The 127,035-nt window shown below is 42.7% G+C and overlaps 2 protein-coding genes across 4 annotated transcripts; both read left to right on the top strand.

Annotated features, from left to right (window-relative positions):
- The first annotated feature begins 23,463 nt into the window (after nucleotides 1–23,463).
- olfm2a (olfactomedin 2a) lies at nucleotides 23,464–77,845 on the top strand. Of its 3 annotated transcripts, none has more exons than XM_069674651.1 (6): nucleotides 23,464–23,884; nucleotides 63,419–63,568; nucleotides 71,942–72,097; nucleotides 73,796–74,015; nucleotides 75,060–75,166; nucleotides 76,869–77,845. In XM_069674651.1, exons 1-6 carry the CDS (start codon nucleotides 23,828–23,830, stop codon nucleotides 77,541–77,543), a joined length of 1,365 nt encoding a protein of 454 aa, XP_069530752.1. In that variant the 5' UTR covers nucleotides 23,464–23,827; the 3' UTR covers nucleotides 77,544–77,845. The 3 variants fall into 3 exon arrangements, with proteins under 3 accessions (XP_069530752.1, XP_069530751.1, XP_069530753.1); XM_069674650.1 differs by lacking the exon at nucleotides 23,464–23,884 and adding an exon at nucleotides 50,128–50,539; XM_069674652.1 differs by lacking the exon at nucleotides 23,464–23,884 and adding an exon at nucleotides 50,547–50,565.
- Nucleotides 77,846–121,851: 44,006 nt separating this feature from the next.
- On the top strand, nucleotides 121,852–124,871 carry LOC138603023 (kelch-like protein 10). Its single transcript, XM_069674678.1, is given in 5 exon segments — nucleotides 121,852–122,020; nucleotides 122,507–122,993; nucleotides 123,138–123,740; nucleotides 124,039–124,152; nucleotides 124,485–124,871. Coding segments are annotated over 5 exon segments (1,734 nt in total). The 5' UTR covers nucleotides 121,852–121,877.
- Nucleotides 124,872–127,035: the final 2,164 nt, after the last annotated feature.

Below are 127,035 nucleotides of genomic sequence, written 5' to 3'. Positions count from 1 at the left end.
ACTTTGTCTTTAAAACAATTTCATCACAGCAGTTTTCACACACTCTCGCTCCCTGCCTACTTATCTCTGTTGCTACCACAAACACACAATAATTGCTTTTTGCTCTGTTCACACAGACTCAGGCACAACACCCACACGTACACACACTCACTCTGTTCTCTCGCACACATTTTAAGTACAAGGCGCTCATCCCCGTTGGGGCCCATTGTTCAAGGTTAGCGTCAATGGCAGAATAAAGGTTACCATGTTATTTTTTCCTCCTTTCTCCCCTCTTCCACTCAATTGAATTTTAACCACACTAAGCTCTTGACCAGGAAAGGTCATCAGTAGCCACTACCTCAGAATAATGATCAAGCTGAAGAGCAGTCGGACTATCAATATGGTATTTCCACACCACTATGCCCTTTTCCCGAACACACATTCCACCTGCTGGTGCCCCTTTTCTGTGACATTGTGTCTCCAAAGTGCTCTCTGTCTTCTGCTGAGAGCTGAACCTTTGTTAGATAACATAACTGCAGTGCCTCACGCCTTTATTTCTCTCAAGAGAGAGCAGAAAATCTTAAGATAGACTAATATACAAGAATTAAGCCTCAGAATTGAGTTGTCAAACATGGAAATCATTTGGAAAGCATTGATACGCAGTCTTTTGGCTGCACAGAGATAAAGCAGCTTGGGCGAAGCGTCGAGAAGAGCCCCTCATCCTGCTGATCCTGGAGCTCAGCTTTGTGGAAGCTTGTTCAAATCCCATGGAAATAGATTCCCACATGAGGAAATGTGGATTTTATGCTTGTAAAATACAACATACATACAACAATGCTGAAAAATGTCGATGTCATAGTTGAAAGTCTCGTTCCAGACACAGGAAATAATCTTAAGTTATATATTGTTTTACTCACGCGTTCTTTCTTTCAGGGATGTGAGAAAGAGAAAAATGTTACAGATTCCACAAATGCTGCAATTTACAGCTCCGGGAAAAAAATTAAGAGACCACTCCAAATTGTCCTTGAATCAGCATCGCTCTCTACATGTCACGGCCAGCACAATCCAGATCTGAACCCCAATGAAAACCTCCTGAATGTGATCAAGAGGAAAATAGATGGCCATAAGCCATCGAACAAAGCTGAGCTGCAGCAAGGGTGCATAACGTCACCCAACAGCAATGTGAAGGTCTTCCAAGATGCATAAAAGCTGTTAAAAATCAGGTTATTACACCAAATATAGATTAGATTAGTATCGTCACTTCCTAAATTAAAACATTCATACTGTAGTTTAAAAAGGAACATGAACTTTCTTTGCATGATTCAAGGTTTAAAATACATATTTTTTGCATCTGTTTGTTCTCTTAACCAGTCATCATTTGCTGCTAATTAAAGACCTGAATGAGAATATTTATTTGAAAGTAGTGAGAAATGTTCACCCAGCAGTGGTTGGTCTGCCAGAGAGGGCAGGCTGACCTAAGCGGCTGTTTTCCAAGCTCTTCAAGTGTCAAGAGTAAACAGTAATCTACTATGGCTGAACAAACAAAGAAAACATTGATGACAGAAGATACAACTTCAACAAGACTAGGTCAAAACCGAGTATGTGGCTGACCGCATCAGGTCAATGTGCACTTTTGTGGGTAATGTGTCACAAGGGCTGTCCTTATGAGGCCGATGACAACGTGTTTGAAAGCAGGTGCGCGTTGCGGACGTAGGTAAGGACAGCGGACGAGCAGCGGGGGAGCAAAGTGTCCAGAGTCGTATAGACAGAGAGTCGCGTCAGTGGAGGTCCAGTAAAAATACAGTCACTCACTCACTCAGTCAGTTACTCAGTCAGTTACGTACAGACCCGTGTGTAGGGCTGACCCCGGCGGTCAAGCCCAAGGCGGTCAGTAAGTGAAAGAAACAAATTTGACGCACAGATGAAGGCCAGCAGTCTAAAAAGGAAAGTGACTGTCAGCGAGGAAAATCAGGAGTTACAACCGGAGCCAGCCGTGGACGTCACACATGCAACACTGTTTTTTTATATCTGGGAAGTGTGCTCCCGCAATTACCGTTTATCGCCATAGGTGCCGCCAAAGAGAACGAAACTGAGATCTTCGAGATTAGCACTTTTTCTGTATATTTACAATATATATTCTTCTATTTTTTATGATTCCTTTCTTAAAAGGAGACCTCTTATTTGAAGTTATGGTTCAGACTTTTGTCTCTTTCATGTCAGTAAAGCCTGAAAAAGGTAGATTATTACATCTAAACTCAAAGGATTGCTGAACTCTGTATGATTGATTGGGTCTGGATCTCAGGACGACACTGTTCCCATAGTGCTTTGTCTTTTAATGCAATCTGGACAGGACTGTTGTAATATCTTCGCGGTATCACTCCTGTTGTATCTAGATGGTGACACAGAAAACCCGTGAAGCCTTCTCATCTGAAAAATGATTTACAATGTTACACAGATGCAGAATAAATCTTGTAAGGTTCTCCATACAGATGGGAAAATGTAAGGTAAGCTCTTGGCTAACTCTGCATCGCTGTTCACCGTCATTCCATCATAGATTTGAGCAGAGATGTGCGTCTATACGTGGCATTGCTACTTTTAGGCCCAGCAGTACATTAGTGTAAGCGACAGGCAGGAGGATCCTTAGCTGCTGCATATTGGAAACAAGATTGTCTCTTATTCCATCTCCCCTTTATCCATTCTCTCCGTCTCTTCCCTGCTCTTCTCACATCTCCGTCTCATTATTGCGGAGTCGAAAATGTTAGCGATGTTTCTCTGTTGTTTGTCGGACTGTCTCCTCTCCCTCGCGTACTCTCCTCGCCCCTCAGCTCCTCTCCTGTGACATTGATTCTAACAAAGCTGAATGTGTCACAAAGTCACAGTGAGAAATGAGCAAATTAAACAGACGTTGCGATTAAACAGGGAGAGTCAGTGGGAATATCTACGTTTCGGTGTGTGTAGGGACGCTCCCTCGGTCTCGACACATCCACCCGAACCCGGATGTTGTGTCACTGTAGATAACAGAAGACATTATTTTCCACGCCACTGATGTGTGTACAAGCTGCTCTCAGTTTAGCATCTTGTACTGTACGTGTAGCGTGGGATGCTTCTTCTTGACGCGTTGGCCTGTATATGTGTCTGTGTGGGTGTGCGTGAAAGGATGAGCAGCTGAACAGGGCGGCTCTTATTAGTGTGCATGCAAGCGCCTCCCCTGCCACGTCCCATCCACAGCTCCTTTATCTCCGGAACAGTGGGGGGAATCATTTCCGCAGATGCCTTTTCCATCAAAAGCACTTATCGACAAAGCTAACATTAGTAAAGCAGTTTGGGAAAATGACTCGAAGCGGAGAGGGGGGCAATAGAATCCCCGGGCGAGTGGACCAAGAGCATGTGGACGTTCTGAAGCCAAGGCCTTGTGTGTTTGAGAGTGTCAGATGATTATCTGGCAGACAGGGAGCCCAGATTCAAACGCACAGCTTGACAACACCCCCGCCGCCTCCACCACACACACACACACACATCTCCCAATTTGCCGTCTGTTGCAGCTCTCAGCGCCCACCGCCACAACCACTACCGCCATGCCATCCTCACTTAACTTAGTCCTCGGTAAAAGTAGGAATGAGTTGTCTTTGCAAGCTCCCCCAGACAGCCAAAGTAATCAGTGGTGTCTTATTTACCGCAGTGGGAGAGAGACATGGGGAGAAATGGGGGGATGAGGAGAGTGAGAGAGCAGGAAGAGAGAGAAAGAGTGATTCAATAGAAAGAACGGTGTTGTATGAATCACTTAGGCCAGTTTGAACATGTGCAGCTGTTCATAAATCCAAGCAGGGAGTGTAATGAACAAACTTAGCCCTGATCAGGAAAACAGGACGAATAACCACACAGGATCTGTACGCAGCCATCTGTGTGTGTGTGTGTGTGTGTGTGTGTCTGATTTGTTAGTGATGAGAGTAAGTGAGAAAGCGTGCGCGAGAGAGAGTGGAAGCTGTATGACCCCATCGCTCGATAAAGATGATTTTTTCCCATAAATCAGACAAGGAAGCAGAGGGAGGCAGAAAGTGAGTGATTCAGCTGTGGGAGTTCACTGGCTCAGACCTCGGCAGAAAAGCCAGGGAAACTAATCGTTTCCATTCACCTCGATGAGTCTGGCTGCTCTCGTCCGTGGTCCTGAATGCAAAGAAATCCTCAGTCACCCCTCCACCACCACCACCACCCCCCAAAACCCTCCACCCGCTCTGGATGATCAATGCACCCTGTCCTGTATCAGTTCCTGACACGGTTGTTATTCTATCACAGAGAATCAGACGTGGCAGCATTTCATGGGCACCTGGACACTTCTCATAAATCTTGCAAGGCAGAGGTGAGCTGCAGAGGAAGCAGAGCTGGTTGTGTGACAGAACAGGAAAGAAGTGTTACTTGAAAGCCTTATTTAGTCTAAAGAAGGAGATACGGAGCAAATGCATTGTTTGAGGTTTGAGGGGGGTGAAGCTCGCGTTGTAGCGGTTACAGACGGCTATATGTTTCCTGTCACTTGCCTGAAATTGAAAATGTCGTAATCTCTGTACTTACCAGCAAAATGGATAAGTCCCAGCAATCAATATACGTACTGAAGGAATAAAGTGCATCCTTTTGTTTCCACTTATCGCTGCAACGTTTGAATTATGCTTTCATATATTTCCCAGTAATGAGTTAAATTGGGCCTGACTCTGCTGCTCCTTAATAATTCAGAACCAACCTGAGACATGAAGCTGCAATTCAGAATTATTATTCACACGCTTTTCTCTGATAAACTCTTACAGACCTCTTTTCCTCCTATTTCATACCATATACTTAATGATAATGATACTTAATGCCCTTTCTTCACGTCGCTCACATATGCATGCAGTACACACCCACATTATGGCCATGGAGACGTATATCTGTGCGGGGTGTATTTCCTGGCACAGAGAATAGAGGAGAGAACTGGAAACACTGAACTTCTAAAAATCATTTCTTTAACTTGGATTAAGAATGACATTGATTTCTGTTTCACAGACACAGTGTCCGTGAGGAAGATTAGGGTTGTGTCAGAAATTAATCCCTATAATACTCACTATCCAGGGTGTTCAATATAGAGGACTATGTTGTGAGAAGGGCTGCGCAGTGGTGCAGTAGTCAGTGCTGTCCCCTCATGGCTAGAAGTTCATGTTCTCCCCCGTGCATGCGTAGGTTCCCTCTGGGTACTCCGGCTTCCTCCCACAGTCCAAGGACATGCTTGTTAGGTTCACTGTTGACTCTAAATTGCTTGTAGGCTTGATTGTGAGCGTAGAAGTCTGCCCTGTGATTGACTGGTGACCATAGGCGCCTGAGCAATGGAACAAGCGGAGCAAATGCATCCCCATTATTCAATTAGGGGGACCTTCTTGTACGCTCGACGGGACACTCGCACTCGCATCCAGGTTTTTTGCCGAAGACACACGAAACTGAGCATGCTCAATCTCAGAACTTTTCACTGACGAGATGTGTTCATTGACCGGTATCATGTTGACCGGCATCATGTTGTCCAAATCAACACAGTTTGTCATAATACCCAAGTTAATAACATGTTAGGTGGCTAAGTTATTTGTCAAGCTAGATTGACAAGACTGATACACACACTCGGATAGTATTTTGGTTGTCATAATGTTAGCGAGCATGCTAAGGTTAGCCAAGTAGCTCTAACATAACTACACTGCATGGATCTGGCATTGTGCTTCGTAAACAAATGGCAAATTACTCAATTCCCAGCCACATCAGCCCCAGGTGTTAGCTGATTTTATCTACTCAACGGTGTTTTGCAACGTTTCCTAACTAGCAAATCATCTGTGATAGCTAACGGTAGCTTGTTGCCAGCTTACGGCTGGCTGGCTGGCTAACCTTAGCCCAGGCAGGCAATGCAATGATATTGGCTAATAGAAAACAATCTGTAGTTATACACAGTTGCTTTGTTCTGTTACATACTTTACAAAATCAACACAGTTTGTCATGTTAGCTGGCAAAGTTATTTGTCAAGCTAGATAACTGACATACACACTCAGATAAAATTTTGGTAGTCATAACGATAGTAAGCATGTTTAGCCAACGACGAACCAGCAAATCATTACAAGCATTAGCAAACATTAGCCAGGCAGGGCAGGGCGGCTGGAGAGAGCTGGGATGAAGCACTTTTGCTGTGAGAGAAGAAACGCTGCACCCAGTGAGAGAACACTGCACGCAGGTTTTGTTTCTATGACAACAATAAGTTGTGGGTCTGTTTTGATCCCCAAAAGTAATTGAAGGTCTCCATGATTTGCATGCCCTGCCGATGTTGACTCTAGTTTTCCCCCTGACGTCGATCACATTTCTGTTTGGACAGACTGGCTTCACTAGATAAAACTTTTTTTTTGTTTATTATTCTTGTGTGTAGTTTGTGTTGGTGTTGTTGTGGGTGCTGGTTGTTTGTTTCCATTATCCATCTCCATTTCACAGCTTGCGTTGTCTCGTGTTGCACACTGTTAAGCACATTATATTAATGATCATATTTTCAGCAACAAGTAATAAAGAAATCTGACATTTTTCAACCCCCCTTTAAACGGTCCTGTCAAACCTGTAGCCGATCGTTCGCCTCAGCATGCTTTAGCTGTCAATCACAGTCTGTCGATCCACACAGGAGTCTGACTAACAAAGGTGAGAAACATTTAGCTTCACTGCGATCATGGACTGAAAGCAGAACATAGGAAAAGAATGGCTAGCGTATGTTGAACCTGCTCGACCCACTGACTCCAGCCAAACTTTAAATTAGCTAAAAGTAGGATTTCACTGTTGCCAAAATGCCGAACAGATTTTCTAGTGGACGTTAGCTAACTGTGCTAACACTGTGGGTCTGCTCATCTAGAACAGTTGGACGATGTTTCTCCGCTGCTCTCAGCTGATGGGAGATGGGATGAAGAAGCCAAATTAAGAGTCAGCTCTCTTAAGTGTAACGTGGCTATTGATATTTGGCATTATAGCCCTGTTGATTGTATTATGTGGGATGTAGTGGAGGAGAGTAAAGCACATAAACGCTAACTAATCTAGAATACTGCAGGTGGCTATTAGTTGGCTTAATCCAAGAGGTTAGGTGGGGTAGAAATGCCCCCGCCGCCACCTATGTATCTTTCCAAGTTTGCTCCCCCCTTTTGAAAGATAACCAGACGCCCATGCCGGCAATCAGTCCAGGGTGTACCCTGCCTCTCGTCCAATGACAGCTGGGGTATAGATGATGGATGGATGGATGGATGGATGTTGTGAGTTTATCAGGAGTTGTTCCAGGAGAGTGTGCCTGGAACTGATACCACTATTTGGCTAAATTTTGTATATAGTGAGTCGTGAGGGATTGTGGACACAGGCTATTTTAAATCAACAAAACCAATAATTGTGGTTGTTCTCTGCCAAAGCCCTCTAATATCGAACATCTCAAATAAATACAAAGGCTTCTTGAATAGTTTTTCTCTAGGATATAGTCGATATAAAGTGAAAAGACAGGCCAATGTTAACATAAAGCCACTCAAATTGAAAAAGAAAATTCATGCCGGTGTTTCATTTTCTTTAACTATTCCTGGCACAGTGCAGCACAAACAGGGGACTTTGGTTAAACCCCCAGTTCTCCATCTATTTCCTCCAGGACACATCAAACAGCCATTTCTAGTCAGGTCCCACATGCAAGCTTGTTTGAGCATCACATGAAAGTGCAGCCATGTATGAATGTGTCGCTGTCTGAATAAACCCTGTACACAGTGTGTTGTTTTTTAACATCTTTACACACGTGTAAGAGTATATGAGTGGTGTTAAAGAATTAATATATGCTGGTGTAAGAGAGACTGGGTACTGACGAGTGTGCCTGTGCTGCTGCAGTGCTAACGAGAGACTGGGGGTTTCAGGGTTTCAGGTGCCGGTGCTTTGAGAGAGGAGGTGAGTGACAGGGCTCATGAATAGTGATGTCCGACAGCTGCTCATTAACCAAGAGACTGTCTGTCAGCCAGCAGACTGGAACAGCAGTCCTTCCCCTATGTGTACACACTCGCACATAAACACACAGCACATGCAGATGTGCTCACAACCAGCGCACACGCACACATCAGATCTCCTTCATCTGGGTCCCTTGTGCTTTCTGTGGAGCGGGGGGCAATCTGATCTTCCCCCTGACAGCATGAGCCGGGTGTGCCTATTACCTCTGCGCTCACACTGCTCCCGCCGGGGCCAGCCCTTCGCTGCATATGGAAACAAGTGCCAGATGTAAATTCTGAATGAGGCCCAGAGAGCAAAAGGTACAAAAGATTAAGGCCGAGGCCGTGCCAAAGGAAGAAGTGATGTTCAATTTCTAAGTGGATTTAAACCTTTGTTGAGAAAATGTCTGAAACCTTTAAAGCCTGCGTCACTTTCGCCATGACAACCTTTAAATAAAGTTATAATTCTAACTCAAGGTGACCTAGTTACTGTAGGTAAGAGTCTGAGTTTCATTACTTCTATAATTGTGTCACATTGCGCTTCAGAATAAATCTGTTTGAAATTTCATATAGAGAGAGAAATGAAAGCCAGTGGAGCTGTTTTGTCTTACAAGCACAGCGCACTGTGAAACTGCTGATTTGAAATCAGGCGAGGAATATAGTGCGACACACTGGCAGCTTACAACAGAGGAAAGTAAATAACAGTGACAGCAAATGAGAAAGAAAGCATTCGCTGTTTTAAATTAACTTTTTTTCCATTTCGCAATCAAACATTCAGCAGAAAATTATGTAATGAAAAACTGAACACACTTTTCTGTAAAGGGGAAATATGTTGTTCTGTTTCCTATCAGACTCTTGTAGCTCAGCTGGAGGTGAAAATAAAGGCAGAACCCAGAGCTTGTTTTCTCTCTGCTGGTTGCACAAAACCAGAGAGTGATGAGTGTCACTCCCATTTCAGTGACAAACCATCGATGGATTTGACAGAATCTTCCTCGCTGAATGACAAATAGCAAATCGCAGAACAACATCAACATAAGAGACGGTGCTGAATCCGAGTCCCTGCTCCTGAATATGCTATGCATGCTTGTAACCAAAGCTAACACTGCATTAATTAAAAGCAGAACATAAAACAGAAATATCCTCCACATACCTCGCAGACACCAGCAATGACACCAAAGTTATTTATCAAACGTATCATATTAAAGCAAAAAATCTGTAGCGCTCTTTTTTATCATCATCCTCTGCAGCTGCAACTATGTCGACAGTGCAGATGACAGAGTTATTGCTTGTGTAAAAAGCTGTCCCTTTAACTCCTTTGCACAGCTTTGTGTGATGCATGGCTCAGATTTGAAGCTTGACTGAGCCGATGCTTGATGCAAGCAAATACAAACATTGTGTGAAAAGTGTTGATTTACATGTTCTGATGATTACATGTGCACCATATTCAGATCTACAGCACTGCTTGTTTTATAGTAAAAACTCTCTAGTTTAAGATTCCCTGTTACTGCTTGTAATACCACATACACCTGGCTTTTTAAACCCAAACATGTGACACCTGTATAAAGCCAGTTAGACTGAAAGAGTCCCTTTTTTCAGGACTCAAACGGCTCTGATTGTTGGCCTTACATCTGACATTTGGCTTCAGCAACATGCCCAGGCTGCCCTCTTTCATTTCGATATCTATGCGTCACGGTGACTGGCAAAGGTACAGGGACTGGACTCAAATGCTGAAAAACAGGCTGGCAGTGAGTCTTAACATGCCGTTTACTTAGAACCATGCTCAAAAACGGGTATTTTAAAGCCCATGGGGTCAGGTAAATCAGAAAAACTAGAGCGACCAAGGCAGGAAGGCAGGAAATAACAGGTGAGCAGCAGGTCATTGACATGTAGGCAACCCTGCAAACAGGTTTCAGACCACTAACGTGTACAGGCACACAGATTACAGGGACTATCTGGCCAAGGAAGCTGTAAACTAGAGTCAATTTAACTCAGCCAGAGAGGTTTAAAGAGGGGCTATTATGCTGCATCACATGTTAAGACATATATATAGTTTTACAATGTTGGATGTCCAAACTAAACTTGGGTGAAGTTTCAAATCTGTAGGTAAAAGTATGTTGGAGTAATCCCCAGGCTTCTTAGCTCAGTCTGCAGGCTGCTGTGAACGCCAGGTTTCACAGTTTTTTCTACATGCTGCACTTTGTGACATCACAAAGTGCAGCCTCAGCAGGCTTCAGAGAAGTGGCCAATGTGCGGGGTTTCTTAAAGGGACAGAGCTAACAGGGTCATTTCAGGCAGATGCTGTATGGCCCAATCCCTGTCTCGACGCTAAAGCCTAAGCACTGAACACTCAAGGACTCACAGGCCAGCAGTGCATGAGTGCGTGAGGGTTTGAGAACTGCATTAAAATGAGGAATGGGACACACTATCATGGCATCACACGTTGCCTGGAAACCAGATGGGCCATTAAATCTAATAAGTAAAAAAGGCGACCTCCAGCATGTATTTGTGTATCTGACAGTGTTTACATATTTTAAGATAAGATAAGATTTATTCAACAAAATATCAAAAGTGAGAAAGGCCTTAATGTTAAGTATTTGCAAATATTTAATTGTTGTCACTTACAGATAAACATATTTGCGGTTCACCGTTTATGCTGACATTGTTTACATTTGTTCAAACTTTATTGAATACTACTTCAATGTACAAACATTTGTTTATATTTAGTGGGGGGCTGGACAATCACGTTTGTATACGTCACCAAGTTCGCTATGAACTTTTGGTCCCACAGGAAAGTCTGCAGATATGTCGCCTCACGGAAAGTCCGTAATTTTTCGTTGAAAAGTCTGCATCAGAGCCCTCACGCACTCTGATCTGACAGTGGGACCACATTAAGCACTCACACACTTACCGGGAACGCCACTCAAAGTCTGTGACCTTGAGAAAAGACAATGTATTAGTAGTCTAATAATGATATTATTGGCCAATTTATATAACCTGTTCAAAAAGTATGACAATGAATTGAATCTGTCTTATCTTGGCACAGACGCAGCCATGATGATTGAGTAGTAACGAGTACGACTGATGAGGCTTCTCTTTGGGGAAAAGACATCAGGTAGCGGGGGGCTTTGATGTTGCGTGTTGCCATAGCGAGGAGTTTGACTGACATCCAATCATGACAATCACATACCAGGGAGCTTTTTGAATCGTCCGATCATGAATCCCAGTTTGTGCTGCATACATACTTGACTTGAATTGAGGCATGATGACTCGGATGACTTGAGTGTCTTCATAAGTCATACGTTCATCAAGTCTCAAGTCATTAACTTGCAAGTCCAAGTCTAGTCTCAAGTCATTTATTTTTTGTCAAATCAAGTCGCAAGTCATCAAAATAGTGACTCGAGTCGACTCGAGTCCAAGTCACCATTAAAACTAATAAAAACCTAGATTTATTTTTTCTTTGTTCACAAAACTCCACTTAACCTGCCTACAGGATTGTAAGAAATCCAATTAAATATATAGATTGTTGAAAGTTAATAGGTTTCACCTCTTTGTACTGCAAAATCCAATGAAGAAGTTTTCTAAATGGTAACTTAAATAGCGCTTTTCTAGTCTTCAGACTACTCAAAGCGCTTTTACACTACATGTCACATTCACACTATCACACACACACACACTCAAACACTGATGGTGTCGTGTCAAAAAGGTTCTGACCCAAAGGGCCAGGAAAAAGGCCTGGACCCCTTGACCACAACTACTACTAACTAAAATACACTTTATACTCATTGGAGTCTTTTAGAAAAACACTGGAGACTGGCAGAATCTGATGCAAAGGGAGTTTTCCGTGTGCTAAAAAGGTAGTACATCACATCGAGTTTCGCCACGGGATGCAAATACCTGTGAAGTTTGGAGCTCACTCTTTTATAGAATACATTTAGTTACCCTTCAATTTTTTTAAAAAAATCTCCCCTATCTCTGACCTGTGTCTAATCGTGTCAGGTGCGAACCGGACCGCCTGGCACTTTTTCAGATGACCTCATGCTTTCTGGTTTTAATGGTGGCGCAGGCAGCTGCAGGTGTTTGGCAGCCGCTCTGGAAATTTGGGTGATTTCCCAGTTTCTGGCACAGTTGGTTTGAAACCCCCGTTCAGCCTAAAAAAAAAGCTTTATGGCATTTGAACACACAATGTTACCAGAATATAGAGTATACGTGTTTTTTCACTCAGTGCACTCAATTGACAGACCCCAAGTAACTATATTTTGTTTCTTTTGATACTGGGAAAGAATATTACTACATTTATTTCTAAACTTCTAAACATTAAATACTGAGTAATTCAGCTCTATTGTGTAATCTGCAGACGTCTCATAACCGTGCACTTATACAGAGCATAGGAGTGTCTCCCCCTCCAACAGTGGGGGATGTAGCTAAAATATTCATGTGCAAATACAATATCATCTGAAGACTTCTGTAGACTTTTGTAGCAGCCGGTAACTACCTTCCTTTGAAGAGTTACAAGAAGACTCCTTGCTTTAATTTCACTTTCTGTGCTGAGCGTCTGTTTGGGCAGCGAGCTTCCATTTGAAAATCACTCTCTCGCTGTTCTTAAAGACTCCCGTTTCTTGTGAGATTTAAAGCAGAGTAACAAAGAGCCAGTATGCTATGGGTGACAATGAATGCAGCAGCATCCCTGCTTAAAAGCCTCTGATGGAATGCTCCTTTTGTTTGTAATCGATCGAGAAAGAAAGGCATCCACCGAGTAATTGTAGCCTCATTTGATCTCAAATAAACCAAGCTGTCCTACACAAGGGAGACAGCAGGGCAAGCATAAGCTGGAAACACCTTCATTACACCAAACACACACACTTAAACACACCAACTTCCCCGGTCTAACTTCTGCGTGAACACACACACTCGTTTGCACCCTCGTTTTAAATTATATCAACTGCTGGTTGGGTCTTTTTTTCCTCCAATCTCCCTCTGTGTCTTTTCTTCAATCACACTCAACAAACTCACACACCTTCACTTGTGCACACACACACACTCACAAACACACACACATTCAGTCTCTGTGCCTATCTTGGAATGAGCCTGGGATTGATTCTAGTCACACTAGAGTGGGGCGAAATGAGCAGTCACTCTGAATAGGCAAAGGCGTCAAATAATACAGATATGAACGTCGGAGGAATAATTGAAGAAAGTGTTTTATATGTAAAAGACAGAGGAGGACGGAGGAGTGGAATTGAATCTCAGAGAAAATGAGGAGCGGGTTGTGTCCCAGGGAGGCGACTCACAATGCCTCAGCCTTGTTTGAAGAAAATCGAGGATAATTAGAGTGGTCAGTGGCTTCCACAGGGCACAACACCGCTCAGCCACGCTCCTCCTTTATCTGTCCTTCACTCTCTCTCTCTCTCCGTTTGTCAGCCTCTTTTTTGAACATCACACTCAATTGTCAGTCCATGTTCATATACCCCTCTGTCCCTGCTTTCTCTCCATCTCTTGCTTATCCTTTCTTTCATTCCATCCATCGCTTCTCTATTTGCACTGTCCGTGCCTTGTTTTTTATCAGCCCCTCTCACTCTTACTCTCTCTCTCTCTCCATCCCTCTATCCCTCCCCCAGCGGGCGCAGAGCTACATCAGTGAGGTTGATCGCATATTCCAGGCACATATGGACAGCGCTAACGGGCATAAATCATGAGTATTTTGAAGTGCCCATGCAGGGTTCTTCACTCCGCTTGTAGTGAGCGGGTAAAGCTATGTGGAACCAGCGCACCAAATCCCTCTTCTCTACCTCCAGTTTCACACCAAATCTCTTTCTTTTACTTTCTCTACAGAGTGTCAACCTCTGCCTCGACTCTCTCTCTCTCTTTCTCTCGGTGTGTTTCATCCTGAGCCAGCTCGCCAACTCACTATGTGTTAATACTAATGCATCTTCGTCTCCGCACATGAGCACTCCCAGCCTGAGAGGTGACTGCTTTTCAAAAGAACTGCCACCCCACCACTCCACAGCAAAGTTGCGAGCATCTCAGCCGTCTGATCCTCTTGCCTCATCCCTTCTTTTTTTTTTTTCACATTACACTCTGGCTAGCTTGTCGGCATGACAACAACAGATCTCTATGGCAACAAAATAGCCAGGAGCTACATTCCCGGGTGTTTTGGACGCGTAGTGTTGCTTAAAGCTTTCCCGGGGTCCCTCGGTGGCAGGGCAGCAGATGATAATCAATATTTCTTTCCAGGCTCGTGTGGGTTAAATCTGCTCTTCCACCTCTCACAGACACAACCCGCCATCACCACCAGAGTAAGGCTTTATACAGGCCTCCAGTCACATGCTGCATTAATCACACTGAGTAACCGTTTGAAAACAAAATAAGGTATAAAGCTTCCCAATAAGTGCCAACGTTTCATTGCTCTGTTTTCCAATTCCAATCAGCTGTGAGCGTCATCATACACTAAGATTGTTTCTGACTAATATAGAGGGAGGGGGGGGGGGCAATATTGTACAGAAATGAAAATCATTACAAAATCAATTGGCGTGCTCCGTAATCACTGAGGAGATTCCTGAAGCTTCCCATGAGCATTTGTCTCCCTGTGTGTGGCCACAAACGGACAGGCAGCACAAATAAATCTCCACGCTCTCTCCGCTCTGTCCTTGCTCTCTCTCTCTCTCTCTCTCTCGCTCCCTCCGCCTCCCCCCCAGATGACTCGTCCTCTGTCTCCCTCTCTCGCTCCGAGTCCCTGGATATTGATTGGGACCCAACTGGAGGGAGCAGGGATAAGATAAATAAGGAGTCAGTGGCCGTGAACGGCTCTCTCACTCAGGCTAACATGACGGAAAGGATAATCATCTGCCAGGACGGAGAAAGCGGTTGCGTATTTCTTCATGCCAATTTCATACAAATAATTTCTCCCGTTAAATGAATATTCAGTCCCAACTCCAAGTCTCTCTTTAAACATTGTTTTCAGCTCCATGATTTTAGCTGAAAACTGTTTCCGCTAAAAGAGCAGAACTTGCCGTCCTCCTCATTTTCACTGAGTGGCTTATAGTTTAAAGGAAGCCATGTGTAAAACACCCCATCATCTAAACTGTTGTAAAATGAGCTGCAGCTGCAAGCATTACAGGTACTTTATGGAAGCCTGGTGCATGGCGCCCCCTCAACTGTAACAGCAGAAAAAAAGCAACACTTAAGCAGGTGCCTGCCTGTTTTCACTCCGCTCTGGATAATTATCCAAGTAGTGCACAGGGCGTCAAGTTCTTCTCCACGCACCATAACACACCAAGTCACACTAGACCTCCATCAATCAAGCCAGATTTCACAGAAATGCAATGAGGAACAGAGCTGATTGATTGTCACACAGCGCTCTGTACAGCACAACACAGCTATCTGCACACAAATACAGCACACAGGCACGCGTAAAGTCATCTGTAAACACAAGCACACACAGTGGGGTAAATAACTGCCGGTATCTCTCGCAGCGTCGGGAGCAGTGGCGCGAGGCTTCCCCTCAGATTTTGAAAGCCCTATCTGTATCAGGAACAGCAAACCGAAAAAGCAATTTGCTTTGTCACACAAAGACATGCTTGACTACGCTGAATAATTGCACTGCAGCTCTGGAAAGAGCTGTTTTCCTTTTATCTAATGAAGGCCTTTAGGGGAGGGAGCCGGGCTGTGCGTGTTGTGTGTGTGTGCGTGCGTACATGTAGGTGTGATATGCCATATATGTGGCTCAGGTTTCTGTATATATGTGTCAACATATTTATGTGTGCAAGTGAAAGATAAGCGATTGAGGCATAAAGAAGATTCTCATTGCTCTGTCCTTATCTGATCCAATCCTGCCAGTGTCCCTCTGCAGCTCCACGCTGTTCCACTGCAAAATATTGATTCATCAAATCTGCATGTTGCCTCTCAGCTCTGTCCGGTTTCAGGTTTGAGGCGGTCCCCTGATTCAATAATGCAGAAGCGGACTGGTGAATAAAAGCCCTCGCGCCTGGCTTCAGACACTAACTCCTGAGAAGAAGTGCTGAGTCCACATTCTGCTGCCTGCCGGTCGGCCTCTGTGGAGCTTGGCAGAGCGCTGTGTGAAGCTGGAGGGACAACTTCAGCCTCCAGCTCTCACATAACGAACTGTACAGAGGAGAGGAAGAGGCCCAAGTGAGGATTTGGAGTGTGAGGTTAAACACAGGCAGCTTAAAGGAAAAAAGCGAGCCTCTCCTTTCGCTTCGTCCTGTGTAACTGGTCACAGCAGCATTCAGAAAAATAAGGCAGTGTTTGATTATAGGGGCAGAATAAAGCATCTTCTCTGATGGCTGCTTGTGTGTTCAGGAAAAAGGTTTGTGAATTGCAGTAATGACTCGAAAGCATTTGTTCCACTGTGGAACTGTAATTAAGCCATCAGCCACAGTTTGGAGTCCTTAACTTCATAATGAGGCTGAATGTGCGCAGTTCGTGCTCTGTGGATAAGCTGCTGTAATCACTTCTATCTGCTTAATTATGTAAAACCATTCTTTTATCCGACTAGTGTCTCACTCTTTATCTCTTCCACTCTCCCTCTCGGTCTTTGTCGCGGTTTCATCTTTTGAATGTAGCCGGGACCATAAAAGCACGGGGACGTTAGTATCTCCGAGCTACCGGAGACAGCTATGTTGGGAATTGTCGGTCCAAGCGGCTGCTGGGAGATAAAGTACAGCGAGAAGTGTTAACAAAGGCTGCTATATGAGGGAAGAGGTGCGTTCGCTGCACTTTAAGCTCTCACCTCTCTGAGGAGCTTTATATTACTTTCCTCCGTGCCCTCTTTAGTATTGGTCAGATGGACATATTGTAAAAGGCCTTTTACTTTCTTTTCAAGTGCATTAGCACAACTTTTCTTGCACGCACTCCTTGAAATGCAATAACTCTATTATGATCATTATTAGTTCAGCTCCAGTATGACAGAAGTGAGGATTTGTGTGGCTGCTGCAGGTTATTTGCAATGGAAGTAAACACACTCTATCTCCATGTCCCTAATGGAGACACCCTGAATATCCTGTTTTTACACGGACCAACATCAAAGCTCTCCTTCTATAGTTCTCTACACGCCGCTGCATGCTGCATACACACACAAACACGTGTACTTGATAACACATACACTCACTATTGCGAGTGTGGCAGTGGAGAGTGAAATCTTGTCATGCCCGGGAACTTTACACCAAAGACAGGCCGCAATGGAGGAAAAAAAAAGCCCTAAATGCATGAAAAAACACGAAGCTGCCGCTGTTTCAATGGAGCAGAAAAAACAGAGGAGAAAAATGTCAACAACAAATAGCTGCTGGTTTCTTTCGCTGCAGGCAACATGGACTTTGGTTCCCTCATGTTTCTTTCCTCCCGCATTATGCATCATCTTTTCATCCAATTAAACACAGATACGGGCTACAGAGGACAACTCGGGGAGCATCTTAGCGCTGCTCGTTGTGGGAGACAGAGGAGGGGAAACAGAGGGGAGGACAGAGACAGGGGGAAAGGGGATGTTTCAAGACAAAGCAACGAGCCATTGTGATGCGTGTGTTTGTGTTTGTGCTTGGTGGCTTCACTTAAAAGATGGACCTCTTGGCAGACCGTCTCTGCGCATCTGCCAGTCTGTGTCTCCCCTCATTTCTTCATGTTTCTGTGAGTCTGCGGAGGGCAGCGCTTGCACCGCTGCTTTGTTTTGATTCAGTGACATGAGCAGTCTGCCGTGCACTTCATCTCGATTATGATTGATGATGTTTGCTGAATTATGGCGAGGAGCAGACATGAAGCACGGCAGGGCCCCCTCGCACAAACCCTGGGTTGTCCTTGCCCTGGTTGCCTGTGTTACACGCAGGGTGTGAAAAGCCATCTTTAAATCCATCTTCAGGCAGCCATTGAGGATTTCACACCTTTCCATCCGGGCACTCGACCACTGAGCATTGCTATGGCAACTAAGCACTCTTACCCTTCTGACCCAGTGGCTGTGTGAGCTTCACCACAGCTAACTTACGCTGTATTTTTCCAGATGAATAAATGAAAACACATCAGGCTTTTCCTCCTGTGAATGAAAGGAGATTTTGTGGGCTTTCTTTGTCTGATCTGACGGCAGAAGCTTTTAAAAATGGACGTTTAATTGTAAGAATAAAAGCTTTGCCACGTCGACCACATTCTGCAAGCTTCTACCTGAAACCCAGGAATTCTCTAACGTCTAAATTGACAATGACTTTCTATTTGAGAAGGGGAAAGACAAACTCAGCAGGCGGGTGAGTGGGAGCTGCGGCAGTCCATTTGGCTTTACAAAGACATTGCACTTTTGGGACTGCTGAATGGGGTGTTACATGTTTACATGGGTGCAAGATGATTAGATTCATTAGCAGCATAAATGTGAGATTCATGCTGTTGTGATGTTTGCAACAAGCTCTCATGCTGGCAGAGATGTCTGTGTTATGTTTGCAGGAGTGTCCGGGTTAACACTTCTCCATCTGCGCGTTTATTGACATGTTGATGCTGCACTGAAGTGTGTTTGTATGTGATAGATTGCCACTCAGTGTTTAAACGAAGCCAGACTGAGACTGAGAGCTCCATCGTCTCGACATCATCCTGTTTGCCCGCTGAACTACCTCATCCAGATGCAGAACTGTGGATACTTTCAGGAAACATACGGTCTTTCAGTCCTATTGCATAATAACTCAGCGGCAGCAGCGGCAGCAGTAACATTATGAAGATCAATAAAAACCACAAGCTCAGTTATAGGACAAACTTCAAGGTTTGCAAGATGGATAGAGTGACTAACTTCATAAAATCCAATTAGACTGCCTGTGTACGTCTGCGTGATGATGGACAATCTACTCGCTCAATGGGACGATCCACATGTCTCATATTTGCTGTAACCATGATCCAAACACTGACGGCCTCTTTCCCCGGCTCATTCTCACACTGTGTGAATAAAGTCTTCTTGTTTTTGAATTATTTGAAGAGCATCACTTCCTGGAAATGTAAAATCTATATGATGATACAATGGAGGCTCAATAGGAATAATGCAATCATACTTTTTGACAAGCAGAGTGCCTTTATGCAACCGGAGAGAAAAACTCCCTCTCTAGCGCTCTCTCGTTTAAAAGACGTATAAAACTGGTTCAAAAGCAATTTGAAGACATTTATGTTTAGACCAGATTTCAGGAAATCTGCTTTTGTCACAAGATTCATGACACATACACACACTTATTAACAGCAATTTTTAAGTCACATAGCTCCTAAAATGATTGTATGACTAAGCAGTGCATCACAGCCACCAACGAAAAAATGTTTGCAGATATGGCTCATCACCATCGGCAACCAGGGTCTTTCCATCAGGTATTAATGAACGACGTCAGCATCCAGGGGTCGTTGTGCCTTCATGGTCAGAGCAGTACAGCGTAAAAAACCTGAGCATGAGCAGCCTTTTTGTTTCTTATTCTTTAGGGAATGTTTAACACTTCTTTACGATGTCTCTTAACGCCCTATCTTTGTTTTTTATATGAAAAATAAAATGCTTTGAAATTACATATTTGTGTAGATTGGATTTGACCCACCGCTAGAGAAAAGCCGCTACAATCGTCACTGCCGTCACCCTTACATAGCTAAAATAAACAACATTATAAAACAAATGTGTCTCTGACATGTTGATGTTTTCAACCAAATTTCAACATTGAAATCCGGATTGGTGCTCACAGGGGAGATGCTCATGGTTGTTAGATCTTCAGCCCCTTCAAATTAGCAGATATGTTGCATTGCCTCAAATATTTCAGCAACACGGTGAAACAAGAAAACTACAGCAGCCCAAAGCAGACATGCATCCATACACTGTATTTACTCGGTTTTCTGTGATAACGACTAATTTACGGTTGTTTTCATGAGACTGCGATATTTAGTCATTATTTCTGGATAACAAAGCAGGTTTTTTTGTGATAACGGGATGATTTTCCATTGATAGGCTGGTCACTGGGATATTACATGCCATGCTGCCATTGCCCACACTGATGAGGTAAGTTAAACCTATTTCTCTGTTTGTTTTGTGCTTTTACAACTCCGGGGATACGAGTCATGGCAGTGTTGTTATCTCGACATCTTGAGAGAACAATCGAAAGTTACTCGTTATCACGGGAAAACTGAGTAGAAGACACACAGAGAGAAATCCAAGATTAAAGGTATAATCTTGAAGTTCTCAATTTCGTTGTATTTGGAGGCACCTAATGTTACACCTAATTGCGGCCGCGTACGTCCCAGATAACCAGATGTCTAGGTTTGGCTCTCTTTGTCATGGTTGTAACTCGCTGACGGTCGCTTTCCTTTTTAGACTGTTTGCCTTCCTCTGAGCGTCCAATTTGTTTCTTTTTCTTTGGATTTTCACTTATTTTTGAAGTTGTATCTGCAGTCATCCATCTTTTCTTTGTTTGTTCAGCCCATAGACTGTATAAAAAGATGGACAACATGACAGCTCCCTAAGAGTGAAGCCAAAACATTTTGAGCGCCCCCTGCTGACTGGCTGCAGTATAGGTCATAAGCTCGCCTCCTCCATGTTAACAGATGGGACATGAGTCAAACTATAAAATCTAAATAGACGCCAAAAGATTTTTTCTCAAACATGGTTTCTGTCATTATAGCTAGTTATTATCATGCTGATTTACATCCAAGTGTTAATTTTAGTTTATTTTTAATTAGTTATTTGATGCTGTCAAAATGATGATTGACAGCTCTGTTGACAAATACGGCTCCAGCAGCCAATCAGTTCTGGATTAGCAGAGTAGAGGACGAACGGTGAGAGGAAACGTAACAAAAACAATCACTACAGTCATTGAAGTTTCCACACCTGTGAACTTTAACCTCAGACCAACACAGAGAAGCTGTTCTACTGTTAAATACACCTGTGAGCGAGATCCTTGCTGTTTTTACTATAAGTTAAGTGTGTGTTTTGGCTAGCAGAAGTGGCTACGGCGGCGGCACCCACCGATCTCTACTGCGTAGACTCTGGCTCCATATGACACCACTATTGAAAGATGGCAGCGCCTATCTCGGGGGCTATTTTGGCATCACTTTCGTACAATGAGAGCCGATGGAGACGCGTCGTCCATCTATATAAACAGTCATTGGTTCAGCCATAGTAGATTACTGTTTACTCGCAACACTTGCAGAGACTGGAAAAGCAGCCGCTTAGCTCCGCCTACCCTCTCTGGCAGACCAACCACCGCTGGGTGATGGAAACCGCGTCACTAACTGGGCGCCGAATTATACAATCAAACACTCTTGCATTGATAACTAAAAAAACACTGAGGGAAACTACAAGTAGACTTCAGAAAAAGGTCTAGACAGGAGAAAATGTAAAAACTGGTGATTTCCCTGCCACATCTGCCTCACACCGTGCAGTCACGTGTGAGGTGACAGGAAGAGAGATAATACTGGCCTGTGAGGAAACAAGGCAGCCCTGAGGCCCTATTTCCTCCTCTCTGTTGGCCTTCTTAGAATGACTCTGGGATAAAAAAAGAGAGAAAAAAAATCTGCATCTTTGACGAATAGGTTATGCTTTGTTTGCATTACCTCAGATACATTCCCCCAGCTCCCTCAGCACCCCAGGTCTCCAACTTGTGACAGGGGCCGGAGATGGAGGAGAGAGACTATGGAGAAGGGAGGAGTGTGTTAGTGCAGTGAATCTCCTCAGCATGACCATTAAACACACTGGCACTCTGACCCCATGAAATGACTCAACATCACTTTTACTCACCCTGGCAGCCCTGGGCTCCTCTGTTATTCTCAGCTCCCCGCTCTTACTGTATGTATCCGAGCAGAGGCACAATCCACGCTGATACAGTAAAATAAAAGAGCCGTGGTGAGGACTGATTCCTGCATTCTCTCTCTTCTTTCTTTTCAGTGTCATACGCGACCCCTCCTTCCCTCCCCCTCAGCAACTCATTTCACCTCCCTGTGTTTTTTCCTGCTGGGAAAATAGACGGGTGTGCACTGTGCCAGTGAGGGCAGCAGCAGGGGCGGAGAAAGTCAAACCTCGGCTGAACCGTACAAGGGCAGAGGCTGGAAAACACACGCCATCACACTGTCTGGACTGAAATGCTTTTAGAATCTGTTATGAACTCATCCCGCAGTTGTAGATGTTAAAAGCCTTGACAAATGGTATAGTTGACCTTTAAGAAAAATGGGAAGAAAACGATAAGAAAATTGTGCCTAGAACAGTAACAGACATAAATAAACAGATATTTTCTGGCTGTACAAGTCGTGATAAAGCTTGTGTAGAAGCAACAGGAGCCCTCGGTATGTTTTCTATCCAGCAGTTCTCATTACTTTTATAGTATACAACTTGAGAACATGATTTTATGCAGATTAATTTTTACAAATACAGTGTTTCCAAACTGTTCTTGTCTCTTTTGTTAAACACGACCATTATTCAGCTACTTTTAAGTAACCGTAGAAACAGTGCATTAACAGCCAGCTGTCATTTAACAGCACATTCTGTTGGCTTTGGCTTGTACACGGTGCTTAATCTCTTTGAATTTATTAAAAGTATAATTGAGTGGGAGGGCCAAACACACTCTTCCCAGCAACAGTGTTTTTTTGCATGATTTATATTTGTACTTTCAGCTCTTTTTTTTTTTGACACTGGTCAGTCATTGAAAGGCATGAACCACGCAGGACATGTAATTTTTTTTTTCAAAGCCAAGCTATTACTAAGCGCTGTGCACAGCAGAGTGGGCAGCAGAGGCGGTTTATTTTTCATATCAAATTGAGGACCATCTGAAAACCCTGCCTGTCATAAAAACAGATGCATCACACACCGACACGATCCAATCACTGCCTCACAGTTCACATGGACACACACATACAGATATTAGCATACAGATACTGTCTGCACACTCATTCACAATCACACCTGCTCTGGAAAACACTGATTAGGATGCCTCGCCATCATTTAATTATCTCTGTACGCTAACGACATTCATTATCCTCATTGTAAGCGAGGCAAGAACAATCTTTATCATTTCCCTAAACCCCAGAGAATCCCTCTGATTTGGCATCTTAATGGGACCTGCGTCAGCGCTGAATTGATGGTATCAATGTGGAGTTGACAGTCACTTCCTAAGGCTTAAACAATGCACACAGTTATTATTCACAGACATTATAAATGCTAAATGTCAGCTCTTTCTTGGGGTATCAGTCATTGTTGTGGAAACATCTGTCATTGTCTGCAAGCAGTGCTATCTATCTATCTATCTATCTATCTATCTTTTGTATCTTTTATTCACTGGAGCAAGAATATTGTCAGTGCAAGCAGGACTCTCTCTCTCTCTCTCTCTCTCTCTCTCTCTCTCTCTCTCTCTCTCTCTCTGTCTCTCTTTCCCTTTCTCACACACATACACACACACGCATGCACACGCACACACGGCCAAGCTTGGCTGCGTCAAAGAGTGGTACTTCTTTGACTGGGCTCCTTGCACACAGACGTGCTGCTCCTAGCGTCGGCACCTTGCAAGCACAGCAGTCACCTTCCAACCTCTGCGCCTCTCCTCCGCTCTCCTCGCCCAGTCGCAGTTATTTTGCAGGACGAAAGGGGGACTGTCCAGCTCGCCCGATCACAGCAATCTGAGGAGTTTCCCCCCACTGGGAGATCGGCGCTGGTCGCTTTCGCTACCCGCAGAAGAGTCTATGCTCCACAGAAAACCCGCGGCTGGTCGCTTTGCAGAGCCAGAGAGGGCTGCCGTGCGTCCCGGTGATGAGGTTGGTGGCGCACAGCCGACGAAGCGTTAAAGGAATCCCGCTGTATCTGAAGAAACCGCCCCAGTAAGGGACAGGAACGGGGGGAGAGCTGCGGGACTGGTGTCGGCTGGGACGCTACCATTTCAACTAGGATGCATCTCTTCAGTGCCATGTTCCTACTTGTGATGTTAGCTGTCGTGCCCAGTGAGGTAAGGAGTCCGGCGCCAACGCTTGCACGCAATGAATAAGCATTGTTTAAAAGTTCCTAAAGCAGAGCTGAAAGCCTGTTCTCAAAAAGGGATCATTTATTAAAGAACCAACGCCTTAATAAGGGCTGTTTCACAGTTAAAAGGGAGGCAAACTGACATGTTAAGCCAGCGAGAAGTCTGTTTGCATGTTGCATCATTAAATAGGAAAATTGCTATTGTGTATTGCAGGATATAACGTATCGTGCTGATGAGAAGGGAAGAAGAGGGGGGGGAAAGGGGGAAAGTTCTTGAGAGATATGACACAAAGGAGAGCTGTGTTAGACGGAAAATTCACCTGAACTCGGTTCATTTGCTGTTTTATTCCGGGAATTGAACTCCAACATGAATTACAATGAGTGAAATGAAAGCTGGTTACACAAACGCTTTCTTAAAGGTAAAGAAAGGGATATAAAGAAATGTTTTCCCCTCTAGATTTCTAAGGGTTGTGATATATTTGGTTCCTTGGAGGTCCACATCCCTGACAGAGAGGTCCAGGTGCTCCCCGAGAAACGGATCGCGCTGATTAAGCTGAAAGAACCGAGCAATGAATGAATGATACTGACAGTTTGTTTACAGCCGTTATGTGTGATTCGTGGCTGTGAATACAATCCATGCGTAATTTGAAGTGTTACCGGACCCGCGCCAACAAATGGTTGTAGATTCTGGAGATGTGTGACGTGTGTGTATGTGAGTGTGTGTGTGTGTGTGTGTGGTGCTGTAGTGCATCACACTCGAGGTAAGCCGTGTCCCTTTGGTGAAAATGACGAGCTGTGATGTGACAGTTGTAAATTGAAGCGAAGGACGGTAAATTATTTGACCCAGAAAAGCTTTCAGTCAAAGCAGGAGCATTTGAACTTGGAGGGGTTCAGCTGGTCAGTAGCATCCAGCGCTGAGCGTAAGCCACGACAGCTTGGGAAGTATCACAATTGCTGACAAAGATGATGCATTTCGTCTGTTATTTGTGATTGTATTGATGATCTGTATGTTGGACAGCGCCGTTTGGCACCTTTAGATGCACGCAGCAACAGATTCAGGACCACGGACAGAGCCGTGTCGCGCCTTTGGTTAAAAGCAGCAGTCTGAGTCAATTTAGCACCACAGACAGCGCCTGCTCGCTTGTTGAGTGTCACCGTTTGGCAAAGGCCACCAGACAGATCACAGGGCCACATAAAAACGGCAGTAAAAATAAAATCTGTGAGGATGCCAAACAAGTGAAACAACATGAACAACATATCCTATCTTAATCAAAATGACGGATTACAGTAATTTTGGACACACACAGACTCTGTTGCGGCGAGTGGTCTTGTGGGATGTTTCCTGTGGCTTCCTAAGGCCTATAAATAAAGCAGTTTACCACAGCTAATATCAGTTATTCCTTTAACTATACCATTTTTCTTTAACAGCCTATGATTACACCTGTCTACTAAATTGAATACGTTTAAAGATGTGCCAGACTCAGGACTAGCTTGTGTTGTGTTAACCGTATTGGCATATCTCGGCAATTCTATCCAGCATACATTAGTGTTTTCTGTTCTATTTTTACAGGGCAGGTGGACATTGCAGTTGACCTTTAACGGGAGAAGTACAATATGTTTTTATTCTACAGGGGAGACATTGATGATGAACAGGCGGTACTATACACCTGTGAGCCAGGGGTCAAAGTATAACATGTACAGCACAGATGGTGGAGGAGTTTATTTTCAGAGCTATGAAACAAGAAGCAGGGCTCTAATTTAGCTGTCACATTAAACACATCCCTACAACCAAATTAAATTTTTATTCAAATTAGTTTGTTGAGGCTTAATATTTAATTTGTATTCATCACAACTTTTAGGAATATGTTCTCATGCATTCTAACACTTCAATCGTGAATTACATAACGTGTCTGTCCTTTAAGGCTGAAGCAGAATCCTAATTTGTTTCAGTCTATGAAGAGAAATCGATGTCTGCGTTAAACACTTGCAAATGTGACACTGGAAATGTAGCTGATGATTTTATATCATATCTGCGCCTCATCTTCACAGGGTTCATGCTGTAATTGCCCTTGGGGGACAATTTGTTGTAAGTGTTTACATTAAATATTTAAAAGGCTGAAAGAAAATATGACGCCACCCGACTCTCTAAGACCGCACAGCAAACATAAAGAATTGATGACTTCTCGCACATCCGCTGCAATGAGAGTAACATTCCCTGTGAGCGTAGTTATGATATCACATATTTCAGTCACAGACTCGGCACAGGCCTGTGTGAAATATTTAGAGGGCTTTAATGAGACAGATGCACTTGTTCGTTCACTGCATGCGTTTGTTAAGTACCCATAAAGCCCGTGGGTCCCCAGTGTTAGGGATACAAATGGGCGCCTGCTTGACCTTGGCACAGATGTCTTGTGGTGTGCACACGAAGTCAAGCATGACAAGACACATGTGCGTGTGTGTGTGTGTGCGTGTGCGTGTGTTTATTGCAGCAGCAGAACATAGCTTGAGTTTGGCGTCCAGGCTCCAACCTCATCACTCCTCGCTGACTTATTCAACATGTAGAAATTTGAGGAGTGATGAGATAATATCTTAAACCCCCTTAGTCAGAGCCCGCAGGTGGATGCTGGGGTGGTGGTGAGGCTGAACCTCAGAGTGGTGTACTGGTGTAGGGCAGCGATAGCAATGACAGAGCAGAGGGAGAGACCGGAAATCTTGCAGCTTAAGTAGACCGCCAAATTGGGAGGAAGTTCTTTGTCAGGTGATTGTGGAAAATGACGCATGTCAAGCGTGAAAGCAGTGCTCGAATTGCCTGCCTGAACTAGCTCGCAGGCGTCGCTCCATTTATAGTACACAGTCTTCTACCCTCATCAAAAACTCAAACCAAAACTCATCAGTGTATCAACAATGTCTAAAATCCATCCATCCATCCATCCATCCATCCATCCATCCATCCATTATCTACAGGGCTTACCCTGTTCAGGGCCACAGGGGGGACTAGAGCCCAGCTGTCATTGGGCGAGAGGCGGGGTACACCCTGGACTGATCGCCAGACAATCACATAAACAACCTTTGACACTCACATTCACACCTAAGGGCAATTTAGTGTCTTTGGACTTACCCAGCGGGAACACACACATGCATGGGAACACATGCAAACTCCACACAGACAGGCCCGCTACGTCCGCACTGGAATTCGAAACCAGGAACCTTCTAGCTTTGTGGCCGCGGTGCTAACCACTGCACCACCGTGCAGCCCAGTGTCTAAAATATAATGATTAATTCTAAATGAACCTCTAAAAGTAGATGAAGCAGAATTAGTGATAACAGTTATTCGTAAAGTGAAAATCTTGTTTCATGTAGTTTCCAAATGTACAAAATATTCGGTGGAAAAACTGAAAGTTATAAAATATTAGAAATTATTTTTTGTTGGCAAAATGTGGATTTCTCTGAAACGCAGCATCTTTTTTATTAGTTTTATTAATTCAAAAGTTTAGTATCCATAATACAAAAACAACATAACATGCAAACACACAATGTCACATGTAAAATATGTGGAACACGTGTTGGCAGATGTTCAAAGTGTACAAAATAAATGGGAAACAGGGTTTTTCAACATTTTGAGGATGTTATGTCGGATGATCATGCTAATTTAAATGTTTCATATGTGCTCAAAAATTCGGAACATGTGATCACATTTATACAACATGTAAAAATCCATTGTTTTTTCTGTAAGGGATGTTAAGATGTAAATTCAGTGCAACAGCAGAAAGGCTTCTGTTTATCTAAAGAAGAAGCTCTCTGTACTGTAGTCTAGGACTCTAATGCTGCATATTTAACCTATGTGAGCTATGAGATGATCCAATATGTTGGTTTTAAGTAAGGACAGATAAAAACAACAAGACAATTAAGTGTTAGAGAAACTTCCCTTTTTATCACAAATGTCCCTTTTAATTAGGTTGGTGAAAGTTAACAGAAATAAAACGATGACTTTTGAATTCCAACCACATTCTTAAATAGAGCGACGCCTGCGAGCTAGTTCAGGCAGGCAACTTGAGCTGCACTGATTTCACATTTGACATTCTCAACAATCACCTGACAAACACTTCCTCCCTGTTTGGCAGTCTATTTAAGCTGCATAATTTCTGGTCTCTCCCTCTCCTCTGTCATTGCCACAGCTGCCCTGCACCAGTAGGCCTACTGCACTCACACTTTCAGCCCAACCACCACCCCGGCATCCGACTGCAGGCTCCAGCTAGGGGGCGTTTCAGATGTTATGTCATCACTCCTCAAATTTCTGCAAGATAAATCCGCGATTAGTGATGAGGTCAGAGCCTAGACACCAAACACAAGCTATGTTCTGCTGCTGCAATAAACATTTCAAACTATTACAAAGGTGAGATGTGAAATAGGGATGTATCTAAAAAAAAGATTGTAGATCACATCTGTGTTCTACTAGTCATTCTGTCCAAACATCAAACCGTTTTAAAGGTGATTATATATATGTATAGGTGATGTATATTTCCACATTAAAATGTTTAAAAATCTAGATTTAGATATATATAGATGTGTTACATTTTTGTAGAATTGTTAAAGGGGGGGTATTATGCTCATTTCAAGCTTCATATTTGACTCTGTGATACCTGTGGAGTAGCTTAGCATAATTTACAGTTAAAAAAAAACTTAGCATTTTTCTCACACTGGTGCTCTGTGCAGGCCCTCATACAACCTCTGCCTGACACGACTCAATCTGCTCTGTCCCTTTAAGAAACCCCGCCCCTACAAGCTCACTTTCTTCTGACTGGCCAGCTATCCGAAGCCTGCTGAGGCTGCACTTTGTGACGTCACATAGTAGAAAAAGCATAGACCATATAAAAAAGATGGATGACATGAAAGCTCCATAAAAGTGAAGCCAAAACATTTAGAGCGCCCCCTGCTGACCCGCTGCAGTATAGGTCATAAAGCCCGCCTCCTCTATGTTAACAGATGGGATATGAGTCAAACTATAAAATCAAAGTACTGGAAGATAAATTTTTCTCAAACATGGTTTCTGTCATTATAGTTAGTTATTATGATGCTGATTTACATCCAAGTGTTAATTTTTCTGACAAGTTTATTTTTAATAAGTTATTTGATGCTGTCAAAATGATGATTGACAGCTCTGTTGACAAATACGGCTCCTGCAGCCAATCAGTTCCAGATTAGCAGAGTGGAGGACGAGCTGCGAAAGGAAACGTAACTAAAACAATCACTACAGTCATTGAAGTTTCCATACCTGTGAACATTAACCTCAGACCAACACAAGAAGCTGTTCTGAGATCCTTGCTGTTTTTTCGGTAAGTTAAGTGTGTGTTTTGGTTAGCGGAAGTGGCTACGGCTGCTTCACTCGCCGATCTCTACTGCACAGTCTTTGGTTCCAAATGACGTCACCATCGCAAGATGGCAGTGCCTATCATGGGGGCACAGCAACCTGCAGACTGAGCATGCGGATTACTCCAACATGCTTTTACCTACAGATTTGAAACTTCCCCCACGTTTAGTTTGGACATCCAACATTGTAACGTTATATATGTCTTAAAATGTGAAACAGCATAATAACCCCTCTTTAAATAAGTTATTCCAAAGTTTTGGAACCAAGAGAAATCTGTTACTTATTAAAGGTAACAGTCAACACAGGAAATGGCAGATGATAAGTCAGAGTGAGGAAGAAAGTCGGCAAACATTTTACTGTTGTTTGTTTTGCACTCGTCGTGGAGAATGATTAAGTTTTGGAGCTCAGTCGCTGAAACTGTTCCTGTACGGCACAAATACACAAGAGAACATTTTACCTCGTCCATTAACAGGATTTCTGCTGAGTCACACAGATAGATTTTCATCTGCAGTTGTGGTTGTTTGAAAATGTCAACAACTACAATGATCTCAACTTTGTCTGACTGCATCTTTTGTTACCTTTGCCTCATTGTGTGTTTAAAAAGTTTACTGGAGCCTGCATGAGATGTAAAATCATATTGAGTAAGGAGAGAGACTTGCCTTTTTCGTATCCGACAAAGTTTTAGTGAATAAAAAGTACTTTAAAGATTCACAATCAAGTTTGGAGTCAAATTATTTCTGTTGTGGTCCCACTGGGGCAGGAGAGCACCAAGGGGATTACAGTTATTGGTTTAAGCTGTCTGGGCCCTGGACTCCCAACACCAGCCTGGCTGTGAGTGATGGGGAGTGGAATGAACAGTTGCTTTGGTGTTTTTCTGCTCAAACAGCGAGTGCAGTGGGGGAGAAAACCTAATTGCTTGTCATTCTCAAAGAAGGAGACAGAACCCTGTGTAAGCAATTGGCTGGATTTTTCCGTAATTTACTTGATCCTTTCTCTCAGCAGGGATCAGGATAAACAATCAGTCTGAACAGACTAACATTTAGGACCTTGTTAAGTTGTGTTTCCTCATTCTGGATTGGTGTGATGATTGCGACGGAAACTCACCCAGCCGGGGTCGATTTATAGCTAAAAGGCGAGTACTGTAAAAGTAAGAGCACTTGTAAATCACACTCCTGTTTAAACCATCATTTGGCACAACATTTACTTTATTTACATTGAGCCAATTATACAGTACTTTAGTGCTGTAATATAAGTGTCACTGAGCTGAGATGGTTTTATTGATCCGAATGAAAGAGTACAGAGGCCTTCTGCTGCTGCGCTGAGGAGGCTTTCAGAGCTATATATCAGTATTATTAACAAATCTGACATACATAATAATAGTAATCATAAGTCTGATTCCACATACAAACAAAGGCAACGTGATGTAAAGCAGTTAGCTGACATATGCTAATGCTACGTGCAGTGAATCTGCATACAAAGATAGACCCTAAACTCAATCAGAGACGCGCAGGACAAACAGCCCGGTCGGATTATGATCATTCAAGAAAGCTTAAAACAGTCACTGGCTAAAAATCTCTTTTCCTGGTGCCAGACCAATGAGAGCAGAGCAGCTTTATCGCAATAAAAGCCCTCCCAGACGTGAGAATAATCGAGCCACTTGTGGTAAATGCCTGCCATTGTCGCCATGCCAAAACCCTGTAACACATCAATCTAAGGAAAATGTTGAAGCTTATCAAAACGGTGTAAAATAATGTTTGAAAAAGTGTTTCCTCTGCCGTTATCGTCCGAGAGCCTACCTGTTAAAAGCTTTCACAAAAATGGAGGAATAAGAGTTAAAGAGGAACAGGGATCCGCGAGAGGAAGGACACTAGGTGGTGTAGTATGGACGGAGAGTGCTCTGCCAAGCAGCCGTCTAACCTCCACCTAGAGAATTAAACAAATGAAAAGCTGCAGGAGCAGAGCTGTAAATCTGCCACTGAGACTCAAAGACACACACTCGACTGTTGCAGTCACCTTGCTGAGCTACGACAGGCTCAGTGCTCGTCTGAATGCCCAGATTGCATGACCATACAACCCGATGGAAGGTCAAGCTTATACAAAACATTGCATACTTTATAGCATTAAATCTATGATGTAATAGTTCCAGACACTTGTAAGCTATAGTATGTAATAAGCGTATATGTTTGTATCCTGTGGGAATAAGATTACCCACATAACCTCGTTCCTGTCTGTCACTAACAATCACGTCTGGCGCCCTGTGGGTGAGTCCACCTTCACGCACTCCCCATTAATATACAAAGGTGCTGCTTCACAATCAGTCACAGATAATGAGGTTGCATTATGTGTCGCTGCTGCTTGAAGAGATTGAATAGTATGTGCTTGTGTTATGACTGATTAGAGGAGAGCTGGAATCAGCGCGCGGTAATGATAGCACATTGTGTGACTCAGAATCTTACCACTGTAAAGAGATTTGTTTCATAAAAGACACGCTGCTTAAAGAAGGGGGGGCCGGAGCTCAGAGAGCTGTTGAGCCTTTGTGCTGTCCGCCGTTCTCTCTCTCATCTTAATGTTTGATGTGCTTTCATGTAGCCCGCTGCTTCATCATCAGAGGCTTGTGTTTGGGTGCGTTTGAAGGGGGAAATAATGTGTACACAGACAGGGACATTGTGGGGACTTATACCTCCCAATGCTGAAGAAAAATAATCCTTTATTTTTAGGGAAGGTAAAGGCTAATTTAAAGTAAGACAGTGTAAACATGGAGGGTTTATGGTTTGGAGTTAACGCAAGTCAATTACCTCACAGGTTGCGTGTGCGTTCACGTGAAAGGAGTGGTTAATTTGTGTGTTTTTTAATGGCGGGGTATGTGTGTGTGCGTGCTTTGCTTTTTAATGATGCTCTACCTGTTTCTGGGTCAGTTTTCTAAAAGTGGTTCTAAATGACTCACACAGGGGTGATATTAGCGTGTGATGATGGTGCTGGTGTTTTTTTGGGTTTTTTTTTTCACAGTGCGGTCCGGGGTGAAATGGGTGACTGATTTTACTACTGCAGTGCTTCAGATGAGGCACGGAGGCAGGCAGCGGTCTGCGTGGTAATTGGTTAACAGATGGAACGGCGGGTAGAGTGAGCGTGTGGGGTCAGTGGCTGACTCTCAGACTAGTGTCCCTGTCATGGTCGTCCCCCTGAGGAGGAGAGGGTGTGTGAGCGTGCTCTTACCTTTTCTAGCTGGAATGGCGTTTTTATACATGTGTGCAAATGGCAACATGCAAGATCTGTGATCCAAACTATTAATTATATTGCAAAAACTAAACACGACAACCCTGCAGGCTGTAATATACTGTATGTAAAAGTCCAAGTTATTGCAGGCTTTCTAGCATTGTAGACTAAATGTCCCCTTGCTCTCCAATGACTGACACTCCTACAAATTAAAATAAATCCCTTGCATAATGTTTGTTTTAAGACTTTTGAAGCTGTGAATCATCCAGTAGATGTGGGCTTATTTAACTGCATCAAAGGCAAATTTGAAACTCTAGCAACCTCGATATTTAGTCCATTTTTAAATGACCACTTACTTACAGAGGCACAGAACGGCCACTACTTCAGCTCCGGGTTGTGTGGGCTCTAAATGACCTCTGTTACTGTTTTGTGTCTCGATGTAAAACCCAGCGGCCTTCTGGCCTAAAATGAACATTAGCCTTCCCATGGAGTGAGCTGGCTGACTCCAGGGCAGCTCGTAATCGTCATTAGAAAGGTCTTTGAGGTCTTTTAGTGCCAGGAAGAGAATATACAGCTTTCTCATTCATACAAACTTTAACCTGGCAACCAGCTGTAGATTCAGGGAGTCTGAAGTGTCCATTTTTGACCCTTTCCTCTCCTCCAGACCGATCCTCCAATAACCGATCAAGCACAAATTTCTCAATATATTCTGTGTGCTGAAAAATCTATAGGATGTTATTTGTGTTCTTGCTGTCAACAGTGACTGGAAGGATCAGCTTGACTGGTGGGATGAATATCATCCCTATATCACATTCCCCCCCGCCCCCCACTTTCCCTCTTTGCTTCAGTGTGAGTGTGCTGGAGGGTGCAGGACTCCCAGAGGTTTATGTCTGTGACTCTAAGCAAGAGTGACATTTCTCTGACAACACCCAGAACAGGCACCCGCACGCACGCACGCACGCGCGCGCGCAGGCTCTCTTTCACACACACATTGTTTTTGTCTCCCTTTCTGCCTCCCCTTTGCTCTCTAGTTCACAAACATGTCAGCCGCGAGATCCACAACAGACAAAGAGCCAGACAGAACGCTTTGAATCAATACCGGCAAACATGGCTGCGGCTGTTCAGCCTGTCAGGGGTTAAAGTATGAGTGACAGATGCCAATTAGAGCACAGGCGGGCTTGATCATCTGGTCGGTGCTGCCACCAGTAATAAGGGTAACAATACATGTAACCTTAGTAACTGCTACCATGTAGCTCACCCAGTGACTTTTTGCCTCCATCTGCTTTTTTTTTTTGCATTGCAGTAGGCACCTTCTGACCAGTTTTCTGCACGACCTTGCTTTCCCCTGCTCGATGAATCTTTTATGAGCCTGGCAATGTGGGTTTCTGTGTAGAAGATTGGAATATAAATATGGCTGTTGCGCCTAGAGCTCCTCTTCCCGCTCTGATACAAAAGCTTTCATAAGACTGAGCAGATTGGGCAAGCTGCTACTTGAACGGTGCTCTTCACATCTCTTCGCTTTTATCGGAAGACACACATCCCATATCAGAGAGTGTTATGCATTCTCTAACACCGCACATAGATTCTGCCTCCACCTGCCTGATCACACGGCTGGACAACATACCACTCTCCTGGGACGTATTGTTTCTTTAACAAAGGTTTGCTTTATGTCAGAGATTTTCATGCACAGCGCAGTTTTCTCTTCGAAAGCGTGAGTTAATTACAAACCGCTCACATCCTTGTTATGGAGCTGGAAGCTGTAGCAGCAATTGACATTGAACGAGACGTGATAGAAAAAAGTGACAGAGTAAATCTTTGTTGAACTCCACAGACTGCAGACGCCTCTTTCTCTCCTCCTACCTCTCCCTCTTTTATCTCTTTCTCTCTACTTTGTCTCCTTCTGCTCCTATTCCACATGATCCTCACTAACTTTATTCCAGACAATCCTCTCCTCACCGCCATGTGTGAGCGTGACAGCATCGCCTCCCATTTTGAAAGCTAACTCAATTGCGTGGCTTTCATTTTGGGGAATGAAGGATGAGAGCTGCGCGCTGCAGCAGAGGCGGGTGGCAAGAGGAACCATTTAATCGATGTGTTTTCCGCGTGGCACTGTCACTGCCACTCAGTAGGGCCATTGATGAGGGAGGCTCTCTCTCTGACTGCGCCAAGGCTTAAAGGCTCCAGTCAGGGAGGCGTGGGAGCCCAGCAGCCACCAGACACTGCTGCATATCAAGCAGGCTGGCAGAGCTGCTCTCTGCAGCCCCACGGTGAGCAGGGTAGAGAGGTCCTTTGATAGAGACACTACATGTAGGAGAAGAGAGATAACAAGATGCTCAGTGGAGGGAACACCAGCTTACATTACATTATGCTGCCAGATTCTCAACCCCCTGGGATGTTTCCAAGTAAAAAAAAAAACACACACAGACAATGAAAGGTGTAACACTGGATGTGAACGCCTCAGCTTAAAGTAGGAATCACAGCCAAAGGCCGTCATACGGTCATACACGGCTAATTGGGAACTCACTGTGCATCGTATGAAAGAGAAAGTTAAATGGAATCATATCTGTAGCATTGATGACATTCCCTGAAAGAAATGCATTGAAGCTTTGATGGATTACACAAAACTGGAGGAAAATGATGAAACACGCTGACTTTGGCATTAATTTTTCATAGATCAGAGCCTCGGATTCAGATAAGCACATTAGTCAAAAAGGAGCTTTTCTTAAAGTGTGTGCAGCAGTACCACGATTCTATTAGCCATTAAAGCCGTTTGATTATTTACTGATTAAGAAGAACTTTCGGAACAATGGCCTTGAGCTTGCCCAGAGCTCTCAGTCCGAGACATTTACACCTTCTCTTTTTAATAATGTGCAGCATGAAAGACAGCCTGTACAAAGGACAATGTGTTACTGTGAAAAGAGAATCCTTCTGCCCCTGTAGGCCCCCGTGTGACACTCTATGCAATGGGAGCGGATCTGAGCATCTACATGATATGAAAGCTATTGTGTAGCATAAAGTGCAGCTAATAAAAGTATGATTCTATTACAACAGGCTTTAAGGACACTTGCAGAGTGCCAGCTTCTCCCAAGGCCAATAGTCGGGGTTTGTATGATATGAAAATCTCCAAGCACAACCACTACAAACTCTGTGCCTGGATGTATTTCCAAAACTGTAATAATTAAATAAGTCAGAATTAAATCTTGTTCATGAGTTAGATATGGATCTTTTCCAAAATTTGTCCCATGCTTCACGCTTCCGCTACGTCTCAGGAAAATCAGGGCAGCAGCTTCTGTTATCCTGCAAGACAAACAAGCATGCAGCACCAAAAAAACACAAGCACAGAGTATGTATAAAAAGCATGCACTCACTAGCACATGCACACACACACTGGAGAAAGATGCTGTGAACTGAAGATGCTGTGGGGATCAGGGTTGGTGGGCAGTTTCAGAGTACAAAGTGAGAGGATGTGGACGGGCTCTGAATTAGTGCCCAGTGGAGTAGCTGGGCAGGGCAACATGGCTTGGAAGTGAGAGAGAGAGAGAGAGCGAGAGAGAAACACAGAGCGGAGTTACTGGAAATCAAAAAATTGGAGATTGGGGAGAGGGATGGAGGAAGAAATAGACAGAGAGAGTGCCTTCCGACTGTGCCTGCAGGGTGATTATCTCTCCCATGCCAACCAAAAGGAGAATAATAATTAGAGGCCCACTGCTCTGTCACCATGATTTTTTTCCCCTTTACTGGCACTGACACTCCTTGCAGATTGTCTTTAATTAGCTCCACGCCGCTCAATCAATACGGCCGTGACCATGACAAAACAACGGCATGTGCATCCTGTCGCTTTGGCAAGAGAAGGCAGCGGGAAGAAAGGATGAAGTGATGACAGACGAGATGGGAGAAGAAAATAATGTAGAGTGGCATTTCTGTGGGAGGGGTGGAGGAAGTAACGTCATGCTCTGATAAAAACCTGCTCTCATGATGATTAGAGTCTGCACTTGTTTATTTAGCATTGAGTTTGTGAGCTTGTGGATGCGCAGCTATATGATAAAAGAAGCAGTTTGAAGTGTCGGCTCTGTATATGATGCATGACGCCGTAACCATCTCATGCTATGGGATCTAATGCAGCGATCCTGGTTATATTTTAGAGCGGCAGAGCTGAGTGCTTCAGCCACACTAATGGTGATGTGATGAATAGGTATTCAAGAGAGGTCTCTCTCTTTAAGCCCTAATGCCTCAGGCTGCTGGCCCTCTCAGCTCTCATCTCTTACTCCTCTCAGTGAGAGTAACAGCATGCAGGGAGCCGCTGCAGAGATCTTCAGGGGAGAGTACTCCTCTCTCGTCAGGCACATTTTTCTAACTGGTATGTTCGCGATCGATATCTGCAGCTGTCATGCTTAAATCTTTGCTGATCTTATCAAATGAGCCCTGAACGAGGCTATTACATGTGAACAGTGAGACTCAGATTCCTCCCAATGTGTAATATTAGATTCTTCAGAGGACATTTACACAAGGAAACAAGTGTGTGGCTGTAATCAGTCGATTCAGTAAAGTGCCACTAAACTCAGAACATCAACTAGCAAATTATAACAATCAGATTATTATGGATGTCAGGGCTGAGAGTGTGGAGCCTGCCTTATAAATAAGCATGTGCTTTCCTTATAAAAATGAACACATAGCTGTTTTGCAGAGGCGGGCCCTTGCATGTGTGCCATTAAAATTTAAATGATTGATTTATCTGTAGGTGTCTGTAATGTTCCCAGAATCCGTTTCCCTCTCAGAATCATTAATAAAAAGGTATTTCTGTCACCGTAATCCCCAGTGCTTACAGGTTAGATCTCATTCTGAATGCATTCCTGTCCATTTTACCCGAGGCAATCAGGGAGTAGTCAACAATGATCTGTCCCAGGAGGGCCGAGCAGCTGAGTCGCAGGCTGCTGCGTCTTAAAGACAGACGTGAAAATATTTATGTTAACGATTAGCAAAGGAAGCACCCCCTTCAGGGGAAAAATCATCTCCCATCCCCTTTCTGTGCTGCCTGGAATATTAATGCAGGGGATGGCCTTTCTGATATCATACCTCCCAGGCTGCGTTCACAAATATCATCATTAAGCTCCATGGATCTGCGTCGTGCTCCGAGTGAAGAGCGAGGCGCACAGCACCCTGCTACAGCTGGAATCCTGCAGACAGAGACACAAACAGAGTGTTATATATATACCCACACAGCAACTGTTTGGTTTATTGCCAGCAGGTTAAAACAGGTTTACACATACAGTATAAGAGATTATGCCTCAGTGCTTTGGTGCATAACATACGTAAGACGATAAAATACAAAGCAGGGACCCCATGTCTTCCATGCACTGATCGCAGGCTCGACTCCCAGTCTGCCGGTCATTTGGTGCACGTCAAGGCCCACTCTCTACTCCCCACATTTCCTGTCTCTCTTTAGCTGGCAAAAAAATATATCTTAAAAGAAAAAAAATACAGAGTAAGTGAAACTGTCAACAAACTTTAGCAAAATAAAAAATCAACTTCAGTATGAAAATACATACATGCACATTGTACATGTACAATAAATCTATTTGAAATATTTATAGACTTCAAAGTCACATATTCCAGAGCTGAACAAGTCTCTGAGATAGCGCCCCTAATTACGTTGTACAGGCTTTGTAATTGCTGCCTGGCTCAGGGAAAGATTACGTTTATGCAACAGACGCATTTTGGTGAAATGGATGGTGTCTCTAATGTCTCAAGTCACTACTGAATTTTTTCATTTAAAATAACCCGACAAAGATTATTGAAATAATTTTATTTTAGCAGAAAACATATAAAATATGTTGTCAGTAAACATACTGATTTATTCAATAGCAACATTTATAAAGCTTGTCAGGTTTGTTACGGACAACATTTCGTCTTAAAGTTGATTGGCATTACATTTCCACCAAAACATATATGCTGTTGTGACTAAGACAATATAAACTTAAAGCTGCTGTGAGGAACTTTCGATTTGTGTTGATTTTGGCGCCCCCTGTGGACAAAGCCGTACCTCTTATCTCTTTGCTGATTTTGTCCTGTACATGCTTAAATGGTGGTTTTTAATAAAACATCTTAACCTGCTTTCTTTAACATGCTGTATATTATCACTCACTTTAAATGTGTGCCCTGGAAAATGTAAACAAAGGCGGCATGCAGTTAATAACTTCGTCTGACACCTAGGCAAGGCAAGTTTATTTACAAAACACATTTAAAACAGAGCATTAAAAACATGAAAGGAAAAGAAAAGCAAAATGTAGCATTAAAATATGAAACAGGTCCAGTCAGAACAATACAACAGTATATACTTCTACTGAATTATAGTTCCCTGAACTTTAATTATAACTCGTCAGTTTTACTTTTCCTTCGTATTACGAGAATTCTTTTTCTCTTGGGTCCCAGACCCTGGAGTTCCAGACTCCTACTGCTGCAATATTCGATCTTCCATTATATCTTAAAGATAGGAAATAGATTAAAATATAAGACCAATTAAATAACTCATTTATATTAATTAAAATAGCAGAAGTGGAGACAAGGGATGCAAAGTTTAAAAAATAATTCATCCATTAGAGAGTGAAGTAGGCAGTGTGAAAAAGGAACGTTTTTAGCTTTGACTTGAAGGTGGTCAGAGTCGGGGCTTGTCTAAACATCATCTGGGAGATTATTCCAGGTCTGTGCTGCATGATAACAAAACGCGTGTTTTGTCCCGACTCTTGGGACGACCAGTAGGCCAGCCCCAGATGTCCTCAGATGTCCTAGATGATTCATATGTCACAAGCATATCAGAGATGTATTTGGGCGCTAAGCAACAGAGAGCCTTATACACAAGCAGCAAAACTTTGAAATCAATTCACTGAGTTACAGGTAGCCAGTGTAAGGATGTTAAAACTGGAGAAATGTGGTCATATTTTTTTGTTGCAGCAGCATTCTGAATATGTTGAAGTTGCTGCACAGCTTGTTCTGAAAGCCCTGTGAACAGACTGTTGCAGTGATCTAATCTGCTGGAAATAAAGGCATATACACGGTCTTGCTTTGATATTATTCCTCTGACTCTAGCAATGTTTTTTTTAAATGGTAAAAAGCAGAAGAAGTTACTGATTTGATGTGGCTGTGGAAATTTAAATCTGAGTCCAAGATAACACCCAGGTTTCTTGCTTGACTCTTAGCCGTAAGAGAGAGGGACTGAGGTGAGAGCTGACACTCTGAAAATGTTGCTGCATCCAGTCATTGATTTGCTCGATACAGTTACACAGAGATTGAACAGGTCCAATCTCCTGGTGTAAGTGAGATATTTGTGTTTCATCTGCATAATTATGGTAGGCTACTTTGTTATTTTGTATGATTTTGGCCAACGGAAGCATATAGAGATGGAACAATAGGGGTCCCAGAATGGACCCCTGTGGAACCCCACGTGTTATGACACACAGTTACCTGATCGCAACAAAGTACTTCCTGTCACGAAGATATGATTTTAACTATTTAAGGACAGACCCAGAGAGTCCAACCCAGTTCTCTCATCCATGTAGCAAGATTGTGAGCATTTTCAGGCATTAAAAATAACTATATAGAAATAATCACTCTTGTCGCTGATGGTTTTGGTTCGCTTTTGTAGGTCGTATAGTGTAATCAGAATTAATTTCAGTCTGTTTCATAACCAGCAAAGAACTCCTCACAGGAGCTTTATGTTCTCGGAGACAGTATCTCTTTTTAATACAAAGACAGAGCCAAAAGCAGACTATTGAATAAATTCAATAAAGAAAAAGGCAAAACAAAGGTTTAATAAATTGTCTGTGGGAGACAGGGGACATAAAATCTCCACAAGAAAAAAACAAGGTTCAGAATAGAAAGAAGGAACACGAGGAATAACACAAGGAAGATATCCACACAAAAAACATGGTACAAGGTTTGACTAGAGGCTAGACTAGAGGGAGAGAAAGAATAGATACAATGTAAAGGTGAGGTAATCAGGCACCGGTGAGACTAATGCGGGGTACACACTACAAGATAATCAAGCCAATTTTGGGCCTGATTCCAGCCTTGTAACAAACAGTCCAAAGTCCTGATTTTTTGATGGTGCTAAAGATTATCTATCTATCAGATTTTTCTATGGTGTGTTAAGACTGATTTTACTTTACTCGATCTGCTTGGAAGAACGTTGTGGCCACACCAATTTCAAATTAATCCAATTACCTGTTGTGTGGGGGGAACCATGAGGACAGCCAAGCCAAAGTGTTGAATGTCACATGGAACAAAACAATAGCCAATTGCCCGTCGTCCGCCATGTTTGTTTACTGAGTCGCGTTTGACCGCAAGAGAGATTTCCAGTTGTGAGAGTTGAACTCTAGTTGTTGGTGAATGGAATCTGTTAGTGTGTGGTGTGCTGTTTTGTCATATCGTTGCTCTCCACACACTATAGGAACAAAACTGTTAAATCTATCATTATTCGTCGTCATGTGTGGGGTCTCTCACATTTTCAGCATCTGTTGAGATTTTAACATTTTTTAGTGTGGGCCAGGCGTAGCAAGACACGGGTGAAAACAAAAGGGGCGGGGCACACAATCACACAAGCAGAAGAAGACACAGAAAGGTGTTACGTACGAGGGAAAGGAAAATTACAAAGTGACCAGGAAATTATATTCTAACGCAAAAAACTATGATATATAACAAACAGGGATAATACAGAACACACAGTCCTGTCCAAAGCACACTAATCTAAAAATGTAAAATGACTGTACCGTTCATTGTACAAGCTGAACATTGCATCTGTTGCTGAGAGCTCCAGCCTGATGATCCATTGAAACCCCCCTGTGGTGAAGCAGCAGAACTCTACAGCCGCTCTTTACCATCAGGGCCTACCTCTCCTCCCGCCCTCCCACCAACTCCATCCCACTCACAATACTTCTCATCTCACACTCGGCTAACTCCGCAGAATATTACCCCTTTTGTAATATTCAACGTACAGCCCTCTCATTTCTGCTCTGTATACTCATTTTCTCCAGTTTGTTGATATTTTCCTGTCTGATTGTTTGTTTAATCACTGAACGGATCAGCGGCGCCTCATTTTTGACAGTGCAGCAGAGACTTTGCAGATTATACGGCTGGAATCATCGGCGGGGTGTTCGGGGAAGGTACAAGGAACACAGATTAACACAAGACTGCTTATTTATACTAATAATTCTTTCTCCTCTTTCTACCAGCAAGGCAAAACCCCATTAAAGCACACAGTGACAAGCTAATTTGCTTTTCTACAAGTTTCTCCTAAGCCCTTGTGCCCATAACTCCGTGTGGCTGTAAATGTAATATTGAGTTAGGGGCTGTTTTGGGATTTCTCTCCAATGCACACTGAGCCTGTGTTATACTAATAATGTGTCCCTAATTAAATGTTACAGCCTCTCTGAGCATTAATGACCTGAAGACAGAGGATACAAATGGAGGCTCAGACAAAGAAGCTGGACACACGACTGCAGGCTGCTTTTCTCCCTTCATTACTAATGTGCACTTATAGCTGATGGTCATTGTTTGCTCCTGACCATGTTGAGAACAGCGCATTAAGATTGTCCCCCCCCCCTCCCCCACGATTGACTGCTGCGAACTCTCAGTCAAGCACACTGTAATTGGCAGGATCGCTTCAATCCTCTCTGGTCCTGTTAGTTTCGCTGTTGCAGACGTGGCAGAAAACAGACAAGATGTAAATTCATCACCTTGGGGAGTTTCAAATGCATCAACCTCCTTTTTCTCTCTCTCACTGTCTCTCTACTTCTCCTACACATCACAGTCTCTTCTATAAGCCTTTTTTTCCTCTACTTCCTTTGTTATTCTTTGGCTTATTTCCCTCCTGTGTAACTCACCTCAGTGATTAGCCAATCATTGCGATACGTTCGCTCTGGCGCTGGGTTATATTCGTAAACAATGACTCAGACAGAGACCAAATGAGAGACACTTTGTACAGTGGTTGTCACTTCAGTCGTCTTACAAAGTAAAAAGGGGCAAAGCATCCAAGATCAGCTCGGAGCTCTTCAGCAGAAATAGATGAATTCATCTTTAATGAAACAAAGCACTTTGCCTGCACGGTAATAAAACAATGGAACGGCACTCAACCCCGTCAGTTCAGAAGCAGATTTAAAATGCTCTCATCATCAGCAGCAGTAGTCTTTATTCATGCCTGAAACAGACTTGTAAATATTAGCATTCAAAAATAGATGTGTTTATTAGTTGTGCGCCGCCACAATTTGAAGAAATATTTGCTGGCAACACTCGGTTACCATCTGGAAGACAAAAACTCTATTATTCTGGGTAATAGTGACGAGGCCAGCGCTTCAAGTTCACTGAAGGGCGTATTGAATAGGGGGCATTCTCAATTAGCCGGCTTTCTTTGAGCTCCTGATACCTTTCTGCTGGGCTGAAGACTCCCAATTTGCTGTCAGTAATTACTCCATTTACAGGAATAGCTTTCCCTACGCAACACAGAGAATGTTTAAATAGCAGGGCGGGAGAAAAGGTCAGGATGTGGCTGTGACTTTCTGCTGTGGGATCCAGGAAGGGGCGGGCTTTGTGGGTCAGCGCTAATCAGGTCACGGAGCCAGGAAATGATCATAGTAATTGTGTGTGTGAATGTGTATCAGTATGCATGTGCTTCAGAGTGTGTGGGCAATTCAACTGGGCACAGCGAGCGCAGGAAGTGCTGCACTGAGATGAATTCAGCTGCTGTTGGCATGAGTAGGAGCAGAACAGTGGATGGAGCCATGCTGCGCTGCAGAATGCATGGCAGCTGATTGCCGCATGTCATTCTGGTCTATTGCTTTGATCAAGCCTTTTCTTTAGTAGCGTTCAAGCTCAATGTGGTGCCCTGCACGGCCCTGATTGAGCTATCAGATATTCCACCATATACCATTCATACATACCAAATACCCTACAAATAATAATGTATAAGCCCCCATGGACTGTTGAGATTGTAATCAAGGGAACAATCAGGAGCAATCAATCCTTCTGTGAATACAATTTGAATGCATGTTCGGGCAAAATATTCATGAAGGAATGGAATGTCTCCAATGGCGTGTTTGCCTGGTCAAAGAAAGAATAGCAATAGAGCATGCTATTTAGTGTAATAGAGCATTTACAAAGGCTCAGATTGGAGTAATATTCCCGCACTCAATCAAAAACATATTTCCTTATACAGCTGTAAAAGAAGTTTCACTTATACAGTACTTTTAGAAACTAATTGAGAACATCGAAGGTTAAGAGGCATTGTATAAGTCTCGGTCTCTGGTCTGCAGCCTCTCCTCTTGATCTATAATGAATGCATCTCCTTGTCTTCAGCGTGGGTTGATTTCTGGGCTCTACGGCTTTTCTGTAAAGACAAAGGATGGACTCACCACAGGGTATATTGTAGGTGTGTTACAGTCAATACAGCCAGGCAGACACTTACCATATCGATTTTCTTTCCCTCGCGTTCCCACTGGAAGGACAGATTCTCACCTGTTAACAACCATTATTGTACTTATGCGCTATTGGGCTGAGCCTCGGGCGGAAACGCTGTGTTTTGTTCCTTACTTTAGTTTCATACAGCAGCGGCCGAGGCGCCGTACAGAACGAGCATGTCACAGCTCAACCGGGCCTCTCGCACAACACTGCAGCAACCACCATTAGCGGGTATTGTAGACATTTCACAGCTCAGTGGAGAGAAAGCATAGCTCATGCAAGTGGACACAAATACGGAGGAGCATTGACACACACACAAACAGGTCTATGCATGCATATGTAAAGACGTGCAGAAAAGAACACATGCATGCACACAACCGAGACACACAAGTTATTTGATTATCTGTAGGAGATTATGGTGCCTTATCTTGTAAAACTGTGCTGATGCAAGCTGAACATGCAAGGTTATCGTCTCCCATGTAAGGTCTCCATGCAGGCAACATTCATCATGTCACGATTTATATACTGTCAATTACCTCTGTGGGACAGAGGTCCTACTTCATTTGTGGTGAATGCTCGCTGCTTGAATTATTGAACGTATATAACTCAATAGACTGTGCTCTCTTTACTGTATGCATGTGCAGTCAGGGTCAATGCGTGTGTACTCTGCAGACCTCCTGTGTTCTCAGAGGCTCCTCTGAAACGTAAAAGCCCAGATGAGTTTCTTTAATCAAAGGCCCACAGGAGCCGTTAATAGATTAAACACTCCATGTTGAAAGCACACCACTGTCTGCCTGCCTGAACCCTGGGGTACAGCCTATTTATGTCATTTGAATTGTTGCCATGGTAATAAGGTCACGCTTTGTTTAAGATGATTTTGATTTTGATATATTTAGAAGGCAGCGGGCCTCCATGTCCATCATCTAATTAATGAATTATGACTCAGAAAAATAGCCAGTATTCTTAGAAGCAGATGACTGCAGCATCTTTCCGAGCTCAGGCGGGGGCTCGCTGTGTGTGCGGCTCCGCTGCTTCAGTCATAACAGCTCTGCATCATTATGAAGGAGGTCTGTGCAATTAGCTGAGGTGTAATTTGGTCCTGTTTTTCAGCTGTGAATCTGGAGCCGAGTGCGCCTTTTTTTGCACAGCGAAAACGTGGCGAGTGTGTGGCGCTGCCTGCTCCCCCCGTATTGTTATCTCACCCGGAGCCTGTCCCCGTGACCTCGGGGGCTTTGTAACGCTCTACTGCCATCCATGGGTGTGCTGTGCACGAATGCTGTCATTTCTGCAGTTGGTGGGGATGTTCACCATTTCAACTGATTAAAAATGCCCTTTATAGAGCAGAGCAAACCCACAGGCCAAGAGCAGAGTAGATTTTTTAGATGTTGTTGGCTTGTTGGCTTGTCAAAAGTGCATGCAGACGTTTAACAGTATTTTATTTGCAGCTTTTGGTGCATATCTGTGTCTGACATCTACGATTAAAGTGTAAAAGCTCAGGACAGAAATAGTAGAAGTGAAGACACATGCGGGGTAAAGGAGAAACACATGTTATGATGCCATTTTTTCTCATAGCTTAAGGGGAAAGGAAAAACAGAGAGAGTGAGATTGAAGGGAGTTAAAGGCTAAATAAAACTCACCGAGGAGGAGAACAAAGGAAAGCAACAGAGGATTGGAGATAATGACACAGCAAAGAGGAAGCGAAAAAGGAGGCTGGACAATAACTAGAGTTGAAAATATGAGGAATGGCCGTGAAAATTAATCAAAAAGGATTAAATTTATACAGGTTAAATGGCTGACTTCCTCTCTGGCTAATATTTAATGAAAGCTTGTTCTGCCAACAGACTCTGTGATTAGACAGATGATTGGCAGAGCCGCGAATTCTTTGAGGTATGGCAGATTGTCCTCATCGCACTCATTATTCCCATCCTTTATTTGGTCCATCACTTTACAAAAGATGCCATTTGACCTGCAATACGTGAGAGGAATTTCAAGTTTAAAAGAGTCCCAGTGCACTCCACTCTAGACGGCTAAAGCAAACACATGAGTTATTAACTACGGTCTCAGATGAAAAGATGCCTTGAAATAGAAGGAAAGGGTGCAGAGGTGAAAAGCTCAGAGAGAAGATAAGATGTGGGAGTTTCTGATGGCGGCCTTTGTGGCTTCAGTTAGCCATTAAGGCTTTGTCTTGGAACAGACAGACGGATGACTGGAACATTATATCACAATCTTGAATGTGTTTATTTAACGATCACTACGAGACAGCTTGGGTTATTTTGGGATCAGAAAATAATAACGCTGTGATCATTAGAGCTGCAAACAATGCCTCCACCATCCCCCATTATCACTGCTACTGTGTGAAGATCAATTCAGGTTTTGAGGAAAGAACATTTATGAAAAATGTGAACACTCGGGCTTATCTTCCACTGCCGAATAGTCCTCAGGGCTCGATTAGTGTAAAGAATTATATTTAAGATAAATTTAAGGCATGATTTAAAGGTACAATCTCAAACTTTTTCATTTAAATAAATGTCTAAGTCACTATTCATTCAGGGACATGGATTTCCGGGAAGGTAGGTATTCTGGTTTCCGTTTGAACTACGCTTGTAGTCAAAGCAATATTGACCAATCACGCACCAGCAGGCTGCGATGTATGCAAGAAAAACAGTCTGTGAGAAAGGAACAAAAGCAGGCGGAACGTATTCTGCCATAATGCCATCCCGGCTCCCATCAGCGTGATCTGACGATGATTTAGCTTCTTATTAATCTCTATAAACAGACATCTGCATCTAAGTTCAGCTGACAACCCGTTCTAGATCTAAAATTTAACTTGAGATGAGTTCTCTTGACGCAGTGTCACACAAGCTGTTCAGCGTTCAGATTTTCCTGACTTCTTTGAATGCATCAGATCGATCCGACCTCCGTTTAACAAACAAGCATTTTAAAAGTTTTCTTCTCCTCTTGAGGACAGACCTGACAGAGATTGAATTTCTACATATTACAAATCTGCATCATGATGTTGAAATTTCGGCAACATGACATGAAGTTGTTTATGGCTTACCGGCCGGCACGTTCACCGGTGTGCCCAGAGGCTGTATCGTCTCAGACTATAGCCGATGGGATCCAAGATTGAGTCACTATCTATCACCGAATGAGGTAACACAATGGTGATTGAGTCTATGTCCCACAGAGGAAAGCCTTTCTATTTGCACTATTTAGTATTTTTATGGACTGGGTGTCTGTGGCGACATTCGTGGAAAAAATCACAAGCAGCGCCCAGTTAGTGACGCGTTTTCCATCACCCAGCAGTGGTTGGTCTGCCAAAGAGCGGAGGCGGAGCTAAGCAGCTGCACTTCTGGTCTCTGTAAGCATTGCGAGGAAACGGTAATCTACTATGGCTGAACAAACAAAGAAAAGATCGATGACTACAGATACAACGTAAAAAATAAGGGAAGAAGAAACAAATTCGATGCTCAGATTAAGTCGAAAAGCATGGAAAATCAAGAGATAGAACCGTGACAAAGGCAGCCAACTGAAAACGTCTGGTTAAATTGGGGTTAAATTAAGGTTTATGTGTGCTCCCATAATTACCAATAATCACCAGTGGGTGGCGCTCAGGAGCACGATACTGAATATTGGAGATTGTATCTTTAAGGTAAAGCATGTTAAACAGATGATAGAAGTCGTGGGGTAGGGAAGGCAGTATGTCAAATAAGGTCCTCACAGGTGCAGTATTGCGTCTCTGTATTATCCGGCTGTTGCATTAAGCATGATTAAACACTTAATTAGCAATGAAACTGTACAAATTGGAGCCACTAAATAAAAATTGCTGCAGCAATAGATTTTTTGTTCTGCTCACAGAGAATTATCCAGTTTACTTTTTGCACAGTTGTACATGACATGACCGCGCTCTTTAATTATCCAACAATGTGCATCAATAAGCACTATCTTGAATGATTTTCTTTTCCCCCCAGCCCTTTTCGTCTATACCAGGTTTTCTGTGCGGGCGCTGTGTGTGGGAGCTTGGGTAAATACAGACACAAGGGTAAAGAACGTCTGAATCCATGTTTAAATCTTTGCTGCCACCCTGTGAATATGATGATTACTGCATCCTCTTTGGAAGGTGCGAAAAAACAAGTTATTATGTGGCAGGCATATCAGAAAGCATTGTTTACCTGGCCCACACAAAGCTTGCAAGTAATTTGCACTGCATTTGAATACATAGATATCATTTCATTGTAATATTTGCATGCACATTACCGGTATACTGACTGATTTGTTTCTTTTGTGTAGTATGCCAAAGACTATAAGCTAATAAGATGAATAGCAAATCCTGTGTGAAATGTAATAAGATGAAATAGCTGTTATATTTGCACCTGGCACCAGTCTGCTCCTGGATACTGGAGCTCTCCTGCAGCAGTGTTTGTGTGTGTAGGACCATTTTTTCCCTCGCTGTTGGACGTGTAAAAATGTGACTTTATACCACACTGCCCCTCCCCCTTACATCTCCTTGTCACATTTCCATAAAGTGACAACCTGTCACCAGGGTTGAGTGTTGAATAACAATAATGATAGTCATTGGGACTAAGTGCAATTCCACGTGTAGCCACAGGGGGCCAGTCTTGCTGCAAAAATCGAGCCACACGGTCTGATGTCTGAGCCAGCAGGTGAGCTGAGGAGGGCTGACAATTTTTGGATGGGGCTCAGAAAGCTGTCTCTTCTCATATCACTTCACAGTCCACCCCAAACAGAGGAGCCCGTATCACTCACCCAGTGCGCCTGGGCGGGGAGGAGTAACCCATGCAAGGCTGACAAAGCGAATAAGTCAGCAGACCAGGGAGCAAGAAAGAAATGAAGATGACCTGGCCGTTTTGTCTGAGTGGGCCATTCCGTCATCGTTATGCATGGCTCTTTAGGGCGTAAAATGACACCGCCTGCGGCCCGGTACCTTGCTGTCAATTGTTGCAAAGAGATGCGTCAAGGAGAAATATGAGATACCCTACAATCCACATGCTGCGTTATAGCATCTGGCCAAATTGTGCAGAGATGAGTGGCAAGTTCAGACAGCCATCATTTTGAGACATAGTACGTACCTCACATCTACAGAATCAATCTAAGCATCAAAACACATCTGATAGCACATCTGATAGCTGTCCTGCTGTAAGCCTAAATCAGGCTTATGGCGTCGTCCCTGAGGTGAAATGTACAAAAAGGCAGTGATGGGATTGGTATTCTGACACTGGCTTACCTGCAGTGAAGCTGAAGCCATTTGGATTACAGCTTTACAACAAAGGTAACAAAGCACTACTTGAAAAATAACATATAATCCCCCTTCATTCAAGGGAAAATCTTAAATTCAAAGTGTATAGCTTTAATCTGCTACAATTCCACCATGTATGTAAACCCACATTTGTACTTACTGACATACTTTTACAACATTGTACTCCACAAACTGTCAAGAAGATGTTGTAACCGAATTTGGTGATGTCGTTCTGCCTCCGGCTGAGTGGAGTTAGTGAGATGCTGTGAAAGTGCAAGCAACAGCCTGGTTTCAGATATGTCATCATGAAGCAGAATGACAGACAGGCTGTCAGAAGCAGCCATGGGCAGGAGCACCTGGATCTCTCCCACATTAATACCACACTGAACCGCTTGCCAGTGTCTCCCATCCTGAGCCCCTTAGCCAACCTGAAATGTACCCAACCAACCCTCTACGTCAGTCCCCCCCCCGGTGCAGACAATGTGATGAGGATGCCAGAGCGTCTCCAGTGAAGCCCAGGGCACTCACATGTCACATAACATAGAGCACAGTTCATCCCTCAGAAATCAGTCTCTCTCTGATCTCCACGCTTTAGAAATGTGTTCACGCATATACAACAAGATGTGAGTCATGAAAGGACAGCCAAATGTCAAAGACAGAGAGAGGAAAGGAAAAGAATGGATACATGCATGCAAAACAGGGCTGGCAGGAAGAGAGCAGAGGCTGATTGGGAGGGGATGAGACAGAGAGGCAGCCAATGCGCAGCTCTGCATCTTGAGGAAGAGAGGGGAAGAGAGAGAGAGAGAGAAAGAGGGAGAGAGGAGGGGAGGGTGAGGGAGAGAGAGAGGGAAAGAGAGTGAGAGAGAGAGAGAGAGAGAGAGAGAGAGAGAGAGAGAGAGGGAGGGGGTGAGGCTGAGGCAGTCACTCTGAGAGGGAAGATTCCAGGGTGATGCTGTTGGATGTGAGCCGCGCTCCTCTTGCCGCTCTCTGGCTGTCCCTTTGACTGAGCCGGTGCTGTGCGAGTCTCAAGCTGTGATCTACCGGCTCTGGGGGATCTGCTGCTGCTCGGACCGAGGCACAAGCTGACTGGCTGCTCCCCTGCCGAGGCTGTCTGGAGCTGTGTGGGGTTGACTGGAGCCGAGGTCCAGGGCAGGGCAGGGCAGGGCAGGGCTGGCTTTAGGGCCATTTGCACCGGGGCCCCACAGGAAGCAAACATGAGCGTCCCCATGCTAAAGATCGGGGCGGTGCTCAGCACTATGGCCATGGTGACCAACTGGATGTCTCAGACTCTGCCCTCTCTGGTGGGACTCAACGGGACCACCATCTCCAGAGGGGGCACCTCGGAGCGGATTGTCAGCGTGCGTATGACTTTCTTCTTTTGCAAGTGTGTGTCCGCTGAATTTGTTAGTTCATCCTGCTGTTCTCACTGTAAGAAAGAGAATAACACATGAAAGTGGAAGACGGAAAAAAGTGTGAAGACATGCGAGTTAGACTGCGAGAGTCTGTCTTAAGAAATATGCTGTATTAAGAGAGAGATGATGGAGGTAAAGACATGCATGTGAGAGCAATTCCTCAACCAAACATGAATGATGCACATGCTCCCGCATGAGTCACATTAAGTCTAATGAAGTTGAATTGTGGGCTCCTGAATGCGAGTGATGAGTGGTGAGATGTGGAGGACGCAGCGTGGACGGCCGTGTTAAATCATATGTTTTTTGCCGGGCTGATGGGAGACAGAGAGCTGTTCTGAGTGATGTTCAGGCTGATCTCATCTGTCACTCAGCTCCAGGGGAGGGAAGGATGGTGCTCAGAATCAGAGGTGATGGGGAAGTCTGGGAGGTTGAGACAATGTTAGAGTGTATGTATACGTCTTATTTCTGCTGGCTCTGTCTGTCTTTAAATCCTCTCAGTCCTCCTCTTTTGAATGAACTCTGGTCTCATGGAGGAAGGTCACACTTTGTCAGCAAAGTTTTGCTTCCATTTTTTGTTTGCTTTCCTCGGGTTTAATAAAAACTTGTCAAAATATGAAAATTCAATTTGCCAATCTCTCAGTGTGCTAATGGAAAGTAAAGCAAACAAAGAGGAATCTCAAGCTGGCAAATGAGTAAGACATTTTCTGGTTCATCAGCGGTTAATAATTGCTTTGCTTTATCCTGAGTGTGTTTTTATGGCACCTTTCCCGTCAAGTAAATGCCTTGGTCTGTTGAAATGATTGAATAAAATTGAACATCCCTCGAGATCTGCGGCCATCTGGAATTATGAGTGTGTATTTGTGTGCTTAAATATGTACTCTGAGTATGTGCTGGCATTCTTGTCTCAGGGGTGACGGTCCATCTGTTTGAGGTAAAGTTTGATCATTTATAACGGTTCGTTAGAACATCAATATGCCGCTTTATTTGTCCTTAATGTTACATTAAGGTGTGGAGATGTTTTCTTTGGAGATAAAGACAGTTTACAGTGTGAAAATGTCAAACACCGATCTAAAAGCATTCTTGTCCAAATAGTTTTTTTCTTTCTAACAACACGCACATACCTCAGAGCATAGCATCAAAGCTAAATCCTAATATCTCGGTAACAATGTCAGCGTATAAAGCCCGTTTGAATTATTTACAGCACTAAACTCTATAAGCCTATTGAACACCCACGTTTCTCTGGGGGGTTTCATCTGGATAATCCATGCATTTATTTCTATACCTGCTTATCTTGCTCAGGGTCAAGGCCATGAAAAAAATAGTGCCAGTTTTTATTTTTCAAATCAGACGCACGACTGTAAGCGGCATCATTTCCATTTCAAAAGACTGGATACTATCGGTATTATACATAGATAATTTCTTTTGGGCAACCCTCATTCACAGCCAGTGAGGGGAAAATTGCTGCTATTGAAAAAGTTCATCAAAGTTTCATCAAACCTGATGAGCCAGTTTGATGGTGCCAGGATTATTACAGTATAACAGTCTGTTGTGATGGGAAATGTCCTCGCTTTGAGACAGGAATAATCTCCTCTCATAAACAATGCCAGCGAATAAAACTTTAATGTAAAACCTCGCCTCAAAGTCCCATCACTATTAATGAGACATTTTCCTGTGATGATCTTAGACGCAGTCGTGACTCACACGATGTTTAGAGCTCCAGCTTCGGTCTTGCGACGCTGTGGTTCTAGTTTGCCAGTGGCCATTGCATGGCTGCTCCCCGCCCTGGCACCCATGCATGCTGCGCCCCATATTCTCCCAGCTCAGAGCTATTTGCAAAGTCTGCTTCACTTGTTTTCTGTTTTCTAACCAGCTGATCTAAGAGCACAGCTGACTGAGTTTTTACAGGCCTTTCTGCGATGGCACTGAGCATAACACTGCCTGGATGCTTGTACACATCTGGATAGTGCAAAAGCATGTTCCTTAATGAGCGCTAGAGACCCTGGAACTCTGGTGTGGTTAAACAGTGTGGTCAAAGGAGAGATGTAGAACTGCCAGGCTGTACACAGGAAATCTATTTTCTAAATTATGTATAACATTATAATTACAGGAACATTTTGCAGGTAGTTATTTAGTTTTAGTCAGCTTAAAGGATGGATACAGTCAAAGTTTTTGTCCCCTGTAGTGCTCAGACGGTGACACAGCTAAAAGCTCTTTGATGGACAAGGAAGCTGTGATGTAAAATAGTGTTTTAGAAGTTCTTAAATACACATATTGCATAAATGTTTAACTGTCAACGCCTCATTTTGAAAGGTATATTTTGTTAACCATTTTAAAATGGAAAAGTAAGTGATGTAAGACAGCAAAAGGTTTTATTTTAATAATCTTCCAGCTGAGGTCTGACATATTTCTCGACAATTACTGTTTAACACATTTCGCGCAGCTGCACACAGGGAAGATATCTAAACAGGATGATACAAAGGTATGAAAAATGTTCACAGTGAGCGATAGACAGGGTTCCATTTCAGTAACTTTGCTTCAGTTAAAAAAGAAGCCTTGTTTGCTCTTTCAACACGACGTTTCAAAGCTAAAGTTGAAGTCAAAGGGACTTTGGACACAAAGTGAAACAAAAAAGTCACAATGGCACAGCTGAATGCAAATCATAATAACAACTTTCATAACAACTGCATTTAGCTGGAAGAAAATCTGAGGCATCTGTTTGTAATCCATGATATAATTTGCAGTCCAAACAAACTCCAACAAACTCCAAACAAAGTTTTCCTGTAGAGCTATAACAGGAAACGAGTCAGCTCCAAGAGTGAAGCCCTGTTGTAATCAACTAGCTAAAGTTCAAGAAGGCTGTTAGGATAGAAAATCTCTAAATTATAATCATAAAAAGATTGAACTTGCTTCATCAGCACAAAATTTCTCTGTGGGCAAAACACGTTAAATAGAGGACATTATATATGGATGTCCAATTAGTGTTGACGGTAAATGTAGTTAATTTTTCAGTGCATGCTATACAGGCTTCTTCTCCTGGAGTAATGCCTACATGCACCAGGAAGCATTGCCCAGAAGCAGCACTGGAAATACCATGATGCATTGCACACAAAAGGCCACAGCCTCACGCCTCTGCATTTCGCTGCCATATACTCAGGCTCGATTAACTACAACTGCAAGTCATTCAAAACACTGTAAAATACACTGATCAGCCATAATATTATGACCACCTGCCTTATATTGTATGGGTCCTCCTTTTGCCGCCAAAACAACCCTGACCCGCCGAGGCATGAACTCCACTAGACCTCTGAAGGTATGCTGTGGTATCTGGCACCAAGATGTTTGCAGCAGATCCTTTAAGTCCTGTAAGTTGCGAGGTGGGGCCTCCATGGATCAGACCTGTTTGTCCAGCACATCCCACAGATGCTCGCTTGGATTGAGATCTGGTGCGTTATCCTGCTGAAAGAGGCCACTGCCATTAGAGAATACAGTTTCCATGAAGCGGTTTACTTGGTCTGCAACAATGATTAGGAAGGTGGTACGTGTCAAAGTTACACCCACATGAACAGCAGGACCCGAGGTTTCCCAGCAGAACATTGCCCAAAGCATCACACTGCATCCGCCGGCTTGCTTCTACCAATAGTGCATCCTGGTGACACAACGCACCCGGCCATCCACATGATAAGAGAAAACGTGATCCATCAGACCAGGACACCTTCTTCCATTGCTCTGGGGTCCAGTTCCGATGCTCATGTGCCTATTGTAGGTGCTTTTGGTGGTGGGCAGGGGTCAGCATGGGCACCCTGGCCAGTCTGGGGCTACACAGTCCCATACGCAACAAACTGTGATTCAATGTGTGTTCTGACACCTTTCTATCAGAACCAGCACCAACTTTTTTTAAGCAGTTTGAGCTACTGTATCTCTTCTGTTGGATCACTCCCCACTTAAATAAGCCTTTGTCACCCATGAACCTGTCGCCGGTTTCCTTCATTGGACCACTTTTGGAGGGTACTGACCCCTGCAGACCGGGAACACCCCACAAGAGCTGCAGTTTTGGAGATGCTCTGACCCAGTCGTCTAGCCATCACAATTTGGGCCTTGTCAAAGTTGCTCACATCCTTGCTCTTGCCCATTTTTCAGGGACAGAATGTTCACTTGCTGCCTAACATATCCCACCCACTGCCAGCTTCCATTGTGATCAGTGTATATCCTCATCCACAGCTGCACTCATATTCAGTGATACAGGTTGAAAACGTAGCTACTCTGCAATATAAGTGAATACAGAGGCGAGAAATACAACATGAAGTAGCCTGTAGTTCTGTCAGGCCACCAACTACGTCACTGAACACTGCAAATGATGGCGCAGCTGCCGCGTTAACCCACAGAGACAAAGAGAACATCAGAACTGCAGGTGTTTTTCATACTACTTACCTCACTCTGGTAAATAGAGATAAGGTTTAAAATCCCTTCAAGGCAAGAATTAGTAGTTTTTTCCAAAGGCATTGATTTTTGTGTGCGAGATTGGCATAAATAAAGTATAAACCTTTACATACTGCCGTGGTACACACATATTACTGTGTGAAAGGACTGAGAAGAGTAAGAAGAGAGAGTGTGTGTGCGTGTGTGTGTGTGTGTTAGTGTGGTGACTTTCCCTTTGATATCTAAAATAAGCAAGCTGTGAGGCAGAAGAGTGAAGAAAATATTCTCACCATCAAAAGGCAGCACGGAACAACAAATGGCAGCATACAAAGCACCGGGGCTCACAATCTGATTGAGGTCACCCAGCCTCTGTTTGTCAGCGTGTGGGACTGTAAACTTTATCACACACACTGTGCAATCCAATAAAGCAGATTGTAAAGATCGATTCTTGGCTATGGATTAAAGATTAAACACTGCTGCAGATTTTTATTCGAGCACTTTGCTTTTATGTTTATCGTGCCGCCTTCTTTTTTAATTTATTTGAGTTCAGCCCCCGACAGGTGTCCTCTACTGCCTGGTCAATGTGAAGCGTCGCGCAGTGCCAGAAAGTCAGTGAGAGCCAATCTTGTAATGTAATTTTAAATTGTTCCGATACATTTACCAATTATGTGATAGCCTGTGTACAAAGTCGTATTGATCCCAGACTCTATTGGGCTAGTAATCAGGCTTTTGACATGGTTCATTTGCCATGATGAGAGTGCAATTTCCAACCAACTGAACTTAAACTGAATCATTGTTTGTCCTTCAAAAGAAATTTGATGATCTCCTTATTCACACACCTCTGCAATCCATATTTTCCTCCGATGAAGCTCTGACTCTGTTCTCAGAGTTTATACACTGTTTTCTCACACAGTGCCACTCTCTCGTCTCCCTCCTCTACTTAACATCAGCTACAATGAAGCTATCTTTTACTCGTGGAACAGCAGAGCAAATGCCAAACACTTCTCACCCTGGCACTGAGCTAGGAACCTGCTCCCAAAACAAGGATGTTGTAGTTGTAGCTGCTCACTTGTACACGCTGAGAATTGTTGAGTGTCATCTCACTTCTTCAAGAATCTCCAGCTCAGCCCCCCGTCCTTTAAAAAAACACTTGATGCAGCAGCTTCCCCCCGCTGTCATTCAAGTGTGATCCGGATTGGATCCAGCGAGCTGCAGATGGAAAGTGAGCAGGACTCCGCACAGGAGGGGTGACAGTCACAGGAGTGATAGAGAGGCAGCAGGGAGGGAAAAGGAGGCAGCAGGGAGGGGGCATGATGAGTTTATGACTCATATTATTGACTGGCAACCATGCTGCACTGATTGTGGTAATCGCTTTTCCTTGGGAGCAGGAGAGACCAGGGGCATAGCCAGGAGTCTTCATTGAGTTTTATTTTAAAGGCCAGCAGCTGGCCTGTGCATTGAGGGTTGAATGATTGTGCGTTTGAACAGAGGGGGTGTGAAGTGTTTGTTTATGCGTGTGTGTCCAATTACAGCAATATACAGCAAATTTGAAAAATTTGATCCGATTGTTTGGCGATGGCTTGGATCGATCTGAGCTCGGTGTAGCAGGGACAGATGTTCCTACTTTGCTGGGAACAAGCAGAGAGAGTGTAATAGCTGGCACAAAACATCTTTCTGCATGGAATAATGAGAGAGAGCGAGAGAGAGAGAGAGAGAGAGAGAGAGGAGAAAATAAAGTGAAGCTGTAGAACTTGGATAAAGAAAGTTGGCTTTGCAGATGGAAACTGAGGAAGGAGATAGATCGGTATCGTTAGTGCCTCTTACTTTGTTGTACTTACTCTCACACTATCTCACCTTGACGTCCCCTTCATTCTCAAAATGTTTCTTCCTTACTCTCCATACAACTTAATCTCAGTTCCTCCATTCTTGCACTGTCCCTCCTCTGCGGTGATGCAGCGTCTCAGATGTGATGGCAAGCTCAGTTCACAGTGTAGCTAGCGGTCAGCTCTCCTCCATATCTCACGAGGGCTGGTGCCGGCTTCCGCCTGTTTGCCCCTTCCGCCTGCTGCTTATGAAAGTTATAATAGACTTCCCGTCACGCTCATAAAGTTGGGAGCTGTAGATTTATGATCTCATTTAGCTCTGGCTTTACAGCAGCCAGACAGCTCCAGGGTCGTTCTAATGAAACGCCAGAGGAAGTCCAACCTGAAACTCTCGACAGTGATGCTCGCAGCTCCGATGTCTAATTGGACAATCTCTTCGAATTTTGTTAATCATGAATAACTCCCGGGACAGGAAGCACTCAGGTAGTGGCGTGAGTTGTTTTGTTAGTTTTCACTGTGGTTACATAGGGCTGCCCCCTAGAAGTCAAGGATTCGGTTTATTAGTCAAGATGTCCTCAAGTCGACATGCTTTTTGTCACTGAATCTCTGCAATTTTGTTTTTCAGGGTTTTTACCAGGAGTCAAATTATCCACAGAGATCTCCTCGTCTTTAAAAACTGGTTAAAAAAACTGAAATAAGGACTTTCAGATTAAAAATAAGCATCTCTCTGAAACTCTTTGGCACAGCTTCATGGGCTAACTTAGCTTAGCTTATTTCTCTGTTTCTAGCCATCCGATCACTCAAAACCTGATTTGGCCAAAATGTAGTATGTTGTATGCAGTATGCATACAAAAGAAAAATATGCAGTATGCCAAAAATAAACGGATGTCGTACTGATTCGGAAAAATCTCCAGTATGCATCGGACCAGTCTACCTCGCCTACTTTATCCCACAATGCATAGCAGCTTCCGCCTGGCGTAGCATACTGCAAAATGAATTTAAAAAGCTCCTCCATACCACAGCCAAAGTAGTATGTAATATATAGTACAGCATTTCGAACACAGCCACAGTCTATGGTTTCAGCACAGTGGACAGCGCCGCACCTATGGTGCCACTGTGTGATGTGATGCTCTCTATCCAAAAAAATAAAAAATAACAGATTTAAAGAGGTCAGAGAGGACCAGGGGGGGTGAGAGAGGGTAAAGAGGATCTCTGTCCGCGGCACAGGGCGTTGTGACAGCATCACTTCATCGCCTGCAGCAAATAGGCAGCGGCAGGCTCCGGTGGAACTGTGCAACCCTCATGGAACAAACAACAGCCCCCTGTGCTGTTTCCTCATTGGCTGAATTATTATTTTTTTTACTTGATTAAGTCAAGTAAATTTTTTGAGTCTCCATGCAACAGCTTCAGAGCTCTGTAACTTACCAGTCCACATGGCCGCAACTTTCTCTGCTACGTTCTGAAACATTTCGCTGGGTTGGTATGTACTGGGCTGGTACAGATGCAGACGGCTTCTTTCCTTTCAACATTTTAATAACCTTTGAGCAACAGTACGAACATGGGCGTGCTTATTTCTTGTGTATGTGGGTCTGCAAAGAAAAATATGTCTTAAGGATGCACTCACATGAAAATAACAGGTCAGTTTGTCTCTGGCAGCACCCTGATCTCTTTCCTTATCTCCCTGCACTCTCGGGGTCACTGCACGTTTCCACTTCAATCAACAGCCTTTTGTATTTACAGTATCAGAAGGGCCCAATGACAACGCTCCGCACCCTCTGGGCTGAGAGTCAAGGTCCGCCTCTGCTCAAAACCTTCAAACCTAAAAACAATGGTGACGCGATTGGAAACCCCAAGGAAGTAATCGGCCGCAAATGTTTAAATGTTCGACGGAGAGGTGGCTCTTATGGCAAACTGTGATTAATGTGCATCTTTCAGGTGAAACATGACACTCCTTTAGGCTGATAACAGATTTCTCGTGGTGCTGACCTGAAAAAAAAACTAGAAATGGATAGTCAAAGCTTGGTACTGAATAGCAAAATCTGATCTGACTCAGAAAATTGGGGTGATGCCCTATTATCTGATCCCTTCTGTCTGCAGCATACAGGAGACAGAGGGAAATATTGGAATAGCATTTGGTTGCTACTTTTTTTTTAGCTTAGTAATGGCCGAGCCTTCACATCCCATCTCCTCTTCACCTCTCTCAGCAGGTTTTAACTCAAGTTGTCATTCAGTATTGTGACTGGGCACTATTCGAACTAAGCCAGAGGAAATGAGAGCCATTACTCTTTCCCTGTCAGCCTTTCTCAAACCACAACTCTTCCTGTTCTGCCCATCAGTGTATCAGGAACTCCCTCTGTAATCGTTTTCTATCTGGACGACAGGAGGTTGTGTTTGGAAGCCAGCAGGGGTTGTAGGACTTCACAGGACTACGCTGTCCCACGTGAAAAGAGGGAACTCTGGGTAGATGCAAAAGAGGCAAGCCACAAATCTTAAAAGAGCGATTTTCGCGTAAGCATGCAAGCCCAATTGATTTTTCATCTCTCTTGCCCTCTGCGGTTTGTTGTTGTTTTTATTGCTGCTGTCTCCTTTCTTAATGGGCTTTAAGCATGGCAGCCATGACTGTGACGGCTCCAAATCTGGCACTTACATATTCTATTTCATCCCTCACATCTAATGATTGAATTTCTGGAAGAGTCAACTGAACACCTCCTCCCTCCTGAAACCACCGCGCGTGTGTGTGTGTGTCTGAGAATGGAGGATCATCCCACAGACCTGAAGTGCTAACAGCTAGCCGTCACTGATAGCATGATGCAGATTGCGCAGGTTATGTTATCATCACTACACAAATGTTAACACTCTGAGGCCTCATCTGCCTACAATGTGCATGCATTAGTCATTCGTTCCACTCCGCATTCACCCTGAATTTTGCTCTGTAACATCAGTTATTGAGGAAGTTGTTTTTCCCGCACTAATGAGATATCTGATAGGCTGCTAAATGACCCAATGTCAATGACCCACTCTTCACTGCAGAGAGGAGACTTAATCATATTTACATAAATAACCCAACAATCCAAAACATATTCAAGTTCACTACTTGCACCCTGAGAGATCGGTTGTTTACAAGCGCTGGTATGTAGATGTCCTTGCAACGGCTCAGGCACAAAGCATAGAGGGACAAAACACATTTGCATTAAAGAAAGCCTTTTCCCCTCCTGCTCTCTAAAGCACCACTGTTATGAAAATGGGGAAGTTAGTGCAGAATGGATAGGTGGGTGGTAATGAAATTGGAACTGATTCAAATAAGCTCTTAATTTCAGCCCAGCATTTATGAAACATTAATGAAGAGGGGAGAAGATCTGTTGCAGGGAGAACTCCCCGGCTTGAGGAGGAGCGCAGCATGGGTTTAAACATGTTGTGTAATGAAGAAGGGATTATGATAATGGAGTTGACATGCCTCCAATATTACCTTACTGACTTTGGAACTAATATCTTATCACTTCCCACAATGAAACACATCGTGAAAACGCAATGTGATGACCGACTGTGGCTCGATCTCACGCTGATAGCACTATGAAATATTGATGCACACTTCTGAATCCATCGCAGGCATTTTTCTTAACCAAAAGTGAATATCTGGTGCGTAGGCAGGCAGCCCCCACATGTATGGATATGAGGTAATTTTACTGAAGGCAGGAGGCTGCAGATAGCCTCAGAGTGAGTAACTTAAGTGGATTCTTCTGTTTGAGGCAAGCTCACCTCCACCTGCTAACACCACAGGATATCAGCTGTAATGAGAAGCCCGTGTGCCATGCTGCGGCCGCACGATCCACTATCTTACACACATTCATTAAACTGTAGCAGCCACTGAGCATGCTCTATAGCCCTGCAGGAAGAACAGCTGCAGGGATATCTGGAGATAAAACCCTCTTGGAGGGTAAATCCATGAGCAGCTGTGGTTTAAAATGCATGTAATAAATGCATTATTAAAATCTGTTATAATTCATAGCTCATATTACATGTGCAGATCTACAAAGGCATGCTCACAGAAATACTTCAACACGAGATTCACACATACCAGACATACCGTAAAATCTGGAATGTAAGTCGCACCAGAATATAAGACGCAGTCTGTTTTTGGGGGTAAAAGGTTTTCTGTAGCGATTTATTAATAAAAATGTGTATACCAGTTATTTCAATTTATTTTACTTTGAAACACACACAAATTACAGCCAACCATCTGTTTTCGCCATGTCGCGTTTGCAATCCTGCTAGCTGCCGGTGCTGTAGCTAGCGGTAGCTGGCAGCCTACGGTAACGTTGATTGTTGTGAGGGTGGCGGCTGCAATGGTGATCATGACGACGTCAGCAACAATCGAGTTAGTTTTCCTCGCTTAAAACAGCGAGTAAAACGGCACTGCTGCATATTGTAAACGGGAGGCGTTGTAGCGGCTTTGACCCGGAAACAGTTTAATGCGGAGGTGTGACGTCACCACTTAACAACCGACAACTTTAGCTAGATTATAGCGCCATCGTCTGGTTAAAATACCACAAGACAATAGAATACCTGTCTATGCATTTTATACTGGTATGTAGAAAAACAATTGTATTAAAAGTGCGTCTTATAAACCACAGTACTACAGTCCTGACAGTGAGTGAGATGCAGGCATGAAGGCAGACAGAAGAAAAGAATCACCCCCCGGCGTTGGCACAATAAAACAGACAGTCAGATGCAGTTGAAAGAAGCTGAAGGAGGTCTCGCTGGGGAGGCCACCTCTTCCGTCTTGTCTTAAAGTCAGCTCCGGCCTCAGTAGACCTCCGTCATCCACCTCCACCTCGCATCTCTCTGATGCTGGATTGCCTCAAGACTAATGATGAGAAAGGTGCTGACTGAGAACTCTGTGCAATACTGCAGGAGCGGGCCGCGCATTGACTCACAAATATGCATCAATATTAAGAATAATTGAATGATAATTTAGCCAGGGAGCCGGCGAGGTCCGGTGTGAGTCATTCATGTGCATAGTGGACATTCAGTCAGACTGAAATATTATTAAGATTTGTGTGTAATCCTCTCTGAGTGGAAACTAGGAATAGAATATTAGTCCTCACTTACTTTAATTACATTCTGATACATTATAATTTTGAAATGCATGAGTTTACTTAATATACCTGGCTGCTTGTTGTTGTGGTTGACATTATAGCGTGTTTAAGTGTAGCTCACGTAGGTGTTTGCTGTTTGCAACACTTCATTTGGAGCAAGTCGGATTTAAAATGCATTCATTCTGAGAGAGTGAGGGAGGAAGGGGGGAGGCCGCTAAAGCAGGAGTGGAAAGAGAGAAAGGGGGTGGAGTACCGAGGGACTGGAAGGAGTGACAAGATGTGACAGTGAGCACATTGGCTCGCAGGGTGGCGGCTACTTTACACTCCAATCACACAGTCCCCCTGTCCCCCAAGACATTTTAATCTGATCCCCCGACCCAAAACGTCAAGAAGCACAACACTGAGCGGGAGAGCCGAGCCGCAACATTTTATATCCAGCCTTTTTTTCCTTCCACTTATGTGGATGGCTCTTTAATTCTATCACTAAAATAGCCGCTCCTTTTCTCATTACATTTTGCTTTATATGCTGAGTGTGTGTAGACGCCGTGTGAATGAACGGAGAGTCCACCCTGGGCCTTGAAACTGTGTGTACATGTGTGTGTGCGCGCTTGCAAGCACACGGCACTACTTTTGATTGGATTAGTCAGAGAGAGACATCCACCCTTTCAGCCTCGCCCTTCCTCCACTGGTAACAGGCTGCATTATCGATCCCGAACAGCTCCATTTCCTCTCTGTGTCCAAACTTATTAGATGCTCTGCTTTCACACAGCCTGGCCTCATCCCTCCTTCTTCCTCTTTTCTTTGAAATCCTTATTTTACTCCCATTTGTCTTTGTCTTTCTTCATCCTCCATCAAGATCTAACTCTATCTCCGTCTTTCCGTTCTGCCCTTTGTGTATTTTCCACCACTGATCTTGTCTTATCTTAATCTGCACTCATTTTCTCCCCCTGACTCTGCTCTCCTCAATCTTTTTACTCCATCTTCTTTGTCTTTACTGATGTGAGCGACACTTCTGTCAAGCTCTGGCTTTGCTTTCTCTCTCTGTGCAGCTCTGTAGTTTAATCCTGAAATTAGACTGTGAATGATTCTGAGTCGATTGTGGGATCAATTGCCATTAATTGCCATTGGGAGAGAGGAACTTCTGACAGGCTTTCAAGAGAGAAAGGCAATGCCGTAGAGGAATTATGACTGCAGCTAAATTATGGTGACAGAATGGGCACAACTGATCATCATATGGAATGTATAAAAGGGTTTCTTTTTCCTCCAAACGCTTTCAACAACACTGTCAAGTTTTAAAAACATTTATTAGTTTAGAAATGTTTTATCTAAGGTTGAATGCTTTTCAGATTACTGTTGATAGATGCCGGCAGATTAAACTTGTCTGCCCTTATGCATTTTGAAATTCTGACTTGGTAGCGAGATAAACAACAGAGCAAAGGAGCCAGCAGTCTCGTAGTTTGGTCTAAGTTATGTGTTTTCTGTTTCTGCAGGCTCTGTACCCGAGCCCAGAGGAGGGCTGGCAGATCTACAGCTCGGCACAGGACGCAGATGGGAAGTGTATCTGCACCGTGGTCGCACCAGCCCAGAACATGTGTAACCGCGACCCACGCAGCAGGCAGCTTCGCCAGCTCATGGAGAAGGTGACAGCTGTCAATAACACACTCACTCTGAGACACGACTGAAACCCACGCAGACACACCAACAAACCGTCACGCTGCACTGCGCTCGTGTCTGGCACCGTCTGTCACATGCAGGCTGCTGAAGTGAACAGTCCTACTTTCTTTAGTCCACAGTTGATCAGTCATGCAGCTGAACATGATCTAATCGGTGTTGGAACTATTATTATTTTAACATCAACAGTTGCTTCAGGTGAATCACGCATTGATCAGTTCCTCCAGCAAGTTGCAAATTCCCCACACATTCTTTGCGACCTTGCAATTTTGGCCAATCACAACAACTTTTGCGCACATTTGACCAATCACCCTATTCCCCCTGCACTATACATTCAATCCTCCACTCGTTGTCTTCTTGTGATATCCATGTTCCGGGCAGAAAAATGTTAGCCGTCTTAGCCACTACCTGATGCCTTATGTTGAGTCTAAAGACCGATCAGAGTCTGTGTTCCTAACTTTCCTCCAACCAGAGGCTCTGTTACAAGTAAGTGTCAATGCTAATCTCAAAGAGTGTGTGTACAGTGTCTATTTTTAATGCTCCTGTACTAGCGCAGAACCCGAAATAACGAGCTAAAATGTAATAAAAAACTTTTAGATTCTCTTTTGCACATGCTCAGTCTGAAGCGATGTCAGAGGTCAAACAGCTCGCTCAGAAAACAGATGGCTTTATTGGAGCGTTTGTCCCAGTTGCTCAAAGTGGATATGTAATTTGTTACACAGGAAAAAAGCCTCAAAGCATCGCAATTTGCTTTGTAACTTTTTTAAAAAGCTGCTACAAAATCAGGACTTTTAGGCCGCAACAATCACTGACAAACCCTGCAAAAACCTGGATCCACTGATTGATTGTCTTAATGGTCCGATCTTGAATATTTCAGTTATGTGCTCTTGAGCGCCACCCACTGGCGATAATCTGTAATTACAAGCGCACACGTCCCGATTTGACCAGACGTCTACGGCTAGTTCCCTTTGTCATGGTTGTAACTCTTGATTTTCCTCGCTTTCCTTTCCTTTGCCTACATCTGAGCGTCAAATTTGTTTCTTTTCCTTTGGATTTTCAATTATTTTTGAAGTTGTATCTATAGTCATCCATCTTTTCTTTGTTTATTCAACCATTGTAGATTGCTGTTTACTCACAACACTTGCAGAGACCGGAAAAGCAGCCGCTTAGCTCCGCCTACCCTCTCTGGCAGACCAACCACTGCTGGGTGATGGAAAATGCGTCACTAACTGGGCGCCGCTTGTGATTTTTTCCGCAAATGTCGCCACAGACACCCATAAAAATACAATATATTGCAAACTCTTTCATCAGTGGGCCATAGGCGCAATCACCATTGTGTTAATTCATTCGGTGATAGTCACTTAAAAGACATTTATTTAAGTAAAAAAGTTTGAGATTGTAACTTTTAAGAGAGAAATGCCCTTAACTTACTTAAGTTGTGTGATGTCAACAAAAGTGACATAAGATGATACCGTAAGTGAAACATTGCAATAACTGATGATATCATAAATTCCTTTTGGTGGGAGAGTGGCGACAGCTGCCGCTCACTCTTGGTTTTTGTAGCTTTTAAGCACAACAGGCTGTAAATTCTGCAAACTCAAAGTGACCAGGGGTGTTTGTATGAGGCCGCCTGGGTTGGTAATTGCCACCCCATGTGCCACCCCATATTTGGCCAGGTCAGGGGCAGGACTTTACCTCTACCAACTTATTTCACTTGATTGCAACCAGCAGGAAGCAGCTTTTGGAGTGTAGCACATTTTCTTTAGTTGGTACTTTTTACTGTGGCTTTTGAGATCTATCTTCTTCTGATTTCAAAAGAATAATGAGTAGAAGTTCAATATGTTGCAGTTATTATTAAATCAAAAAACTTTCACACAGGAATGTAACAACTGATACCTTAACCTAAGTAGTGAAAGATATGATAGGGACAGAAATGGCAAATAAACGTGTGTGTGCACACTACCTCATGCCATCCCTGAAAAAGTCAGTGCCAAAGTGGGGCCACCCTTGGTAAAACAGTCTGAACACACCTCTTAAACCAGATTGTTCTGTTCTGTTACAAGCTGCTCAGCTGCTGTGGAAAGTTTTCACAACACAGATGATACAGGCATTATAAAAAAAATCATGATGTTACGATGGCAGAAGGCTCCATGGTCGATGGTGGTGGCCAGCCATCGCTGATGGACAATTGCATCATCAATTGGTCCACAACTAAAATGTAAAAAAAAGGACACAGCGAGGCCTCTTATGTTTCTTTTATATGTGATGTCTAGTATATCTTTTATAGCTATAAATGAGAGAAAAGTTAATAAAAAAAACTGTTAGACAAGTCGTGAAGATAGTCATGGCTTTGTTTGCAAAGCTGCACTGTAAATTCTGCACACACTTAATCTGTTTACTCCGACTCGTGCTCATTCTTTATCCTTCTAAGTGAAAAATATCAGTCAACAAACTTTGTGCATAATCCTGTCATGTATGACAGGCAAATAAATTCAAAGTAATACAAAATCATGTACACACACAAAACTGTCAAGTATACAGAGAGAAAAGCAACACAGCGTACACTGTGTCAGCAAGCAGACAATAAATCTATGCTTTATATACATGGAGTAAAGTGTTATTGACCTACAGGGCAGTGCAGAGTATGCAAATGTAATTTCCTGCTTGTGTGTAGTACATAAACGCATGCACCCACACGGATCAGGGGGTGAGACTTCAGGCAGGAGAGGAGCTCTGCTCACAAGTGATCCACAGCTGCCTTTCACTCACATCTGCAGTTGCATCCACCGATGGTTTGCAGATAGTCCGTCAATATCTTTCCATTCTTACTCACTTTTCTTTCCCAACCTGAATAACAAAAAAAGCTCTCAATGCTTGATGGGCCATGGCAGCTCATTCACAGCTGTAGTTTGCGGACACTGAAGACTAACATATGGGTGTATGAAAGGGTGGGTCCACAGAGTGAGAGAAAGCCTGGGAGCAGAGATGCAGAAGAGAGCAGGTGGAACAGGAGGGGCCGACATTGATGTGGTCTTGTGTGGAGAGGTGGTGGTAAATTGAGATGCTGAATGGGCTCTGAGGTCCTGCTGGATCAATGAGAAACCTGAATTCACATATTGCATTCATTCTCATTGAAGTTTGCCTTTTCCCCTGACAGCCTCTGTCTGCTGCTCTTTCAAGCACACGTTCATACAGACAAAATCCACACTCACTCACACTTAAAAGGAGTATTCCAACAGAGGAGGAATATTCTGGCAGGGAAACACGAAAGCTTGATAAAGATTTTCAGAGAAAGAGCTTCCTGAGATACAGTATATGTAGAAATGTAAATATACACCTGTGTGTGTGTAGGAACTGTTTTATACTTTATACAGATGTGTCAATAATACTATTTTGCATATTTCAGGCATGTGAATGGTAAAGGATGGAAAAGCAAGGAAATTAAACCTGCTTTTGCACAATTGTGTTATTAGCTCTATTTCTATTTCGAAGCATATAGTTCCCTTCACACATACCTGCCAGCCTAGACCTGCAATGACATCAGCATTTAAAGTTATAATCGCAAAGATCTCAGTTTTATTCATTTTCACCTATGGTGATAAACGGTAATTGTGGGAGCACATTTCCCAGATATCCAGACAGTGTTGTTCTGACTCTAGATTTTCATCGCTGATTGTCGCTTTCCTTTTTAGACTGTTTGCCTTCATCTAAGCATCAAATTTGTTTCTTTTTCTTTGGTTTTTCACTTATTTTTGAAGTTGTATCTGTAGTCATCAATCCTTTCTTTGTTTGTTCAGTCATAGTGGATTACTGTTTACTTGCAACACATGCAGAGACCGGAAAAACAGCCGCTTAGCTCTGCCTACCCTCTCTGGCAGACCAACCACTGCTGGGTGATGGAGAACACGTCACTAACCGGGCGCTGCTTTTTCTGTAAAAGTTGCCACCGACAGCCAGTCTTTAATTCTGCAAATGCAAAGGCTTTCATCAGTGGGTCATAGGCACAATCACCATTGTCTTACCTCATTCAGCAATAGATAGTGACTTAACAGATATTTATTTACATGAAAATCTTTGTCTTTCTTACTTTAATGGTTATCGAACAGCTTTCAGATGCACCACAGCTACAGTCTGATGGTAATACCGCATTACAACCAGACGCAGATAAGAACAATTGAGAGAAAAAACATTTTCACTGGTTATAAAAGAAATTAATTCTGATTAGTCTATATGACCTGCAAAAGCAAACCAGACCATCAGCAACAAGATTGACTATTTCTATATAGTTATTTTTGGGTCTGCATGTGACTGACTGAGTAACTGACTGACTGAGTGAATGAGTGAGTGAGTGACGGTACTTTCACAGCGGTAAAGTTGCGACATCACAATTGCTGATCATGGAGCATATTGGACCTCCGCTCACGCGACTCCCTGTCATTACGGCTCTGGATACTTTGTTCTAGCATTTTTTAAAATATTATTATTCATGTCATTACATCTCCTTGTTTTTAGTTTAGTTGACAGAGAGTGAGGACAGAATTACTTATCTGCTTCATCTGCACTCTGTCTGCCTTATGAAGGAATTATGAATTCACAAACAAATTATTAGTTTCATCATTGCTTGAAATTGAAAAGAAGAAATTACTTTCATATATGAACTCCAATCTCTGTGTCTTTATCTCCACCAGTAATTAGGTTTGATCCTTTATTTTATCCATTAATTATCATGGATAAACGTAACTTTTGATACAGCAGGCTTTGATGATGAGCTGTTTTCATTTCAAATTGTCCCACTGTAACCAAAGATATTCAGGCAGCGATATTAATTAATATTAGTATGTATAATATTTAAACCAACTGCACTCCCTCAGAGGGAGAGAGAGGGAGAGAGAGAGAGAGAGAGATAGAGAGAGAGAGAGAGAGTGTGGATTCGGCGCAAAAAGTGGTGATTTGAGCATGGACTGAACTGGAGTCCTTGTTTACAGTGACACACAGAGTCTGATATGCACGACTCCTCCGCAGGTTGAAACTGAAACAGTTACACGTATCATATATTAATTTTTGGTCAGGACAATCAGTAATTTCTGTATATTGGTAGGGATGTGTCTACGCCCTTGTCTACCTACAGGCACACTCTCTGTACTCTACTCTTTTTTTGTCAAATTTTAATCTCTGAAACTCGCTTTCATGTTTTTATAATCCACTGAGTTTTGACACTTCTCTATCTGGCTAACTCTTCTGTGTGGGCTTTGCTTCACAGCGCATATCAATAATGGGCCGTAACCCACAATTCAGCAGGCACATTTTGCCTATTTCATAACATCCTTTTGATTTCTTCAACTTACTTTAAACTCATTTATAAATTGCTGGTGTCAGATGTGATCAGGTGCTCGTTGCTATTTTCTGCTCATTTTTGTCTTCACCTTCCGCCAACAGAACATTTTCTAAGCTGTCTACACTTCAGGGTGATTGTGCTCACTGTGACTGTGTTGAAGAAATAAATACAGGTGAAAATGAGGTGAAACCTATCTGAGAACTGTGGATATTTCTCAGCAACAATTTATTAAAGAGCAACCTAAAATATACAGAAATCTATTCAGGGAAAAAAAAGAAAATTTCTCCTGATGCACATAAAGTTTGTGTCAAAATGTCAGACAGTTTCAGATTTAAGCTCTTAGCTTTGAGGGTGCAGTTTGTGTTGCAGCATTGTATTGCCTTTATTATTGTTTACCTTGTGAACATGCACCCTGCTTGTCAGACAACAGTGATCAGGGCTCCATCAAACACGGTGCAGCCTAATGAGGACACCTGGGCACAGCGCTGTTTGAGATGCACACAAGTTAAAAGACCGTGCTTAAGTCTGTGTGTATGTGAACATAATAGCACCATTCCCACTAAGACATCCTCATTTGAACCCAGAGCATGTTGGGAAATAAAATGAGCGGACGAGAGCTACAAGAGCCAAGGTTACTCTAACAATGTCTAAAACGCCCTCTGTTCAGAGAATGTAAAGTAGCATTGTGTTATTCAGATTTCTGCAGATGTGGGCAACACGCCATCCAAAGCGGAGCTGACCCTGGAGGACGGTGGTGTGAGAACGCTGTCGGAATAGAGTTTAAACACATCATCCTTCTTTGACCTCTCTGTCTGAGTTGAGATGTGATAAAATGAGATAGAGGGGCACTGTCGGGCGTGGATACACACAAACACGCTCGAGTATTTGGAACAGAGTGAGTCATTACACTGGACATGAGGCGGACGCACCTGTGACTGATTGGATTCTTGGAAGTGTGATGGTGGGGAGCAGCTGACGAGGCCAGAGGACAGTTTGACAAGCCTGGTTTTTGTAGATCAGTTCTCATGGTTCAGCAAGTCCAAACTGACATAACAGCCTAGCAGGAGGGTGAACCTGCATCTGTTTGGAACAGTTCACTGTAACACCTTCCTCCAACTAGTCCATCTGCACTGCTGTCAAATGTGTTTTAATTGGTGAAGAAAATTCTCTCTGACCTAATATTCCCTGGCCGGTTCATGAAGCATGTGGGAGAAGAGCTGGGTGTAGAAAACAGTAGGCCGGGACGTGAAGTAATTGAGTGGGCTGTCAAAGAGTAGGCAAGCAAACAGACTTTAAGCCAAACTGTGACCTATGAGAGTTTGGACTTGTTTTGTTTTTGTTACGAGTGAGTTGAATAATTATCTTCTTGGGAGTTTTTCGGTGGCGCGTGTCTGCGTGGGTGGGCGTCTTTTCTTGTGGGTAGTTGGACATATGTACACGTGAAAGCTCCTATATGCACAACAGCCGCTCCACATTTGTCAGTGTTCAGATGATTTCAGGGCGATGTGCAGGAGATTGGGGGGGTGTATGAAACAGTAGGCTGGTTATGCAGCTACAGAGTGGGCTGTCAAAGAGTGAGCAAGCTGAGTGCCTAGTAAAAATTAAACAGTGCAAACCCGAGTCCTCCGAGAACCGAGATTCAATAAACACCTACTCAACAACATGTTTGCGCCTCCGAGGGATATATCATTTTTGTTTTATAGTTTGAATGTTTTCATTAACTTGTGCACACTTTCAGAACAATGCAGATCGCCTACTACCCTTCTGTTTATGGGGTATTTATATCCTAACTTGACTCGTGTTGACTTTTATCGCATAACTCATGATATATTATGCTTTTTTATGTAACTTCCTGATAAATACTGTGCTGCTATTTGAAGCTCCTCACCTCCTCGTCTTGGTTATTCCTGCCGTTTGTTTCTTGTATTTCCTCAAGTGTGTGATATGACTCAAGAAATGTCTTTTTTTAAAGTCATCGCCCACAGATTACAGCTCATACTGTAGTTTGCTTTTACTGTCACACCTGTGCATCTTTATCTTCAGCTCAAGAACCAGATTTTCATTTCAGTGCAAATAATGGGAGAGAACTAGGTATGCACCATATTATCGGATCGGTATCGGCGTCGGCACATGTGTAATTTTCCACTTAATTATGCCTAAATGCTCAATGATTCCCTAAAAAAGCTTGACGTAATGCTACAACATTAACTGCACGAGTGTGTGCGCGCACTGCCTGCGCAAAGTTATCAACAATGTACAAATAAAGACTAAAAAGTCTTTCAAGAAACTCAAGAAACTTGAGCCAATGAATAGAAGTTAAACAGCTTTCACAACTCTTAACAAGCTAACCGTTAGCTCACATTCTCGTCATTTTACCGGACTTAACAATATCAAACACGCCGAAAGTACACTTAAAGCCAAAGCCGACACAGAGTGTAACATAAACATCAGTGCACAACTTACTTACATATTCATGGACGCACACAAGATTAAAAGAGTCCGTCTGCGATCACTGATGTCTTCGTAGTAGGTGCAGTAAACAAGTCCGGGCATGCCTCCCTCACTGCCATGTTTCGGGGGGATGCTGCATTCAGGTGCGCTCAGAAACCTGAATGCACATGTCTGAGTAATCAGACATGTGGCCACTACAATAAGAGTAGGTATGATATCAATTCCACTACAGGTGAGACTTGATGTTCTCTGCAATTTGGTGGAAAAAAACATGTGCTTAATATATCAGTATCGAAATCGGCAAAAAGGGTTGGAAAATATCGGCATATCGGATATCGGCAGAAAATCCAATATCGTGCATCCCTAGAGAGAACTCCACAGTTGATATGAGGCTAAGGCTAGCATCATGCTGAAGCAGTCTATTAAAGCAGTCAGCTCGAGTCTCTTTTCAATCTAAGCTGTTGAAATCTGTTCATAGGATGAACACAAAAAAATGTATTAACCATAAAAAATGTGTGTGTCTGTGTGTGTCCTGGGGGCTTTGTGTGTGTGACAGGTTCAGAACATTAGCCAGTCAATGGAGGTGCTGGACCTGCGGACGTACAGAGATCTACAGTACGTGAGGAACACAGAGAGCCTAATGAAAGTGGTGGATGGAAAGCTGAAGGTGGCCTCAGAAAATCCCCGCAGCCTCAATCCAAAGGGCTTTCAGGTAATTGGCTGTCTGTCACTTCTCGTACAGTGGCGAGTGTGTGCATTATTGCCGAGTGAATGTAGATACCATTAGATGTGGCGCTGCTCTCTGTGTGCACACAAACTTTGCCAGACTGCATTGCAATCTCTTTTGCTCTTCACAGACTATAAAATTTTGTATGGCTCTTGATGGATGGCAGCAGCTGAGTTACACAAATTCAATTCCAGAACTATCTCCGAGTCATGCGAAAGAGGGAATTTGTGCTAACTCACATGCTCCTGAATAATTAAACTCCTGGGCTGGAGGACTATTTCTTTTCTGTCTTCCTCTTTTCACATCCTTTCCTCCCTCTCTTCACTCAACTATATACTTAACATTCTGGTGTCTGCTCTTAGATAGCAGGCACATATATTCACATTTATCTCTTCCTTATCTCTCTACAAGCTAAGGCTCAGCTGCCATTATCAGTGGGCCTTTTTGTCTTCCTGTCAGCGAGCTGTCTTGCCTAGGCTTTCTCCACATTCCTCACACTCTTTACAGATATTAGATGGCCCATAAAATAGTTTGATTAAAAGATGCCTTGATAAATGCTAAGTGTGCTTTACCGCTGGGACCCTGCCTCATCACAGGGACAAGCATGAATGGCTGTGTTTCGCTTTCAGTTTTTTATGAAAGCAGCTCCAAGGTAATGAAGACGTTGATGAAATTAGCTAATTCATCAGTAAAGCCTCAGACGACTCAAATCTGCAGAACAGCAGATTCCAGGACTTATCTGACTGCAAATCTGCAATCCACTAAAGAGAAAAAAAAGCATTCTAAAAACGCAGGATTGACCAGAGCAGGTTGGCTGATGAATGCTTGCAGCTCAAAGTTGCCAATGGCAAAGCGTGGGAGATTAACGAGAGGGAATTTTCGCAGCTTGAAAAGGGGAAAATGAGATTTATGATGTGGCGCCACAGGGCTGAGAGCTGCTCCATCACCAGATTTACGATAAACCTTAACAAGAAGGAAACAGCCCCTCCTGTGGCGGCTACACTTTATTGATACACCTATTTCTCTCTCCTACCTTCCAAGCAGGCAGCCTGGCGCTCCTGCTGCTCCCTGCGCTCCAATCTAAGGACATATTGTTCTTTTCCACTTGTAAACACACAGTGTATCAAAGAAAGTTTACACCTAGCCGGATGCTCCCTACTGTTGGTTAAATTATAATAACTCAAACCAGCTAAGACAGTAAACAGACTTCATCAAATTGAAAATAATGAGCACATTTATTTCCAATCCATATAAAGGATTGTGGATGGAAATAAATTGCTACTTAGGGATCAAGCACAGATCCTACAAAATGAAAACAAGTGGGCAGCAGGTAGATCAATATAGAAACCAAAGATTGCAACTTTTTTAATTGCAAAAGACATAAATCTTAAGATGGAAGGGATGGGTAAGATTATTGAAGATGAAGCTTAAGAGAAATCCTATTTCAATGTGTGATTTGAATCTCAAGACAAATCTGGGAGCTAACGTGTCAAACAGACCGAGCTCCATGTGAGCCCCTGATTGAGAGATTATCCTCAAACCAGAAGCAACAACTGAAGATTGAATGGCGAACTCCTCTGCACACAACCCCTACTGACTAGTATCTGTCTGATATGCTTCCAGGCTTTAATCCTCCCCGCCCCCTTTGCTTATCCGTGTCTTCCTCTGCGATGACTATTGTAGGAATTGAAAGACAAGGTGACTCAGCTGCTCCCCCTGCTGCCAGTGCTGGAACAATACAAGGCAGATGCCAAGATGATCCTTCGACTTCGGGAGGAGGTGAGGAATCTGTCCTTGGTGCTGATGGCCATCCAAGAAGAGATGGGGGCCTACGACTATGAGGAGCTACGCCAGAGAGTCCTGCTTCTGGAAACCAGACTCCACTCCTGCATGCAGAAACTAGGTATAAAATATATGCAAATAAGTGGGTGGGTAGTCACTGAATGTTTAATTGAAATCCATTACCCAATATAACTGTAGCAGAATAAGCAGAGGTACGACAACAGCAGTGCAGAAAGGAATTAATGGCCAAAACTCCATTGTACATTGTCAACATTTCCACTCTGCCCAGTGCTCTTATTATTTGCATAAATTGAGAAAAAATAGGTCTAGAAAGCCTGCATGAATAATGGATCATGTTCTTGTGTAATGTGTGAGCTTAAAGTGATGATGTTACAGAATTGCATACATATAAACAGACTTGACAGATAAAGGATGCAGTTGGCATCTAGCCGTGAGGTCATTAGTGTTTTGTTATTGTGTTCCAATGACTTTAAGCTTCAACATAAACTTCATGCAGAGAGACCATCATTTGAAATAATAATTTACCGGGGCGCTATAATTTACCGAGTTGGTAGAGCAGGCGCCCCATGTAGAGGCTACAGTCCTTGACGCAATGATCGCAAGTTTAACTCCCGGTCTATATATATGGCCACATAATAGTCTTTAAGTGTTTTTAAAAAACTGGGTAGAAATGCTAAGAAACAACAAAAGTGAAAACATTTTTTTCATACAACTGATTTAATTGTAGTACAACTGCTCATAAAAGTCAAGTCTCACTCTGACATGTTGCTGGCACCCACAGTAAAATTGCAAATTGGTATATACATCAATAAATCCATATACTGTATGTCCCTTTAAATGCTATACTGTATGTACGGCTGGGGACCTGAAACCTTCCAGTTTGATAAATGTACATGTATCATCTGCATATAGCAAGAAAATTACATAATGTTTTCACAAATGTGCAGAAATGGAAACCTAATTGGGCCTAAACCCAAGCCTTGTAGAACGCCTAGTATAAGATAAGCTGTATATCTAGAGTCTAGAGAATTCTGTGTGGCTATGTGTTTCTGGTGTATACACAGTGCAACAGTTAGTACAATTCTATATTAATCTATACATAAATTTGAATGTCCTCGTATACCTTCTCTCTTTTTTGACCTAGGTTGTGGGAAGCTGACTGGTGTCAGTAATCCCATCACAGTCCGTGCATCAGGGTCAAGGTTTGGCTCCTGGATGACAGATACCATGATCCCCAGCTCAGACAACAGAGTAAGTCCTCTCTGATTCTATGCTCACCACAGAACTAGAATCCTTAAATCCCTGCTACCTACTTCAAAGTTCAAGTTATTGTCAAAAAACTTTCCAACTCAGTTAGGTGCTAAATGTAAAAAAAAAAACCCTCACAGCAATGCTGTCATGATACCTCAGTGACTGATTGACTGTTTTCCCTGAGTAGGACTTCCCGTGCACTCTGAAGGAGGAAAGAGAGAACAGGGATGCAAAGCTGAGTCACTGATGGATAGCATCCCTTTCCCTCCTCCCTGTCTTCTGTCACTGCAGCTCCAGCTGATTAATCACTTCATCATCAGCGGCGAAATGAATGACTTGTTTGGGCTAGTTGAAGTTTTCTAAATCACTTGGGTAATTACGAGGAGTGTGTGGAGTACTCTGGACCTGGATGATATAGTTATGGCTTCAGCTGATTAGACATGACATGTGGCTGAATATGGAAAGATACTTGGTAAAATGGCACAAAGGAGGCAGAAAATGAAAAGGAATTGCAGGGCCTGTTTGATGGGAGATGTGGCGGTTGTTGTTGGGAAATGGACGAGGGGTTTAATAGCCATCTGTAGGGGAGAATGGAGACTGATGAAGGAGACAAGACGATGGCCTTTTTCATCCTCACACTGTATCACAACAGGCCAAATAGATGTTACCACAAGAAAAGGTCAATTTCTGATTGAATGCCCTGATCTTTGTCCTTAATCACCTGACATGCTCAGAATCAAATCAATCGCTGATTGTATCAATAGCCAGATACATCAGCAATATCATATCAACACCCGCACCAATCATGATAATCATATTTGGGAAACATCATTGTCACTGACGAGCCAAACAGAGAAGCTTTGGCCTGGCTCAGCTCCTGTTTCCTGCTCCGCTCTAGGGAGTCATTTAGCAGGCATTGGAGAAACAATGCCTAATGCTTCATAATCTCTCCTTCTCCATAATTCAGCTGGTGTACCTTACCACCCCAAGCTCCCCCCATACCCTTCCTCTACCCCCAGTGGACTTTTTATTGACGAAAAGTGCCTAGTCTACAGCAGGGAAGGAGGCAAGAGCAGGAAAACAGAGTAAGGGTAGAAAAATGACGCGTGGTTCATCAGAGTATCGAGAGTTACATCTTAGCAAAGCTCTCCTTGAAATGTTACGGACAAAATAAATATCTAAGCCAACTGCAGTTTAATTGAATCAATTAAAAGCTGAACTGTGCCTGGTGGAAGCATTGGGGGAATGAGATGGGGGATGCAGCAAGAGAGGGGCCATGTCAGTGAAGAGATCCGCTGAGAGTGCTTGAGGAAAAAGATAGAGCTGCTAAATGGATTGATTTTCTGTAAATGTGGACTGGAAAGGGCAGGGAGCACAGGCAGTGGCTGACTGCAAGGAGCAGGCAACGTCTTCATTCCCACATGCGGAACAGATCAATAGTTTTGCACACACATTCAAGTATGCACAACTGCAGGAGGGCTTACACTCGCGCTCAAACAGTTTCAACACATACACACAATGTGCTTACTTTGCTCAAGGCATCACCACAGGCTATAATAAAACATTGCTAAAAGCGTTCTTGCAGAGGTGAGTCAGGTATAGCACAGCGATGTCTTCCTATAACCTCTAGCTCTTCTAGTTTGATGTCTTTATTTATTTCGCTCCATGTTTCCAGTGGGATTCATTTTTCTTCTCTACACAGGTGTGGTCCATGGATGGTTACTACAAGGGACGCCGTGTCCTGGAATACCGCACAATGAATGATTTCATGAAGGGCCAGAACTTTGTGCAACATTTGCTGCCTCACACCTGGGCAGGCACTGGTCATGTGGTCTACAACGGCTCACTGTACTACAACAAGTACCAGAGCAACCACATCATCAAATACCACTTCCGTTCTCGAAGTGTGCTGGTGCAGCGCAGCCTGACCGGGGCCGGCTACAACAATACTTTTCCTTACTCCTGGGGTGGCTCCTCTGACATCGACCTCATGGCAGATGAGAATGGCCTGTGGGCCGTTTACACCACCATCCCCAATGCTGGGAATATTGTCATCAGCCGCCTGGAGCCACAGAGTCTGGAAGTGTTGCAGACTTGGGATACAGGATTTCCGAAGCGCAGTGCTGGAGAGTCTTTCATGATCTGCGGCACACTTTACGTCACCAACTCCCACCTGGCTGGTGCCAAAATCTACTTTGCCTACTACACCAACACATCCAGCTATGAGTACACAGACATCCCCTTCCACAATCAATACTCCCACATCTCCATGATGGACTACAACCCCAGGGAGAGGGTTCTGTACACATGGAACAACGGACACCAGGTGCTCTACAATGTCACACTGTTCCAGGTTATTAAGACTTCTGGGGACTGAGAGCTTCAGAGGGACCCGCTCAAATAATGCTGTGATTATTGTTGGGGAGGGGCAAATTAAGTGGGTGGAGGTGGGTGAAGGTTGGGGGAGGTGTGGGTTGGGGGGATTCGGATTATGGGCATAAGCTTGGATTTTTTTAAAAAGAATTTCAATCTTCATAGAGTGCTATTATTCACATTCTCAAAAAACACTCCGACAGCACCGTCGGAAAAGGACTGAACGCTTCTCTTTTTTTCTTTCTGTGATGAGTAAGCATGGTTCTTTTTATTTGTGATGAGAAATAAATATCAATCTTTACCATTTATGGCTTTGTATTTTGTTATCACTTCCACTGTAAAGCCCCTTTCCCACTGGTCAAAAAACCCGCTAACACCCACCTTTTTTGCTTCGTGGGAAAGGTTACAATCGGCATTCAGACCCGGGTAATTATCGCCTTGGCTCCAATCGGCGATGATAATCTCCGCCCCCTTACCGGCGCGATGCTATGACGTGCATTGAAGTTCTGTCTGCTGTCGCGTAAATACAGAATAACATAGAACGGTGAATTTGTTATTTGTTTTGTGCAAGATGCAGCAACACTGGCAAGACAGAGAGGTGAGAGAGCTTCCTCTGATCCGAGGGGAAGAAGAAATAAGGCGACAGATGTCCGACACGTTTGTGTCAGACGGTGAAGCAGCAGAAAAGAGACTAAAAGGAGTGTACTCCACTGGCGATGGGAAAAGAGACATTTATTAGCGGGTCTTCCCGGGTCTGAAAAACCAGTGTCAACATACTAGTATTAGTGGGAAAGGTATATTTTAAAAGGTTGAACAATGAGGAAACATTTTTCTTTGTTGTTGGCTTCAAACTTTGATGTGTGTGCTCCCAAGGTCAGTGCTTCTAACAATAAAAGGCAAAGCAAAAGGTGTAGAATTTCCTTTAATAAAAACTAGAAGAAAAAATATAGAGAAAAAGTTTGTGAATAAAAGTGAAGCTTGAAGTCCTTCAAATTGGAAAATATTCTAAATGCCGTGTTTTCAAAATAATTAAAATCCCAGAATTACTGTAGCTGTTTTGCTGAATCAGCGGCTTTATTGGTACAGCCGAATCACAAAAGAACAAGGTGACAGCATGTGAATACTGAAAATGCAATCTCAAGGGCAACATCAAACCATATCTTTGAAAACATTTCATCCAATTCTTTCCACCTTAAAAAGCCAGGGCATAGTGCGCCTTGTAATGAAACGGCATGCTTCCGTATAGGCTACTCAAAGGGTGTTAAATTTAACAGCAACAGCCGTGGCTTGCATTTTATTTTTACAAGGTGAAGTGAAAGTGAAAGCAAAATGTTTGGTAAAAGTAGCAGGTGGTGGCGCGAGGGGTCGAGAAGCACAAACAGGGAGGGCGAGGAAAGCTGTAAAAGGAATTTTAAGAGTGTTTTTTTTTAAGCAGAGAAATGAGGCTTCATACTTACTGTTGCTTGACAAACTCCAATCTGCCGTAAGTGTGTTAGCCGCACACAGCTCCTCTCAGGTCATGTTCAAACAGGACACGCAGACATGAAACTGCAAAGCTTTCGCTGCTATGTTTTTATTATTTACTACTGAAAATAATTCTGAGGCTTCATTGACATTCACTGCTGTATAGAGGGCACGTCTTCAGACTGCAGCCCACTGTGCTGTCATTTTATTGCTTTCATTTACAAGGCGAGCGCAGAAGCTGTGGTGGAAACAGAAGACACAGAATAGAATAGGAGGTTCCGATTTTCTTTCTCTGCGTAACCATGGTGATCCTTTTTCATCCAAGATGACCTTTCTATCATTAAAGTGGTGTGCTGAAGAGAACCCTGATGAGTTCATACACAGTAGTGCCTGACATTTAAAGCACAATACAGTACACAACAACAAAGGCAGTGTGCGGTATAAACTACACTGCAGAGAGGAAGCTAATGTGTTGGAGCAACAGTAAGAGAAAAATATGATCAGCTAATTTAAAGACGATAACAATGCGCATGCAATTATAAAGCAGGGCGGAGGTTAATTATTGTAAAAAGGAAGTGTTTCTCATATCATCGTTTAATAAAGCCTGGAGCTGACAGTTTCACCACACACAAAGGTATTTAATGTTAAGCATGAGTGGTTAAAAATGGACCTGAACTTTACAGCCAGCAAACTTTCCTCTTTAAAAGAAGGCATGCAAGGAAATAATGGATGCACACAGATAATGCGATTTTCTATGATCATACAAATTGAATATAAAGTCAGCAGACCAGAAAGACGCATTCATCTGAGAAATGTGCGGGGAACATCCATACATCCATGAACAGATTCTGCTTATTTAAGACTTGCACGTAAAAAGGCTGCACATGGAAAAATAGACCTAATAAAAATGCTTTCATCCATTTGAACTGGCAGCAGTAAAAAAGCATTTAGTTATCATAAAATTGATACATGTGTTATTGCCGCTCTCCAACTCAGTCAAAAATCTTCTCTTTTTTCGCTTTTAATATATTTTCTTGCAATAAATGTTACAGAGAGAACAATAAAAGGTGTGCAGTGCTATGACCAAGTACAACAGAAAGAAAACAGCTGTTTTGATGACAACTTTTTTTTCATCCAAAAATCAATTACTGTGAGTGTTTGCTGCCAGCAGAATAACCATGGCCACCAGCACCGGAGAGGCAAACATTAGCTCCATAAGCGCCGCTGAGTACGCTGTTGTGCCAGCTAATGCTCAAGGCCAAGGGCTAGTAAGTGTCTGGATAATAACAATAAAGATCAGAGGCATGACGAACAGCATCAAATCATTATTGGTGGGCCTGTGTTAGAAATCGAATCATCGCATCTGTGTCAGAAGGGATCATCCCAGGTTAAGGCCTTGTTGTCAGTATGTAACCATTGCTGTGTCTGCTGCTTTCAAGATCGTCTTGAGAGGGAAGGTGGATTGAAAACGGTGAATCACTAAGCTGGTTCACACAGCGTGTAACTCTCTAAAGGCTCCGATTCTCACAACAAAGGAGCTCTATCTGCAGAATTATCCAACACAACAGACTTCAGCTTTGTGTTTACATCCAAGCTCCTGCTGTGTGTGCGTCTCAATCAGCACTTTCCCTCAAGATCAACAGGTTTATTTGATGTAAGGTAAAGCTGTTAACAGTCGAACAAAATTTATAGCGGAGGAGACGGTTTCCTCTCGATCGAACGGTTTGTCGGTTCATAAACCCAGCCGCTGCAGTCTAAATGTCCTTGGGCAAGACATTAAACCCCATATTGCTCCTGAAGGCACAGCCATCAGTGTGTGAATAGTTAGTTAAAACATTATGTATTATATATTAGGGATGCACGATATTATAGGCACCTTATTGGTATCTGCAGATTATGGCTTGAAACATATGACATATCAGCATCGGCAGACATGTCTTTTTCTGCCGATATTTTCCAATGATTAAACGATGATTCCCTAAAAAAGCTTGACGTAATACTATAACATTAACTCGCCGCTAGTGTGCGCACGCACTGCCTGCCAAAGTTATCAACAATACACAAATGAAGACTAAAAAGTCACAGAAGCTCGAGCCAATGAATAGAAGTTAAACGACTTTCACAACTTAACAGTAAGCTCACATTCTCATCATTTTACCGGACTTAACAACATCAACACGCCGAAAATAGAGAGTAACATAAACATCAGCAAAACTAACTTACATATTCATGGACACACACACGATAAAAAGATCACTGATGTCTCCGTTGTAGGTACAGTAAACAAGTCTGGGCATGTCTCCCTCACTGCTGTGTTTCGGGGAGATGCTGCATTCAGGTGCACTCAGAAATGCGAGTGATCCGCCATGTGACCTTTTGTACAACGCCTCCTCCTTCAAGCGTGAAGAAGGGTGCAAGATGTCTACTTTATGGCAGTTTTTGGCCTCTACAATAAGAGTAGGCATGATATTAATTCCACTACAGGGGAGACTTGATGTTCTCTGCATTTTGGTGGAAAAAAAACATGTGCCTATTATATCGGTATCGTAATCAGCAATAAGGGTTAGAAAATATCGTGCATACCTATGGTATATGTACTGTATAAGTTAGATCTCCATCCTTAAACATTCTCATTTAACACACTGACCATACTCAGAAGTTTGTTCAGAAACTATTCAGTATGCGTTGGTAACCTCGGTCCTGTCAACAAGGTGGATGAATGAAAGGTGTGGTGTAAAGCTCAATATGATGTTGCACTTAAAGCGCAAAAATAGTTTCTAATAAGAGATAGCAATGATTAGTTATTGGTTTTGTGCCACCTCACATCTGATTTATGTTCAAACCCACTGGGACCACACTGAACTTTAGAAAGTAGAAGAAGAAAGTCTAAATCTTTATGCTGCTTCAAGTTTTACATGATGATGTGCTGAGTTTGCAGAAAACAGCAACAAATTTGCACTGACTTAGAACTTAATAGTGAAATAAATGAGTAAAGAGACTCCTGAGATGTGCCTGATCTTTTGGCAGCCATGGAGAAACTGATGAATGGTATTAAAATGTCAAAAAATGCTTTTGAAATAAGGCAGTTTGATATATTTGTATAGAAGCCACATGGGAGCTCTTAGTGGTACTGAAAGACAAATATACACAAGTTTAATTGCACAAGAGTGGAAGGAGACATTTACTGTCTTTGGTGCAAAGGAGAATACACTAATACGGCATCTAGAGACAATTGTACAGTCGAAAAACAAACAAACAACACTGTAAAGCAGATTACTTCGAGAGTGCAATTAAAGAGTCTGACCACGCGTGTCCCAAGTTCTGCTTGCCAAGACATCCGTAATCTGCTTTACTCAGTTCTCTGCAATTGTAGAGAATAGTAAAGAGGTAATAAATAACTGTTCTGGGCAGACTGTAAAACAGCACAGTGTACTACATAAGAGAGCTCTGTAGTACAAAGCATAAAGTAGCAGTTAAAAGTAAAAGTTCCGAGCTTCACTGGTTGTCAAACTGCAACTAGTTTACCTGAAAGACCCCAGCGATTTCTTCCGGGCTCAGCGGTGACTTTAACAGAACTTTTCCTTATTGCAGAGTTTCAAGTCCCTAAAGGAAACTAAAAGGACTAACTTTCAAATTAAAGTTGGACTGAATAATAAGTAACCAATACAGAATTTTTATTTGGAGGATGTATAACCCACAGAAATGTCTCAGCGTGAGCAGCCTGCATTAATGCAGAGCAGAAATCGAAAAGGAACAATATACCACAACGCCGCATACAAGATACAAGACTATATTTACTTAAAGTGGCTATAAGAATGCATTCGCACATGCACTTGAACTGATTGAGTGCAGATATGGCAGCGATGGAAGCGGTTTGATGGAGTGCAAAGGGGTGAGGCTCACAGGCAGGAACAGAGATGAAGACAGCGACTCAAGGATTAAGAAGCAGAACCGGTTTTTGCTTTAATCATTCCTGCAAAGAACGTTCCTTTTCATGCAACACAATCATGTGTGTGCAGCTGGTCTTGAGGTACTCCACTTTGATTAATCCATACATACATGAATTCCTGTTTCAAATGTCTGCAAATGCACAGTTTCCTTGGCTGTATCCTTCTTCATCAGCTCCCTCGTTAATTGTAACCTCAGCCACTTCTCTGAGGTTAACAACAACTTTTCTCTTCCAGACTCACAATAGGAACTTTTTCTCAACTCTCTGCTCCTTGAGATGACGCAGAAGCAGTCTGAAGAGTGCTTTGAACGTTTGCCTCTTCATGATTAAACATAACTTGCACTCGGTTTCCTTGTTTCCTTCCACATTTTATATTCATCTTTGAACTCAGAGACGATTGTGCCGCAGAGTCGAGATGGAATAACGGGGGAGCTAGAGAGGAGTTAATTTTACTCCACTTAACTCCTCGGAGAACCCTACTCATTAATTTGCACTTTAATTGTGTTTTGAGCTTTCATTGATTCAGCATTCACATCCCTAATCTCATTAGGTACTGTTTTGTGAAGGACAGTAAAGTAGAATCATTCTGGGCTGCAACCATGGGTGATTCAGTTTTATAACCCTGATGTCCTGGCATCGCACACATCGCTGAGGCCGTAAAGATTTACCATGAAACATCGAACTGCAGGATCCTCTTTCTGTAATTACAGAAAGATGCTGCTGGAGAGAAGAGAAGCTGGTTTAGCTCTGTGTGCTGGAGGAGAAGACGGGTCACGATACTTAAATACAAAAATCACAATATAGCCACAAGCAGATACGAGCAATAAGAGTCCCATAACTGGGATAAGTCAATAGAAGTGAAAATGAAAAAGAATATTGAGAAAAAGAAATAAAATATTTTTCGGCACCATGTTGAAAGATGTTATAAGATATCTGTTCCTCGGAGACTTGAAGCACTTTTATAGAATGAAGAAAAATCTGGCTTTCATAAATCATTCTTATTTCAGTCACAAGTTAAAACAGCTCACAGCTGGTTTTGTCAGATTAACATTTTCAGTGTTGCACCTGTGCAGCACAAAAAAAGCAGAACCAACATCACACGTGTCAATAACTGTGATACTGTGAAATGATCATGAGAATATCATGTTGTGTAAATGGTAAATGGACTGTACTTCTATAGCTCTTTTCCAGTCTTCTGACCACTCAAACTGTTCTTAGACTACATGCCACATTCACACACTCATACACACACTGATGGAAATGGCCTAAGTGCCAATCTCCAATCAGTATCTATACACTTTCATACCCAATGGCTGTCCCTTCAGAAACAATGTGAGGTTCCACTGAGCCACAGCCGCCCCTATGTGATGTTCAGGGATTGAGGGAACTCTAAAAATGGTTCAATCAAAAAGGCAACCGGACTTGGTTGTTTCACCTCTCATCAGACTTCAAATGCGAGTCTTCAAGAACTTTAACCAAGTCCAGTTGCCTTTTGGATCAAGCTTAAAATGACCATGACCTGGATGACTGAGAACCTTAACAAACATCTAGAAATGGTGTTACCAAATATGATAACCAATACACATTTTCTGGGAGGCCGAAGATAATAAATACATCCATCCCGGAGCCGAAAAAAGATTTTGATACTGACCAGAGAAATCATTTGAAACCAGAAAATAAGTCATGCCAACCAAATTTTTACTACAAATCAAACAATTGACTACAACAACAAGACTGGAATTATAAAAATGGATGAGGCCTGTGCAGATGAATGCATGAAATGTATGTATGATCAACCTTTGAACCCATCGACTGTCGTCTGATTATGATTTATTCCTTTTGGCCAACTTCTCAGTATTTCCGGCGTAGTGAGCGTTTAATAATACTTCCAGCCGAGTCTTCCTTTGCTGTGCGCTGCATTGTTTACAGTCCAATTAGCATCTTGAGAAGCGGCCGGTATTAGTCCCTCCAGATATGTCTGCAAAATAAACACAGCCGTTTCTTGGTTCATTAAATCCCCCGGAGGAGCGCCCGTTCACCTGTTTCTGGTATTGTACCTGTACTGATATGAGACTGACACTCTGCATCAGTATTGGTGAGTAAAACATGCTATTAGAACATCCCAAAATTGATGGATCTGTCACAAAAAAGAGAAAGAATCTAGACCCAGATGCACACAGAGAACAGGGAGGCAGGCAGGCCAACGCAATAAAAAGAGAGATATTTAATGGTAACACAAAAAGGCTTACAGAATCCGGGTATGGCAGGCAGGAGAATGATACAGGTCCAGGAACAAAATGAGAACAAACAGGCTAGACACTAACAGCATGGAAGAGGCACACAATGACCTGGCAAAGAACAAAATAAACGGGCTGGCTATATGCTGCTGAGCTGATCAAGGAAATGTACAACAGGTGGGTGGGTAGGAGATTCCGGTATTGTGAATAGGTAAAGCTAATGAGGGCAATCAAACCGGAGGGAAACGCATGAGGGCAGGAAGTTAAGTAAGAAATGTTACATGGGGCAAAAACTTTTGATACTTTCTGATGATTAGAAAGTAACAAACACTCTGTAAATAAACGTGGTCGCAGAGCGTTGATTACTTTACTATAATTCATATTACAATGTTTGTCATTCTCTTTGAGAGGGAGCAGTTGCAATCCGTTCCACTCACGCTCCTTTCAGCCTTCACAGCTCTAATGACTCACACTTTTTTGCAAAGTAAATGCATTCACACGCAGAAAGAGCAGTCGAGATTTAAAGTGGCATCAATCACTTTTCTTCCTTCCACTTAAGGATTATTCCTTTGTCCTTCCTCTTTGTGGTTTTTGCTCTCTTGAGAGTTAATTACACCATTCAGCCTGCAGTATTATTTAAAGGAAATTCTCCTTCCTGGATGGACCTTGCTTCTGCATGCATGCACAAACCAAGCTAAAACATGTAAAACAACAACAATAGAAACCTGCAAACTGAACAGGCTAATTGACTCGGGGAACGAACTGAGTGGCAGCTGCTTGGCTTCACAAAAATGATGTTGATTGTCCGTAATGGACAAATTGCACAGCAGGAGATAAATTATTAATGCAATGTATGACAGCTTGCATCTTGTCATTCCCCTTGAAGCATATATTTCCAGAAAATACATTGTGTGAAAGAGATCGCACGAGACATGAGGTATTATTGTTGTGAATGAGGACAATCAGGCTCATACATCTCAGGGCAGAAGACAAGCCTGTAGAGACTCAGCTCTGCATGTGAGGCTTGTGTGTACTGACAGGGATATTTACAAAGTTTAAACTATTAGAATGGAATCATTATTCATCATCAATGCAGCCGTACTGTCACTACTCTTTGCTGCTGCTGTTAATATTAGCCAAGAAAGAATCCTTAAGCCACACAAGACCTTAACCTGCGGTGCTCCTATCGGATATGACAGATGTGTTACCATTATATCACAGGAGTTCTGCGCCTGTCAGCTGTATAATGCATAATTCCACATCATAACACAGCTCTGCCTTTCTGTATGGATCAGAGGGAATGCAAAACGCATTGTGTGGTACAGCAGAATATTGCAAGGGAACACAGAAGAATTGCAAAACATTTCAGAAAAAAGGATGGATGGATGTCCCTTAAGCTTAATACTGGGCTCAGAGAGAGCCTGTGTGTTCATACACACTAAATCCACAGAGATGCATATGTAGCCTTACAAACCTCTCAGTGCATGAAGTCTCCCACTGCGATCCACAGCGGCTCTTTTCCGATAGTTTTCCTCATACCCCGCCTACGCATGGCTTCTGTGCATTAACAAGCGAGTGCAATGTCATGGGTTGCAATGAAACAAACACGACCTCAATTCTCTGGACAGACTGAACTCTGTATATAAGCTGTGACTTACTGATACACAGTGCAGCTGTTGCTAACCAGCGTGGGTGGTGACATAGTGTATGCTTTCCCTTGGCCAACCAAAGTTCTCAAGTTGCTCTCATGAGAGCCTGCAGATACTTCGCCGGCAGCATTAAGATACTCTTACGGATTTTTTTTGTCAGGATATTTTGTTAAAGTAGTTCTGAAGTTGCCAAATCTTATTTAATTATATATTTCCTAAAACTTGAGAACTTGAATTGTAATTGGATGTACAGAGTTTATATTTGGCATCAAGGCTGTGACTGTGATTTCCTCAGCACACAAACACTCTGCACAGCAGAGACTGGGGAGTGATTATGATTCACTCTATGGCTGCCCCCAAAAGTCAACGATCATCAGCGGAGGAGACCCAGAGTCGACTCGCATTTTGTCACTTGTATTGCTGCACTTTTGTTTTTATTTTTTTGCTGCTTCATTGTACACAGAGCACTGAATGAACAAGAGCACAGCAGGCTGTCAGCTTTACAAAACAAAAGGACCATTCAGTGTTCATACTGTAGTACAAGAGGTTTAAAGGGGAGCCAAATTATCCACAGAGGTCGTCTCATCTCTAAAACAAACTGGCCTGTTTTTTAGCACAAACACTGAGAAGAGCATATAAAGTAGGATTACCCTAAAACAATATAGACTTTTACAAATATAATATAATATAAATCATCACCTATGGGCCTCTATATGTGTGTTGGTGAGTGTGTGTGCAGACACTTGTGAGACCCTTTCCTCTGTATCTATTCTGTTGTTTTGCTTTGCATGGGACGTTTTCAGGAGGGGCGCTGTTGTGGTTCCCTGAGCCAATCACAGTGTATAGGCGAGTGTGGGAGTGGTACAAATTAGCAACTGGGCCCCATTCAGACCGGCGAACATGGTGAAAGAGCGATGCAGAGATGGCCTTCTTTCTGTTGGACAGGGAGGTGTCTCACGGACAAGCTAACCGGCAGTTAGCATGCTAGCACAAAGATAACAGTGATGCTGTCGGTGTTAGCTTGGTGGGTTGGGCGTGTTCTCTGCACGAGAAAGTAAGAGTGAGCTTCTGGTTACAAAGAGTCCAGGAGGAGGGGCCAAGTTTGAATATGTTGTTGACAAAATGCAAGGAAAAATCCTACTTATTATACCTTTAAAATAAGAGTTTCTTCGGTGCTCCAAGGCAGAAGCTCTGAGACCGGGAGCTTTGCCGCCACAAGCTTGTTTGTAGGCGCTTTAAGATTAGTCCTTCAGTGTACATCTTACACAAGGTTTATACAGAGAGCCGAATCATCCATAGAAGTCTTGTCCACTCGATAATAAACTAAACAGGTCATAAAAAACAGTAAAAACATTGAATAAAGCAATTTCACGTTAAAAATGTTTTTTCTGATGCTCCTCATGGCTAAGCTGTAGCTAACTTGTTTTTCTGTTTCTAGAGGTCAGATGACTTAAATCCTTTATCCAGCTAAATAATATAGATAAAACAAAAATTGTTGGGTTGAAATGTTTTTATGTCAAGCTTAAAGCCAGTGCGTCAGTGTTAATAAAATTGTGACAATAAGTGTTTGTCAACGGCCATTTTTACCATGATGAAGAGGAGACATCGACGAGCTATAAATAGATCTTTGACAATAAAAAGTCTGATGATACTTATGTTTTGTTTTCCGTTAACGAGACGAGACAGGACTAAAATGTTAGTGGTGGCCATTTATAATCCATGATATTTTTCCCCACTGAGCGTCATCTGTCTGTCAAAATACAAGCTGTGAATAGTGTGTGCAGATCCCCCTGAATCGAACCCAGCCATACAGGTGATGATGTGCTAAAGCGCAGCTTGACAACAACATGACAGCATCCATGCAAAACAACACATGGACACAGAGGCTGAGACGGGGAGTCGCTCTGTGGCTACAAATGAGGAGAGAAGAATCGGTGGGAGAGTCCAGGCTACATCATCCAAGGTAAGGTGTTCGGATATAACACAATCAAAAGTGTAAAGAGAGTGAAATGGTGCTTTACAGATTCAAACATGTGGTACACCCTTTCACCTTGATACCAATTTCTACGACCTGTATTAATTGATTTTGTTTAATGTGATAATCTCAAAAATTTTCATTAAAATAAATGTCTGTTTATCTAACGCCGAATGAGGTAACACAATGGTGATTGAGCCTATGATGAAACCGATGAAAGCCTTTGCATTTGCAGTATACAGAATTATTATGGACTGAGTGTCTGTGGCGAAATTCATGGAAAAAATAACAAGCGGCGCCCAGTTAGAGACGCGTTTTCCATTAGCCAGCAGTGGTTGGTCTGCCAGAGAGGGTAGGCGGAGCTAAGCGGCTGCTTTTCCGCTCTCTGCAAGTGTGGCGAGTAAACAGTAATCTACTATGGCTGAACAAACAAAGAAAAGATGGATGACTACAGATACAACTTCAAAAATAAGTGAAAATCCAAAGAAAAAGAAACAAATTGGACGCTCAGATGAAGGCAAACTACTCTAAAAAGGAAAGCGACCGTCAGCGAGGAAAATCAAGAGTTACAACCGGAGCCAACCGTGGACGCCACGCATGCAACATTGTCTGGATATCTGGGAAGTGTGCTCCTGCAATTACCATATATCGCCATAGGTGCCGCCAAAGAGAACGAAACTGAGAACTTCGAGATTACAACTTTAAAGTAATGACTAAAATGTGATGACTTCTTATTGACTAGAACTGGACATGTTTTGAGAGGTCGTCAACTAAAACTAGACTTAAACTTTAAAGGGTGAAAATGACTAAAATGTTACTAAAACTATTAAGCATTTTTGTCTAAAGACTGACACTGAGACTAAATTAAAACAGCTGCCAAAATCAACACTGCAATGCTTATGATAACCATGCTTCTTACAGGTAAAACATGAGACTCATGTAGCCTGTGTAGGAGTTTGATGTTGCGCTGAACGGAAAAAAGGAATGTATGGTCAAGACCTCTTATTGAACCGCTAAATCTGAACCGACTGACAAAGTTCTGAGCCGAGTAGAGCCCTAATTAACTCCCCAGAGCTTCCACACAGATGGCGCAGGGAAGGTGGGATTGGTAAAAGAAATGGGTTTAACACAATATGGAGACTTATCATATCCTTAATCCTCGAGAAAGTACGCTGACATTTTTATCCAATTTTCAAAGGATTAATCTGGTTTGTGAGTATTTGTAAAAGGTTTCAGGCTAATATATAAACTTTGTAGAACATGATGGACATGTTTGTAAAAAGAGTTTCTGTTTTCAGGCAGGGTGTCAGTATATTCAAACTGAACACTTCCAGCATCAGACACACAGGGCAGACCATGAGAAGCAATGTAACATAAGCAAATTTAAATGTGGCACTCTAAAAATTACAAAAGCTCTGTGAAGAGAAGAGAGGGGCTTTGAGGGAGACTGATAGAGTGACAGGCAAAGTGAAATCCAGGTTAGGGGAGAAGACTGTCAGATCACAGGACTTCTCTTCTGGATGTCAGACAGACAAGAAGTTGTTCTCTCCCACAGAAGATCAAAAGAGATCAGGGGCGCTCTCAGAAGAGAGAGAAGTCTCTCCTATTCCTCTGTCCTCGCTCGATACTGCCACAATACGTGGAAGTTCTCAGAAGAGAGGGGAAAAATCTGTGGTCTGTCAGAAAGCGCCAGGGGCAGTGTGGCCATGGGAATGGCAACTGGACGGAGCCCAAATCCAGACGTGAAGTTCCATCTGACCAAAACACAGAAGTAATTGCACCGACATCAAAGGGCCAAATCTCCAAGGATACGTCTACAGTGTTGGAATTACAAACTTGCTTTGATGGGTGTATTGAACAGGTTGCCTTGCATTAAAGCAAATTAATCCACAGTACCCATGCACTTGTGGGGCAAATGTGGGGACTTATTCAAATATTAGTCAACATCGAAAATCAGAAATGTGTTTCAATCCAACTTAATATTATCATCCAAGTTTCTGCATCAGTTTTCTTTATCAGACATACACAAGGCCTAAAAGTGCCAGACAGTATCTATGTTGACGTGCAGACAGCTGCCCTGTGAACACGTTCACATAGTATATTACAGCCAATGTAGCCAATTCACACCTGCCCCAGCCGATTATTACAGATCACTTCACATCAGATCAACTCTTCTGATTCAACATCAAAGCAACAACGAATACACACAATAAAACAAGCCAGTACAGCCGTACATCATAACAGCTCATGCAAGAGTACGTTATATGCATTACTGCATGGAGATATGATGGGATGCGCAAGGACTGATTTGCATGCTTTTACAGGAAAACTAGCAGAGTGACTTTGTTAGTAATTTGAAAATAATAAAAAAAAAAAAAACTCTTATCTATACAGCACACATACAAAGGTCATGTGGTTATGCTTTCAGGTTCATCATGGGCCTTTTGGGGATCTTCCTCTTTCTTTTTATTTAACAAATTTAAATCAGTCAGAAACGCCAGAAAATTCAGCCAACATGGTCACCAGTATGAAAAAATTTACAACTTAAAGGAACAGATAATCCGATATAAATGCAGTGTAATTCAAAAGAAAGGGAATGTTGGTTGAATTGTAATGTGAGCGTGTTTGTCCTTACATTTTATGCTCATGTTCTAAAACATACATTAGATGTTTCACGCTCCTTAGAATACAGTTTGTTTAGAAATCACAAACAATATATTCAAATTTATTTAGAATTTCTAATTTTATTTACATTATTCTTAAAAATTATAGCTTTAAACTATTATAAACAAGTAAAAAAAAAAAAGTTTTTGAACTAAAAAAAGTATGTGTCTGGGCCGCCTTAGAATTTTTTAGTTGACTGAATATGAAAAGATAAGTTGAGATACATTTGTATTGTATCGAAACACATAAACTTTACTTTAAGTTGTACTTAAATCCTTTAGTTTACTTTTAATTACAGTTCAGTTGCTATAGAATTCTCTTGTTTCAACACCTAAGTCTTCCCAATTCCTTGTTCTTACTGGGATGCAACCAGGGACCTTTAAGCAGTTACGCATCAGTGCTAACCACTGCACCCCCGTACAGCCACCTGACAGGGGCAGTCGTGCTACAACGACCCGAACGATTTCCATTAGAAGAAATGGGCTACAAATTCAGAAATGATGTAAATTCAACAACACATGCAAAAGTCCAAAACAAATGCAAGGACAAAACAAATGCATTATCGTCAAACACGCTGCAATTACACAAACATTGCAAAGTCAAAAACACACAAACACAGAAAACACATGCAAAAGAAAAAAAAACAGTCAACACAACTGGAAGTGCTCCAGGCCTGTAGGGGGCGCTCGGTGTAACAGGTTTATTATTGATGGAAGGAGCGAGGGAGACGAAACAGTGAATTTATTAATTAACAAACTTTGTAATGTTAGATGTACCGCTGACTGTTGTGTGATTTCTTTGCTCATGGTAAAAGTTGTGTTTTTGCACAACAGATAGCTTTGCTAAAGTAGCTGCTGCTAGATGTAGCTTCTGTTAGCCGTGCAGGGAGGGGTGTCTGGGCCGTTGCAGCGCGATTGCCCTTGTCGGCCACCATAACATCATTTTATTTGGGTTAACTTTATTATAAGTTAGTTCTTATTAAGATGAAGTTTATACATATTTTGTAATTCTAAGTTATTAAAAGACTTCAACTTCATTACAGATGACATTGATCATTTCTACAGATTATTTGTTGTTTTCAAAAAGACCAAACCAATATCGGCTGTTCAACCTTTTATGGCAAAGAGGGGCAAGGTAATGAAACCTGCGAGTATATAGGAAAATAGCAGACAGCACCTAATACACAACGATTTTTTCCATCACTCCGCAGGTGGTGGACGAGAGAGAAAAAGGCGGATAGCTGCAACGGTTTTATTGGCAAGGTGCGTTCAACGTGCCTACGTATACAAATAACAGCCAATGACAGAAACTATTATCAGTTCATCCTTTATTCCATATTTCGTTTTGTGAGTTGAAAACGTTTTTTAGTTGTAATGACATAAATAAAATATTTAGTTATCACAACATTTACGCCATCTTCTAGTTAACTGGCAATTCATTCTAATTCACCATTCTAATTGTTTTTATAGTGTGTGGCATGACAGGGCGTCCAGAGTTAGTCTTGTGCAATCATCCTTAGTTAGTGCATCAATTTGTTGCCTTTTTTAATTTATTCAGAGCGTGTGAATGTGTTGTATGTTACATCTGCTGTTTATGCAGTCTGCATCTGCTTCTTTGCAACATTATTGGTGCTACGCTCAGAATAGAGACGTGGGCTGGCTTGATTAAATTTTTTGGCTCACATAATCAGCACAGTAGTCGACGTATTACGAGTAATAAAATTCATGCTAAAGTAATTACAACTTTTTGCCCCCCCCCACTCCTGAACTGATATTACTTATACTCAGGTGTATTTTGAGGCAGCTTTAAACACGGCATATCTCTCCTTCACACACTCTCTCTCTCTCTCCCTCTCTCTCTTTTTCGCTCCCCGCCTACAATGTGTGCTGGATTTTGCTCCAGGTTGAGCCATGTGTGCGCTCACATTGCTCCCATAAAGCTGTTGTATAATTCATGCCCATGGAATATGTATTCTACCTTAAACATCGCATAAATCTTTATCATGCCCACACTTTCATAAGATGATTTCACTATACCGCACATGCATTAAAACATACTGAGGCTTGAAATGTAATAAGAGTTTACATATTCCTTTATGTGGGAAAGAAAGCACAAAGCCTCACACTGAATTAATTGGAGAAAGAAATCCATAAGGTTTGGTCTTGGAGTGATTTTTTTTTACTTGCATTAAAAAGAAAAATCACACTACTTGTGTTTTGGGTGAGCGGGGACACTAAAGCACCTTTTTAATAAATATGCAGGATCATTACAGAGTCTCCACCAGGGAAATGCTGACTTTTCTTGCCTCCACGGCGACGCTACAGGGCCCCACCCCTGTCACCTCCAAAGTAAAGGTAATTAAAAACAGTCGCCTCAGCCCCACCCGTCCATAAACATCCCAGGCTGCATGCACCACGCAACATTAATATGCAAATTGAAGCTAGGGCTGTATACAGGGCGCTTTACTGATCCAGTTATTAAATTAATTTCCCCAAAACAGGCGGCAAGAGCTGCTGAGGTAGTCAATGAGTTTTCCCTTTATCTGCGCATATTAATGAGCCTTTATCAATTTTACATTCATCACAGAGAGGAGGAGGAGAAGAGGGAGGAGGAGGAAGCTGCGCTTGTGGCACCACCGCCCCTATAGCAGGCCACCCCGCTCTGCAGTCACAGACACTCACAGAGTCGTCCATCACCAGAACAACCAGGGACACGGAGAGACCAGGGATCTCCATATCCTCCCGCTGCCCTCCCGTCACCAGCCCAATCTCATCAGTCTGTTGCTCCATGCACTGCTGCACACTGAGATGGCATGATCAAGTTGTTGCAGTGACAGCAACAGGTGATGTCACACAGCAGCCAAAATACTGCAGTCTCTGAGGGGCAGCTCTGTCAAATCACTGAACTGGTTCTGAGAGTTGCAGACTGCAATTCAGCGTGGATGGCGCGCACACACACACACACACACACACACACACGCACACGCACGCAATGCAGGTTTTCATAAACACAGATTTTCCTAAATTTCTTTACAATACCTAGACTAGAGAAGTGATCAATACAGAGCACCAATCAGATACCAGTGTGATAAAAATATACATCCATTATTTTTTAACAGCTGTCTAGTAGTAACCCTGTATGGATGTGATACGATTACTATTATTGTTGTATGGCCTGACTCAGCACACTGAATAATTCTTCAGCTGGGCACCTTAAAGCAGGCGGCATGAATGTTAGCTGCAGTGTGACTTCCTTCCTTTGTGTTTTACCTTTTATAAATTATCTGCAAACTTTCAAACATAAAGCTTTAATGTGTGATGGGAGGAAACACTGATTGCTGACTTTTTATAGCTTTGCCTAATGTAGCACTCTTCACTAGCACAATGCATCCATTATCTATACCGCTTATCCAGTTCAGGGTCACGAAGGGCTGGAACCTATCCCAGCTGTCTTTTGGCAAAAGGCGGAATACACTCCCGACGGATCGCCAGTCAATCATAGGCAGACAAATAGAGAGAGTAGGGCTGCCACTTTATGAAATTATATCAAACAATAACCTGTGCTGCTGGCGTAGTAAGGTGACCGGAGTTAGCCCCGAAGCAGCATCAGCCTTGGAATAGAACAACAATAAGTTTCCCCTGTGCTTTCTGACTACGGTCAGGACGCTGAAGCAGGAAAGGTTTACAACGGCGTGGCTCTTTCATTTCCTCCAGCAGTTTGTAGCAGGCAGCGTATTATCACCAACTGTTGGAATACAAGGCACACTACTTTAAACGTGAGAGCATTCTGGGACTCTGGAAAGCAGGTTACTAATTTGTTCGTGGGCAAGAGTTATATGCTGACATTCACACCTAGGGGCAATTTCCAGTCTTTGGACTGTGGGAGGAAGCCGGAGTACCCGGAGGAAACCCACGCATGCATGGGGGGAACATGCAGTCTTCACACAGAAAGGATGGAACTTCTCTAAATGTGAATTGGCAGTGACCAACACAAGAGGAAAAGAAGTCCCATTGGTGAGGCATTGACTTTTACGTTTTGTTGTTTGTAGTAGGCCTGAGGGATACAAGGAAAACCTGAGATGTGCAATTACATTAACATTAATTCAGGACAATATGACATTTAAACATAGAAGTGAGCATATTAGCAATAACTGTTACTGTCTTTTTGCTGCTGTGTATGTTTTACACTGTTCTTATATTTGTACAGTCATCTCTCCTGAATCCAAGTAATTCCAAACAGCAGAAGTCCTTTTCTTTTTAAACACAATATTTATCCTCTTCTCTCCCTCCTCTGCCATCATGCTGCCTTATCTCGTAGCAGCAACAAGATTTACATCAACTTATCTTAGGGTAGCTGACGGCTAGCTGTGGCTTCATCTGATTGGCCAAATAGTGTGAACGCATGTTTTATGTATCCAGGGTGCAATCGGATGGGTCAAGTATTTGCATGCTGAGTGTGACTGCATGGCGAGTTTATGTAAAAGATTTTCACACTGGTTTTAGGCAGTCTTTGCGATTTGTTCATTGCGCATGTTCATATTGCAATTACAATGAAAATGTGATTCATTGTGCAGCCCTACTTTTTCAGCACACAGACTGAATGATCTCCCACAGACCACAAACTTTCCTCAATATGAAATCGACCGACTTCCAAACTGCAGATCTTCAATGAGAAGAGGAGAGGAGGTGAAATGAAGGTTCCTTCCTGGGCGCTGCTTGGGAACGATTCAATTGTTTGTTTTACTTGCCTTCTTTTATTTGTATCTGGAGTGACCTTGGGCAACGACTAGAGTAGGGGGACATTAGCAAACCAGAGAGCATCGTTATAGCAATTACTTGGAAATCACAGGGCCACAGGGAGCAATTATGTGCTTTGTGTTTACAATCCTGCATAAGAGTGCAATAGGGGGTAAGATGAGGGAGAGCAGGCATCGAGCTGTAGGCAGGTGGGATAAAGTGAAGCAGAAGTGCAGGTTGAGAAGAGGAAAGAAAGAGCAGGGTGGAATATCAGTAGAGGCAGTAGATGAGAGGTTCAGGAGTCGTGGTTGTAAGAGGATAAGAGGAGAGCAGGAACGAAGAGGAATTTCAATGGTAGTGAAGTGGACTCATAAGTGTAATTGAGTGAACACTAGTGAGGAAAAGTGGAAGAACAAAATAGCCGAAAGCACTTCTCGAGTCCTCAGAGCGTGCTTTTTCTGCCAGAGTGATAACTTGGATTTCTAATACAGCGTCTCGCTCCTCTGAGGCATAAAGTTGAAATGGCCGCGTGTCCCCGCAGTCACTGCCCACACTGCCAGATGTGAGCGGTGACGAGCCGGCCCGGCGACACGGCCGGGCTGAGTCTGGGGCTCGGCTGATAAGAGAGAGGTGGAGGAGGTCACTGAGCTCACTGTATTGAGACATAACCGCCGGTCAATTCAATTTCCTTAAGGACACAGGAGTCCAACCGCAATCAGAACATTTCATATCACTGCCAGGCTCCTCTTGCCCTTTCCCCAATCTCATCGGAGGTGAAGGTGGAGAATGAGAAAGAGAGAGAGAGAGAGTGTCAGGTGATATTTATCGGCGAGGGTGGGGAATTTGTAGGTTACTGCGATGTCTCAGAAAATCTAAATTTCCTGACAGTGTTGTTGTAACCAGTGATTAGGCTCCGGCTGATCTCCAGAGGGAACGAGGGGAGGAACATCAGAGAACACACTCACAAATAGATTCAGTAAAGCTTTAGCGCTCAGACAAACAGGCGAACACTGTTGGGATGTTGAGTTCTGTAAAAGAGAAGAATCAGCCTCTCCCCGGCGCTTTAATTATTCATATCAGTGTGTGCTTGACTTTCAGAGGAGAGTAGGAGCAGTACACAAACAGGCCACCGAGTGGATCAAACACCGAGCCGACTGCATCAGAGGAACCAGCGACAAAGACCACCCTCTGATGCAGAGAGAGAAAGAGGGGAGGATGAATGGGAAGAGATGAGGGAAGGACAAAGAATACAAAGCAGCGATCTAAAATTGACTCAAGATTCTGGGACGCCTGTGGACACCCACGGACATGGAAATAAATAAAAGATGCAAAGTTTGCATCCTCTGCTTTCTTAGAGCAAACACAGTCAGGATGGGGCCTTGTTTTGCTACTCCAAATTTTAGATTAACTTCAGCTGAATACCAAACGCCGGCAAATAGTCAGAGAAAAGCTGAAACCCATAGCGCTTATTTGATCTCTCTAATGATCCTTCAGATGGGATCTTTATTATAGTTGCCATTATGACTCAATTAACACAAAGCTATAGCTGCAGTGGTGCAAGGTGAGTAACGCGATTAGAGTGATGGAAATCTCAGTCTTTTAGTCTATAGTTTAACAAAGGCGCTGACTCAACAACCAGTGAAGGCCTTCTTTACATAGATAAAGAACTGTGTGCATGTTCTTCTTATTTACTTTGGCGGTATTAATGGGGAATGGCTAACAATGTGTTTCTGTGTCTGTGTGTATTTGTGTAACAGGTAGATAAAGAAATGATGAAAAATCGATCAATTTGTTTGTTTACCCCCCCTAAAAGTTGAGAATTGAAATAATCACTTAAGAAGACCCTAAGTGAACTTACAATTTGTCAGTCAAATCTCGGCACTTTTGTTTTGTCATTGTAAACAGAGGAATGCCAGAGGAACAGCATGGCAGGCGTGAACAAGTCTCAAATGGACCATTCAGTGTTTTTTGGAGCAGCAGAATTACCCACAGAGGTCCCTTCCTCTCCACAATAACAGAAACAGTGATTAAAACCAGTAAAAATTATAAATAAAACAGATTAACCTTTAAATAATGTGTTTCTGAGATGCTCCTTGGCTATTAGCTGAGCTTCTGCTAGCTTGTTTGTAAGTGCTCACCTTGTTTTTCGGATGTGAATACTTCAGTGTTCGTTGTTGACAAGGTTTAAACCTTGAGTGGAATTATTCACAGATGTGTAACTAACTGAGAGGCGAACTTTCTTGTTCACTAGCGCCTAGTGATTGTTTTAATGACAATACGCGCAATGTCAAGGCGACGTCAGAGAACGTCATTGTCATACTTTTTGAAGAGGTTATCTAAATTGGCCAATAATATCATTATTATATGGGCTACTAATACTTTGTCTTTCTCTTTATAAAGACCGGATACTAAAGGTAAAAGTGCTGTATCTTGGGTGGAAAAAATGTGACTTGACTTGTCTTAACTAAGGACTCAACTTCACTTGACATAACCTGTGACTTGACTGGACTTGACTTGCCCGAGAAAAAATGACTTGAGACTTACTTGGGACTTGAGCAAAGATTACTTGGTCACAACACTGCGCTATAACCAAAGCAACCATGTTGCCAATAGCCATAACATTATTTGGGGATAAATAGAAAAATTACAGCAAACGACACGTTGCAGACGTCACGTAGCTTCTCCCGTAGCTGAAGAGACGAGAGGGGTCTAGGAGAGTGTCATGCCTCTTCTCAAATGTCATTGATCACAGTGTTAGTTATCGGCAAGGTAAGCAACAATCGACAGGGTTGTCTGCTCAGTTAGCAAGGGGGGTCAGCTCCCACACCCCATAAACAATGCCTTGTGTGTGTATTTGAAGCATGCGTTGTTTGGTTACACCTTGCACACGTTTTGCTTCCGCAACACCGGAATGCTATAAAAACACACTGGGGCGGCTTAATGCCGGCATTGCTTGGTCCAATGTACAATGGCAAAGGCTGCATTTGGTACGCCGCTGAGGCAGAACCGCAGTGTTAAAAAAGCTTGAGTCTTTCTGATGCTTGAAGCTACTGGGGCTACTAGCTACCGCTAACTTTAGCTCAGCTTAAGTCTCAGACATCAGACGATTCAAAGGCTTCTATCTGCTTGAATAATTTAATTATAAACCATGCAGACATAATCTTAAACATTGTGAAGGTTGTTAGCTGGAAATGTTTTAATGTCCGCCAAACATCCAGTTCCTATGGAAGGCTGTGTTAAATGTGTGCCTTACAGGAAAAAGATGACACTACTGTAGGCTAGCATAGGCTTTTATGAGATGGGTTCAGCTCTAACTTTTATCAGTCCACCTGAAAGATACTCCACTGAAAAGTTATCTGTGCTCATAACAGAGGATTATCAGTAAAATACTAATAAAGTGGAGACTCTGAACAGATGCTAGCTTGGTAATTTGTCCCTTCATAACTCATGCAGCTAAGGCTAATTCTGTGGTTGGCAAATCAACAGTTTGTGAGACGGGAAAGAAGCGAGGTTCACTCGAGCGAGCGGCTGAACTTAAAGTTGCGATAAAGAAACCAGATGTTGAGTGAATGTAAACAACTCATTTGTTTTCCGCAGCAGATTCATCGGCACAGAAAATGCAAATGGCAGGAAGAAGAGGTTGTGATGAGCAGCTGAGCAGAAGAAGAGCGGCTGATGAAATGATTAGTGTGTTTAGAGGTAGAGTAAGAGGATATATGGGCTCATAATCAAAGGCCATGAAAGAGAATGCGATTATACTGTATGTCTGCTCATTTAGGTTGATTCAGCCTCTGGTGGTAGAAATATGCAAGGACATGAAACCATCCATCAGTAGGTTCACATTCTGTGTCCTTAAACACAGTTTCTATTGAGATGCTGTATGGATAATTAGGTAACGATGACAGCTGCAGGGTCAAAGACAGGCGCTTGTTACATTTCCCATTAGCCTTAAGTTTGTCCCAGTCACAAAAAAACACTACTCTGATGTCTGTACAGCGTGTTCCAAGTTCTTGCAAGAGGAAAAAATATAAAGTGAGACTTGGAAGACGCGAGACAGCCGACATCTCTTACAGTGTCACTCTGAAGGGAATCTCTGGAGCTTTATATCCAGACTTCAACAGCAACAACTCAACAGCCATGTAGAAGCAAACATGCTGTACAGGTTTTTCTCATCTGCCTACCTTTCACCCTATACCCCCACTCTCCCCGCTCTGCTTGTCATCTTCTCCCATATTTGTGACTCCCAGCACCTTACTTCACCCTTGCTTGGCAAGCTCTCTGACTGACTGCCTTATTTGCTCTTTAGTGTTGTCAGAAATGCAGCAACCCTTCTGTGGGTCACTGCTTTGAGGCTGAACTTGCATCTCACTGCCTGACAGAAGGAGGGGAAAAAAGGGCCAAAATGAAAAGTAGAGAAAGAAATGGGGCTCTTACATGCCCAACAGGAGGGAAGAGGAGAGAGGCAGGGGGAATGTGGGGGCAGAGGAAGGGGGAGAGAAGTCAGGGGACTCGCAGAAGACCTGCCATTCTGAGGTCTTTACAGAGAGGGAAGAAAGACAGCCAGTGGGAGAGCACTCATACACAACCGCAGCAGGTTCCACTGCACCAAAACGCAGCACCTGACAAGCGCTGCCAGGATCCACAGCAGGAGGCGGAGCAGAGGAGCGCACGGCACACGCTTTCTGTGCATATGTCTTACATGTGCACATCCATGCATGAAATGGGGTTTACAGCTGCTGACGTGACTGCAGCAGACTGCACACGTGATGTATAATTAACTGCTGTCATTAAGAGATAATTTGCATTGAGCTTAGTTTGACGTTATTCTACACAGACACGCTAGAGCATCTTCGGCTTCTTGTTTGTGCATGTTATGAAAATCATTAGAGGCGTAAAAACCATCAAATTTTAAACATGCTCTTTATGTATATATGCAGGAACGTATGCACACATCCATACGGGAGACGAAAAACAAGCATCCATCAGAGTGATGTGCAAAGTGAAATGTGAATGGAGAGCTCTCATGATGAGTGAGAGATTGAGGTCATCCTGCATCCTGATCTTTGTTCCAGATGGAGTAGGTCTTTCCAAAGGCTGCCACTTCATAAAGTGAAACAAGCCATTTAATCACCACTCTGTCTCCCACACGTTTAAAAAGAGGGTGACATTATTGGGACAGGCGTCGCTGAAAACAAAGAGCTTCTTGAATAATCTCATAAAGAACAATGAGGTGGAAAAAAAAACAATCTTGTTTTTGATCTCTGATATCATCATTCATCATTAACGGGGGAGAGTTTCTAACAGATTGCGTGATGCGACAATTTAAACCCCATTTCAATAACTCAGAAAGAGAGGATGGCTTATAGGCTGGGCCAGGAAGGTGTGGATGTGAATTAATCCTTTCTAACTTTAGGAATCACATCTTAGAGCAAAAAGGTTGCAAATGGACTTTTTCCATTTGATTTTGCAGTAATTATTTACTTATTGTTTCCTGCGCTGTGCTGAAAGCTGCAATCCACCACTCACATAACAGAAACTCTGCAGCTAACTCACATCTCTAATTATAGCCGGAGCTTTTAATTAACATGGCAGCTTTAAATAGGTTTTGTCCCACTTTCCATACATATAATGTAGTGTCTCTTATGTAAGAATGCGGCAATGCACACATCCAGATGAAGCAGGTGCTACTTTAAGCAGGGATCTGTGCATCTGTGCCTCCGCAGATTTAATTAACCTCCCAGCTGTCCTGTTCCTGTCAGGCACATCCGGTCAGTCCAACATTGTCCATGGACGCAGGCCAAAGAGAGACATCTATTTCCGAGACACTCAATGACATTAGAAGTCTCACTTATAAGTGTCATACACTTTAAATATTCTTTTTCTCTGTTATTTATGTTAAATAATTTGCAAATCAAATGATAGAAGAAGGCACAGAAAGAATAACAGATCAAAAAGACTTGTCAGTAGTTTCAGTCTGTAGAAGGTCATAGAATAAAAAAAGGCCCAGGTGAATGTAACTAGATGTAGACATAAATAATATATGAAAAGAGACTTTGAAATTCTTCTTTTGTGCACAATTGGAATTAGCAAATGGGCTCTTCACACCTCACCTCCTCTAACATGAATGTGTCTCACTTTGGCGATAAAACCAGACCATACATTGATATAATAAGAATAAAAGTGTACTATTATTACACGCAAAGCGACACCTCTGCGGGATATATTTTGTAATATAGCAAAGCCACTTATCCAGTTTTCAAGGTATATTGTTAAAAATAAGACAAGACATCTTTATCTATAATTGGGCTCTCTCACTTCTGAAGCACTGTTCTGCCACATCCTCACTGAGGCAATTTGTGCCACCGTCAGCTGTGATGTCATCAGGGAATAGTGAGACAAATTAGCAGAAATAAACTGGAATGTTGAAACTAAAACTTTAGCAGCAAATGCGAGGGTGGGATGTTAAGACTTTCATTTAATCTCACCATAACATTTATTGTGTCTGCTTCAAAAGTGTCAACAAGATGATTTGGCAGGCACATGTCGTTTGTTGTCGAGCCACCGAGGCTCATTTGAATTTCAATTTGGCGTGGAGGGAGGCAATAAGACGGAAGGAGGGAGGGGGGAATGTAAGGTAAAGAAGGGCGAGGCAGCAACGAGTCCAATCACTCATAGATGAGAGTCATTTGTCTCAGTCTGAGGGGCACTCATTCAATTATTCTTTAACTGTTTGCTTTGATGCTGAGCAAGGATCGATTTGTTTCTTGTTATACCATATCAAGAGAGCAGACCGGGACAATGAATAAAATATTCCCTCAAAAGCCTCTACAAGAAAATGAAACATGGAGAAACAATACTTATAATACAAGCTTAAAAAGATTAATGGGGTAGCATAGCATTTGTGCTCTGTCACAACTGGTAAAGGCTTTTGGTGGAAGCCAAAGCAAATTTGCTCTATACTCTTTTATGTAGTGGTACATTCCAGGTGGTTTAACACAAAAGTGAGCACCAAAGACAAACTGCTGTTATTATATCAAAAGCCCAAATGTAGTGAAGATTGTGTCAAGGCAAAGAAAAAACAAACCATTTTAGATTTCACGCAGAAGCAGTCGCAGCTGGATCCTGAAATATCGGCTTCTGTCCTCTCAGTCTGTAGTAAGAATAATGTGAACAAATATCAGGTAAACACAGGATGAAAAGCAACAAAAAGGACTCGGGCTCCCTGGAGCTGGCAGAACTGGGCTGCTCCAAGGTTTGTCCTCGAGGATGCGGAGGAAAAGGAGGGTTTATTTACTTCCCTACAGAAGTGAGGCATGCCATCATGGATGTTGGGGACAGAAACAACACCCTTTAGAAGCTGCATATTTTCATTGTTCTGAGTGTCAGAGATGCATGTTCGTGTATATGACGTATGTATTTGAGCGTGTGTCGGTGTGCATTTGTGATCAGGTAATCTGTTCATATATGTGCATGAGTGAGGAGGATGACGGAGGGCCAGAGGAAGGGGAGAAAGCGAGAGCCAGCAGAAAAGAAGGGCTGTAAATTGTTCACAGTGCAAGCCAGCTAAATGCTGACTCATGTACGCCACACAATTACATCCAAAAATGCCTGGCATCCCCATCGTGATTGAGCTGCTGCTGTTTAACAGCATTTTTTTTCTGAGCTTCTTTAAGGCCAAAAAAAACCTAATCAACAAAAATGTACCAACTATGTAATTTAGCATCTCACATAATACTTTATAACACTACATAAGAGCATCTTTTACTTATAAGAAATTATTTTCAATCCCATTTCAAAATATTGTCTTTCAAGTGTCTGTAAACTTTCTATATACTGGGTTTGAATTGTGCGTGGTTATACTTGGATGTTCATAATGAAAATTACACAATTTATTCAGCAAACCTTTCATAAGAATAGTCACATGACAGTTATTCTGCTATTCGCGCCAAGTGTGTGATTGATTATTTCAGAAAACAGTTGTTGAATGTCAACCGCAGATGTCTGTTTTCAGCTGCGAGGGTTTAATGCTGCTATACAACAGTTCGTTCCGACCAAGTAATCTGATGGGATAAAAGGCATTCCATGAGTGCCGATATTAAGAACAAGCAGACCGTGTATGTGTACATTACTCAAGCTGGTACCTCTGAATCACACAGCAGACTCAGATTTCACTAGTTAATAATAAATTATAACAAACAGATACATGTACGTGATAAAAAACTGCTGATCTGTGGTCACCTGTACACACAGAATGTTTGGGTTGCTTGGCAACAACTGTCCAGTTTCAGTAAAGTTGTGTAACTAGTTGAGTTGGTGGAGCAAAAAATAATAATCTGTTGATTATTACTTTATGCTACTATTTGCTGCTTGTATAAGTGTTGTATATTCAGTACATCTCTCCCTCTCAATTAATATTGATTAAATAACCTTTTTCTGTTGGTGTCTGTCTTGATCAGTGACTGTATATAATGATAGACGTGTATGTTAACAATGTCCCGCCCCTTCCGCTAGACAAAACACACATGTAACTTACCGAAAAAAACGACAAAGATTCCTTGCTCAGAACAGCTTCTTTGTGTTGGTCTGAATCAGACATTCACAGATATGGAAACTTCAATGACTGTTATGATTGTTTTGGTTACTTCCGCTTTCAACGATCCTCCTCTGCTCTGCCAATCCGGAACAGATCGGCTGCAGATGTCGTATTTGTCAACAGAGCTGTCAATCATTGCGTTAGACCCATTTTATAGCATCGAATAACTAAGTGAAACTAAACATGTAAGAAGAATGAACACTAGAACATAAATCAGCATGTTAGAACTAACTATAATGACAGAAACCATGTTTGAGAAAAATTTAGTTGAGAAGTATTTTGCTGTTATAGTTTGACTCATGTCCCATCTGTTAACATGGAGGAGGTGGGCTCTATGACCCTGAGCTGTCATGTCGTCCATCTTTGTTATACATTTTAAGGTGTTGACAGAGGCCATTGTTTAGCATTATATTTAGCACCTAAGCTAACGTTGCATGTGTAGCCTATGGCAACTATTCTACTCAAGCACGAAATAGATAGCAAAGCATTCAATGATCAGTTGAAATTAATAATATTCAGACTACTTCTTTCTTCTGTGATTGTGAATCACACCTTTACTCAATCATATAAATCTGCACCATGCGGTGCCACTTGGGCAATTGCTGTCTCCAGAGCCAGGCAGATGTCAATCAAAAAATGATCTGCCACGCCCACACAGTCTTGATAAATGGTCTGAATAGAGAATTTGACATTTTTTAAATTAACTTTTCTAACAATGTTGCACATTTATTTTCACTCAGATTTTTGTGGCTGCTTAATGAGACGCTTATCTTGCACATGCAGGTACAGAGGGACAAAAATGTGGCCCAGTGAAGGCAAACTTTTACAATTTTAATCAGAATGGTTGTTTATGCTCAACTGTTTCCCTTGAATGTTTTCTTCAGTGTGTGCCTGTGTCTCATTTCCAAATGTAGCAGCTCTCACAAAGCCCACCTTGCTTCTCATAAAAAGCCATTAATTTACAGACCTGTGTTCAAATGAGACCGATTTTTATGAGGCACCTTGAGGGGATGCACGCAATTGTAAATGGCTCCTAAAAAATCTAAATGAGAAACACATAGGTGGCCTTTGGACGAGAACATGGAGTAAAAATAGTGGGACTAACAGCTGGCACAATAATGGACTGAATTGAGGCATTGCAGCGGTGTTATTTCAAAGTTCAGGGTTGACTGGATGAAAATACAGATATAATATGGACCCACTTTGGTCCAGGTGATATATACACAAGAAACCCAGGCGCAAACTCTGAGCAAAGTGCCAACGCAACAACAGTGTATTATAAGTCAGGCTGTAAAATTGGACGACAGTCTGCACATATTGTCAGTGTGGCGAGATAACCGAGCTGAGTGCAGTCACCTAAGATGGAGAGGAATGTAATCTGTTGAATGAGACAAATCTTAAAATAAAACTCATTTCTTCCCTCTTGGCATTGTGCTTTGTCTGCAAAAATGAGGATTTGCGGTGACTTCTCCGACACTCAGGGCCACTGGTGAGCGAATGGAGTTATTATGCACATCACAATAGTCCACACACACACACACATACACACACACTCACTCAGAGGTCCCATTGCTGCACTTTCTCTTCCATTGCTATTCAGTGTCTCCTCCCGCCTGGTCCTTTACGACTCCCTGAGCAGCTCTTGGGCTGTGTGGCTACAACAAGTACAAGTCTGCTTAACAGCCCCTGCATATTCAGAAGAGCCATAATAAAAGGCAGGAGAAGTCTGACAGCGGGTGGGCAAATCTGACATCAACACCTCCACTCGACTCAGTGACTCAAGACACAGAGGGAGCTGGAGGAAAACCAACACTAAAAGGAGGTCCTTGTTAAAAGCTTGCGATCAAAGGGACAGTGGCCAACACTGCGGTACAGAGTGTCTGTTAAAGTAGTTAGATTATGAAAAATTAAGGACCAACACTCTTTTACATCTTTGTCGTCCATTTACTACAAAAAATACTGTTGGGATATCTTCAAAACACATCAATGTTTCATGTTCCTTCTACTCAGTCCTCCCATTCTTTTAGTAGTGATGTGAAAAGTAGTACTGACCAATCGGCAGAGATTGTTGTATGCAGGTGTAACAGTCCATGAGCAGCAAAAGCAGGCGGAATGTAATCAATCTGACCTCCAATTAACAAACAAGCATTTTAAAAGTTATTTTCTTCTCCTCTTGAGGACAGACCTGACACAGCTTGCGTATTTACTTTTTACAATCTGCCTCAAATGATATTATTTTAGCAAATGTAAGCCCCATTAATTGCAAGTAAAGCAGTTTGAGTTCACACCGTCGAAGTAAGCCAGAGTGCAGCCTCTGTGTAACTTACTATTTACAGTGAAACTGATACTCACCAGAAACAGATGATCAGGCGCTTCACCGGAAGATTTGATGAAACAAGAAAAGACAGCGTTTATTTTGCAGACATATCTAGAGGGGCAAATTTCGCTTCACTTAACACTTAGCACTTCTCAAGTTGCTAGTTGGACTGTAAACAAGACAGCGCACCGAAAAGGAAGTCTTGGCTGAAAGTCTTTAATCGCTAAACGCTACACCGGAATGCCCGAAAAGTTCGGCGTAACTACCAGAGGCTAGATCTTCACCAGACGTTAGTTGATGGGTTCCGAGATCGGCTTTTATAAAATTCTGAGGCAATCATATGTAGAAAACCTTTTATGTAATTTAAACAAGTGCACTTCCCCTATACCAGTGAAGACAATGGTCATTATATGTACACGATAATAATTAAGGAGTCACCAGTCAATCCAAATCTATAACTGCAAACTATTCAACCAGAATATTAGTAAGTTATATAGACATACAATATACTATAATATCAGGCTTAGAAATGATAGCAACACCTTTACAGAAAAGTGTTTATATGGTTTCTATATTATTGCTCTTCAGTCTTTCAGGAATACAGAACCTGTCAGTGTGTGCCCTAGAGAATGTATCATCAGCACTATAACCCCTCGATCCCACAGGATCCGTCTCCGGCGCATTCCGTCTGCCGCCGCGTTTCTGGTTCGTCAACGGCGCGAGCCCTCGCCCACAGGATGCGTGTCTGATCCGCAGCAGAGCGCTGGCCCAAGCAGCTGGATTCGCAAGATCACAAGATAGCAGGAGAACTACATTATCAAGCGAGAATTGAGAAATCACGCGATAACATCAATGCTAACAGAGCAACACACAAACTACAGTTCAGTTTGCACATCCGAGGTTGATTATCTGCTCATTTGGAAATCATTCCGCGATTATTGTGCTTCTACCATGGCTGAGTACACTACTTAATTAAAAGTGTTCTTTTTTCGAGATTTCAGTGTGTTGATCTTAAAATAAACAGGAAAAAACGGGAGTCTGTACCGGTCTGTAGCGGCCTCCGTCGCGTGCTGTGGAATCACTATCATTGACTTGAATGGGCGCGATCGACTCCGGACATTGACAAAATTTCTAATAACGTCCATTAAAACATTTGAAAAAAGACATGTTCTAAATTTAATCTGTCAAACAGAAAATCTGGATTTAGAAGACACATAGCAGAAAAAACAGGAACTTGATAACCAACAGATACAATCTGGCTCATGCATTATAAATGTAGCAGGAGGAGGACTGCCGTTAAAACCAACTGCAGAAGCAGTTAAGAAACTGAAGGCATGAAGAGATGAATTTGCATAAGAGTTTATGGATTAATTTATGTGATAATCAGGAGTTACACTCAGCAGAGGGCTGTTTAATTAATGTCAAGAGGTTTTTCAGATGAACCGTAATAATTCACAGAACTTCAGTCGGACCGTTTAGACAGCAGCCCCGGCCCCCAGGGCCCCTCTCCTGATATATTCAGCATCAGCTTTTATATATTTCTACAGAAGCACAGAGATGAGCAGCATCACCGCGATGGGAAAAGTATTACCATGGGAGAGAAGACTAAATACGCAAATATGGAAAACAGCAATTGACTAAATAAATAAGGAAGTGCACAAAGTAAAGCTTTGATGAGAGCCCAGTTTTAGTCTTTTAGTCTTTGTGACAATGTTTTTCTTTTTCTGTTCCCCTCCTTCTGGTGTTGAGATCTATAGGGCTCTATGAATAGTCTGGGGAAATGATTTATGTAGTTAGGAAGACAAATATTAATTGCTGCAAGGGAGAAACCAGAGTGTGTGTGTGAGTGAGATAAATATAGAGCATGGGAGAGAAAAATGTCCAAACCAGTTTGTCATAATATGATGGACCTCATAGGAAACACAAACGGACAGGCGTGTTTAATTTCCTCGCAATAAGTGAAAATTGAACATAGTAGATAAACAGTGACAGGTCTTTTCATCATCAGTAAGTGTTGATGATGAACCATCGGATACAGAAAAACACTAGAGCACACTGTAGCTGAAAGAACATACTGTAATGTAGAGATTATATTTAATATCATCTAATAGATGAACATGGCTGACATGACTAAATCACTTCAAAATGTTACATTGCAATTTGCAGTTTAAAGTTTGGATATGTTGGCTGAAGTACATTATTGGTAGGGGTGGGCAATATGGCTTAAAAATTATATCACGATATTTTGCAATTATGCGAACAAAATAAACTGCAATTTCCCTTTTTTCCAATGAACTAGGGGGGTCTGGGGGGAAATTTTGGCAGTACGTTTTAGCCCACTCTGTGCCCACCCAGTCAGTGTTCACGTTTGGATCTACATGACAACATAGAAACACTGCTGTAGCCCGCTCCTACAAGCTGTGTACAAGCTGAGACTCGCTTCTTACTTATTAATAAGAGGTTTTTGATCTGCCACTGCATCAACCGTCCCTGTATGTTGTTTATCTTTAAATCAGTAAATAGCGAAGTTGCCCGCTTTATTACTCCATATATGGCTATGCTACAAATTTCAAATAGATGGTAATCTGCAAGAGACACAAAGAAGAAAAGCAAAATGTAGGGTTTCTTAAAGGTAATTTGTTGATTTGTTCATTCATTAAGCCCATTAATGTCTGCGTGGTGTATTAGGAAAACCTTTTAATGCTTACTGTGCAAGCGTCACATCGCTGCCACCGGTGTTTTACGGTGTTTTCTGAAGCAGCACGTAATGACAATGGCTGCTCTCTCTTCTTGTCTTTAATTCTTTTGCTAATATCTGTCAAACACTGAAGTCTGCTCTCCGCCAAATGCGCTGTCTGCTCTCAGCTGAGCGGCCCTACCACTCCACACTCACGCCGAGCATGCAGGGGCGGGGTTTACACAGACAGACCGGTATCTCTCATGCTCATATTGATGAACAGGAAAAGCAATATGCAACTTGTTAGCCGTAATAATTTTCTTGCAAATTTATATCTTTGATATCGCGATATGACACTTTCTGATCATGTAAAAAATGATACTGGTATAATCTGAACGATATGATATGGCACAGCCCTAATAATTGGTGGCCTAAATGTAAACTAAAATTAAACAAATACAAAAAAGGCAATTCAATGCAACATAATACAGCTTCCTTAAAGGCATAGCTCAGAAGTTGTATGAAATACTTGCTGGTGTAGTGGATGCAAAGCTATTAGCTCACTTACAGCGTCCCGTGATCGGAGTTCTGGCCGGTTCCAAACGTAGAATAAGTACTTCCAGCTAGATGCCAGGGTCATTCAACCAAGAAGTTTTACCCTACAAAAACAAGCAGGCCATGGTGATCCATTTCCAACACAAAATCATCGTCATAGGATTTCATACACTGTGCCTTTTTTTGGCACTATTTTCTCTCTTGAACAATCCAGTATCACTACGCCTGTGGCAGGCCAGTTTCTCAGGTAAGCCAACCTAGTTGCTGTTTCAATGTGATTCTGACTGATTGGTGTCATCTTTGAAATAAACATGTCGGGCTATGAAAGTGATGAGGAAGATTTACCTTTGACAACTGATCCAACTGGATATCTGTGTGAACCTGAATATACCCATGCTGAACTTCGTCAGATGGACATAGAACAGGCAGAGAGAGAAAGGAGAGAGAGAGAAGCTGTGCAAGCAGAAGATGGGCCTGCAGCTGCTGGAAGGAGAGACAGACTGCAAGAAAACTGGTGGTGCACTTGTGGGAAGTGCCAAGCCACTGCCCACAGAGTTGGAGAGCTACTGCTGTCGGGAATAGGAGCTGGTCATGCCGCAGTTGCAAGATTTCTCATCTCAGAGGAAGCCAGCGCATCTGCCTTGGTCCGCATCTTTGGTGAAGTGAGCACTGCAAACGCCAAGTTCTTTTTTACCCTCCTCTCCTTGGTACCTTACTGCAACAAGCCAAAGTTCTCTAAGGGCATGATCCGTGTCCGGAAAACTATGAAATACGAATATTTTTATGACTACAGCCAGGAAAATCACAAATTTCGCACCATTCTGACATTTATTTTCCTCTGTGACAACTAACATCGTCTCCCAAGTTTCCATTTCCAGCTCTTAGAAACAGCTGATGGATCGCGTCACCTGTGAAACCGGCCTGCTGCAGGCGTAGTGATACTGGATTGTTCAAGAGGGAAAAAAAGGTGCAGTATATGAAATCCTGGGACGATGATTTTGTGTTGGAAATGGATCACCATTGCCTGCCTGTTGTTTTTGAACTTTTTGGTTTCATAACCCTGGCATCTCACCAGAACTACTTATTCTACATTCAGAACCGGCCTGAACTCCGACCACAGAACTCAGAGAGTTCAGAGGTGTCAACCAGTTAACATGCATGATGAAATAGGGATGTTTGTGGAACAATAACGATGCTTCAGCGAAGGCTTTGTGATCATGGCTAGCCATCTACATGTAAAGTAACTCTCTATGGCCATTTGGCACACACCCCTGCACATCCCACTCTTTTAATTAAAAGCTGACTGTGTTTAACTACTGTAGAAATAATAACCACTGCAGAGATGTTTCTAATAACGTTAATCCTTCTGCTAACACTGTAATGCTGTTCACAACCCAGGAGTGATCTATTTTCTGAAACCGCAAATGTAGATAGATGAAAGTGTTTCAGCTGTTGATGCAGAACACTGAGGAAGATGAATATTTATACAGCGGCACACATGGGAGCACTTTACTATGCAGCTGAAAGCCAAAAAATGCAACCGACTCCTTCTCCTCCCTTCTTCTGTCAAACCCAAACAGCCCCTCAATCAATTCTCAGCTAAAAACCCAAACAGACTCGCTTCTCTCTCCGCTGTGTGCACATCGTGTGTCCTGCTCACGCATCAGAAGCAAGGAATCCGCTCATATTCACTCTGCCTTGAAAACATTCTTTGAAGAGGCCAAAAAGCCCAATCCATCCATGAGTGTGTGAGTAAAAGCGAGTCCATGTGATCCGTGGAAATTCACAGCTTGCCGTTTATCCTCAGACAAAAGCGCTGGGCAGAATGAAAAGGAAATTGGAGTGCTTACTGAAGCTGCTGAGAGGGCCCCTAGCCGAGCCACAAATTGCTTCCCTCCTCTTCACTACACAGCCCTAACATGGCTGAAGCCATACATCAATTACCAGCCACCTCAACGGAACATCTCTGCCACTGCAGTACCTTTTCTGGTGTGCTGCCAAATGAGCGCCGCGTTCTCTTCACATCATAGAAGTCAAGCAGGCAGTACTGAGAAGCCAGGTGTACTATAAATCTGCTGCCCATCCAAAGGAACTAAGTAGCTGTTGACAGGAACTGGTAGCTTCTCAAGTAGAGAGAGAGAAAGCTGACAAAGGTCGGTGAAGCAGAGTGTGGCGCAGCTCACTGATTTCACAATGTGCCTTCTTACGGTAATGATAACGTTTTCAGGCATTTTTAACGCCCAGCTTGCCAAGCAGTTTGTGTTTTATGATTGCGCTGTGTGTTCATTAGCGAGAGAAAAAATAGCCCCCTCACTTTGAACAAGCGTTGTGCTTTTACCCCAGACCCCCCATTCCCTGTTACAACTTAGTTCTGGGCAGTCGTCCATCAGAGCCTAAGCCCAGAGTCAGAAAGAGAGAGAGAGAGAGGGAGCACAAGTGCAGCCATTTAGTCCAGCTTGCTACATCCAAAGCCCTCATCTCTTGCCTGGTTGCCTGCCAGGCAAACCAGCAATCCCCAGGCACATGCTGGTCTGTCCTCTTCAGCCATTAAAAAAGTCTGATGAGTGCACCGCATTTCCATTTCATCACAACTGCAAGCTAAATCTGCATTCGCAATGATGCCGCTGCAACAACCTTTGATCGAGACCAAGCTGGGCCAAAGAAAGAGGTGGAAGATATTAAAAAGCTGAAATGTATGAGGCTGCTGGAAGTGTGTGGGGAGGTAAATGATTGATGGCTCACTGCTCACACATTTATGCTAAGTTGGTTTCAATGTTTTTTTGAACAGAGACGTAATGGTTCCTTGGGCCTCTGGGCGACCGCACATCTTGTGCTTTCTGTATGTATCATGCGTCGCTGCATACCCATGGATGAGCATGATAATGGAATAGCAGCATGTCTGGGGGTCTGACCAGAGGTGGGAGAGCAGAGTATATACGCACAAAGAAGCCAATTAGTGAATTCAGCAGTTGCTTGTTGAACCGGCACGGTGCAGAGGTCTCTGTTAAATTAAAATACAAATGTGAACTTGCCAAAAGGGGGCCAGAGCGCTTGTAAATCACATCACAGCCACTTTAAGCAATCAGACAGAAGACAAGGCGAGAAGAAATATTAAAAAAGTTTATAAAATATATAAAAGGAAGCGAGAGACCAAGGCTTCCTCAAGAGGCACCTACGATGCCAGCCTCAGGTTATAAAAACATGGCACGATTGAGGCTCTCGCATTGCGGGATTTGTTCTGATTCCTTCACTAGAGACTTCTGTTTAATTGCCGTTCACATGGGAAATCATTCAGCCCTTGGGTGAACAAGCAGGAACAGAGCTCCAAAATTCTGCAGACACACACACAAGCGCACAGGAATTCACCCTCATGCTCTCATACTGTTTAGCTTAGCAGCACCACTTAGCTTTATGATTTGCTTAAAAAACAAAGCCCCCAGAGGAGGTGAACTCCTGTAATTCCAAACGGTGTTTAATTTAATTGTGCTTCATTTTCAAATGCCACCACTGCACTGCAGCTTTAGCGAACGAGAGGACGTGTTAGAGATATTATGTGACTGGAGAAAGACAGCTCTGTTGGACATGATGCGAGAAAGATATTAAGCCACAGCTGAAGACCTGAGCAATTGAATCTTCAGAATGAATTCCAAGAGAAGGCCCAGATGAGGTGGAAAACACGGGGCTGACAGCAGTGGGCTAAATTGAATTTACCACACTGCTGTGCTTGAATGCAGACTGTTCTTGTACTCTGTGGAATTCATGTCTGCTGTAATAGGCAAATTCCCAGCTGAGATTGTGTTCGCACACAGCAAGTTTAGAACCATTTTTAAGAAGCGATGCATCTATTTTAAGGATCTTATCAGCAGTCATTTTTTCCCAGTGCTATTTATCTTCTGAAACGGCATAACATGATGTCCAACTTCAACAGCAGATCTGGCCTCAAGTGCCCTAAAGCATTAAGCTGTCTCACCTTGTGTCCAGAAGAAGAGGAAGATGTTTTCACTCTGTTTTTACAAAAATACTAGACACACAAAGGCCCAGAATACACACATGCACAAACAGGACACTGTGGACATGCACTAACGGAGAGATGTCAGAGTGAGGGGGCTGCACTTGGACATGCGCCCTGAGCGTTGGGGGATTCGGTGCCTTGCTCAAGGACACCTGGACAGTGCCCAGAAAAGGAACTCGCACCTCTCCAGCTACCAGCCCCAATTCCACTTTTGCTCTGTTCCGGGACTTGAACCTGCCACTCCGGTTCCTAAAATCCCTACAGACTGAGCTACAGCTTCCCCAAACACTAGATCACTAATTAATGAGTACGGGTAGTTAGCTAACAGGTTCACATAATCCATGAAATCTCCAAAGAAAAACGTCTAAAATCGAGAAGAGTCACAGAAGAGCTGTGTCTTTAAACCTCCTGAAATCTCAGCTGTACAGATTCCCGTCAACTGTAAGTGCTAAAAATGTGAACTTGAAGCACAATGGAGGAACAACAGCTCAGGCACAAAGTGGCAAACTAGGAAAAGTCACAGTGAAGGGCAAACTTACAAAGTCAACAAACTGTGTGTCGAGAGCAATGACTGTATATGATGGACAAGTCTCTATCTATTCTCACTGTACAAAATTTAAGCCAAAATACCTCCTGTGATGTCATTTGGAGCCAGAGCTGCGCAGTAGAGATCGGAGGGTGGAGCCGCCGTATCCACTTCTGCTAACCGAAACACACATGTAACTTACTGACACAAAAACGGCAAAAGACGTTGTTTGTGCTGATCTGAAGCTAGCATTCACAGGTATGGAAACTTCAATGACTGTAGTGATTGTTTTTGTTACGTTTCCGCTCACCGTTCCTCCTCTACTTTGCTTTTCCGGTACAGATCGGCTGCATGAGCCGTATTTGTCAACAGAGCTGTCGATCATCATTTTTACAGCATCAAACAATTAATTAAAACTAAACTTGACAGAAAAATAAACACTTTCTAAATCAGCATGATAAGAACTAACTATAATGACAGAAACCATGTTTTAGAAAAATGTATTTAATATGTATTTTGATTTTACAGTTTGACTCATGTCCCATCTGCTAACATGGAGGGGGTGGGCTTTATGACATATACTGCTGCCAGTCAGCAGGGGGCGAGAGAGAGGTTCTGGCTTCACTTTTAGGGAGCTGTCATGTCCTCCATCTTTTTATACAGTCTATGGTCGAGAGCTTCATGAAATGGCTTTCCATGGCCATTTAGCTCCACAAAAGCCTCACATCACCATATGCAATGCCACGCAAGCCTGTAGTTATGTTAAGCACAACTAAACTTGACTCTGGATCACTGAAAATCGTTTTCTTAGAGTGATATAGAGCCGGAAAGAAAAGGAAAAACCTGGAATGCATCAAGCCAACTGTAAAGTTTCCTGGAGGACACAGTGATTTTAGCCAATTGAGCACTTCTAACTTTATGGCAACAGTTTGGAGAAGGCACTTAGCTGTTCCAGCATGACTGGACCTTAGTGCACAAAGGCAGGGTCCATAAAGACATGGTTGAGCAAGTGTAGAGGAGCTCAAATAGCCTGCACAGAGCTCGACCTTCTCCCCCCGTGACACCTCTGAAAAGAATTGAAACAGCAATTGTGAGCCAGGCCTGCATCAGTGTCTGACCTTACAAATGCTTTTCTTTTGACTGAATGGGCACAAATTCCCACAGACACACAGCGTGGAAAGCCTTCCTGGAAGAGTGCAGCCGTTATAGAGTCCAACCCTATTAATGGCCATGATCTTAGAATGAAATGTCCAACAGTCTCCTGTGGGTGTGCTGGTCAGTTGCCCTCTGACATTTCAAATTATAGTGTATGTACCTTTGTATCTGCACCTGTGTCACTCAGCCTGCCTGTTAAATTGCCTCACATACATAAAGATGATGTGCTGGGGATGGAGTGCACTAATTTGTCTGACCTGTTCTGATATGAAGAGATTCACTGTAGCTCCAGCGAGGGTGAATCTGCTCCAGGGTTGACATTTAATCCATGCCAATTTATCACCACTACAGCCCACCCCAGTGGATGCTACTGGGTGGTAAATTGCCTCAGAGTGGACCTCTGGCACAGACATAGAGCAAATGACAGGTGTTTTTCCTTTCATTTCTTTTGTCTGCGCATGGGGGGCTGCATGTGTTGCATCAGGGTGTGAGATGGGCTTACTCATATCCGAATAAAAAATAGAGTATGGTCGTAAAGGAAGCCATTGTTCGCACCTTTTATGGCGGCAAGGAAGCGGGCCAAGTTTGCTGTTGTGCGGAGATATAGTCATGAATCTCTTCAATAGCCCAGGGAGGAGAAAAGAACATTACAAAGTTTCTTGCGAGATTCATTACCATATTTGCTGCATTGAGAGAATAGTTGATGATCACTTTTGCATAAGGCCAATGTAGAAGTATTCATTACTTGTTTTTGAAAGAAGTTCCCATCAAGAAGCCGAGCCTAATAGGAGCTGTCTATGTTCACAGGGCTCAACCTGTCAGACAGGATATTTTCCCCAAATCATCGGCAGCCCTCAGGAGCGTCTGCTGCGTCTCCTGTGATAATAAAAACACAGATTATATTATTTTCTGTCAGTTTCTCCACGCACCGTGTGCATCATTGTGATTGATTTTCAGTTAATTCACTGCGGGAGGAGGATCAAATATGTGTCCCAGAAAGGTGGTACACCAGCAGATTACAAGAGCTGCAGTCTGTCTCCCATACAAAACCTTGTTTAGTGTGAAGTTGACATTCAAGCTGTCACACACAGAAAAAGCACACTGACTTTTATTCTCAAACCTGAAGAGAATGCAAAACAATAAGTGGGAAGGAGAAGCCGACCAGCATTGAGCAGTGTCCCACCATGATACAACGACATGTCACTTCATTGGCTAATATTAAGGAGACAAGTCTAATCTCCACAAGTAACAGAACTTGTGTTGAGCTCCCTTTGTGCCAACCTGTGTACTGCAGCCACTACTCGCCATCCATCAACTTTATAGATGGTAAAAGTTAGCGCCATGGTTAGGGGGTTATTTTCAAAAATCCTTGTAAAGGGGGAATATTTGTAGCTTCTGAGAAAGTTTTGCCTGGAAGACTCAACTTGAGAAATTAAGTTACCCGAGCACAAGACGCATACGCTATTTCTGGCGTATGTTGCTTCTGTATGTGGAGCAAACCATAAACAAGTTTGCAGTGATGCAGCTCATCTTGCAGAGAGGAAAAAGTAGTTTATTTTTTACTTTATTCAGTGATAAAAATACACATACATTTTGCTTTCTCCCCCGCATACTAACACCTCTGTCTTTCCGTTCACTTCCTTCCCTTTCTGATCTGTCTTCTTGCTCCCAGCTCTGGGCTCTAGGAGGCCCATGACCCATCAGTTCTGCTAAGACCTCTAAGGAGCCATCCATCACCAGGGCCACGCTGTAACCTGGGGATAGATTTCTTCTCCCCTTGCCCACTCATCAATCACCGGCGGCTACTGTGCATACCCAAGCAGGCTGCAGGAGGTGGGAAAGGCCGAGCAATGTCACTCACTAAGCCAAGTAGCCGTTACAGAATGGCAAAAGAGCAAGTCTACTTTAAACAAGTCAGTGAAATGACTTTATAGCTTTTGTATTTGGACTTCAGTTGAGAACTAAATTAAGAAGAAGTTCAAACAGCATTAGGGATGCAGGATACTGGATTTTTTGCCGATATCGGAAATGGTGATATTTTCAAACCATTTTTGCCAATTGCCGATTTCGATACCGACATATTAGGCACCGCAGACATCTTGCACCCTTGTTCACGCTTGACAGCAGAGGCGTTGTACAAAGGTCACGTGTGTGATCACCCACGTTTCTGAGTGCACCTGAATGCAGCATCCCCCCAAAACACAGCAGCGAGGGAGACATGCCCGGACTTGCTTACTGCAGCTACTACGGAGACGTCAGTGATCGCTGACAGACTCTTTTTATTCTTGAATATGTAACTTACACACGGGAGGTAAAATAGTGCGGTGTAATGTTTTTCCTCGTTTCTAACTGTTTGATCTGCCAGGCCAGAAGTTTGCCGGGTTTTTCCCCTTGCTCGTAGAATGTTTGGTTCAGCCTAAGCATACTGGATGCTGCCCTAGCTGCCGATAGTTTATTATATTATGCTCTTAAGAGCAACAATTCTTTTTCTGCTTCCAGGGTTTTATTCCTAAATACCTGTTCTTGAAGAATTTGTATTCTGGATTCTAGTTGCTGTCTTTTCTGGCGTAACTCCCTAGATTTGGATGAAGTGTAACTTATTACATGCCCCCTCAAGAAGGCTTTGAAAGCATCCCACTTGACACATGCTGTTGTTTGTGTTGTATCATCCTTAAAATAATTATCTATTTCTGTTCCCACGTACTTTACAAAGTCATCATCTTGTAACCATTTCTGACTCAGAGTCCATCTAGGTCGATCTCTAATAAGGTTCCCATCTGTGTATATCATACAGCACAGTCCGTGGTCTGATATTAATACACTGCCGTATGAACAATCCTGTATTTTTGAAACTAATGATGCAGAGATTAAAAAGTAGTCTATCCGTGAGTATGTCTGATAAGACCTTGAGTGACAGGAGTAGGCAACATCATTAGGTTTCAGGTGTCTCCAGATGTCTAACAGATTTAACTCTTTAATGAAATGATGAATGGTTGTTCTACTTCTATTATGAGTTTGATCAGTACCTGTAGATCTGTCCCTGACTGGATCTAGTGTACAGTTCCAGTCCCCAGCAATTATATACTCTCCTGGGAGGGATGCAAGTGTGAGAAATACATTTGTAAAAAAGCTGGGTTCATCTGTATTGGGGCCGTATATATTAACCAAATTCAAGTTTACTGAGAGCAGCGATCCCTGGACGATCAAATATCTACCAAATTTATCCTTGATTACATTAGAAACCTGAAAGGGCACTGAATGGTGGATTAGTGTCATAACTCCCCTTGCCTGTGTTGTAAATGATGCTGCATAGATGCTCCCCTGCCACCTCCTTCTAATTCTTACAATGTCCTCTTTTAAGGTGTGTGTTTCCTGCAGAAAAACAATTTTTGAATCGGTGTCTTTCAACTTCTTCATAACCTGTTTAATTTTCTTAGTTTTTTGTAAACCTCTGCAATTCCAGGAGGTACATTTAAGTTCTACTTTTTGAGACATTCCGAATAATATACCATGAGGTACCCTTAATGAAAATGACATATCTGAGAGGATTAACACATTTAAACCCTAAAACATTCATTGAACACACTGAACAGTAGAAAACAAATAACCCCATTCTCCCAACTAAATGGGAAGCCCCCCTAGATTTGCTTCCAGCTACTGTTGCGAACAGATCCCTGGATCAGTCCTCTCAGCCTTCTCTCTGCCCTTGCTAACCTGCTCCGTTTTACTTCTATCTGAATAGTTACTCCTGAAAAAAGTGGTATATAAGTGCAAGCTCATAAATTGCCAATGTTAAAATACTGACCTTGTTGCAGCTTTTAATGGCAACATTTACTTAACGAACTTGTTTCGTATTACTTACCAAAAATTACTAAAGAGTGAAAAATAAGATAGAGGGCAATGTTTGAGCGGAGTTCCATTAAAATAACAGAAATTATAGTATCTTTACTCTGTTATTACACAGCCTGTCTTAGTGTGCAAACCCTCCTGCATCTGCAGCAGCTTAATCAAAAACATTCAAACTTAGTCTCCTGCTTTTTCAGGGCTTAACAGTGTGTGCTGCTTTATGTAACGACAAACATCCCTGACTGGAGTATGTTGTATAAACCTGTGCAAACATAATAAGCTACCAGTGTTCAAAATACTGATATACTGATGCCTTTAACTTTAGCATGTTAAGAAAGAATGTTAAGGAAGAAAAAAAAAGAAACCCAGAGGATTTTCACGTTTTCTTAATTCCCCGTTTTAGTATCACAAATTATATTGTTTCACAGTCTGTTGTTGCACAATCCCTCTTACCGTGTGATCAACCTCACATCTGCAGGGATGTAAACACAAATATTCAGCTGACAGTCCTGTTGCTTCCTCTGTCTCAGGCTTCAACATTTACTCCTGCAGCTTCTTCCTTCACCTTGTTTATGAAGTGTTGCACCTCCGTCGGAGTGTTAAATGTGCGTGTTTGTTCCTTATAAGTTATCACCAGTTTGGCCGGGGGTATTATGCCGTGTCTGAGGCCCAGACTCCGCAGCTGCTGGCGCACCGAGTCGTACTGTCTCCGTTTTTTGTGCACTTCTGTGGCGAAAGACGCACCTGTTGGTTTTTGTAGAGGATGTCTTTCTTTGCCTTCGCTGCTTTTATCACTTCTATCTTCTGCTTGTAGTTCAGGAATCTCATTATCAACGTTCTCGGCGGAGTTTCGTTGTCTCTTCTCGGCCCGACCCGGTGCGCTCTCTCCATCACTATCGGGCACCGCAGGGGAGCCAAGTTCAGCACCTCCGGTAACCAGCCCTCCAGAAATGAGCAAGGGTCCGGGCCCTCGGCCCCCTCGGGCAAGTTCACCAGACTCAGGTTATTCAGGCGCGATCTCGTTTCCATATCTACAACTTTATCCTCCAGAACTTTGTTTCTTTTCTTCAGTGCTTTAACCGTTTCTTGTAGCTCGGCGTGTTCGTCCTCCACGGTTGATAAACGCACCTCTGCTTGCGTTATCCTTTCGGTGCACTCCGCCAGTTCTTTTCTGTTTTCTTCAACGGCTTGCAGGATCCCATCAAGTCTAGTTGAGAACTCGGACTTCAAGCTGTGTATTGCCGCCAGTATCTCTGCTTTAGCTCCGGTTAGCTCGCTGCCGCTTTCCTCAGGAGTCTCCGTGCTCATGTTAGCCTCTTTGCTAGCTTGATTTTCCATGCTTTGCGCCCTGAAGTCAGTTAATTTCACTTGCGTCTGTATTTTCCCTCTATTTCTGCTCGGTTTTCCAAGATTTGACATCACCGCTTCAAGACCAAGGGTCGCCTACACTTTATAGCTGTAGTTCTATATTCTATATCAGGATTTTTTAGGATTTTTAGCGGAGGAGGGTTGAGCGTGATTTACTAGCTCGCGGTCATAACGGAAGTCCCAAATGCAATTTTTCTAGTTCATTTATACAGTTTAATTGTTTAACATAGCTGAATATTAGTGAAGTTTATTTCTCTTGTTTATCTTAATAATTGAATCCTTTGCATATAATTTGTTTTTATATAATTACACTAACACTAATCTGCTTTGCTGTGTAAAGCACAGCACCTCACACAGTTAATCTTCTTCTTCATTTGCCTATTTTTACATGAATAATAATAATTTCAGCTACTGTTTCATTTTAATTAATCATACAGGACGGAAAGACATGATGAGGACAGAAATGCACGTCCTTATGATATTTAGTAAATACATAGGTGTTATTTCAAAATGATACATTATAGGACACCATTTTGTCCACACAACTACTTGGGAGTCAGGAGAGAAACCTACCAAACATAGAAAGAGTGAAAGGTGTCATATCGAAGAGGAAAGATGAGTGAAAATACCTTTAACTGCAACTCTGTGTACAACGAGCTCCGTTTAAATCAGGAGCTCTGTGACGCAGTGATCAGAGTGGACAATGCTGAGTTTCCTGTGCACAAGGTCATCCTGTGTAGCTGCACCCCGTACTTCAGGTAAGCTTTTAGTGGGAGTTAACAGGGATCCTGCTGAATTTACAAACTTTAAATTATCATAGAAGCTAATGGGGTAAACAAACTGCAACACAGCCCAATAATGAAGTGATACTGATTAATGGGGAATCAAGCTGAAAAAAAGTTGTAAATGTTTTTTTAGGGCATGACTTTAAATGTAAACATACTCATAGTTCATTGCTCATTAAATGAAAACTTTGATTAAGTAAATATTACCTTCTGGGCAATGACTACTTAAAAATAGGTAGATCTGTGGAGTGGCTGGTTGCTGTTGCAATGCATTTTAACTTGTTGTCTGTTTGGCATTGGGTTATTAAACTTAATCACATTGTCACATTGTCTTAGTCACTGTTCTGAAAAGCAGCATACAGCAATATAGGTTTTATATATCATTATTTTGTGAAGTGTGAATATGAAAAAAATTGTGGATGATTCAATTTCTCTTTCTTTGCCTCTCCTGGCCCACAGAGCTCTTTTTACTCGCTGGTCCAAACCACACAGAAGGGTCTTTGACATTCCCAACGTTGCATCCGACATGATGAAGCTCATCATTGATTTTGCCTACACTAACTCTGTTGAGGTGTCACAAGAGAAAATACCAGATCTTTTCATCGCAGCTGACCAGTTCAATGTAGAGGGCATCATGCAAACCTGCAGTGACGTCCTGGAGAGCCAGCTCACTCCACACAACTGCATTGGCACCTGGTGGTTTGCAGACCGCTATTACAACCCTGCACTAAAACACAAGTCCTCCATGTTCATTCTGGCTCATTTTGAGGAGATTGCTTCTTCCGCAGAAGAGTTCCTGCAGATCTCAGCGCATGAACTCGTTGAAATCATTGAGAATGATCAACTCAATGTGAAAAAGGAGAACACAGTGTTTGAGGCCATCATTCGCTGGATCACCTTCGCACCTGAGGAACGCAGAAAATACATCTCTCAGCTTTTGTCCCATGTAAGTGAGGGTTGAACCATTTTCCACTTGTCATTACATTAAGCTTTGATTAGCATCTTTAATATCTTGCCAAAGGTTTTTAATGAATAGAACAGGATGGCCAAGGCTTTTTTTGACAATTTGTCTCTTCATAATTTGGTATAGGTCAGGCTGTCTTTGATGAGTCCACAATATATCCTGGATGTTGTAAGAAACAACACATTCGTAAAGGCAAGTGAAGAGTGTCGAGCAATTCTCCCCAAGAGCTTGGAGGCCATTGTTGACCTGCGTACAGGTACTTCCAGTAAGCCTTTGGCCCGCCCTCGATTGCCGTTTGCCATCCTGTTTGCTGTCAGAGGCTGGACTAGTGATGGTCCCACCAGTGGCATCAAGGCATACGATGTCCGTGCTGACTGTTGGGTCAGCATCACTAATGATGGGGATGATCCCAGGGCCTGCCATGGCGCAGCCTTCCTCAATGGATCACTTTACTGTGTCGGTGACTATGATGGTGCTGAAGAACTCAGCACTATGAACAGGCTTGACCTGATCACACACACCTGGCAGGAGGTCGCACCTATGCATAGAAGACGCTGCTTTGTCAGCATAACAGTGCTGCACGGGCACTTATACGCCATAGGAGGTTTGGATGGACAGGAATATCTGGATACAGCAGAACGCTATGAGCCCAGTACCAACCAGTGGACTTCAATTGCGCCCATGCATGATCAGAGGAGTAACGCAAGCTGCACAACCCTCCATGGCAAGGTAGGTGGAGCTTGGAATAACTGGAAAAACTGTTGATTGATAAGAGCACAGAAGCTGCACATTTATAGTTTCATTCTTTAAATATTTGATCTTAGCTTAAGTAAACAAACTTCACTAGATTATTTAACTGAATTATTTAGATGTTATATCAATGCGATGCTATCAATAAGTGATCATTGTCACTTTCCAACAAATAAAGAGAAAAAATAACGTTTTCAAGCCTAAAGACCATGTCATAGGCTTATACTAGGATACAAGTTTTATATTTTCATTACTTATTACCTTCTCATTCCTCCAGGTGTATGTCTGCGGTGGCTTCAATGGGACCGAGTGCCTGTCATCAGCTGAATGTTACAACCCAGAGACCTTTTATTACAAACCTAGCCAAGGCAGCATTGCTGAAGGAAGTAATGTACTGATGTATACAATGAGAGATAAAAATAAATATAATAAATATAAAAATGAATCCACTAATAATTCAGTCATTTTCAAGCAAAAAGTACAAAAGTCATTAGTTCCAGTGTGAAGGTTTGCTGCTTTTCTTCGGCACACTGAATATCTATCTTTTACCTTTCTGGCAGGAATCCACAACCAAAAAATTATATGAGTATCCAAAAGTACTCAAATAATATTTCTATTTGAGTAGCTTTTAACCTAAAATACTTTATTGCTGTATTTTTAAGGCACACAGTTAGGTTAGCGCCCGTCTTTACAAGGGTCCTGAGTAGATAAGGAGACACACAGGAAAAGCAGTCTGGACTCAATGCTTAACCTCTTCTCTCATAGGTTGGTGGTTTCGATGGAACCAGGGTACTGCGAACCGCTGAGGCTTATAACCCCCAAACCAACACCTGGCACGCTGTGCCCTCCATGCTGAACCCCCGCAGTAACTTTGGCATAGAACTGATTGATGACCAAATGTTTGTTGTTGGGGGCTTCAATGGCCTCACCCACGACTGTGACGTAGAGTGCTTTGACTTTGACACTGATGAGTGGTCAGGTGCCTGTGACATGGAGATAAACTGCAGCGGCCTGAGCTGTTGTGTGGTGTATGGACTCCCCAACGTGGCAGAATATGCTGCTCCTCGTCACTCCCTTCAACTCTCCAATGAGGAGTATGAAGCAGAGTGAAAAAGATCCATCTCACTGAGATACTTTGTTCTGTAAATAAAGTATCAATGCATTAAACTGCTTTAGTCATTCCAGTAATTACTTAATTAAGACTTTCAGCTTTATACATGGCTTACTGCTAACAAAACCCTGTGACTTTTGACTTCACTGTTGATCATATGAATAAAAAACCTCATTAGAAGAATCAGAATATTCCAAACACCTTTTAAAGTACAGACAAGCAGACAAAGTTAGATTTGATATTTGACATGAGCATGAACCTCCATAACCCTTTGGTTTTCTTCAATGTTACATGCAACTAAGCAGCTACAGCCAGTGTCAAGACCACATATGCACAATACTTAGTATGAGACAGAGTGTGGTACTAAAGTTCAACTGTGATGAATGTCAGCAATAATGCATTCATTGCTTGAGGTATCTTGATTGTCCAGGGGTTTAAGATGCTCACAATAGGGTCACAATATCCCTCGTTCAGTTCTGGTCAGGGACCTTACCTGCATGTCATGGCCCATCTCATTTCATTATTGCTCTGTACTGCATATTTTCTGACAAATTCAAAACGCCCTAAAATAACAAATACATCAATAAATTAAATATCATTAAATATCACGATTTTGGAGTAAGTAGATCTGCTTGGCCTGTGCAAAGCCTCTGTGTTGGAAGATTACCCAACCTTACCGCTTTTATTATTATTGTCTGATACAGCTGAAATATGGGGCAATAGTATGCAACTTTGTGTGTTTGTGTCTGTGTTATGGTTTGCAGTGCTTTCTTGTATAAAATTGCATCAATTCATAGTCTGCTTACTCAAACAATTGTTTACACTGAAAAAAGAAAATAGTTGAACCAACTTAATTGAATTGTTTCAATTGGCAACACCTAATTTAATTAAGTTCTTTGAAATGAAGTTAATAAATTAGATTATCACAATTGATTTAAGTCACATGTACTTAATAAATTAATTGTTATCAAATAAACATTTTGCATTAATCTAACTTAAAATTAAGACATTTCAACTCAAAGTTTTCAGTTTTTCCAACCCAATAATTTGCATAACCCAAAAGTAAAATATTGCTCTTTTCTAACCTAATAATATGGTTTAGTGTGAATTACTTTTTGTAGTAACTCTAAAATGAAATTTTAGTTTGTTTAATAAAGCTAAAATTACAATTTTAAGTTGGCTGAAAATATTTTTAAAAAATTCAAAATCCAATGTTTTTTTTAAATACTTTATTGTATAAATGTAATAAACCAGGGGGGCGCTCGTGTGCAGTGATGGAGTAGACGTGTTTTCCGAGTGCTCCGTGCCATCTCCTTCATTTTATTCTTATAACATTGCACTTTAACATTATTTTGCGCTGGGCAGTCCTTAAAACTGTGCTGTAGCTTGCTGGAAGTGGTTTTGTGTTAACATGCCTAAGAAAGACGATAGTCAGAGGGATACATCCAAGACTAGTCTGTCGGCCGCTAGCAATGATGCTATATTAGCGGGCATCGCTAACCACGGGGCTGAGCTCGCCAAAATCACCTCTCTCGTGGATGGCTTAAAGAAATCTATGGAGGGCCGCCTCGACGCAATTGAAGCAACGCTATCCTCGCTTCAAAAGAAACACCATGAAACTGAGCGCCGCTTTGAAGATCTAGACGATGTCATGTCAGCTAATGACAGTTGCTTGGCAACACTGGAGGCTACGTGTGGCGAGCTACAGGCGGCTAATGGTCTCCTCAGAGCTAAAGTGAACGATCTGGAGGGCCGCTCCCGCAGGCTCAATGTCAGGATTGTGGGCATTAAAGAAGGGGAAGAGAAAGGTAGCCCTACTGACTTTGTTGCTAAGCTGATCCCAGAGCTACTCGGTCAAGATAACTTCAGCAGACCCGTTAAAATAGACCGGGCTCACCGCAGCCTGAGACCAAAGCCTCAGCCTAATGAGCGGCCGCGGATCATCATCGCCAAGGTCCACAACGACCGGGACGTGATCGACATACTACGACTCAGCCGCCAACAAGCGCCCTTGCACTACCACGGTGACAGAGTCTCCATTTTCCCCAACTACACGGCGGAGGTCTCGGCACAGCGACAGGCCTTTACAAACGTGAGGAAGCGGCTAATCGAAGCTGGTGCTAAATGCTCTCTGCGCTTTCCAGCCAAGCTCCATGTCGACTA

The sequence above is a fragment of the Semicossyphus pulcher genome, unplaced genomic scaffold (assembly GCF_022749685.1).
Source record: "Semicossyphus pulcher isolate SPU_LCO1_2020_fin unplaced genomic scaffold, fSemPul1.0.p SCAF_23, whole genome shotgun sequence".
NCBI lineage: Eukaryota > Metazoa > Chordata > Actinopteri > Labriformes > Labridae > Semicossyphus > Semicossyphus pulcher.
This window is presented reverse-complemented; position numbering and strand designations above follow the sequence as displayed.

Coding starts and splice junctions, on each gene's coding strand:
- olfm2a (XM_069674650.1), top strand. CDS start 50,396: ATGAGCGTCCCCATGCTAAAGATCGGGGCGGTGCTCAGCACTATGGCC. Junction 50,540..63,418: donor CCTCGGAGCGGATTGTCAGC/GTGCGTATGACT, acceptor CTGTTTCTGCAG/GCTCTGTACCCGAGCCCAGA. Junction 75,167..76,868: donor TCCCCAGCTCAGACAACAGA/GTAAGTCCTCTC, acceptor TTCTCTACACAG/GTGTGGTCCATGGATGGTTA.